The sequence below is a fragment of the Haliotis asinina genome, chromosome 6, assembly GCF_037392515.1.
Source record: "Haliotis asinina isolate JCU_RB_2024 chromosome 6, JCU_Hal_asi_v2, whole genome shotgun sequence".
NCBI classification, from domain to species: Eukaryota; Metazoa; Mollusca; class Gastropoda; order Lepetellida; family Haliotidae; genus Haliotis; species Haliotis asinina.
The window spans coordinates 57,537,797-57,681,975 of record NC_090285.1 but is presented as its reverse complement, the minus strand read 5'-3'; the positions used below and the strand labels follow the sequence as shown (position 1 = coordinate 57,681,975).

The 144,179-nt window shown below is 42.2% G+C and overlaps 6 protein-coding genes across 11 annotated transcripts in view; 2 read left to right on the top strand and 4 right to left on the bottom strand.

The window, feature by feature from the left end:
- Positions 1 to 5,612, bottom strand: part of LOC137287062 (fibroblast growth factor receptor substrate 3-like) — a 14,417-nt gene extending 8,805 nt beyond the window's left edge. Inside the window, exon 1 of the mRNA XM_067819178.1 lies at positions 5,553 to 5,612. The gene's annotated coding sequence lies outside the window, so the exon portion shown is untranslated. The remainder of the gene's footprint in view (positions 1 to 5,552) is intronic.
- Positions 5,613 to 40,958: 35,346 nt separating this feature from the next.
- On the bottom strand, positions 40,959 to 67,141 carry LOC137287972 (uncharacterized). Its single transcript, XM_067820337.1, has 4 exons — positions 67,052 to 67,141; positions 65,317 to 65,454; positions 42,936 to 43,078; positions 40,959 to 42,000 (listed from the first exon to the last, which is right to left on the bottom strand). The coding sequence occupies exons 1-4, from the start codon at positions 67,139 to 67,141 to the stop codon at positions 40,959 to 40,961; spliced, it is 1,413 nt and encodes a 470-aa protein (XP_067676438.1).
- LOC137286133 (uncharacterized) lies at positions 58,966 to 118,412 on the top strand. 6 transcript variants are annotated; one of them, XM_067817798.1, is made up of 4 exons: positions 58,966 to 59,526; positions 75,378 to 75,675; positions 100,077 to 100,341; positions 113,785 to 118,412. In XM_067817798.1, the coding sequence occupies exon 4, from the start codon at positions 114,287 to 114,289 to the stop codon at positions 115,328 to 115,330; it is 1,044 nt and encodes a 347-aa protein (XP_067673899.1). In that variant the 5' UTR covers positions 58,966 to 59,526; positions 75,378 to 75,675; positions 100,077 to 100,341; positions 113,785 to 114,286; the 3' UTR covers positions 115,331 to 118,412. The 6 variants fall into 6 exon arrangements, with proteins under 6 accessions (XP_067673899.1, XP_067673901.1, XP_067673898.1 ...); XM_067817800.1 differs by lacking the exon at positions 58,966 to 59,526 and adding an exon at positions 73,227 to 73,520; XM_067817797.1 differs by lacking the exon at positions 58,966 to 59,526 and adding an exon at positions 73,858 to 73,950.
- On the bottom strand, positions 78,990 to 79,980 carry LOC137287971 (probable serine/threonine-protein kinase DDB_G0271682). The gene is made up of 2 exons (XM_067820336.1): positions 79,713 to 79,980; positions 78,990 to 79,288 (listed from the first exon to the last, which is right to left on the bottom strand). The coding sequence occupies exons 1-2, from the start codon at positions 79,978 to 79,980 to the stop codon at positions 78,990 to 78,992; spliced, it is 567 nt and encodes a 188-aa protein (XP_067676437.1).
- LOC137287970 (uncharacterized) lies at positions 87,268 to 111,054 on the top strand. The gene is made up of 2 exons (XM_067820335.1): positions 87,268 to 87,365; positions 110,499 to 111,054. Exons 1-2 carry the CDS (start codon positions 87,268 to 87,270, stop codon positions 111,052 to 111,054), a joined length of 654 nt encoding a protein of 217 aa, XP_067676436.1.
- A 5,384-nt stretch (positions 118,413 to 123,796) lies between the features above and the next one.
- On the bottom strand, positions 123,797 to 133,947 carry LOC137287662 (brain tumor protein-like). The gene is made up of 2 exons (XM_067820048.1): positions 133,616 to 133,947; positions 123,797 to 127,114 (listed from the first exon to the last, which is right to left on the bottom strand). Exon 2 carries the CDS (start codon positions 127,068 to 127,070, stop codon positions 124,827 to 124,829), a length of 2,244 nt encoding a protein of 747 aa, XP_067676149.1. The 5' UTR covers positions 127,071 to 127,114; positions 133,616 to 133,947; the 3' UTR covers positions 123,797 to 124,826.
- Between the last annotated feature and the right edge of the window lie 10,232 nt (positions 133,948 to 144,179).

Here is a 144,179-nt window from a genome sequence, read left to right as displayed (position 1 = left end):
TTCCGCCTCAACAACATAGTACAATTACCTACATTAGCCTCTTTAGTCTCAACATCTCAATAACACAACACAATTACCTACATTAGCCTCTTCAGTCTCAACAACATAGCACAATTACCTACATTAGTCTCTTTAGTCTCAACAACATAACACAATTAACTACATTAGCCTCTTTAGTCTCAACAACATAGCACAAATACCTACATTAGTCTCTTTAGTCTCAACAACATAACACAATTACCTACATTATCCTCTTTAGTCTCAACAAAATAGCACAATTACCTACATTAGCCTCTTTAGTCTCAACAACATAGCACAATTACCTACATTAGTCTCTTCAGAATCAACAACACAACTACCATTCATCAGTCTCTTCTGCTTCAATAAGAGAACAATGACCTACATTAGCTTTTTCAGACTCCATCAAAATCCGTCTTTATGTGTTCAGTGATCATTATTGAGTGATGAATGATGCATTGTGTGTACAACTCTGCTCCAGCGACTAAAATAAATAGCTGCTACATTTTGCTGATCGTATTTCTGACACGCATCACTGATATTAGCCAATACAATACATGATATACTTAAGGCATTACATTAACTGATGCAAATTTCATTATTCTCAAGACTGGTACAACTAAGGTACACAACTCTGTCATGGACCACAACCACCATGGGCACCATGTTCTTGCAGAGAGTATGTATGAAGAATCTTCACACAAAAAGACAGGGTAATTTCAATGTCATAGCACAATATTTACCTACTGAAGGTCCTATACACAGATTATAGGATGAGTAACATGCTGGCATTAACCATAAGAATGATTAATTATCTTCGTAAAACATGAAATAAGCATGATAACCATCCATAAAAGAATGAAACAGACCTGCTTCTGACTCTCTGTGGACAAACGATGTAAATAAAATCTGGAACAACAAATCTGACATGTACAGTGTGACATGGAGACTAGCCCTCTCTTCCTGCTCGTTCTCATCTGCCTGTGTCCCAGTCAACAAGTGACATTTCATCACTGAACAATGCTGACATTTAGCTGGAATAAATCAACCTATTATCTTCCTCTGGAAATGTGGCAATCATTCTCTGTCACCACAGACCCTTTTATTATAAAAGCCTGAGTTATCCTCAACTGGACATAAACATACACCTAACACTACCAACATTCCTAACCCACTCAAAAAACACCACCAAAACCTTGAAAGTATCAGGCATATTTCTTATCAAAACTGGCCTTTTAGGCAGCAAATAATCCCACATAACCAACTAGTACTTACATAAAAACAATAATACAAAACAAACTTTTAAGCAAATGTAACAAATACCAACCAAACCATCACATAGTTCATCCACCTACAACTTCTGGCAAATTTCCATATTCAGATTTCACATAAATTTAATTATGCAACACAAACACCCCTTTTCCGGTTGTGATATCTGTTGGTCAAATCAACCTCTTTAGATGAAATACTAAATGGCCTGTCAGGGCTGTGTGCAAAATACTCAAAATTTTGGACAGCATACATTAAACCTCCAAATCATCATCATCATCATAATCATCATCATCATCTGACAGGTAAACAAACAAAGAACATAGCTTTTCAGGATCGTAGAAAAACATTTTAACTGCATCAGTCTCTAACAGTCTGCAACATTAGCCAGAAGTTCAAGTAAAAAATATTTCTGCACAATACTGTAACAATATAATATTAATATCAACTGAAAATGCTGCTTAGCTGCTAGTTCATGACAGATAACTCACATGTTCTTGACACAGACTGCTCTTCTACATGTTTCATTATACTATCAGTATTTTAATATTGTGTTTGCTTTTCGTCAAACTACCAGTATTCCAGTCATGAAACATCAGCCTGTAAATACACAAATTAGGGCCAGACAATGCAGTGATTGCCATTCAGAGACTGGCTGGAGTAAGATGGCATTCCATAAAGTCAATGAGTCTGAGCATCTAATTCCCCTATAACCTGATCCATGCAGAATGAAAACACAACTGGGAATTCATAACTTCTCGACAGCTGCAAGATAGATTGATTGCTGGAAAAAAGGAATAGAACATAATTGGTGACATCATAACAAACACCTAGAAAATCCTACAATTAGAGAAATATTTTAAATAATCATGTCAGAAGTACTTGGCCAGAATGCATTAGTTTGTCCATTTTGCAAATGTCAGAGACCTTTGCCTGTCTAAGCAAAACAATTTGTTACCATGCCTCAGATTTGTGGGGATATAATTCAACATTACAAAAACAGACTTCACATTTTCAGACAATATCGTCTATAAGAGGCATACAATTTATCAATCAACCTAAATACAAAAGACAAGACCCTGTTGTTAGGTGATAGAAACAGACACCCTTTCCCTTATGTTTTGATTTCCTAAACAAAGTGTAAACAAGATGAAGTGTGCCTACCTGCATGGCATTCTTGTGTGCCAACCGCCTCTATGGCAGGCTTGTATTACAGCTGTATGACGCACATACTCGTGCCACAAATCTCACAGAATCTGCCCAGATCAATATCGGAGACTAGCCAGGCACTGTAGCTGTAGTGATTCTAGTTGAATACCAATAGTTGATGTAAACAGTCAATACTGTAATGATGGTTAGAACTGATGTAAACAATCAAAACTGCAGTGAAGGCAGCATTTGATGCAAACAATCAACACTGCAGTGAAGGCAGTATTTGATGTAAACAATTATCATTGTAGTGAAGGCAGCATTTGATGTAAACAATCATCATTGTAGTGAAGGCAGTATTTGATGTAAACAATCAAAACTGCAGTGAAGGCAGTATTCGATGTAAACGATCAAAACTGCAGTGAAGGCAGTATTTGATGTAAACAATCAAAACTGCAGTGAAGGCAGTATTTGATGTAAACAATCAAAACTGCAGTGAAGGCAGTGTTGATGTAAACGATCAAAACTGCAGTGAAGGCAGCATTTGATGTAAACAATCAAAACTGCAGTGAAGGCAGTATTGATGTAAACAATCAAAACTGCAGTGAAGGCAGTATTCGATGTAAACAATCAAAACTGCAGTGAAGGCAGTATTCGATGTAAACGATCAAAACTGCAGTGAAGGCAGTATTTGATGTAAACAATCATCATTGTAGTGAAGGCAGTATTTGATGTAAACAATTATCATTGTAGTGAAGGCAGTATTTGATGTAAACAATTATCATTGTAGTGAAGGCAGTATTTGATGTAAACAATCAAAACTGCAGTGAAGGCAGTATTTGATGTAAACAATTATCATTGTAGTGAAGGCAGTATTTGATGTAAACAATCAAAACTGCAGTGAAGGCAGTATTCGATGTAAACAATCAAAACTGCAGTGAAGGCAGCATTGATGTAAACAATCAAAACTGCAGTGAAGGCAGCATTGATGTAAACAATCATCATTGTAGTGAAGGCAGTATTTGATGTAAACAATTATCATTGTAGTGAAGGCAGTATTTGATGTAAACAATTATCATTGTAGTGAAGGCAGTATTTGATGTAAACAATCAAAACTGCAGTGAAGGCAGTATTTGATGTAAACAATTATCATTGTAGTGAAGGCAGTATTTGATGTAAACAATCAAAACTGCAGTGAAGGCAGCACTTGATGTAAACAATCATCACTGTAGTGAAGGCAGTATTCCATGTAAACAATCACTGCTGTAGTGAAGGCAGTATTTGATGTAAACAATCAAAACTGCAGTGAAGGCAGCACTTGATGTAAACAATCATCGCTGTAGTGAAGGCAGTATTCCATGTAAACAATCATTGCTGTAGTGAAGGCAGCATTTGATGTAAACAATCAAAACTGCAGTGAAGGCAGCACTTGATGTAAACAATCATCGCTGTAGTGAAGGCAGTATTTGATGTATACTCTGCTTCAGTTGCTACAACATCGGGCTATTCTGAAAAGTAAAGTACATTATACAAGGGGATGCAATCCAAGCAAAATACTAGAAGTAGTAGAATCTGTACTTTACTGAGGAAATAAAATCCCCAAAATAACGTGTTTCTGCTGTGCCTGTTACACTTGTTAGAGGGGTACAGAACAATTACTGTGTCCATTACACTTTGTTAGAGGGGTACAGGACAGTTGCTGTGCCCATTACACTTTGTTAGAGGGGTACAGGACAGTTGCTGTGTCCATTACACTTTGTTAGAGGGGTACAGGACAGTTGCTGTGCCCATTACACTTGTTAGAGGGGTACAGGACAGTTGCTGTGTCCATTACACTTTGTTAGAGGGGTACAGGACAGTTGCTGTGCCCATCACACTTGTTAGAGGGGTACAGGACAGTTGCCGTACCCATTACACTTTGTTAGAGGGGTACAGGACAGTTGCAGTGCCCATTACACTTGTTAGAGGGGTACAGGACAGTTGCTGTGCCCATTACACTTGTTAGAGGGGTACAGGACAGTTGCTAGAGGGGTACAGTTCAGTTGCTGTACCCATTACACTTTGTTAGAGGGGTACAGGACAGTTGCTGTGCCCATTACACTTGTTAGAGGGGTACAGTTCAGTTGCCGTACCCATTACACTTTGTTAGAGGGGTACAGGACAGTTGCTGTGCCCATTACACTTTGTTTGAGGGGTACAGGACAGTGTAGGTAAACTTAGGCTCAGTGTTATTTGTTATACTGAGGATGCCACTATTCACAACAGTGAGTAAACAGTTGCTGAAAATAAGGTAGCAGTAACCATCAGAAACTCAAAAGTGTATACACTGCGTGTCCAATATCTGTGTTTCATGCAGATTTTCGTTTGTTGAGGATAAGTGTCAGGAACAGAGAAAAGACAATCCAAAACCACTTCACACAGAAACTCAAACTAAATTCTGAAACATTTGAAAAGATTTACCTTGTCATGAGTAATTTTGAAAGGGAACCATGACTACCGCCCTAAATAGTAACTCTTGTCTGATTGGTTAAATCCCTTCACCTGTGTCATGTTTGATTGGATGCTCAAAGGATAGGTGACAATCTACCAGGCAATTAGGTGTTTGGGCCTATTTTCGAAAACAATCTTGTTTTCATCACACAAATCCCATCAACTTACAACAATTGTAGCACTAGAGTTGTTTCTTTTCCATATCACCACCCAGAACTATGAAGACTGAACATTTATACCTAAACACTTAAGGCCCTTAACACTTAGCAACATTTGAAATATGTGCCTGTCTGACTACCTTCGATAGGTTACTTTCAACACAGACTGTCAGATTCTCAAATTCACCTGAAAGATAGACAGGATAAAATTTAGACATCTATATGGAGATATTTTGTGGGCAGGAAAGTTTTGGTCTGGGCTGGCAATAATTACACAATGCAAGTATTATATCCAATCAGCCCTATGGTCTGGCTGAAATTTTTTTGAGTTTCATACCCTGCACTTAGACAGTGACCATTTCCACTAAGTGATCCTAGCACTACAGTGATCGTCAGCCCTTGTTAAAGAAAGTGTCACCTGAGCACAAAGATACGTTTGTGGAAAGATTGTAATAATATGCTGGTCACCTGACGTGTCGTTGTGACAGTGTTGTACTGTACAGGTGCATCTTCATACTTCAGTTTGTGTCGTCAGCGTCTGTGACTGCTGGCTTCATCTGCATACAACATCTGCATGCCTGAAAAAGACCAACAGAGTTTCAGTGCAAACACCTGGCACATATAAAAAGGTTTGTTTCTATATCAATCTCATATGACCTGGTCCTCAGAGGGCTTGTCTGGAATTGAGAATGTTTCCCCACTTTAAGCTTCCCACAAGCTCCCTGTAAACCAACACCACGTAGGTTCTGTAGCTCACTGGAGAGTTCAGGAAAGTCTCATTATCAGTATGCTACAAATCACTGATGCATTATAATCACATGTCTAACGACACGATACATGAGATATCTACCCCTGTATCATTGTATCTATTCATGTTCGATTCTGTGTCGATTAACAGAAATTCTGTATCAGATATTTATTTACATCTTTAAAGAAGCTGATAATATACGCCAAGAGTCCTGCAAATGTCATTCCCAAACATGAATTACAAAGTTCTCAATTCTGGTTACATATCAACAACTGACCCGTGAAGATCCAGGTCAGAACTGAGTTGGTCTTAAGCAACCTGTACCTGTGGTATAATGGGTTTAGGTGAATAAAGTTGCTGACTTTGTTAACACATGTGATCATATCCCAGATAAATGCTCATGCTGTTGATCACTAAATTGTCTGTTCCAGACTCGATTATTTACAGACCAACACCATATTGATGGAATAATGCTGAGTGTGGCATTAAACCACCACCAAACCATACCAACATGGTAATAACTGGCATTCTGTTTAGTGTAGAAGTTCTACACCGACAAATTTGTGAAAAATACTTTATTTCCCCCTCAGACTGGCTGTCAGCAGGACCTACTTTAGAGTCATGGATACATCCCTGTATGTACCTTGTTTTCCAGTACCTCATAGCTACTTGGGCTATGTTACCTTTTGGAGTATTACACTATGTTTGACTGCATAAAACTGTAAGAAAAAAACTACAATAATGATGAATAATCTGCTGGGGTAAAACAATATTATTAGGACCTATTCATAGCCCAGTCATTTACAATTTCAAGGTTCAAAAAGGTATGCATATGAAACATAATTTGGACCTTTTCAGCTTATTTCCAATGTTTTTCATTTGGTTGTCTAGGAGATCGAATGAGACACAATAGTAGCTAGATGTTTAAATGTATGGTTATTTATAGACCACATAAAAGGTGAATAAACATGAGCCAAACCATTGAAGGGGAGTAACTCTTAGCCTTATCTTTGTGTTGGCAAAGTTTTCCTTTGTGATGGAAATTAATAAATACATGCTGTCAAAGTAGGCAATCACGACTTCTTGACAGGTTTGGATAAATTTACTGCATTTTCAAAGCAAATCACTTGTAATTATGGCCTTTCAAAGTTTTAAATTCAGCATCTTTCATGTCAACATGTTAAAATATCAGGTCTCTTCAAGCATGTTCAAACTGTACAGTGAATAAAACTTTAGGGTCAAAGGAAGTGGGTTTGATTCCCCACCTTGGCACTGTGTGATGCCCATTTCTGGTGTGACATTATTGGAATACTGGTGCATAAAACCATCTTCACTCAGCTATTATTATACACGTTTTTCTGCAACGTATCATTACATGAAACTTTTTGTGGGCACCATAGTAATTGTTTCACCTGTTAATCTATTAAGTTACACAGTTCAACCATAAATTGTATTTTCTTATTTTATCTTATGGTATGCAACTCTCTTCTTCTCCTGTGACCATGTGTGGAAACGTGCTACAGGCTAAACAGAACCAAACTTTCCAGGATCTAACACTTGCCCTCCGCCCTCAATCCATGGCAAGACCTGTCAGTCATTTCAATAGGTGAGCCGATCACTCAGATGATCACCTGACAGCCTGGCAGCGTCATTTTCTTCTGGGAACATCCCATAATCTGTGATGTAGGGCAGGTTGGTTGGGTATCCATCGCATGACATAGGATAAGTATCTGAAGATAACATTTATGGTTAAAATTTCCACATTTTTAAACTATAAGTATATAAACATAAAAGTTATGGTTGAAATTGCCAAATTTTAAAACTTTTCCTACCTAACAGTATGCATCATCCCACGGTCATAAGGCAGGCTGCAGATCACCCTATGTCAACTCTACAACCTTGAGGTTGCATAACACAAGGAGGCCAGGAGAAAGCACCAACTCCTGAGACGCTGACTCTGAACTTGTGATGGGTTACTTCTCATGACAACCCCGTAGCTTAAACAGCACAAAAACTCTAGGAAGTGGGCACTGCCAAATTACTGCGGTTTTCAGATGCAACATTTAACAAGCAAAAGGATACTGTTTGGCAAGTAGATCCCACCTCCTCGCAATTTTTCAGGTGACCCCTGTGAATTAAAGTCAAAGATCTTAATCTGGACAGCCCCTGTTTCGAAAAAATCCCCCAGAGACACATGTTGAAGGTAATAAAAGGCAGAACGGACCGGTTGCTGAACTCAATACCCATCCATCTAACATACTTGTGGTGAGACAGGATCTAGGAGCAGAACGCTTTGAACACCATGTAGATACTCAGAAACTCAACTTTTCACTGTCGTAATTGCTCAGAGAGTGGAGCTCAGTAAACTGAATGTCGACCACCTCTGCATACAGTACAAGTCCATCCAGTCATGTGTATGACAGTGCAGACATGCCTTACAGCTTGTACAGCTTGACCTCATCAAGCGAATACTAATGCATTGTGTGACTGTGCACCCTTGTCAGTCGATAGGATATATTCACAAACAGCAGAGACATTAGGTTGCCATTTGATATCTCAGTGTCAAGAAATCATCAGTAACTTTCTTTCAAAGAAATAAAAGCAACAGGTTTAATGTTTCCCATGTATAGATGCATTGCACAAACGCAACATAAATAATATACTCTGCTCTCCGATTTTAACTAAATTAACTCAACTTGCTGTGTGTGCCATTTGACCTCCATGGTCATGCATATGTGGAGTAGCTCAGGTCAAGCTGATCACGCTGTTGTTCCCTAGGTGCTCAAATAAAAAGAAAACTAGGAGGGATTGGGCTATTATCTTTTATTGAGGTACAAAGTGCAAGACTGACATGAAGGAAGGACTCCATCTTATCTGCGATTGTGGGCCAACGACAGAAGCTGAGCCAGGACTGAACTGGAACAGACATTCCCTGTCTGTGATGGAGATATTCTGGAGGTAGTGTGAGGTGAAGATGATGTCAGATTTCCAAAAGTACCTCTCCATGATAGCCTGGAGGGAGCAGTTTCTGTGGTAGATGCCTCGTTGGGGCTGGGCCATCTTGGGTGGAGGAAGGTAGGAAAAGGTGCGAAGGATAGTGGATTGCAACCAAAACGTTAGAGTGGTGTGGGAGACTTCTGTAGTTTAGGCAGTTGATAGAGGTATAAATAGTCTCTTGGGCAATCTATGTTGATCCTTGGAAGCAGCCAAGTAGATCTGCAATAGGACAAAGGGAGAGATCTTCTGTGTCATCAGCTGATGGTGGACAATGAGAATGTGTGATCCGGCTGTCCAGATACTAAATTTTTGGCAACTAAATTCCACCGCAAATCAGGAGATACTTTAGCATGTCTGGATCCCTCAAAATGCACCTGAGACAAATTCAAGGTGTGCAGCTCACAGATACTGGGGAGATCTGTGCAGCAGTTGCCACAGTCAAGAGAAAGGAGACCTCAAAGATCTTTCTCTGACAAAGGTTTGCAGTCCTCTGACGTGAGATGATTAAACACCACAGAAAAGACTCAAATTTTTTGGCCACAACTACCATGTCTGATCAGCAATTTTGTAAGGTCTGAGAAGAGACTGGAGTTCAGTGACTGTAGACAGCTTCACACCTGAACAGTGTTCTGAGTTGTTGTAGGTACTCCACTACCACCTGCGTCAAAGGCGAAGAAAGACCATGAAGACATACTACACCTTTAGTCTTGCAATACACTTGAAAGTTCTTCAACTTGTCATCATGGAGTGACCTTTGTGGACTTCCAGGGGGCTGTGGTGATAGCTACCACAACCATGGAAACAACTGAAGTGTATAAAATCTTTACCAATGAAGGAAGCTGAGACTATGAGAATGAAATAGTTAACACTACCACTCAGAGGAAAATCACCTCGTCTGCTGACTGGACTTGATGTTTGGGGATGAAACAGACGGCGTAAGTATTCACTGAAAAGAGTCAGAAGACACTTCTAAAAATCCTGATGGGTTGATCCCATTGAAAACAGCACACCAGGCTGTAGTGTTGATCCAAATGAAGGCGCACTATGTTAAAGAGTTGGACAGAATGCACGGCTTCTTCTCAAAGCCGCACTCTCACCTGTCAAACAGAATCAAACAGAAGCGTAGGCCATACTTGAGCTTCGAATTGAGGGAGAGTGACACACTGAAGTAGACCTTCGACCCATAGAGTATAGAGTGTAAGACCGGTGAGAACGGTGATCAACAATAAATCACTGTAGGTAAATTAACTGCCACCCTAGAATAAAAGAGATAAAGTGCCAGTAGTTGTTGACAAAGTCAAATCTGGTGTTTGACAATAGTGACTAGAAGAACTGGGACTGTGACGGGAACAATATCTGAGAGGGTGGAGTCATCTTTTCCCGATACTGGAATCAATGTCTTGAGTCAGAAAACCAATGTAATTCAAGCTGGGGTAGGAATCTGACACTGCATCAAGAAATCTTCTTTTGGTAATGATGATGAATGCTGAACTGGTAGGTAGAGACGATCTCGCTTCAGATGTACAGATGATGATGAATGCTGAACTGGTAGGTAGAGACGATCTCGCTTCAGATGTACAGATGATGATGAATGCTGAAATGGTAGGTACAGACGATCTCGCTTCAGATGTACAGATGATGATGAATGCTGAACTGGTACTAGTGGTAGGTACAGATGATCTTGCTTCAGATGTACAGATGATGAGGAATGTTGAAATGGTAGGTACAGATGATCTCGCTTCAGATGTACAGATGATGATGAATGCTGGACTGGTACTAGTGGTAGGTACAGACGATCTCGCTTCAGATGTACAGATGATGATGAATGCTGAAATGGTAGGTACAGACGATCTCGCTTCAGATGTACAGATGATGATGAATGCTGAACTGGTACTAGTGGTAGGTACAGATGATCTCGCTTCAGATGCACAGATGATGATGAATGCTGAACTGGTACTAGTGTTAGGTACAGACGATCTTGCTTCAGATGTACAGATGATGAGGAATGTTGAAATGGTAGGTACAGATGATCTCGCTTGAGATGTACAGATGATGATGAATGCTGGACTGGTACTAGTGGTAGGTACAGACGATCTCGCTTCAGATGTACAGATGATGATGAATGCTGGACTGGTACTAGTGGTAGGTACAGACGATCTCGCTTCAGATGTACAGATGATGATGATGATGGACGCTTAGAAAACTTCTGATGATCCCTGTCAGCCACTCATCTTGTGCCCATTCTATGATGAGGGAGGACCTTTCCTCTTTATGAAAAGTAGAGATGAGAGGTAGATAAATCATAACATATGTCCACACGGTGAAGCGACAAGAAAGAGAATGATGGGCAGGCAATCAGGTGATTAGGGCTCCAGATTATTTTTCAACATGAGGAGTATGTATGCCTTATTTTTCCAATATAAGAGTACTGGGAAAAGAGAGAGTACTAAATGGAATTTCATGGTGTGCAAGTAATTTCATGTTTTGTTTCATATTATATGCACCACAACATCTCTACTCTTGTGTAAACAGGTCAATAAACAATAAAGCAATACTGTTTCAGATAAATGCATCTGCAAAATGATTCTAAGACCATACACCCTTGCTGTGATGCGTATCTGCTATGTTTTCTGATTTTTTCCTACCATATTGTGCTTTCTGATTTTTTCCTACCATATCGTGCATATTTTTTATCTGTACATATGTCGCGACGTCACTGATATGGCCCTTATCTGGAGCCCTGGGTGATCATCTGAGTGATCTGCATACCCACTGAGATGACTGACAGGTCCTGCTAATGAGTAGGGAGGAGGTCATGGGGCAGAGGTTAGGTGTCAGAGGCCAGAAGTTTGATTCAACTTAGCCAAAAGCATGTTTCCACAAATGGTCCTTGAAGAAGAAGAGAAGGAGAAAGGAAAAGTTTAAAAACTTGTCAGCAATGTTAGCAGACCCTAATCAGAGCATCACTATACGAAATGCAGCATGATTTCAGTACAACAATATGTACAACATCTATCAATCTGCGAGGTAAAGTTTCTGTGATATCTCCATTAAATCAGGTAAAAGAGATCATGTAATATTTGGGTACACAAGAATAAGTAAAGAAATAACAAAAGTTTCTGCCAAAAAGACGTTATCACAGCTTGGTCATTAAATTAAATGGACAGACCTTATCTGTCTATTCTGGTTGCAATCATCATAAACCAGACATAGTATTAGTGGCAGATAGTACCAGTCTTCATGAAGACTGATTCAAGGACACTTTGGAGACAAACTCAAGAGTTTGTGTTAATGCAGAAACTCGTGTCTTGCATGAAAAAAACTTGCAAACAATATTTTGCGTGTGTGTTTGGACACATAGATTCTGATCTATTTAATTTTAAAAAGTACCTCAAAACAACAACATATGAAAAAAAATAATAAATTTTGAAATGATTCAAGATTGTAAAGAAAATTTCACGTACAAAAGATTTGGACTACATATTTATAATTTTATTTCTGCATGCACTCATACAAAATCAACCGCGAGAACTGCAAACTAGTAAGAGAGGATGCTGAAAGTCCAGGACAACTAGACAAGCAGTGTATTGTGAAAATCACACAACATAAAGCAAGTGAGAGAATTTAGTTCATTGCTCAGCAATATTCCATATATCTGGACTATATATATGGCAGTGATCTGTAATTAAGCAAGCCTGGTCCAGACAATCCAGAGATCAACACCATGAGCACTGATCTACACAATTGGGATACTATGACAGGAGTTAACCAAGTCAGGGAGCCTGACCATTTGATCCAACTAGTTGCTTCTTATGACAAGCATGGGTGACTGAAGATCAATTTTATAACTCCACGTGTAATATAACATGAACAATTCTAAAGAATTACATTATATGCTTATTCATGCACACAGAAGTTATACATGCCTATCAAATGTGATAATGATATATGTATCAAGGCTGTGATAAATGGCATATTCCATATGGCCACCCTTGTGGCCATACTTAACTTTTGATGGAACATTGGTTCATAACTTTCAAAGAAATTACCTCTGTTTAAAATGTTCATTCCATCCTATGCCCTCATGAAACTCCTGTAGAATATTTAGACATGACACAATCAGCTGTATTTTACCCAAACCAGTTGTATTCTACCACAGTCGACTGTATTCAATACAATCAGCAGTATCCTATTAGTCAGCTGTATTCTGCTACAGTCAGCTGTATTCTACCAGTCAGCAGTATTCTACTACAGTCAGCTGTATTCTACCAGTCAGCTGTACTCTACCATACTCATCTGTATTCTACTACAGTCAGCTGTATTCTGCCAGTCAGCAGTATTCTACTACAGTCAGCAGTATTCTACTAGTCAGAGGTATTCTACCAGTTACCAGTATTCTACTACCGTCAGCAGTATTCTAACAGTCAGCTGCATTCTACCTGTCAGCAGTATTCTACTATAGTCAGCTGTATAGGTGTATTCTACTAGTCAGCTGTATTCTACTACAGTCAGCAGAATTCTACTACAGTCAGCTGTATTCTACCTATCAGCTGTATTCTACTACAGTCAGCAGTATTCTACTACAGTCTCCTGTATTCTACTAGTCAGCAGTATTCTACTACAGTCAGCAGTATTCTACTACAGTCAGCTGTATTCTACCATTCAGCTGTATTCTACTACAGTCAGCTGTATTCTACCATTCAGCTGTATTCTACTACAGTCAGCAGTATTCTACTACAGTTTCCTGTATTCTACTAGTCAGCTGTATTCTACTACAGTCAGCAGTATTCTACTACAATCAGCTGTATTCTACTAGTCAGCAGTATTCTACTACAGTCAGCTGTATTCTACTAGTCAGCAGTATTCTACTACAGTCAGCTGTATTCTACTAGTCAGTTGTATTCTACTACAGTCAGCTGTATTCTACTAGTCAGCAGTATTCTACTACAGTCAGCTGTATTCTACTAGTCAGCAGTATTCTACTACAGTCAGCTGTATTCTACTAGTCAGCAGTATTCTACTACAGTCAGCTGTATTCTACTAGTCAGCAGTATTCTACTACAATCAGCTGTATTCTACTAGTCAGCAGTATTCTACTACAGTCAGCTGTATTCTACTAGTCAGCAGTATTCTACTACAGTCAGCTGTATTCTACTAGTCAGTTGTATTCTACTACAGTCAGCTGTATTCTACTAGTCAGTTGTATTCTACTACAGTCAGCAGTATTCTACTAGTCAGCAGTATTCTACTACAATCAGCAGTATTCTACTAGTCAGCTGTATTCTACTAGTCAGTTGTATTCTACTACAGTCAGCAGTATTCTACTAGTCAGCAGTATTCTACTACAATCAGCAGTATTCTACTACAATCAGCAGTATTCTACTAGTCAGCAGTATTCTACTAGTCAGCAGTATTCTACTACAGTCAGCTGTATAAGTGTATTCTACTAGTCAGCTGTATTCTACTAGTCAGCTGTATTCTACTACAGTCAGCAGTATTCTACTAGTCAGCAGTATTCTACTAGTCAGCTGTATTCTACTAGTCAGTTGTATTCTACTACAGTCAGCAGTATTCTACTAGTCAGCAGTATTCTACTACAATCAGCAGTATTCTACTACAATCAGCAGTATTCTACTAGTCAGCTGTATTCTACTAGTCAGCAGTATTCTACTACAGTCAGCTGTATAAGTGTATTCTACTAGTCAGCTGTATTCTACTAGTCAGCTGTATTCTACTAGTCAGTTGTATTCTACTACAGTCAGCTGTATTCTACTAGTCAGTTGTATTCTACTACAATCAGCAGTATTCTACTAGTCAGCTGTATTCTACTAGTCAGCAGTATTCTACTACAGTCAGCTGTATAAGTGTATTCTACTAGTCAGCTGTATTCTACTAGTCAGCTGTATTCTACTAGTCAGTTGTATTCTACTACAGTCAGCTGTATTCTACTAGTCAGTTGTATTCTACTACAATCAGCAGTATTCTACTAGTCAGCAGTATTCTACTACAATCAGCTGTATTCTACTAGTCAGCAGTATTCTACTACAGTCAGCAGTATTCTACTAGTCAGCTGTATTCTACTAGTCAGCAGTATTCTACTACAGTCAGCTGTATAAGTGTATTCTACTAGTCAGCTGTATTCTACTAGTCAGCTGTATTCTACTACAGCCACCAGTTTTCTACTACAGTCAGCTGTATTCTACTAGTCAGCTGCATTCTTCTAGTCAGATGTATTCTACTAGTCAACTGTATTCTACTACAGTCAGCTGTATTGTACTAGTCAGCTGTATTCTACCAGTCAGCTGTACTCTACCATACTCATCTGTATTCTACTACAGTCAGCAGTATTTTAATAGTCAGCAGTATTCTACTACAGTCAGCTGTATTCTAACAGTCAGCTGTATACGTGTGTTCTACTAGTCAGCTGTATTCTAAGTGAAATGCTTTAAGGTACCCTAGTCTGATGTATTGTGCTACTACTAGTGGTCTGCTAACAATCACCTGTATTCTGCAAGTGTCAGCCGTATTCTGTCACATTTAGCTCTATGCCATAGAAAGTCATCTCTCTACTGCGACACTGCCTGCACTCTACATCTGGTGATAAACAAGCAAGTGAAGGCTGTTCTGCCAAGGTCAAGGCTGTGCTTGAAGCTTTAACTCCACACAACATAAGTAGATTGCTACTTGCTAGTTTTTGCCTCTGTGCTTCCAAGTCCGACCAAATATTGAGTACATGTTGGTTAGAGAGGGGACAGGTCAATGTATCCATGCAATCAATACTCCACTGTCCTCACATTATCCTTTACTCGTGTGATACAGCCTTCTCAGACACAGTGGGGAACTTTACACTCATCTGTTATTATAGAAACCCTTGCTGCTTACTATGCCTATAGTTATCCTCTTCTCATGTGATACAGTTTTCTCAGACACAAAGGGAAACTATGCTTTATTCAGTTATCATGAAAATGCATACTGCTTACTGTACTCTACCATGCTTACAGTTATTCTACACTCATGTGATACAGCCTTCTCAGACACAAATGGAAACTATACTCTCATCAGTTATCACGTAAATACTGGCTGCTTACCATGCTTACAGTTATTCTACACTCATGTGATATGGCCTTCTCAGACACAGTGGGAAACTATACTCTCATCAGTTATCATGTAAATACTTGCTGCTTACCATGCTTACAGTTATTCTACACTCATGTGATATGGCCTTCTCAGACACAGTGGGAAACTATACTCTCATCAGTTATCATGTAAATACTTGCTGCTTACCATGCTTACAGTTATTCTACACTCATGTGATATGGCCTTCTCAGACACAGTGGGAAACTATACTCTCATCAGTTATCATGTAAATACTTGCTGCTTACCATGCTTACAGTTATTCTACACTCATGTGATACGGCCCTCTCAGACACAGTGGGGAACTTTACTCTCATCTGTTATTATAGAAACCCTTGCTGCTTATAGTTATCTTCTTCTCATGTGATACGGCCTTTGTGTACCTCAGACACAAAGGGAAACTTTACTCTCATCAGTTATCATGTAAATACTTGCTGCTTACCATGCTTACAGTTATTCTACACTCATGTGATATGGCCTTCTCAGACACAAAGGGAAACTTTACTCTCATCAGTGGGTGCATAGCATGTTTTAAACCCATGATCATTGACTCCTTGTGTACCTAAGAGAGGCAACTTTGCACAAACATAACATAGGCAGTGCAGATGGAAAAGAAAGATATCATCATGATTGTTAAATAGTTACCGATAAACATGATATATACATATATAACCATTAACTTTCAGTGCATAATCCTCATCATGATAACAGGCAGATGAGTGTCTGCATCAGTTTAACATCTGTTGATCTCAATGATGTCAATCTCACTGGTGTTAGCCTTGGTTACTCATAAAACTAAGGAATTGTTAATCAGTGGAGAATTATTGATCAGCTATATATAGATACTGGCCCAAACTCCTTTGCTATATTTAGCCAGCCTCCATGGTGGTCTTGTTGACTTCATGGCGGCCCTAGAAAGTATTTATGCTGAGAGCTATCATGTATGCTTCTATGCAGTTGTGATGTTAGTGGCTGGGGAAAACATGGCTCCCATCTACATGACACAGTTATGAACAGCTCTAGGGGGATGTAATAAGTAAATTATACTCACCCTCTACATGAATAAACTATGCTCTTTTAATTTTTTTTTATTTGACCAGAGTGAGTGAGTGAGTATAACTCTAGGCCACTAATTTAGGGACACCAGACATGGGCCTCACATATTGAACCGATAAGGGTATGAAACCCAGGTCTTGGCATGACAAGCAAATGCTTTAGCCACTCGACTACCCAACTGTCCTGTCTGGGTTATAGGTTCACTCGGGACCTGCTTAAATTTCCCCCTGCCAGGATACAACCCTGGGAGTTGTTGGCCAGGTTTAGAGTATTGAATAAAAGTCATGCAGTCTGTATGAACAACCTTCTACACTCCCTGGACTTGAACAAGATCTAGATACCCTGGTTACATGTGCCAGAGGCAACCTCCGTGTCAGTGGCAGAGATATGCCAGGAGCAATTAAATGCTTGTGCAAACATGTCAGAGACCAATTTCTTTACAGAAGCAGGGCAATTCTTTCATTACAATCAAAAACAATGTTTAGACTGCTGTGTAAACACAAGCCTTGACTGCCTCCTGAATATATTTACCTGTGTGACTTGGAACTTGTTAAAAATGTACTCACAACAGAAATGACTTTCATATGGTCTATTGCTTCAGTGTATGCAGTCTCACTGACCTGTAGAAAAACTGTTACCATGTTCTCACCATCATCATTGACCCTTGACGCGATGAGTGATGAATGTCGCAAAAAATATTCCCCACGGCTATAAAATATATGCATCAAAAGGGAAGTATTCTGTGTCAGGAGACCATCTCATGACCAAATCTTGATGTTTTACTTAGTAACCTGAGTAAATTTGACGAATTACTGGTATCTCGACGGGCAAGAATTTTGACCATGCTATGAAACACTGATTTGTGATGAGACTTTCAAGTACACTAACTTACAGTGAAAGACCTTCATTTTATACCACTCAGTAATTTATTTATTTTTAGGTGAGCTCTAAATAATAAGTCTGGACCAGACAATCCAGTGATCAACAACATGATTATCAATCTACACAACTGGGATATAATGACGTGTCCGCCATGTCAGTGAGTCACCTCTAAGACAAATATAAATCACAGAAGATCAATTCTAACCTGGTTCTACACTGAGTAGATATGAGTGATAAAACAAGTTGAAATGTGATTGGTTGATGCCAGGCTAATTATCCAAAAAAAATTGTTGTAAGTAGACACTGTGTGTCAAGTTGACAGTGGATTTCATGCGGAAAAAGCTGACCCTGAGACTAGGGAGAGGTTAAAAGAAACCTTTTTCCCTTGTATGAAGAATCAAATTGACAATGATTAAATCAAAGGTCCAATAACAAAAATCTGGGCGAATCATAGCAGCCCTGTTAAAACACTACCTCTATGATGTTACTACTAGCATATCCAGCATGCTTGTGTACACATAAAAAAATCATCTGCAAACATTTTGATTTCTTTGAGTGAGATCTGGAAGCTGGAATGATGTAGAGGAGCGATTTTTTAATGGATAGACAACTTCTTCAGAGCAATAGACACTACACATCTTGTTTGATAACAGTGTTAGCACCAACACCTTAATGTCACATCTACTGCAATAAAGAAGTTGTCTATCTATAAAAAATGTTCCTATTTAAACACTATGATTGTAAACCAGGATTCCTGTTATCTGACTTTGCACTACAGACTTGTGGCCTCACCAGAACTCCAGAATAAAAGAGATTTGAATATTACTATTACTGAACTCTCATAATTTTTATCATATATATAATTTTCTTTTAAATTAATAGATTACTAGTTTCAAATTTTAACACCCCCCCCAAACCCCCTGTTTGATGATAGTTTGAACCATGTTATTGCCAGACGACCGCCACATGAGTTTACAGTCCACTTTGGTGATGCCGATTTCTGAAACTAGATCAAGCATGACTGTTGGCTACCTCAGGACAAACTTGACCAGTTCAGACAGACACTGCAAGCTTTCATAATGGGCCAAGTTATTAGCAGCTCACAGATGCAGTTAGGGCATCAACTTATTACTGTAATCAGGTTACTGGCAGTGCTCACCTCTCATACTACTCACCTTACAACTTGTTCACATGACATTAAATAACAGATCACAGTGTTCTATAATATTAATAAGCATAACAGTCAAACAGTTCTCTTTAAACCTTGATGGCAATGAATAGGGATTGCGTGGCAGAAGGCTACAATTGTTATAAAAAAAAATCCCCCCAAAACCCCTTAATTTGCAATACTGTTACTCTGGTAGAATCACTGGTAGACACAGTGAAAGAATGACCTGAAAGTCCAAGGCTATTTTTAGTGGGGACAGCACTTATTGAATTTGTTAGGAGCTTCAGGTTAATGACATGGCTGTGATGTTATTGCATGATACAGATATCAGAAACTGATGGGTTTATTATATGGCTTTTCGAAATATAAACCCTCGACAAGATGTGGGTCAAGATCACGTTGATGCATAAGCACCACAAATTGGAGATTATATAGCTTCAAGACCCAGAACCTCAACAAGATGTGAGACTAGGTGGTGTTAGTTTACAGAATTATGGCTTGCTGTGCTCAATTCATGGCTCCAAGACCCAGCCCCTCAACAAAATGTGGGACTAGGTGATGATAGCCTGAGGAATTTATATAAATTGCTGGATTCAATACATGGCTCCAAGACCTAGCTCCTTAACAAAATGAAGGACTACGTGGAATCATAAATTGCTGGGTTCAATAGATGACTGCAAAACTAGCTCCTCAACAATTTAGGATTCCACCTTGTCCTACATCTTGCTGAAGACCTCAGTCTTTAAACTGTTTTTGAACCCAGGGATGGCAACAGATGAAAGTGATTTCAGTTGAAAATCACCTAGGGGTCTGGGGGCCACATCTCTCCAACAGGGTCCAGGGTCAATTGATTTGCATTAAATGTGCAGATTTCCGTGCCATCCCTGTTGTGGAATGATAACTTGCTGGATTCAAAACTTGGCTCCAAGGCTGTGCCTGAACTGAGAGTCAAACTCTTTAACGTCATCCCAGTATGCATGCTGTCAAGTCCCTTGACTATCTACATGAAGGGATATTTTTATTCTGTCAGCAAACTTTCAAGAGGCTTTTCCCAGCAAATGATTGGCATGTTGCAACGACTGGCGGGTGATAAGTGAATGTATGAAGCTGAACAAGGCAGAGGACATAGTCAAGAAGTACACAGCTAACTCACTCAACCAAGTCAGCATGACCAATATGTTCACAGCTTGACAAATGTCATGTCAACATGATCATGGTGTTTGCATCTTGACAAACGTCATGTCAGCATGATCAAGATGTGCACAACAGAATCAAGATGAACACAATAGAATCAAGATGTACATAACTTGAAAAATATCATGTCAGCCTGACCAAGATGTTCATAAAGTGACAAATGCCATGCTGACATATGATGTTCAGACCTTAAAAGAAATCATGTCAACATGAAAATGTTGACACATCACATGGAATCCTCTTTATCCTTACTTGCATCTCTATTGATATAATTAATTACTTGTTGCACAAATGACAAAGGATTGAATGCATAGAACTACTGGGATGAATACACCTGAAATTAGTTGGATCCAGTGTTTGCAAAACTTTAATTTGCCAGTTCACCATCAGGGCCTGCTGCCACATGTAGGACTTAATATCTACAGGCCCTAAATGAAATCTGCAGGCCCATTTTGTTAAAGTCAAACCAATTATAGCAAAACTGACTACATTCTATACAGTTTCACACTGTTCCTTCAAATTAGGGAATGGTAAAGAGAGACATTTTCATTTGTTAATGACTGGTCTTGACATTCCTGTGCAGAAAGTGCTGAAATACCAAAAACTGAAACTAACTTATTCTAACATGGTGGATCATGGATGATTCCCGAACATTAACAAAGGGTAAAAAGCAGGGAAATACTCCAGCTGTCTACAAAGACAGACAATTTTCTGAAGGACAAAGGGCCTGCAGATATTTGAAACTGCTGGTCCAATTCAATATCAACATATGCTGGCTGGACCAAAAGATTTATGGTACTATCAATGAGTCATTACCCTTATCCAGTGTATTTGAAAATCAGCCCCCCACCCCACCCCCACCCCCCAAACAAAAAATTCAACAAGGTAAATAAGTAGACTTCTTTTGATATTGATCATTGTATATTATCATTTTAACACAATCTAGTAAGGGCCTGTTAAATACTGTACTGGAGTTACTAGCATTAGTAATAGGCAAACTCTATCAATATAAGCAATGTTCTGACAAAACAGAAAAATGCTAATTGGACTTGGCATGACTGCAGCGTTGAGGGTGCTAGATATTTCCTAGACTTGAGTACTTTAGCAACAAGAATTAGTGAGCGAGTTTAGTTTGACGCTGTGTTTTACAATATTCCAGCAATATCATAAGGACACCAGAAATGGGCTTCACACATTGTAATCATGTGGGGAACTGAACCTGGGCCCTCGGCATGACAAGCGAACCCTTCAGCCACTAGGATATCCCTTGCTGCAAAATTTAGGATCACTGTGACATTTTAAAAAATCTTCACATCTTACTCCAAAAACAACTCTCTGTTACACACCATAACACCCTGTAATTGCTTTGAAAATAGCAGTAGATTTACCATTGAAGTCGTAAGACTGACCATACTAACATGGCTATGTTTTAGTTATTCTGTCTTAAGAAGATCTAATATTATGGGAGTAATAACATCATGGTTTTCTGGCACCAAAACAGTGTCAAGTAAAGAAACCCATCATAACAACATACTGGTCTGTTTGTATGTCACATTAAAGGCGATATTTAAATGCCTGGGTCTTACTAGGAACCGACACTGCATTCGAACCGGCCTGTCTGTTTTGCTGCAATATATGTCGGCTGATTGACACACAATACATACACTATGCTTACCATCACGTGATGTGTGTTGTTTCATTTATCAACATGGATATTTGTGACGTGCCCAACATTACATTTTCATACTCATACTAGTTGGAAAGCGATTAAAAACGGGCACCTGTTTGAACGTAAATACCCTGTTTAAGGATTATTGTTGTCGTCTTTTGGGTTGTAATGCTTATACAGAATTGTAACTGCCTATAGACCGCGAAAGGACACTTCTATGTGAACAACGTGGAATATTTTTCCACAACGGGGATTCTGTCAAAATCTCCCATGTTTTAATTTCAAATGAGGTCATGTTAGAATGTCAAACGGTGCGTACACGTTAAACGGGGCAGTCGTTTAAATTCACAATATTTACGCAAAAAAATATTCTTACCTCTATCCTATTAAAACTGTCACATTATACAACATATCTTCTTCAATGATCTCTTTAAAATTCTGGTTTTCAAATCTACGGAGTTAGCTTCTTATCCATATTCAAAGCACTTCCGCCATTGTCTGCTACCTGACCTCGTGCTGACCTACCACTAGATGGCGCACCAAAAGGAATCCCCATATCTATTTTTAGCATTACGTTACATCTATTTTAAGCAGTGTTCACGGCTTCGAAACGGGGAATTCCAGAACAATAACACATGGAACTGACTCAGAAAAGAGAGTGAGTTAAAAATTCACCGTCACACCAACATTATTGTAACCACATCAATACATTGTAATGTTAAAGTTGGACTGTATAATATAACTTCTTTGAGTGGCATATTAGAAGTGGGGAAAATGGAACCAGGGAGACCATATAGAAAAATGTCTCAGTAGATTTTTTGAAAGGACAGCTGATGTTAACACATGTGTTCTCGCGTCTGCGTTCTTAAACAGGTTTTGGGAGGGAAGGCCGCGGTGCATAATTTATACTTTCATTCATTCACATATGTACTTCTTTCTTTTATTCTTTTTCTTTCTTTCTTTCATTCATTCAGATATATTTCTTGTTCTTAATTCTTACTATAATTCACTGATTCATTGATTCATTGTGAAATTCCGACTGACGCAATAAACTGGATGAAGTTCTGTTAAATACAGCTGAAATTGGAGACAACAAACAAGGCATTAATCTTGAAGAGGTGTTTCATTTTGCGGAAGCCAAGGAATCAGGCAAACGCTCGGTATCTCGTCTGTTGATGCCGTTAGTAGCGGCTTCCGAAGAAGCAAGAACACAGCTGTTAATGCATCAAAGAAACTGGATACGTCCGAGACGTGCTTCTATTACGGAAGAAAGAGGCATAGAAAGTTCCTCACAGAAAATCAGGAAAAAGTATTGTCCCGCCGTCGGTCGCTTATGTTCATCCTGTAACCGCTACGATCACTTTGACACCGTGTGTCAGAGCAAAATGAAAGCTGAGAAGCCCCCAAGGACAGTTAAGGAAGATGACAGCGCGGCCTTTGACATGCTCTATTCAGTCACTAACATCAGCTGGCATCAAGGAAAGAAGACACTCCACCTTGAGCATACATGATCAGCTGTCGGATACCTGGACTAAACAAGCCTCCCGACCCCAGCCCTCCCTCAACGTATGATTATCGAAGGCCGTCCACGCTGATGACTATGACGCACACAGGTTGTCAGAGTTGTCATGCTGACATTAAGGTCGCACACAGACCTAGTAAAATATGTTCATTTCAGAGACTAGCTGTTAGTCTAACCTAGACTGAAAACACAGAATCTCATTCCAGTGACTCTGAAGATGCGTGCTGCCAATAACAGGGGTATCAATATCCTCGGGGCCCTCAACACACGACGATCTGGCTCAAGCCCAACAGGGGAAACAACTGAAACAAGACAGATGGTCTATATCACAAACAACTCTGACGAGGTCTTCTTCAGTCGCGAGGCTTGTATCTTCTAGGGATGATCACAGAAAATGTTCCCACAACTGTGGAGGTCGCCAGAGATTACAGCTTCAGTAGTGACCCTACACTGAATGAGAAGAGAATGCTGCAAATTCCTCATGGTTCACATCCCCGGAGTCAAACACAGAGCTGCAGATGCTGTATCTCGTCATCCAACTGGTAACTCTGGGAGGATAGTTCTAGACAATGCCACTCTCCTGTGTGCAATCAGCTTCATGGAACCCATTTAGTGGAACAAGGTGAAAGCTGCCGCCCTTAGCGATGTATCCATCTCCAAACTCGTTGACATTATTGAAACTGGGATGCCAGAAACCCGCATTGAACTTCATACTGCACTACGTGAATCAGTTCAGAGAGCATCTCCGCGCAGTAGACGAAGTTATGCGATACAAGGACGGGATTGTGATCCCACCAGCACTACGTAAAGATGCCCCTCCATTCTGCACACCAAGGCGTCTTATCAATGATGTCTAGAGCTGAAGCATCTATCTTCTGGCTCACTCTGGACGTGACAACCCTCCGAACCAACTGTGCTCACTGCATTCGGATGGCTCCATCACAAGCATCAGCCCCACCAACACCACCAGTATACCCATCCCACCCCTTCCAGTGCCTATGCGCTGACTCCTTTCATTACACGTGTGTCAACTGCCTGGTACTTGTCGACAGATACTCCAACTGGCCAGTAGTGGAGAGAACTGCTGTGGGTGTACCCGGACTCATCGACTGCTTATGGCGCACATTTGTCACATTTGGCATACCCGATGAAGTTTCCTCTGACGGCGGACCCGAATTCACAGCCTCTGCAACCAGACAGTTGCTTCGCACATGGTCAGTATATAAGTGCCTATCCTCTGTCGCTTTCCCTCACAGCAACTGCAGAGCAGATACTGGCGGTCAGATGCATGATCACTGCCAACACTAGACCCCGGGACGAACTTGACAAGGATGTTTTCCACCGGGCAATGCTTCAGTACAGGAACAACCAAGACAGAGACACAAGGTTATCTCCTGCTCTGTGTACTTTTGGCAGAGTCATAAAGGAGTTCATCCCAACCCTTCCCGGCCAGTACAAACCTCAAACCTCGTGAGACATGGAGTGATACACTATTATTGAAGTGGGAGGCTCTCAGAAACCGAATTATGAAGATGGCGGATCGCCTTGATCAGCACACCAAACAGTTCACACCCTTAGCAGTTGGTGACTTTGTCAGAATCCAGAATCAGACAGGGCCTTTACCGCTCAAATGGGACAAAAGAGGATGTGTGGTCGAAGTTTGTCAATTCGACCCGTATGTTGTATGGGTTGACAGGTCAGGTAGGGTGACCTTGCGCAGTCGGAAGTTTCTGACGAAGTATATCCCTGTGTTCCAACCTCCGTTTTGACGCTCAATTGCTGATGACTTGACATTATCACCAACCCCATACTACATCCACGCCCAGCTAAGTCAACGTCAGAACACTGGCCAACACTTGCAACAGTCCCTACTGGTGATGAACAATGCACTACACATCAGCAGTCGGAGCGGTCCAGACCAGCCGCTACACCTGATGTGTCACAATCCTCACCACCCTCACCTGATAGGTCCCGTCCACTCTGCCCAGTGATCAGAGAACCCACTTTCCTGACAGAATCAGCGAGCAAATCTAACGTGTAATCCACACACGACGTTCTACCCGTACTATGGAAGAGCCGAACTGGCTGTCTGATTATTGATTATGTGCATGTGATTGAGGCAGAATAACCCCTGGGTTCAGACAGTCTACCCAGCGCAACCCACGAAAGTTTTGTCGGCAGTTTCTTAGGTGTTTCTTTTAGCCCTTGCCACAGCTTTGTCATGCTCCGGCAATGACTTGGGCAGGGATAGAGGATTATATGTTATTTTATTATCAGTGTTATACATTATATGTTATTCTCTTTGCAGATCTCCATCATTGTGATCGATCGTGAATAAACAGTCGTCCATAAAAAGTATTGATAGATTGGTTACATTGGATATTTATATAGCGCACATATCCACGCACTAGTGAATGCTCAAGGCGCTGGTATTTTCCCCTCGATCACCAGATGTCAATCTCAACAGTACATCATATTTCAATCTCAACTCCCTGGGGAGTATACAACTCTTGCTGCCACTAGGCGCACCGAGTTTATTGTGGCTCTCTCATCCTAACGAGGTACCCAATTGACAGCTGGGTGGACTGGGACACATAGTCACAGCATTTTGTCCAAGTTTACTGCACGTTGCTGTACCTGCAACTAGGTGTATGCACGTGTTCATGTGGCCACCATCTGGTCATATACCAACGGATTCGTGGGTTCTTTTAAGTGCACAGGGTTGTGTACTGTACACTAGGGGTTGTGACAACACTGAAAGAGTCTGCACACAAAGTTGCCTATTTATATACTACATTGTATAATATAAATAGATAATGATAAGATAACTTTGCCCAATTGGACCCAAACGAATTAATGACGTCATTAAGGAATATAGTTTGAGTTGTTGTATATCATATTACGTATATCCCTCACATGACCTCATTTTACAGTGATTTCATAAAACGTACCTGTCATTAATAATAATTCTGCTCCGAGGATACGAATATCCACGACTTACAGTCCCTGAGTATGTGTAGACAGACAGACAGACAGACAGACAGACAGAGAGACAGACAGAGAGACAGACAGACAGAGAGACAGACAGTGATAAACTCCAGGACATACAGCTGCAAATAATGCCAACAATGACTGGTGAGTGGACGGGTCAGTAGGTGAATGAGCGGATGGGTGTGTATGCGGACGGGTGAGAACGTGAGTGAGTGGGTGAGTAAGGGAACTGGTGAGTATATCAGTGGGTAGTTGGGTGACTGAGTAAGCGGACAGATGGGCCGGTGAGTGGGGGGTGGGGGTGGGTGTGTGTGTGTGTGTGGGGGGGGGGAAGTGAAGGTGGGTGAGTAAGCGGACCGGTGAGCTAGTAAAAGCGTGGGGGTGTAGGTGAGTCCTTTTTAAATGTATTTCACGCAAACCTCTCTTCTCGCTTATGAGTCAGGAAAATAACAGTAATGCTGAAATAGTAGAAGTGTAGCATTTTTCCAAGTACTGTCCACAACGAATCATACAGTGTGTCGTGTTGTTCCTTGTAAAGGCATTTTTGAAAATCAACATTCTTGTCCTTTGGGGGCACGGTCGCCAGTAGGCGACTACAGCATGCCAACTATTCACGTGTCATCTTCCACCGACATCGTGGGTCGTTGTTCGTCTAATCAATCATATATTAGGCTTATTCAAACTGAAAATCTTTCAAACCGCTGCAGTGCTATAGTGGAACGTCGTTATAACATTTACTCAACCATTTCTACCACTGAAATAGAAAAACCGACAAAAATGCAAAATGATGGTTTTGTTTTGGCTTCATTTTAATAAATATGAGTGAATGAGTGAGTGAGTACGGTTCACACCGCTTGTATCCACATTCCCGCGATTTCACGGGGACACGATAAATGGGCTTCACACATTGAACCCATATTGGGAATCGAACGCAGGTCTTCGGAGTGACGAGCGAACCTTTAACCACTTGTCTACCCCACCGCCCCTAATAAACATGAATCATCAAGATATGATAATTGTACACTGGACAAAACAAGTAAGGGATGTTGGTCGTTTCGTGACTGATAATTTATCAGCATGTCAATGAAAAAATACATCATTACTCACAATTTCAAAATTTACATATATCTCTAACTAGTTTTGTCCAGTATATAATCCAAATATCGCAAACATTTGCATGTCTAATGATGAATAACTTCTCAAGTATGCCTATGTTCTAGTGCACGTATGAAGCGGCCTTCAGCCTGAGGCTATTCCCTACTTCATGGTTCACACCAGCTCGTGCATTCTCACAGGTGCGTTCTTAAAATAGTGGTCTTAAATTATTTCAGTATTTGTGTCTTTTTAGGCAAGCGTTAACGAGGAAGTATATTTCCGTCATTTTAAATGCCTGGAAACGATGGACTAGTTAGAAGTTATAAACACCTGATGAATATCGGTTGGAAGGTTGAGGCTCATGCAGTTGATCACTGGATTATTTACAGACCGCAGTGGCTGCAATATTGCTGAGTGTGGCGTAAATCTAAACTCACTCACTCTTACAGACTTTTGTTTCAGTTGGTCAGATGGCAGACATAATCTGCTATCTTATATACAACTTCAAATCTAGAAGATACGTAGTTAGTCTTCGACCTTTATATACGTTTGTTTTGGTGTATGAGTGTATTGTTCCTCTGATTTGTTAAGTATACATCATGTTTATGTAGTTAATGGAATATTGTCACTGGTTCTACATGGACGTTTACGCAATAAATATCTTGTATCTGGTGCAGGGATGTTATTACATACATTCTTCATCCTTTGGCGTCTCGAAACTAGATCACGTCAATCTACAACTGAAGTAATGCCGGAAATGGTTGGAAAACGCCTTTTGTTTTCAGATTCAGTATGATGAGTTTGACACAAGATAAAAGAACATAAATGATACATGTACGACTCTACCAAGTTGGATATTAAAGCTCTAGTGACAAAGTACACCTTAGAGGGGACTACACAGAAGGTACGTTTGACGTTTTAACAACATTTGTAAATATACTGAGTATAAACGTTAGCATTGAAATACTGACTATAAATATTCATACAGCCTCAGCTTATCATCAAATTACATAAATGATGGTAAAAAGTTTTTTGTTTTTTGTTTTTTTTTTGGGGGGGGGGGGCATCTATATGTGAAAACGATGAAACTCTTGTAGTAGTTATATTCAAAATAATTATGAATAATTGCAGAACAGTTATTTGCAAATTATACCATTATTTCATTCTGGGGAAACAAAGGGGTAGACCTCTTTCCAGTTATGACAGGGTTTACTATAGAATGTGGAAAGTCCTTAATTTGGCGTATAGTTGTATAGTTGTAGTTACAAAGTTGTAAACAAATCAGTTGCCTCAGGGGTGTTGTCTCATCCAAACCAGGTAGGAACACAAATTGGAAAATGGTAGTGGTTTATAGGAAGGAAAGCGGGTGTTTGGCACTGTCTGTAGAACACTGTCTGACACTTTATGATCAACGCCTGGATTTATTACCGGTTTCTATTTTAAAAAAAATGCCATTAGCAATCAACGCAAGTTAGCAACTGGATTTCCTTGTCAAGATCAATCTTTGCTACGTTATTACTTTTATTGTTTCACATGTTTTCACATGTACATAGAGCCAGTCTCTGTTTCCTAGCTTTCACTGACATTCTGACTGAGCAGGATATCCATCATGTACCACCTTTCACTGTTAACCTTTCAACACTTCAAACCATAGGTAAGTAGATAAGCGACACCCTGTGAAACATTCCATATTGTTTTATCGGGTGGTATTTTGCTAGGCACAATTACGTCGCGTCTTTCAAGTATACATGCTGAAAGGTCGACTAAAATCATGCGCGTCCAGGCGCCAGAGGCGCTGCATGCTGTTTCTGAATATTTTACAGCACTTCCTTCAATCAACACAAACACACACGGAAAGTGGTAACCTTTCACACATTCCACAATCAATACTACCAAGAACATCGTATTCCAGTGAAACGTTGTTGCAGGTTTCTATGAAAATATTGTGTTTTCAGAGACTAAACGTTCGTACAGAAATTGGGTTTACTTTGTGATTACCAAGAAGTGTAACTATCGTACATAACGTTGATTACTATCAAAAAAAAGGAGAAAACCGACCAGTCTACCCTATATTACAACAGCCCCCGCCAATCCCCTTGTACCAAAATACATGTAAGCTTTTATAAGACACTGCTGACTGTGGTAGTTAAGAATTCCAAAATGTGGTACCATGTCTCAGTCAAATACTCTTCGCATTTTAATTTTGCATCTCGTCGATGGAGTGGTATGGTCAAAGGGACATAACTCTTACATCCTTATCACTTCTGCTGTGTCGAGAAGTCGTTTTTGGGCCCACAGTTCTAAAATCAAGCGCAGATCAAATCACGAAGGTGTTGTCACCATACAGTGGATGAACGGTAGACCATTGATGTTGATCACCCAGGTTGTATACCTGGTTTGAAGGTGGTCATTACTGCTTGAAAGTCCACTCAATCGTCAACGCCTAATTATCGGAACAGATTTTGCAAATTTATATTCCATTTAGATGGCGGTTGTTGTCATACCTCGCTAAGATCGTAAATAAACAAATATTCTCACTATTTCCCCATAAGCGTCGGGCCTGTGCTCTTTGAAGCAGTTCAACTTGACTACATCAGTTCTTGGATATAGTCCGGTCGAAAGTGTTATATTCGAAATTACACTTTCTATGAGGGTGTGACTTCGAGTCACGCATGGGAAACAACTAAAATGTAGTAGAATTTGTACTTTACTAAAAACGTATAATTCCAAATAGCATATTACATTTCACCACTTTCTCAGTGGATTCGAAACAACACAACCTACCAAGAGCACCACAATTTGTGCTTTATATCGAGAAAGTGGAATTCCATAGATAACGTGTTACACTTAAGCACTCTCTAAAATGACAGCATGTATTCCTAGTTCGATCTGGAATGGCGGGGTAGCCTTGTGGTTAAAGTATTCGTCACGCCGAAGACCCAGGATCGATTCCCCATATGGGTACAATGTGCGGAGCCCATTTCTGGTGTCCCTGGCGGCGATCCCTCAGTTTATCAACTCACCCATTCCAACGTTACAAAATGTTACAAAACGTTTTTTTGCAAAAATGTTTGGCCCAAATGTTTCCGATTTTTCCTGTGACGGTTCTTATACTGAATCGATATTTGTTTAGAGGCAAGGAATTAACACCTCGATGGATGTGACAGTTTGCGCAGACGATGCAGGATAAAACACAATGATTCAATTTGAGTCTCACAATGCTGATATGTACATCTAGTTACTTAATGAATGATTATTTTGCACGGTTAATAAACATACGTGTAATTCTTCCATATCGGACAAAACGAACAGGACAAAATATTTGGACGCATAAATCTAAACCATACATTCAGCCGTCTGCACAAGTGTACGCTTCGTGACAGTAGCCATGTTCAGATTGCCATTGCTGTCTCAACCGAAAGTAGCCCCGGAACAGCACGGGTCGTTGATTGTGGGAGCTCCCGTCGGTCTGTCACGTGTTTTCTTTGTTGTTTTCTTTTCCAGCTTGAATGGTCGTTTATGAGTCTTCCTGAAGAACTGGTTTGGAGGTTTTGTGTTTTGTTTCTTATGTTTGCGACTATTGCTAAAAGAAACACAATTCTTTTATTTAAATGTCAGAGTAAATAGCCGTGTTTGGACGAACAACTCCGATGTTTTAAGGCATCTAGTCAAACCTATATTTTGAGATTAGGACATCCCACCCAAGACCATTTCACTGCATATCAAGGTCAGTCCGATCCCGCCCTTATCTGAAATTTCCGAACCCGGATTAGAATATTGGCTTTCAGTAACCCATGCTTGTCGTAAAGGCGACTAACGGGATTGGGTGGTCCGGCTTGACACGTCATCGGTTCCCAGTTGCGCATCACTGAATTATTTGGTCCAGACTCGATTATTTACTTCCGCCGCCATATAGCTGGAATATTGCTGAGTGCGGCTTAAAATTAAACTCACTCACACTTCCGATAGAAGTTATAAGTGAGTCCAATGTTACGCCGCTTTTAGCAATATTTCAGCAATATCACGACCTGGACACCAGAAATGGGCTCCATACATTGTACCCATGGGGGAAATTGGAACCGAGTCTTCAACGACCGCACTACCCACTAGGCTTACTCATCGCCCCTATGGGAGTTAAGAAATAGGACAAATTAAGTTAACCCTCGTTGTTTTTTCACAACCTGTGAAGATCGGGGCTAGGACTGGTCACCAACAACCCGTATTTGTCAAAGGCGATTAGTGGAACCGGAGAGTCAGGCTCTAGGGGTCAGTCTCTGTGACAGATATATAAATACGACTCTTAGTTTGAACCATAACAGGGTTATGTGAAAATACCACGCTGCGTTGTAGAGCTAGACTTTCCCAATACGTAGGTTTTATTGCCGCATCTGGTGTTGATGTTTGCTTGAACCCGTGGACATGTGATAACCTTATATAACACATGATAAAGGTCAAAGGTGAAACATTTGATGCGTCACGTGCGTCATATGTGTACAGCATGTGGAACAATGAAGTAATGCATGCAATTACTGTGAGCCATCATGGAAAGTTCAGAGTTGAGCTGTGTTATTTGACCGACCAAGAGTGACAGAATGTTTCGTGCGCGACCGGTCATTTACCATAGGAGTGGATAGGTTGGATGGAATTACCAAGAGAATCAGTGAGTCAGTTTAGTTTTTCGAGGCTTTTAGCAACATTCCAATAATCTCACGGGACATGGGCTTCGAGCATGTGGGGAATCGGACCCGGGTCTTCGGTGTGACAATCGAACACCTTAACCAATAGGGTACCCCGCTGCCCCTACCAAAAGCCTGGTAATGTCTGCGTGAGGATCAATACTGGACATATTGTAGTAGAGTCATGAATAAAATGTTCATTTACATGGGAAAGGTCATCCTAAATATGACAAACAAGAGGAGTATGTTGTTTATTATTTTATTTTATGTGCATAAGTCCATCAAAATCCTCTGACCAGCTTTTCGTGATAATCGGTGACTTCTGTATGAGTGTCTTCATGTCATTCCTACAGTTGCCTTTGTGATAAAGTTCTGAGGGGAGCCTAGTGGCTAAAGCGTTCGCTCGTCACGCCGAAGACACGGGTTCGATTTCCCACATTGATACAATGTATGGTGTTTCCCGCTGTGATATTGCGGAATATTGCTAAACACGGCTTTAAATCATACTCACTCACTTTTATAAAGCTCTGATTCATTTTACGGACACGATGAGAAAACGTGTCAAATCCAGCGACCCACCTTCTGCCCGTCACCTCATCACATAACGTGTTGTCAATACCAAACAGTTGTGCACATGCCACCACGACACATATACGGTCTTAGAGACTGTTTGTAGCCCAGGAAGAGGTTTGACCTGAATTTTCAAATAATTAGCTCTCTTCCGTTCAGTGTCGACCCAGTTGTGCGAGTGACATGTGAAGTTTGATTGACATGCCAGTCACGTGCACGCTGGCGCGCTAAATCTCGGTCAAGACGCAAGTCATATAGTAACGTGGTGTTCTTAACACTTACTGTAGATTTGTCTCGGGGGTGGTGGAAAACCTAATAACTATTGAATATGGCTTTTCGCCGCCATTAGCAATATACCAGCAACATCATAACTGGGAATACAGCAATCAGGCTTCACACACTGCACCGATGTTCGGAATCAAACCCGGAACCTTGACGAGATCAAAGGAAGCATTAACCACCTGGCTACCTTACGGCCCCTAGAACGACATTCTATATCTCTTGACATTGTGAAAACGCTATCTATAGGATGAAAGGTTAGAATTCTGCATAACTAAGGGTGTAACGATTAACCGATTGAACTTGCGTCACGTTGCAAAAGGATAAGACATTTCGGGAGGTAAAATAGATCAACAGATGAAAGTATCCTCTCATGTAATTAGACGACACTCTAGGAGCGTTCGAATATAGATACACTGGAAGCTGTCTAAACCGGTACTCATGGGAACTGAAGAAATAATCCGGTTTAGACAATGTGCCGGATATTAGAGCTGATGATAAATGTACAAGCCACAGATGTAACTGTGATTTTATGCCGGTGTGGACAAATTGCCGGATTGGACAGGTACCGGTTTTGGCAGCGCCCACTGTATATGTAATGACTTCATATCACACCATGCCTAACCACATAGCTCAGGGTTAGCATCTCTTGAGACTAATGCTATGGCTGGGAAACTGGATGTATCCAAAACTCCAACAAAGATATCAAATATAATTTTTCTGTCAAATCAAAATATTCTGTCTGCATTATATACGACAGTTTGATTGAAATCACATTGAACAGGAGCAAACTTTTTATTGGAAGTAGTAAGACAGAGCCATGTCTTTGATTGAAATGTTCTACAAGTAACAGTTAACAGGAAATGTAGAAAATGTTCACAAGGTCAATCATATGGACAATACTTTGTGCCGTCTCGTAAAACCCTTGAAACGACTGCCATCGATTTGTACCAGTCCTGTGGAACTTAAGTCACAAAACAACTGATCAATGATATGCGATGTTGTACAGATCCTGAAGCAAATATATCTAATACTAGCAACTAGTCTCTGAAATGAACACATTTTACTGAAAAAAGTTCATAGTGAAAAACAAATAATATAATGAAATGGAGCCCTGAGACTTTCTTCATTTTCAGAAACTAAGGAAATCTAGACTTGCCACATTTTCTAGACTTACCTGGGCTTTCTTGGATATATATACTTCAGGGTCTGTACGACAGACTAGGGGTCATGCTAGGGAATTGATGTAAAGGAAGAAGCTTTAATATCACAGCTCGTCACAACTTAAAAAAACAGTGTCCCTTTTCAACAAAGTGAGTCAATATAGTTTGCTTAGCTGAAGGGAAAGAAACAGTTTCAATTGTTACATTTATCATGAATTTATATTTGTAGATGTTTGTTGAGGACCCGTTCATAATTTATGGCTGTGGGGAGGGGGTGATGATATTTCTATGGATATGCATGTACAATGTGAGTGACATCCCTTAAACAGAACAAAACAAACAAACAACCCCCCCAAAAAACAAACAAAACAAAACAAAAACAAAAACAAACAAAACAAAACAAAAACAAAACAAAACAAAAGAAAAAAACCCAAACAAACCAAACCAAACCAAACAAAAATAAAAAAAACAAAAAAACCCAAACAAACAAACACCCACCCCCGAAAAAAAAGCAAACAAGCAAAAAAAAAAAAAAAAAAGAACGTTCCGTAATTGGACAATTTCAAACCGTTTAGTAACTTGGTCCGTATTTTCATATTATGTGTTATACATATTTTACATTTATAGAGCTACACCCATGTGTAAATTTACACAATGCGAGGATATATTTCTTTTGGTAAAATAACACTTTTAGATGTTATATTGTACCAATCACTGTATCAGAATTCGTCATATTGTTGAGTAGGTTGTATGTTTTAACAATATCACCGCGATACGTGTGCACAGGTGATAGCTATTTCCCATGCTATTTACGAGATAAACACACTCTGTAATCTTGATCCATGCATATAATACAATACCTATCATAAACAGTTTTGAACTGAAAAGGTAAAAAATCTTGTCTGGTAATGTTCACTTGCAAATATGAAATCTTCACTGACACAGTCGTTTCTTCTTTTCACTTGTGTGAATTTCACGTTCGTCCAGGTACACACGCTAATTATTTGCATCATTTGATAAAATTTTGCGTAATTTACGCATGACGCAGATCAAAATGAATCCCTTCCATACAAAGGAAGAGGGCCGTTGTGGAGGACAGGATCTATTATTAGGAAGATACTGAGTCCTTGCAGATGAAGGGTGTCCAATTTGATGATAGGATCTTAGCTTTCTGAGTCAGATACTATGCTTCTCATTGATTGATTGATTGATTGAGTGAGTGAGTGATTTTAGTTTTTCGCCGCACAGCAATATCCCAGCAATATGGTCCGTAAACAATCGAGTCTGGACAAGAAAACAACATGAGCATCGATCTACTCAACTGGGAACCAATGACATGTGTCAACCAAGCCAGCTAACCTGACCACCCGATCCCGTTACGCCTCTACCGACAAGCATTGTCGCCTTTTATGGCAAGCATGGGTTGCTGAAGGCCTATTCTACCCCGGGACATTCACGGGTCCTCTTTTTCGAGAATCACACAAGGTAACTGCGGATGTGCAGTAAATAGAGTTCATCCAGGGGGTATTTCTTCTCTTTCACTTTGTCATCCAACATGGTCGTTCTGCAAAGTAGGCGGTAATACATTTCATCAGTCACGCACTAAGCCTTAAACAACCTCCGTAAGTACCACTACTAAACTGATCGAGGGTTTTTCATCACCTGTATGAGTCAGGACAGGTTAATCCTGTATATCGGTGCCGTCACCGAAGTCGGGCGGAAACCAACGCCTTCAGCAGGATACTGGTTGATGTGGGCTCCAGGAGAGAAGCTGATATGTTGTGTCACGCAACTCTCTCTTTCTGTGTATCGATTTGTGATAAAACTGTCAAACACATGGCGCGAGCTAGGTTTCTGTATCAATTATCTCTGCATCTAATTGACATGTAAAACTGCAGATCTATATTTCCCACTCAGACAAGGGTTGTAAACTCTTTAAATGACAGAATGATGTGAAGCATGAACTAGACGACTCTCCTCTATTACATTGTACAACGGATCCATTTTACATCCAACGATGCCATGTACATGGTACGCGTATGGCTCTTTTAATGCAATTAACAATTGCCATCACTGCGCCACAAGATCATATGTACAGCACTAGGCTAACACCTAGTCTCTGAATTTGTATACTGTTGATTGTAACAAGTAAAGCCATTTACGTTGCAAAGGAGTCACTTAATTTAGGGTCTTGGCATGACAGAGGTGGCTAGGCTGTAGGGAAAATAATATGGTTCAGGGTGGGTGAGTCGACGAGTGAGTGAATGAGATTGTACACCGCATTTATCAAACTTCCATCAGGGACAACGTGGAGGACTCACTTTTTTTCACAATATGTGAGATATTCCTTAGTTTTATTCCTGTAAACATATATTCTGTACTTTCCATGCACATAGTGTCTACTGTGTCTCATTGGCCATATGTATGTTCTGTACTTTCCATGCACATAGTGTCTAGTGTGTCTCATTGGCCATATGTATGTTCTGTACTTTCCATGCACATAGTGTCTACTGTGTCTCATTGGCCATATGTATGTTCTGTACTTTCCATGCACATAGTGTCTACTGTGTCTCATTGGCCATATGTATGTTCTGTACTTTCCATGCACATAGTGTCTACTGTGTCTCATTGGCCATATGTATGTTCTGTACTTTCCATGCACACAGTGTCTAGTGTGTCTCATTGGCCATATGTATGTTCTGTACTTTCCATCATGAAATGCTTCGTATTTACAAACATGTCAAGATATATGACTCAAGATGTGAAAAATATAAAAGTATTTGTCAACAGCGGCTTTCAACGTACGTAGCTTTTCCCACGCTTTCACAGTCTCACAACATCATGTCTTTCTTAGTAAACAACTACATTCAGCTATAATTAAAACCCAATGAATATTATTGCACAAGCACTTACAACTTCTGAATGACTTCCGATCCTAGCTATATAATTAGACATACGACAGGGAAATGCAATTTAAGCACCAATGAATTTGGCGGTATTATATGTCAGCCCAAGGAAAACAATAGGCCCGAATGAGTTAATGAATGTTTTTGTTACAGTGAGCAATAATCAGGCCTATTCGTTAATCGGGCCAACAGCATGAAAGCCACTGAAGCACATCGAACCATTGTAGCCACCCAATCCATAAAGGTGGGTTCACAAACATCCGGGGATCGAATCCCGTCTTGAATAGGCAGATAGTGTTAATATGCTGCTGAATGTATGTCCGTAAGTTGCATTGGTGGGTGTGGAAAGCTGGTGATTGTAGTCGTGGAGGCTGGCGAGGCTGGCGAGGCTGGCGATTGTAGACGTGGAGGCTGGCTACTGCTGGCTTGTAAGATTTTGATTGTAGGTTTGTAAGTTGGTTCTTGGATGAAAGCAGGTTGAGTAAGTGAATGCAGACAGGCTGGTTGGATTGTAGGCAGGTGACCGATTGGTTGGTGAATGCAGACAGGCTGGTTGGATTGTAGGCAGGTGACCGATTGGTTGGTGAATGCAGACATGCTGGTTGGATTGTAGGCAGGTGACCGATTGGTTGGTGAATGCAGACATGCTGGTTGGATTGTAGGCAGTTGACCGATTGGTTGGTGAATGCAGACATGCTGGTTGGGTTGTAGGCAGGTGACCGATTGGTTGGTGAATGCAGACATGCTGGTTGGGTTGTAGGCAGGTGACCGATTGGTTGGTGAATGCAGACATGCTGGTTGGGTTGTAGGCAGGTGACCGATTGGTTGGTGAATGCAGACATGCTGGTTGGATTGTAGGCAGGTGACCGATTGGTTGGTGAATGCAGACAGGCTGGTTGGATTGTAGGCAGGTGACCGATTGGTTGGTGAATGCAGACATGCTGAATGGTGAATGTAGACAGGCTGGTTGGTGAATGTAGACAGATTGGTTGGCTAGTAGGCTATTTACAGGTCAGTTGGTGAGTGTTGACAGCTAGGTTGACTTGGAGACAGTTGACGGGTTGTTGGTACATGTAGACATTTTGTTGGTGAATGAAGACAGGTTGGTTGTCTAGTAGTCAGTTTACAGGTTGATTAGCTCATGAAAAGTCTGCGATTTTTAGCCAATAACGACCAGTTCCTGCCATTGCTCCGGCGTAAGTGCATTGATCACGATACTGATGTTTCTCTTTATGAACTCTCTCGTAGAGACACCAACACCTTCCGTACGATACTGCTCGGTTACCCAGCAGAGAAGCCTCGTTCTGACACAGGAAGTTGGCAGAGAGAAATGGCGGCCCCCGTGACCTTCCATCTACACGTTATCTGCCCGCCCGCTGATAGGCGTCATATTTTCATTTAAGTGAAGTCGTCATGGCGTGAGTACACGCAATAGGCGTGACTTTAACGTGGTTCCTTTTCTATGGAATGAAATGATGTAAACACGTTCAGTGACTCATTTGCATTTGGCGAGCCGACAAATCGCTTAATTATATGGAAGAATTTATCGCGGAAATAGTCGGAGCAGAGACCATGTTATAATCTGTATGATTATTGCCAACATACCCTTTGTCATTCGTACATGCAGGTACAGCGCCGCAGACCATGTAGTTTCAGAGAGTCGTAGATGTGAACGCTAACGCCGGACGGAAGACGCAGACAACGCGCCACAATGTACGTTAATTTGACGACCAGTCGTCCATCCCGCATAGAGTGTCGGTGTTACACGACACCAAATGTTTTCCCATAGACTCCTATAGTAACGTTATATTTGCTTAAAAATCATACAGGCTATCAACAGCCATTCCATGTACACATGGGCACAGTCTGGCCTCTAAGCTACAATAAAACACAATTTTTCCCAGCACAGGAAGCGGAACACATCAACCCCCATCTCCGCACCAAATGCCACCTACTTCAAAATATATGTACACACATAAGCATAACCCATGGTGATAAAAATGACGGCACTAAATGCTTACAATTGTGGTCAGTTTTAATAGCAGGGTGGATGTGCTTTTAAAACACATAAACATCTTACACTATTTCATCCAACCACAGCTGTCACAGGCCTCTGTCCGTACGGTTCTCGCTCGGAAAGCATGTGATATTGATGTAGTGTAGTGGAACCTCGGGAAGAGAAAGGTCTCTATCTACACCATTCTTATGGAAAGAGCCAAGTAGGCTTGGACAGGGGTTCAGAAGTAGTCACTTGTGTGAATATACGCTGTCGTTATCGCTGCTCATGCTGTAAACCAGTTACACGCACATGTTGTTGACTCGATTACATGTATCCCCTACCATGAGTATTGAATATTACAGCTGGAATATTGCGGAAAAAAACATTTAGTTGAGCCCTCATCTGACTGCTTCCACTATTTGTTATATTAACTAACGCAGATACTTCACATTGATAATGCCAATGTAGGGTGTAGACAGCGGCTAAACTGCCAACAGACTGGCCTGACTCTGCGTCAGTGATAGGTTCTGTAGCCAGTTGATCCTGCACATTCACCATGACATTTACAGGCCATTTCCCGACATTTCGTGTCCGTCAGCCATCAATCGGGGATTCCCTGTCGGGCTGTAGTGGAACAGAACGCTGAGAACTACTGCACAAAGGACTTCCATTTCAGGGATTCAGGTGATCGACTGGTCTTAAAAAGTAGTGATGCTGCCGGTGTAGATGACGTAGGAATCGTTTAATAAGGGTTGGAGAAAGAGGCAGATTTGTTTTGCATGCAGATGAGCAAGCAGCATGAAATATTTCTCTTAACAGACAAAAACACCCAACAAATCAACACAAAACAAAAGAGAAACAACAACAACAACAGAAGAAGAAGGATGTGTGAATACTATCTCGCCTGTGCCTGAGGTATAGCGTTGCTGGCATATTGTTAGGGCGTTATAATGGGCAAGATAAATTGTGAACTGGGCATGCTGTGCTGTGCTGTGCTGTGTTGTAGAAAGGCAAGCAGTAAAGTGGGCATGTTGTGCCCAGGAAGGCATATAGTAAAGCGAGCGTGTCAAGTAAAGGCAAACAGTAAAGTGGGCGTGTTGTTCCCTTGGGCTTCCAGAACGGTAACAAGGCCGTACATCGGTAAACTCAAAATACTTCAAATGTGCACTCCCATCCTGAAACATCACCCATTATTCTTTAAATGCAATAAATCCAGAAAGCAAAGACACTTGTGTTCAAACACAAAATAGACACCACACATTATAAAGTACACCGATATTGTAACGAAGAAAACCAAATCCCACGCTTTAACGCAAACCATTGCCAATTGGTTATATCACATTATAATCAGGCGGTTTCAGAAAAGCATATGATGAAATGAGCTGTTAGTGGGACCTAATGAAGCTGAATTCTCGTAAAGTCTCAAGCGAGTAGACATTCATCTTTCGTTTTCAGTGCTGTGATATTCTTACATGAAACATCACCCCGGAAACAAACGACATCACATCTTATTGCTCGTATTTCTTAATTAAATACAGATCCACGGTAATCATGGTTGACGTAGCTATCAATGTGTTCCTTGGGTCGCACAATTAGCCCCAGCATCTTCCTTTAAAGTGATCATGGTCGTGTTATAATGACGTTATGCACACAATTAGCACTGCAAAAATGATTTAATACGAGTTGGAAACTATCACGTTTCTATCTGCCCTTCTGATTTGACACGTTGTTTGCGTCAGCAACATGAGTCACAGTTTTGTTGGCGACGTTGACGGGGACGAGGAAACGCTACACACGTGGCGGGTAGTCCATGGCGGAGTATGGGTCACTTGGCCTCCGGCGTCAGCTTTATGTACGAGCTGAATATGATGGTAGAGCTGTGAGAGTATGGGGATGGGATGCTAGAGCTGTGAGAGTATGGGGATGGGATGCTAGAGCTGTGAGAGTGTGGGGATGGGATGCTAGAGCTGTAAGAGTGTGGGGATGGGATGCTAGGGCTGTAAGAGCGTGGGGATGGGATGCTAGAGCTGTGAGAGTGTGGGGATGGGATGCTAGAGCTGTGAGAGTGTGGAGATGGGACGCTAGGGCTGTAAGAGTGTGGGGATGGGATGCTAGAGCTGTGAGAGTGTGGGGATGGGATGGTAGAGCTGTAAGAGTGTGGGGATGGGATGCTAGGGCTGTAAGAGCGTTGGGATGGGATGCTAGAGCTGTGAGAGTGTGGGGATGGGATGCTAGGGCTGTAAGGGTGCGGGGATGGGATGCTAGAGCTGTGAGAGTGTGGGGATGGGATGGTAGAGCTGTGAGAGTGTGGGGATGGGATGGTAGAGCTGTAAAAGTGTGGGGATGGGATGCTAGAGCTGTGAGAGTGTGGGGATGGGATGGTAGAGCTGTAAGAGTGTGGGGATGGGATGGTAGAGCTGTGAGAGCGTGGGGATGGGATGCTAGAGCTGTGAGAGTATGGGGATGGGATGCTAGAGCTGTAAGAGTGTGGGGATGAGATGCTAGAGCTGTAAGAGTGTGGGGATGGGATGTTAGAGCTGTAAGAGTGTGGGGATGGGATGGTAGAGCTGTGAGAGTGTGGGGATGGGATGCTAGGGCTGTGAGAGTGTGGGGATGGGATGGTAGAGCTGTGAGAGTGTGAGGATGGGATGCTAGGGCTGTAAGGGTGTGGGGATGGGATGCTAGGGCTGTGAGAGTGTGGGGATGGGATGCTAGAGCTGTGAGAGTGTGGGGATGGGATGCTAGGGCTGTAAGGGTGTGGGGATGGGATGGTAGAGCTGTGAGAGTGTGGGGATGGGATGGTAGAGCTGTAAGAGTGTGGGGATGGGATGCTAGGGCTGTAAGGGTGTGGGGATGGGATGGTAGAGCTGTGAGAGTGTGGGAATGGGATGCTGGTTATTTGCTATTGCATGTGAATGAGATGCTAGAGCTGTAAAGGTGCTGTAAATAGAAAATAAATGCGTTAAGATCTTTGTCTGAGAAACTAGTGGAACGTCTAACGGCACACCCTTGTATAAGTTTGTGCTCACTCAAGCACAAACAGTTATGAAACTTCAGTACTTTTATCACTGTGGCATAAACATTGTTAAGCCAGAGCAGTTCCGTCAGCATAGGGTTACCAGGAAATAGAAGTAAATTTTACATAAAACAACGAATTACTAGCTTTAGCAATTTATTTGGAAAATACCAACGGCGAGATAGCAGCATCATAATGATCCCTGGCCGCTGAGATTGTGCTTTGACAGAGATGTCGAGGAAATAGCGACCTTTCGGTCTCCAGACGATAATGATATAAAAGTATACACACAGTTAGCGTCAGATACTCATTGGTATCAGGTACCGTGTATATGTAGCAACTGTCGCTCGATATAGAGCAAGACAGACTTGTAGTAGGATATGAACTAAGACGAAAATAACGTTTGATGTCGCTGTCAACAGACACGTATATTTGTTGCACGGGGAAACAAAATATCAACTACGCTTAAGAAAAAAACCTGACCAAAAAGATCACGACAGTGTGAATGTTCATCGTGAGTCGTGTAACGTTCACAAAACACTTATATATCATTGAATTAAGTTGCCTTCATGTTCTGCTACTATTTCGTCATAATGCAGGTTTCCAGATTGGCAAGTTTCTTCGCGTCTAGTAGCAATTGTCGGTGTAGCTAACATCAATAATGTTCAATCAGTATTCACCAGCATAATAAACATCATGTTTCACAAACATCATTATATGTTAAATGTACACTTGTTCCATGTCCTCTGAGTCTTGCCGTTGAATGCCACCTCTATACATCTTCACCCTCTTCTTATGTTTCCTGGAGCCTTGTCAATGTAGTGGCCACAAATTTTCCGAGTCCCGTGATGGGAGTCGAACGACTGACCTTCCGATCCGAAGTCGGACGCCTTGTCCACATGACCAAAGCGGTTAACCCCGTCATCAAGCTGACAAGGTAAGGATGTCATCTGTGGGAAGCGATGAAGTAAAACACGAATATGCTTGCTACAATTTCGTCATTAATGCATTTTTAAAGATTCACAAAGTTCTCCACGTATTAGTTGCTATTGTTATATGTCTTATATGTCTCTGTTTGCTGTACTGTCCCCACCCTCTTATCAGCCTTTGTTTCCATGTGTTATATCGCTATATTCACTGGTAACTGTTGACGTCAACACCCTTCCCAGCAACCCTAGTACACTTCCGGGGCTTGGCGGCCGCCTCGTGATGAGGTGCAAATAAGTTCAGAGGTCTCAATAATGGTATCCTGTAGTTATGATAAGAAAAACATGACTACGGTACAAGCTGACCTTGGTGGACATTTCACAACCCGGTCTACTTGACCTGTGTCAGTAAGTATGCTTTGACTGAAAACCGTCTTGTGCCGACAGATCCCTCCAGAGGTAGTTTGCTCAAACGTCTTTTCAACAGGAATTAATATTACATGATATGATGCACTTATTTTATTAAGGGTCTACACTGCCGCAAGCATGGGTTGTGTTCGGTTATAGTCACGCGAACAAGTGATACTAAGGATCCACGTTCAATGTAGATGAAAAAATATCAAACCAAGGTGAGTGAGTGAGTCTGGTGTTGCGCGGCTTTTAACAATTCTCCAGCAATATCACGGCGGGGGACACCAGAATGGGCGCTTGACACATTGTGACCACACAGGGTATCGAACCCGAGTCTTCGGCGGGACAAGTCAAAGCTTTAACCACTAGGCTACCCCACAGCCCCAAGCCAAGATGACCTTGGTTAATGAGGTGTTTTGGACGTGCAGGTGTACTGAATGCGTCAAGAGGATTATCTCCCTTCGTCTGAGCTGACATAGTACATGTGACACATGTTACCGAGGTGCGTGTGTTGGCGCCACACTGTCAGCTGGTCTGTAAAAATAGCATTGAAATCTATGAATATTGTTGAAACAACGCATTACACACCAGACATGACAGATTAGACTGTGTACCAATTATTGCTAACGCAGCTGGTTCCGATAGCAAGACCAGAGTCTTTATATTATTATATGGTCTCTGGCAAGACAAGGTCCGGACACACTCTATGCAGAGCTGAACGCGGACCTATTTCCACGGTGACATGCCAACCAATACCATTTGTCGACATTAGAATAGGGAAGGAAAACTGCGTTTATGATGCTGAAATCACTGGATTGTCTGGGCCAGACAAGAATATTTACAGACCGCCGTTGTTTAGCTGGAACATTGCTGTTTAGCGTTAAACAATATCCAAACCAAAGCAAACCAAACAGTTTTTTCAGTCAGTGAAATTTCAAGAACCTTTTACATTGGTTTTTGTGGCTGGTATTTGGACATTATAACATTTAAAACAAACAAACAAACAATGTTGAGACGGCGGCAGTAATTCCCCATGGTGTTGCACTAACGATGGGATATTGCACAACGCGTAGAAATTACCCCTCCAGGCTCGGCGATAAGATAAACGCTTTACATGAGAAAATGTTTATTTATTATTTTCTTTCGTATCTTTTTCCGCCGTAGCATAGAGGCACGTTGTAATTGCTCTCGCAAGCAAAAGAAACAAAGCGCCCAAACAAATAATGTTGAACTTAGTTTCGACCAGGAAATAGTGTAATTGATGCTGAAAATGTTCCTAATATAAATCATGCATACAGTCCGTTTGCGTCGGAAACGGACCGATGAATTGCAAATTTTATCATTGTACAAAACTACCACATAAATATAAATAGTACACATGTACCCAACAGCTTTCTGATGTTTGAACATTTTCCGGACTCCACAAAAAAGCTGTTTGAGAAACTTTAATCAATGAAAGTTTCGTTTGATCAATGAAACCGCAAACGTTGTTATGTGTCGCGGCGGGGTGAAACCGCAGAAATGGAACAGCCAGTCATGGCGCGGGACATCTCAAAATCTATTCCGGGAGACTTGTTCGTTCCTCATCTGTCGTCGTGTCATAATCACAGTTGCCTGTTGTAAGCCATCCCGAGACCGGTAACCTTGTTCAATGACGTAAGCTGCCATGTTGACACGGTTTTGCCAAGTTTCAGACATGATTTTGTTAAGGGATTCCTTAACTAAAACCTCTACGTCACGTAACCTAAAGGTTGTGTTTGATCTGGCAACATCTCCTCTGACAATACCCCATATCACTTCAGTGGGGTTAAGGTCACAGTGATAGGGTGGAAGTCGCACCATTCATCTCGGAATGGTAGTCTGTGGTATCTGTGGACTTTGCACTGAATACCACGTCGCAGCCTGGGAGAAAGCCTTTGCTGGAGCAACCAGCATGGAGAATGATTATTCTCTCTTATTTTCCTCGCGACCCCTTATCACCCCTATCGGGTACCCATTGACTGTTGGCAGTGTGCGAGGCATTGGCCGAGGTCTCGTCCAAGTACACTGGCTCGAACCCTTCCTCGCGCTTCTTCTTTTTTACCCTGAAAAAATTATTTCTCAAGCGAACGATATCAGGGCGTCTTCAGAGTACTGACGTACGATACCCGAAAGAGTGTAAGAGTCGCCAGAGTGTGTACTTTGATACTATGAGGTTGTGTTCTTGATTCAAATGCATTTTAAAACATTTCAGCTATATGTATTAAAAAATGTTTCCAGAATAGAGCTTGTTGATAGACTGCGCTACAATGTTCTTTTGAAAGTTGTCCAAATGTTTTAATTTGTGTGATTTTGACACGACCCCTACCTGCTTCGCATCACCCTCACAATGTTTGTGTTCCAGAACGTTTGTCAGTGCTGATATTCCTAAAGCTTTTGATGTTCGAATACGGAATTTATTAATGGCATGAAATGGTTTGCCCCTTTCGGCTTCAGCACGGAAAAAAATCGTACACTTTAATCATCAACTGTTTCACATCAGCATTCAGCTTCATTTCTCATCAGGCATGTGTATCCCGTGCACGACGAGATAGTGGCTGTTCCGTTTCTGCGGTTTCACCCCGCCGCGACAGATAGCAGCTTTTGCGTTTTCGATGATGACAGTTTCTTCAACAACTCTTTTGGTGAAGTCCGGAAAATGTTCAAATATGAGAAAACTGTTTGGTATAAGTAAATGAGAAACATGTGTCCTATTTATATTTATGTGACAATTTTGTACAATGATACAATTTGCAATCGATCTGTGTGTTTCTGACTCAAACGGACTGTAACCATTCATAGAGATGCACAGACGTAGGCACAACTTCCTAAAAACCCTGTTCAGTTCATCATGGTGTGTATTGTCTCAAATTAAAACTGGAAATTGAACGCACAGCACGATCACCAGATGCATTATTGTTCATTGCGTAATCACCATGGAATCACCATGGAACGATTATCGCCATTGGTTTGGTTTAAAATAATGGCCCGTCGTCAGATGCCCATCCAACAATCACTGGGGTGGTTTGTTTGTTGTTTAAAGGCACAACGTGTTCGACAATATTTTGACTTATAATTAATATATTGGGACATATGCCCTCACTTTAGCTTCCTTTTGATGTTATAAAAGATTTATAATCCCGTACGAGTTGCCTGAAAATGATACTTGGAAATTTCGAGGCGAACTGCCCCCAAACACACACATTTTCCTTATGTGGAATGTAAAGGATTGCTCCGTACATCGGAAACTGTCGCACGCAGTGTTTTCGGTATTTGCCGAACTGGTGTCAGTCAGAAATTGTGCGTTGGATATTCGTAAACAGCACTCTAAGGGACATTTATACTCTATGGGGTTCGCTTGAAATAATGCTCGACCGGTAGATTTTATGCAACGTTGCAGTAATTCATTCGATCATTTTAATTTAATATAATTGTAATCTGAATACGTCCTTTAAAAATGAATTATATAGTAGCTTCCCCGAGAGCTGATAGTATTATGGAGAGAAATACATTAAGTACTTTCAGACAAATGTGGTGTGGCATTGTACCTTTAACGTCGCACTCACCAGTATTCCATCTATATAGCTTAGTCTGCAACAGGCTACCCAGTGATCGATAGCATGAGCTTCTATTCAGCATTAGAATATGATAACATGTGTCCACCGAGTCACCCGATTCCGTTAGTCACGATCGCCTCTTACAAGCATGGGCTTGTGAAAGCCATTTCTTACCCGGGTCATAATGGGTATTTGGTGGTGCTGCTAATATATGTCGCACTGCAAGAATTAAAAAAAGAAGTCTATCATTTCTGTCTTTAATGCTGCTATAACTCCCCTAATGTCACTTAATGACCATGAGACAGACAATGGAAGGACTCCGGGCGCGTTAACCTCTTGTCACAACTTCCAACGGAAGGTCTCTATCTGTGTATTATTCATTAGACCCGCTTCAACCGATTCATTGTACCCATACGATTGCGTCTCCGTAGTATTAACGTCCAGGAGATTACGTCGGCAACATCAATGTTAAACAGCAGGACCTGGAAAGCGTGTTTTTTTCCGTCGAGACAGGCCCCAACCTTTCAGAGCAGATGGTAGAATCTGTTACGTTATCGTTGCAAAGAATGGAGCACGTCGATATGGGTCTGAAATTAGTCAGGAAAAGACGGAGTTGATTGTATTAAACGGTAATCTCACGGCGCAAAATTACACGGAAAATGTTCTATTTTAAATTTTTCGAACGGGTTTTCTATTACGTTACTAAACAGACTTATATCTTGAAATCAGTTTCCTTGTGTCGTGTTCGATACTCTTTGCCCGTAGATTGTACTGATTACCGAAGCATAAAACCAGACTTTTAACGTCTTTACTCAAATGGCTGTCATTATTCCAGTTCCTTACCTACAGGGTAAATTTTAATCTCAGCCTCAGTGTTTATACTAGGACTTTAAACTGTTAGCATACCCTCATTATTAATACAGTCCAACTGTTTGTTTTAATGTTAAGGCCCTTTATCCGGAATACATTACCTGAATGCCATCAGAGTTTCAGTTCAGCCGTACATTTCGTAATAGATACCGTTTCTTATGCAAACGATGACTAATAACGTTATACACTTTATGAAGATCCCCAGAACGTGATCATCAAGGTCAATCCCGTGTATTAAACCTACACACCGCATCGTGATATAGTTTCTGTCGGGGAAAAAAGACAGCATGCTCTTCCAAACTGGATTTGATCTAAAAAGAAGTGAAAAACCTTATCAGGCTGAAAACAGAGAAAGGTGGGTAAGTGGCCAAACTCAAGTCATGTTAAAAGTTGTCTCACTAACATACAGTTGTTTCGTTTGTGTGTGGACAAACATCTGATACTGCAAACGTCATACAGGATATGGCGACGACACCCAGCCATCCAAATCACCTGGTGCAACTACCCGACCCAGTCACCTGGTGCAACTACCCGATCCAGTCACCTGGTGCAACTAACCGATCCAGTCATCCGGTGCACCTACCCAATCCAATCACCTGGTGCAATACCCGTTCTAGCCACTTAGTGCTCCTACCCGATCCAGTCACTTGATAGACATACCCGATCTAGTCTCTTGGTGCACCTATCGGAACAAGTCACTTGATGCACCTACCCGATCTAGTCACTTAGTGCTCCTACCCGATCCAGTCACTTGATGGACTTACCCGATCCAGCCACTTTGTGCACCTGTCCGATCTAGTCACTTGATGCACATACCCGATCCAGTCATCCGATGCACCTACTCGATCTAGTCACTTGGTGAACCTACCCGATCTAGTCACTTGGTGCACGTACCCAATCTAGTCACCTGGTGCACCTACCCGATCTAGTCACTTGATGCACCTACCCAATCACCTGGTGCAACTGCTCCACCCAGCAGTCCTCTCGTTGTCTGTATGGCGACACTGACGTGTTGCTTGACGTTCAGTATATGTGAGTAAACACTGATCCCAACACCACTTCATCTGTAACGCTGTGTATATGCACTCACTGTATACATATGCATCGTAACTCTCGTAAAGGCTCTCTCGCTATTAATGTAAATATAATTTGGTTTTGTTCTGTTCCGGTTAAGAAGGGTGACTGGTGTCAGTGCTTCTGATGGTGTTTGTTTAAACCGTCGGTTATGTAATCGTGTAAGTGTCTGCATCTTAGCTGAAGCCATAGGCAACATATTCAGGGCGCCCATTCTTTTATATTCATGGATGGTCGGGGCTAGCTGTTAATTTTGCTCGTTGCATAACATGTTTCACTCACTGCATGAAGCCAGTCGGACATTGTCCATTGAGGAGGGAATAAGTTTTGAACCAAGACTTTTTTGTATGAAACCTGCTGTCTAAACCCTGAGGTCGGTGCATTGGGTATTTGTATTTACTGTCATTAACCACAAACACCCCCCCCCCCCCCACACACACACACACACGCAGACACACCAAAAAAAACCCCAAAGAATACAAAACAAAAACAAAAACTACCCCCCCCAAACCCATACCCCCAACCCCCCCAAAATACCCCCCAAACCACCCGTCTCGCCAACATGCATAAACAAAATACGAAAGTGCAGACCCCCCCTCCCCAAATAACAATCAAATACAACCTCTCACACGCCGTGATATAACCCAAACACCGTTCTACGAAGCGTTAAACAAAAATCACCAAACCCAACCCCCAATCCCCACCCGTGCTGAGTGTTGTATTGGCGGATCGTAAAATCATAAGTTACTCTGTCATGATCCCAGGTGACCCCTCACCCTAAACGCCCATGCTGACCGTGGTGAACGATGTGTGTAGTAAACACATCTGTCACACGTTCCGCCCAGTTTCCCCGTTTGAAAGGATTAATGATAGCATCATAGTGATATGCAAGTTTTCAGCTGTATACAGTTATCCCCGACAAAGGAGCGGCAGGCTGACCCGGTATTCCTGTAGGACATTCCGCTTCCACTCCCATGCCTTTCCTAGAATGAGGTCGACGTGATATTCTCGAGGATATAGACATGTGACCAACATCAATGTTGGAGACAAACATTTCGGATTAATCAAACCCAATACGCCAATGCGTACTGCTTCTGCAGCATCTTCAAGACCATGTTGCATGCTGGGAATTGACCGGAAGTGTTAGGCGTAGGGCGATCGGTGGCTTGTGACTATTTGGGGAACACTTGGCATGGAGAGTTGGTAAACTGAAAGTTTGTCCCAGAAATATCACATATCAAAATATTTTTTCTAAATCCAAATTAAGGAACGACCATTCTTTAATTTGAGACTGAGAAGTGAAGAAACCTAAAATTGGTCCAAAATTGGTAAAGTACTAGAATTTGTACTTTTTTAAGAAAGTGAAATCCCAAATATGACATATGTTGTAAAACTGGTCTAATCAACCTAGACCTAAATTACCACTTATTTATTCTCTTGAGTCTGGGTGACAGACTAGATCTAGAATAAGTGTGTGAGTTTAGTTCTACGCCATTGTTTATGGAGGGGGTGTGGGTGCGGGTGTGCTTGTGGGTGGGGGATGGAGTGGGGTTGGGGCTCCATTTATGGACATCTAGAGAGGTTTCCTTCCTTAATCCTTTCCTGACAGTGGGTTCGCGTCCAACGAATTATGATCTTTGTTCTGTCAACACCGCGTTTGTGCGTGACACCAAAGCCTTCACGTTTACAACGGGTTCAGCCTTCCTCCACAATTCATCTGACAGGTAGTGAAACCACTCACATACCGTAAAAGGGGCAATAAACTCAACACCTGCTGATATTCTTGGAACACCTTTCACAACACATACACACACTACCAAGGTATAAAATATACCAAGTTACGATTTCAGCAAAAACTACATCTGATGGATTTCCGATATCACCACCTGGAGAGAAGCCTACGCAATATTGATGTCTAAAATATAGATCTCTTTCACGTTATTTATCACGCAAAAATATCTGTCGCCTTTTCCTGTCAATCACTTTGATAAGCAATATTAACAACTACAATTGTAAATGTTCCACACTACCTTTAAACGTTTAGGAATCTGAGCCTAGGTTCTCGATGCTCTATTAACTTTACGACATTCGTAAGTTAATGTTAATGCATGGCACTTACGACTATCCTAGTGCGAAGATAGCTTCAAAAATATAGGCCCTGGTTTATTCATAATACATATCTCATCAATGCAGTTGGAGTTAAATCTGGTAGTAGCGTGAGCGAAAAGAAAAGAAATGTCGTATACAGTTCGACAAGCTGTCCAGTGACTTGTAGGTACGTAGCATGGTTACAAATGTATGCGGGCGTTACGCAGACAAGTGAAGTTGTACGCCTCACCTATTAGTCTGTCCGGAGACCATATAACAGGTCCCTGCAATGCCAAAGCCCTAAATGAAGTAAGTCTGGGTTCCATCAGGTACTGAATTTCCCATGTGACTGCGGCTCATTTTCAGTTTAAATGGGTATACATTTGCTATTTTTATGTCAAAATTTATACATTCTTAGCGTTCGTCTGCTCGCCTTTGTGTGTACTACAAACACACGGGTGTCTTGAGAGGCACATAGAAGTCGGTATTCAAGTTAAAAACAAAATCTTATACATGTCAACATCTTCTTTATTGTATTCACACCGTTTGTGGGCTATTCTTTACCTCTTCGTCAAATGAATTCAAAGAGTTAGGGTGTGTTAAGCAGAGGTTGTGTGCATTATGGTGTCAGGCTCAACAGAGGTAGGTGTGTCACAGTGTTAGTTGAAACGGACGATGTGTGTCATAATGTCAAGCTAAACAGAGGCAGTGTGTGTTATAGTGCCATCCTTGGCATGAGTAGCGTGTGTTATAGTGTCATCCTTGGCATGAGTGGCGTGTGTTATAGTGTCATCCTTGGCATGAGTGGCGTATGTTATAGTGCCATCCTTGGCATGAGTGGGATGTGTTATAGTGCCATCCTTGGCATGAGTGGGGTGTGTTATAGTGCCATCCTTGGCATGAGTGGCGTGTGTTATAGTGCCATCCTTGGCATGAGTAGCGTGTGTTATAGTGCTATCCTTGGCATGAGTGGCGTGTGTTATAGTGTCATCCTTGGCATGAGTGGCGTGTGTTATAATGTCATCCTTGGCATGAGTGGGATGTGTTATAGTGTCATCCTTGGCATGAGTAGCGTGTGTTATAATGTCATCCTTGGCATGAGTGGGATGTGTTATATGCCATCCTTGGCATGAGTAGCGTGTGTTTTAATGTCATCCTTGGCATGAGTAGTGTGTGTTTTAATGTCATCCTTGGCATGAGTAGTGTGTGTTATAGTGCCATCCTTGGCATGAGTGGGATGTGTTATATTGCCATCCTTGGCATGAGTGGCGTGTGTTATATTGTCATCCTTGGCATGAGCGGGGTGTGATATAGTGTCATCCTTCGCATGAGTGGGATGTGTTATAGCGTCAGACTAAACACAGGTAAAATTACTATTATAGGTAGTGTCCTTTATAGTGTCTATCTGACAACGCAGAGCGAGTCTTTGTGGTATACAAGCCTACAAAGAGTGTGTAGTTAATACTAGGCGACAGAGAAAGGAGGTGCTTATGAATTGTTATTGATTTCCTATTATTCTGTTATTCGGCCATCAACTGCCATTATTCCAGCGTGTAGCAGAAAGTGTAATTATATCCGTGTTACAAACACAGCAAACAACCACCTCCTTGTGTACTGTCGGGTGTACTTCGACAGGAACTTCGCAATACGACTGCCGACATCGTCGGGAAGACCTGATTGTTTCACCACCGCGAGTCAAGGAAAGTTTCGTATCAACAAACAACTGTGTCATCCCAGGCTGTGACTGCAACACCCGGCTACGAGGACAGCATCAGCTCATCCTGGAGAACACCACGTATGTATGTATGTATGTATGTATGTATGTATGTATGTATGTATGTATGTATGTATGTATGTATGTATGTATGTATGTATGTATGTATGTATGTATGTATGTATGTATGTATGTATGTATGTATGTATGTATGTATGTATGTATATGTAATATGTATGTATGTATGCATGTATGTACGTGTGTGTGTGCGCGCGCGTGTGTGCGTGTGCGTGTGTAGTCTGCACACATACAAGCGCACAGGTATACAGTTCACTACGACATGACTCATCTAATTTTTACAGGGAGAGTTCTTATTGTAGTCAGTGTTGTGAAGCTAATAGTAATTGAATACACATAGTATTCATCTGATATTATTCACCTGATATGTTGATTCCATCTTGCTACTGTATCACCCGTTCATATCAGGGGCTTCAAGGCCCAGATTTTCGAGGCTCTCTTAGCGCTAAGATAGTCGTAGGATAATGTTAATGTATGGCACTTACGACTATCTGAGCGCTAAGAGAGCCTCGACAAACTAGCTCCAACAGTTTGTATTATTTCCGCTGTGTAAGTATTACAAGAAAACCTACGAGATCTTAGGCTTACGAGTGTTTTGTGAAACGGGGCCCTATTAAGGTCTTAATATAACCTAAAGTAAATTACGTTTTTGCGCATGACAAACCTGTAAAACCTGCAGCGCACTTCCGGTGTGACAGGAAGCAAGTCGGAACTAGACACGTGACCACCCATTTATCCAGCAAGGTCCGGCTGCTATAAAGCGTTGTCTCACATCACCACAAAGGGATACTGGAATCGAATTAAATATACTGGAAAAGAATAGTTATACTAGTGTTCAACATGTGCGACGACAGCTTCTGGTGAAGGTGTGTTATGGGTACTTGTGTTTACATTATAATACTCCGACTAACACATGACACCTATGTCGATACTTTGACATACTAAATCCACTAAACTAAATATAATCACATCCAGTTTCCAGACCCTATTGTGTTGAGATCCTGAGAAAGCCTGTCCATGACAGCTGCATCAATTATATAGAAGTAGATGCCACCCTACACTACCCAATCAGTCACGTGGTACGTTTAATGAGGCCCACGAGAGTGGCTAATTTTCTCACAAATAATATCCTAATGAATGATTCAGAATCAGGTGAAAGATTAACCGTTTGATGCATAGTTCTTGATATCGGGTCAGATGGGCCGTTTTCACATTATGAAGACAACATACATTCACTATATCACGGTAGTATTGCAAATACCCTGTAAGAGGTAGGGAAGGAAAGTGAGTAGGCCGGAGGGGCTAAGAAAGTATATAAATAGGCTGCTTGAGGTGAGAAGGGAATAAACAGGCTGTTTGGGGACCACCATTAATTAAAGTACTTTGGGGTAGGAAACTAACTGAGAATAGAGTGCTTGACGCGATAAACCAGGTGAAAATAGGCTGCTTCGGGTGAGCAACAAAGTGAGAATAGTCTGGTTGAGATGTGGAATGAATGAGAATAGGCTCTTTGACGTGAGAAATAACGTGAGAATAGGCTGCTTGGGGTGGAAAACAAAAATTAGATTAGGTTGCTTGAGGTGAGAAAAAAGTGAGAATAGACTGCTTGTCGTGAGAAGGGGATAAGAATAGGCAGCCATTCAGCTGTGTCGCTGAGTGTAGTGTTCAACGAATAAACAAAAACACATGCTCGTAATATAGTCAGAATGGTGCAGTCTGCTTGCAGCTTTCAAGGATGTGGAAGGATTTTGTCACCATTTAAAGACCTTTATTATATTTCAAAACTTAAGTGAACGTTAGAGACCTTCCCCTAAGTCGGGGGACGCAGGCATCGCATGCTTTCAGAACCTAACAAGGTCATTTCACTACGGTGACATTTAAATTAGAAACATTTTCTTAAATGTTTTTATGGCAAACTAACTCTTGAGCCACATACGGATTAGACGTCCTTTGTCATTCAAAATACAGAATGATGTGACCCTCTACCAACTCCCCGACACGTGCCCTGCTAACAACATGTGGCCTTCTCACAGCTCCCCGACCTGCTAACAACTCCCTGAACTGTGCCCTGCTAACAACTCCCTGAGTTGTGTCCCGCTAACAATTCCTTGAGTTGTGTCCTGCTCATACCTACCCGAACTGTGTCCTGCTAATAACTCCATGAGCTGTGTCCTGCTAAGAACTCTCCGACATGTGCTCTGCTCACAGCTCCCCGACATGTGCCCTGCTCACAACTCCTTGAGTTGTGTCCTGCTCACAACACCCCGAGCTGTGCCCTGCTAACAACTCCCTGAGTTGTGTCCTGCTCACAACTCCCCGACCTGTGCCCTGCTAACAACTCTCTGAGCTGTGCCCTGCTAACAACTCCCTGAGCTGTTTCCTGCTCACAACTTCCCGTCATATGTGCCCTGCTAACGACTCCCTGAGTTATGTCCTGCCCACAACACCCAGAGCTGTGCCCTGCTAACAACTCCCAGAGCTGTGCCCTGCTAATAACTCCCTAAGCTGTATCATGCTAACAACTCCCAGAGCTGTGCCCTGCTAATACCTCCCTAAGCTGTATCATGCTAACAACTCCCAGAGCTGTGTCATGATAACAACTCCCAGAGCTGTGCCCTGCTAATAACTCCCTAAGCTGTATCATGCTAACAACTCCCAGAGCTGTGTCCTGCTAATAACTCCCTAAGCTGTATCATGCTAACAACTCCCAGAGCTGTGTCCTGCTAATAACTCCCTAAGCTGTATCATGCTAACAACTCCCAGAGCTGTGCCCTGCTAATAACTCCCTAAGCTGTATCATGCTAACAACTCCCAGAGCTGTGTCATGATAACAACTCCCACAGCTGTGTCATGCTAACAACTCCCAGAGCTGTGTCATGATAACAACTCCCACAGCTGTGTCATGATAACAACTTCCCGCACTGTGTCCAGCTAGCGACTCCCCGAGTTGTGTCCTGCTAACGCTTCTCTGGGTTTTGTCCTGCTAGCGACTCACACAGTTTTGTAGTGCTAGTGACTCCCCGAGTTGTGTCCTGTGAGTGACATCCCGAGTTGTGTCCTGCTAACACTTCTCTGAGTTTTGTCCTGCTAGCGACTCACTCAGTTTTGTAGTGCTAGTGACTCCCCGAGTTGTGTCCTAACAACTTCCTGCTAGCGACTCCCCGAGTTGTGTCCTAACAACTTCCTGCTAGCGACTCCCCGAGTTGTGTCCTAACAACTTCCTGCTAGCGACTCCCCGAGTTGTGTCCTAACAACTTCCTGCTAGCGACTCCCCGAGTTGTGTCCTAACAACTTCCTGCTAGCGACTCCCCGAGTTGTGTCCTGTGAGTGACATCCCGAGTTGTGTACAGCTAACACCTCCCTGGGGTTTGTCCTGCCAGGGATTGTCTGAGTTGTATCCTGGTAGCGACTCCCCAAGTTGTGTTCTGCAAGCCACTTTCTGAATTGTGTCAAGCTAGCGACTCTCTGAGTTATGTCCTGCAAAGAACTCTCCGGGTTGTGCCCTGCCAGCAAACGTTGTACAAGTCCACCACGTCCTCTCCGTCACTGGGATATTGATCCGGTGCCTCTGTTAACTGTTGTTTGAGAAAGGCAATGATGGTATTGTGTCTTGTGATGTAATGTCTGTGACAGCCACAGTGATTAATGTCACATGAGTCGTCGTTCCATATTCCAGTATCTAGGCCATGGATCTGCCTCCCGCTTGATCTGATTTGCCTTTTCGGAACTTCAAGCATCCCCCTTTACCATAACGTACGGGTCATTAATTTCTGGTCTAAATGGAGGACCACAGCTGGACATCTGATGGAGATGTGGCTTTCGATGTGTGATTATGGGGTCAATGTGTGTCACTTCTTTGCATATGACCACTGACCATGGACTTTGTGGATGCTCACCAGATTAACGTGTTTAAAGGATGACTGTTATCAGAGGCCATTTATTTGGTTTCAGGTCTCCGCTGCTATCTACGATAAGGAGTCCAGTTTTCCTCAAGGTCTTGATAAGCGTTTAATATGTGAAACGGGATCATTGTCTCCCTGTTGTTCGGAAGTCATTAAGTGATATGCTGATATACATGATTAAATGTTTGATTGTTGTCAATAGAGATTGTATTTGAACAACTACAATAAAATGACCTCACCACATTGGGGCGCAATTGTAATGCATCTAGGCTGAGATGACGTAGTGGGTTGGCAGTTCTCATAGGTTCCTGTTGGAGTTGGGGCGGTAGGGTAGCCTAGTGGTTAAAGCGTTCGCTAGTCATGTCGTAGACCCGGTTTCGATTGCCCTCAATGGTACATTGTGTGATGCCCATTTCTTGCTGTAATATTGCTAAAAGCGGAATAGAATCCTACTCAATCACTCACTCCTTCGAGTTGGAATTCCGAATGCATGTCTTCCAGACAAGGTTCCATTACTTTACGATGGAAATGTGACCGTCACGTCACGTGTGTCTCAGGTGACATACTGCTTAAAAACGTTAATCAAGTTAAGTTAATCACAGCGTGGTCCTGAATTTGAAACTTGACATGATGAAGCTCGATGGTCATCGACAATTACTTTTTCCTAATTTCCATTACAGCTGCCGATGGGCACCATAGACCCATTCCACCTTTGAACGTCAATGAATCTGGCTGCAGATGTTGCTGTAGTTTTTATTTGTTGACGAAATGAGTCTAATCATTTCGACTTCATATAAAGATGCACTAGGTATACTTTCTTTTGTATATTGCCTACACATAGTGTGTGAGGCCAGGGTGAGTGAGGTACTCTACAGGTACCAGTTAGGTATTGAACTATAGGTTCAAGTTTGGTATTAAACTGTAGTTACAAGTTAGGTATTAAACTGTAGGTTCAATTTTGGTACTGAACTACAGGTACAAGTTTGCTATTGAAGTGTGAATACATGTTAGGTATTGAACTATACTGAGTGAGTTTAGTTTTACGCCGCTTGTAGCAATATTTCAGCAATATCAAGGCGGACACCAGAAATGGGCTTCACGCATTGTGCCCATGTGGGAATCGAACCCCGGGTCTTTGAATTTGGTATTGAAATATATGTACAAGTTAGGTATTGAAATAAATGGGAACTATAGGTACATGTTAGGACTTGAACTGCCATACACGTTACGGGCTGTGCATTTTCTCATCGGGACGGGCGGGAATTGGTAAAACAAGCTACTGTTACTCGGACCCATGAACAAATGCACACTTCACACAAAAATGTAAGAATGTACACTTTATTCAACAATAATAGAAACATACCCAGGTCACACAAAATCAAGAGAAACATGTTTGATTCACTCACGAACAAGAAGAACATGTTTAGTTAATTCAACAAGAAGAAGGACATATTTAGTTCATTCAACACGAGAAACTTGTTTGGTTCATTTAACAACAAGAAGATCATGTTTAGTTCACTCATCAACGAGAAGATCAGGTTCAGTTGAGTCAACAAGAGGAGGAACATGCTCACTTCAATCAGCTTCACTGAATAAGAAGCCTGTCTCACTAGTTCATCAGTTCATTGATGCAGTGTAACCTGATTTCGTGACCATTTCGCATCTCAGATAAAACACCACGATGTTCGATTTGATAAAATAGTTTACATCGAATTTAGTTCATTTAAACGTACACCCCTTTTAACACGCGAACGAACATGAACTACTTCTTGTTGACATTACATTTTAGTAGGCACAGGAAATCAATAATCTCTCACAATGAAGATCTCCGATGTACTGGGAAAGAAACGTGAGAAAGTCAAATGATTTTAACGGTGTTGGACGTACACCGGTGAGTGGCAGGCGCTTCAACGTTGGCGCATGAATATTGCATAGGTGTAAACGTAAAATACACCATGAATACAGGCGGAACGCAAGGCCCTCTTACAACATTTAACCTTCGCTGCTTTGCACTTCATCCAATAGCATCTGTTGCAGGACAACTGCGCTATAGAATGCACCTTACTTCCAAAATGCTTTGACAATAAAATCAATAGTCACAACAGCGAGGGTCACTGCATCTCTGAGATGGGACGCTCGACCTCATTTCCTTCATAACCAATGTGGCTAGAACGGGGTGAGTCATTCGGGGACGGCGTTCGTAATGGATTCTCCCTTTTCAGCTCGTGCATTTCGCGCCACCATGTTATCTTTACCAAGCATGGTGACAAAACTCTGTTATTTCTTGTTGTTTCTGTAAGCTATACCGTATTGAGGGATCAAGTTACCATTAAGCCAAGCCGTTGCTGGATAGTACCAGGTTGGTCAGGCTTTGCAACGAATCCATCGACTGTCACAAGATTATGGCCGGGGTTCTGGCAGCGTTGTGAACGGTAATCGGCGTGTGCATGTCTGAAAGGGATGCAGCCGTGGATGTTTAGGGCCATATTGGAACCACGTGCTGGTGCCAGCATCATGTGAAGATGGAATATATTGAAGTCCTGTTTGTGTTGTGACCTAACGTGGCAATATTCTACGGATTCCTTGTACCATCATGAATCAAGGTTTTGCAGAAGATGGACTTCTCTGAGGCTAGTTTATTTTGTTTTAACTGCACACAGACTTCCTCCCTTAATTATATGGAGAAATACAGCCAGGTGTGTGATTGACATTTCCCAGTGTTGAGGGAAGAGAGACGAGGTAAGTAAGACCCGAGCCTGCTAACATATAGTACCTGGAAATACGCACGTAAACTAGAATTGTAAGCAACCCTTACGTCGCTTAATATCAGAGCTGAAGAAGAGATGAATCCAGGCTGCAAGAGCTGAAATGGGGTATCGGAATGGAATAGTGACATATTTTATTACATATGTGCACTTTTGTCTGTAAATATATAAGGTCAAGGACAAAGAACACCCCATCGATAACTGACAATTAGTGATGACACCAGGTATTCGAGAGATTAGAAGGCGCACATCAGCTATCAGTTCAGTATGCTGAATGTATCGGCGTTGTTGATACTTGATACCGTATTTTTCATGTGTCACTGAGATAATTACGGGCCACTTATTGGTACAGCATGTCTCCACCAGTGCACACACAGAGGCACACGGAACAAGATGTTTTCGTTAATGTACACAATTTCCAAAATGTGTTGCCTGATGAGGTCAATCAATATCTGTCATCATAGGTTGTCTGCTGGAGACCGCATCACCTATTCGCTCTGAACCGGTCTGGTAAGCGAGTAGTTGTACAAAGTGCAAGGAGCCGGATCTGGTTACTATTGTGAGAAATGATTGGTGCTGCGCGCGAATATCAGACGGCGGGAGAAGTGTAACCCAAATTTAACATATGTTACATCTAACCACTTTATCAAAGGCATTTTGCATTCATTGCTTTTGGTCACGGAAGTTTTGCAATTGTACGCAATCTTCGGAATTCCATTTCAGCGGAAACCCCGGTGACTGAGTGGGTTAGATCGGTAACAACATCGCTGACTAGATCACTAAGTTGATTAAGTGCCTTGACCTCCTAATGTTCATCTACCCAAGCTGTTTGACAACAGTATTTTACTGAGAAAGGGTAACCTGATATATACCATGTGCTTCAACAGAGGTTCCTCATGGTAGACCGTGCTCTGCATTAATCCCCGTCATACAAGTGAATAGCTGCAGGAACTGGCTCTAAGAATCAAAACGGCAACTGTCAGCAAATGTGTGGCTAACGTTTGTAACTCAGATACTATTTAGCTTTTACATCCTTCGGGCTAACGTAGGTATCTAGATTTTTCACACTACGCATTTCCAGAAGCTTAATTTGGACACCGCCTTTGAACGTTGCCTCTCATACCTCTCCATATCCTTGACTTTGGGTATAGAATTAGCATTGTGACGTGTGTACAAGACTGTGGTATAAGTAGCATTATGACGTGTGTACAAGACGAGGTAGACAGTAGAGGTGTGACGTGTGTACAAGACAGAGGTAGACAGTAGGACTGTGACGTGTGAACAAGACAGAGGTATACAGTATCAGTGTGACGTGTGTACAGAGGTATACAGTATCAGTGTGACGTGTGTACAGGACAGGGGTATACAGTAGCAGCGTGATGTGTGTACAAGACAGAGGTATACAGCAACATTGTGACGTGTGTACAAGACAGAGGTACACAGTAGCGGTGTGAGGTGTGTAGAAGAGATATCTGCAGAGATATACCTTTAGGTGTTGACAGTACACGCAAATGCTTCTGGTCGCTTTCATATTGAATCTCACTAAAACAGTAAAGGAAAGGTCATTGCATGGCTCCATAATCCCCAGTGTTGTCAGGAGATCAGTCTTGGTGTTTGTAAAGGTCACAGTCTGTGCTTCGAAGTAAGAAATCTTTGACTGACAGTATCGGAGGTGACTGTAAGACGCCTTTGCGAAAACAACCGACGAGAAAAACGTTACTTTCTGCATGAAATTGCAACGTCGAGAAGCTTGGCGACTTTCTGACATTTCAGTTTGAATCCAATAATAATGCTGTCACGTAATGACGGAAACACTCCTGACCAGCTTCAGTTTTGACATTAACCAGGATATTTTAATATTTTACACTGTATAGATAGTGATTGTTTCCCCCGATAATGCAGAACACGTGCTAATTAGTGTGATTGGAGAGGGAGCGGTTGATGGAGTCTGGAGATTAATATCCATATTGTCTCGACCCTCTCAAATGCCGACAAGGCAATAACACTTGGTGTTCAATACAGATATGGCGAACAGGAAACCAGACTCCGGGGATGTTGCAGTCGGGAGTGGCGTTAGACTCGGTGAGGGCTTTACAGTCGGATATATCATGACACTCTCCATGCCGGGGAATGATAAAAGATATATAACACTTACATACTCCAGTCTGCCATCTGGTCGCTTTGTCTGGAGCACTTCATTATCTACTTCGGCATCCATGATTTCATTCCGCGCTGTTAGGCAGTGGAACATTAAAAGTCAATAATGTAATTTCCTCTGGGTCATACTGCAGTCAGGCTGTTGGCTATTTAAGTCACTCAAACCTGGAATCGATTCTTTAATTTGCCAAAAAGTTCGAAACTTCAAAGTGCGTGTTTCATATCACTCGACTACAAGCCTCATATCGTTTGATTTGACTCACTCGAGGGATGTGAAACAATCTGTGCTCCTAGGTCTGCCTCTCCTTCTTGGGTCGTAGGGCAGCAATAGTTCCCCAGTGTGGGCTGTGCCAGATTGCACATGATCGGTTTTATATTTAGATTTACTTTTATGCATAAAGTTTCACAAAGATAAAATTGTCCCACAGATTTTCGAATGATCAAACCTCCTCTTAAACCGACCGGTATTCTAGTAGCTCTAGCCTTTAGTGTTAACAGCTTTTGATATATACGATCCATTAACGTTATGTGAAAAATATATTCATTGGGAGAACCAAACCCAAGGATGCAAAGGGGCTTCGGTGAGCGTAAGACCGTGAATAAGATAGTGCTTTTGCATTAACATTATCATGGCTCGGTGTCTATCAGACAGACAAGAGATATAGTCTCTGAACAGCATTTGGGGGTGTTAGAAAAATGGGGAACCTTATGAATGTCCACTTCTTTAATTTGAGGCACACTTCCTTTCGGAATATATTGAATTTTTACTTCTTCATCAGAAATATACTCCTAAACGAAGATTTCTCCGAAATATAGTCTTGCTCTAGGGCTGTACTGAATGCTGAGCGTATGGTTGTAAGCTAATTCTATCCTAACAAGAGGCAAGTCTCGATAAGTGGACGGTTCAGGACCCATTCTGACCGCAGTCTGTTATATATTATTGTTTTTGGACATTATCATTTAAACTATTAATTTTTACATTAGAGACTTGCGCAAATCCAGTCGAAATGTTGTGTTCCTCACAGTAGATATATATAAAGTCTGACCTTTTCGAGAAGACATGCGAGCATGATGTTTCAAAGTTACATCATTCAAGATCTCTATAAAACTTTCAATGGGTGTTATGGCAGCCATTTGATGACATTCCCAAGTGACCCATCAGGCACAGGAGTAAAATGATATCAGATGCCATTCTCTATTTTGTTTTAGACAATTTTGACTTTTTACCCAATGAACATATGAACTGCTTTTGTGTTTGTGACAGGTGCCCGCGGTGAGGCAGGTTAAGCCATCCCTTTCGTAAACACCTGGAACCATAGATATTTATGGGCTTCTGTCCATTCTAGGATAGTATGGTGCCATCACTGTGGTAATGACATTGTTGTGTTGTGTTAACGTGAGATGCTGCAATGGAAACTGAATTAGGTTAAATTAACAGTGTTATCGAGAGTGCCAAAGTGTCATTAAACGGCGTGATGCTATGTTATTAAACAAGATTGTTCTTTGACAGTAAATGTGGTGATAGTAGATGAACTTCTGGAGTTATTAATTTAGGAGATGCCATGTTATTATCTTACAGGACGCTGTATTGTGTTCGGAACTGAAGTCGTGCTGTTGTTTCACCGGAGGTATTATTTAGTGTTATCAAATGAGATTAGTTTCACGTCGCACTCAGCAATATTCCAGCAATATTCCAGCAATATTATTGTTTGTAAATAATTGATTCTGGACCGTACAATTCAGTGATTAACAACATGAACATCGATCTATGAACTAAAAACTACACTTAGCTATATGCAGCACCGGTACAAGGACATGTCTGTTCCTGCATGAAAGAAGAGTTAAACTGTACAAGATCAGTAACCCAAGTAAGCATGTATTTTAATCATCAAACAAAAGTAAGTCGTTTTTTATTGACACATATCGCGCGCGATTCGGCAATATTCAAAGTTAATCATCGCAGCTTTGTATCAATTCACTGTATCGGCGGTCCATGGATCGATGATTCATCGCTATAACTATATTTAACATTATAATAGTCAGCACGCGACCGAGTCACCCTGCCTCACCACCGCCAGCTATAACAAGAAACAATGCTGGAACCTATTCGTAATGGGTTCCCATGATCAGTGTCGGTGTGGGATCTCTCCAACAGGATCAAGGACGGTTGCATAACCTAGCTACAAAGCTTTGGGTCGTAAACTCGATATTATAACTAAGATTATTGCTGAACAAGGCCAAACTGCACAAAGCGATTTTAGCACCACGTAAATGGAAAGTGACATACTCTAATGTAACACTGTCTGAGCGCTAAGATAGCTTTGAGAAAGTGGGCCCTGGCTATTAAACGAATAGACAAACTAAACACATAGTCTCACTGTATATTTGTATTTGGTCACCTCGGAATGTGACCTACAGACTCGCTGATATCAGCTGAAGGTCAAGGACACATCAAAGCGGTTGTAGATTCAGGTATGTGCTGTCACCAAGGATCAACAACGAATGCTTTACGATTGTCACAAAATGTCACCGTCTCAGGTCACGGCATTTGTCTCTTCACGGGTCGCGCCTAGGAACTGCCACTTGGCGTCAGTTGTGTTCATTAGTTTAAAGCTGAATTTAATGACTTTATGTGATTGTGACAAAGCATATAAAACCCACTAATGAAGCAAGTCTTTTCTTCAAACACTTTCTTCATACCCAGAGAGGAATCCTGATTGTAGAGAATTTGACAGATTCCACTCTAATTTGAATCTAGCTAGAGCTCCATTTCAGTGTTAGTTGTTTTCAATAAACGTAGATAGATGGTAGACTAATGCTTAGTCTCTGAATAGTGGTTCAGGGACTGAGAGAAAGGCTACACTGCAGGAAGGGATAGACTGTAGGGAAAATAGTGTGGTTCAGGGACTGAGAGACAGGACAGGCTACACTGCAGGGAGGGTTAGACTGTAGGGAAAATAGTGTGGTTCAGGGACTGAGAGACAGGACAGGCTACACTGCAGGGAGGGATAGACTGTCGGGAAAATAGTGTGGTTCAGGGACTGAGAGACAGGCTACACTGCAGGGAGGGGTAGACTGTAGGGAAAATAGTGTGGTTCAGGGACTGAGAGACAGGCTACACTGCAGGGAGGGATAGACTGTCGGGAAAATAGTGTGGTTCAGGGACTGAGAGACAGGCTACACTGCAGGGAGGGATAGACTGTAGGGAAAATAGTGTGGTTCAGGGACTGAGAGACAGGCTACACTGCAGGGAGGGATAGACTGTAGGGAAAATAGTGTGGTTCAGGGACTGAGAGACAGGACAGGCTACACTGCAGGGAGGGATAGACCGTAGGGAAAATAGTGTGGTTCAGGGACTGAGAGACAGGCTACACTGCAGGGAGGGATAGACTGTAGGGAAAATAGTGTGGTTCAGCTGAGACAGGCTAAGGAAATGGCTGTATTGCAATTTCACAGACTAGGAACTTAATTAGACTTGCACAAAGTAATTATTAGTTAAATTCATTATTTCTAGGTTATACAAATAAATAGGAACAGGCTGTCCCAGACAATTCCTAGAATGTACGGTCAGCGTATCTAGACTTGCGCATCATCAGGATAGAATTACGACACTGTCCTTGACATCCTCAGTACGGCCTTGGAGCAAGGCTAAACTTTCTACAAAGCCAGCCGTGAAGTTGTCAGTGCCTGTGGACATGAGGCCATACAGCTGTGGTCCTGGAACACGCTTCTTCTTGCCATGAAACTGACAAGACCATGAGTCAGTCGACGGAAGATCATCCAAGTAATTTATTGTTTGTATAACGAGGATAGGCCATACAGTCAATGTCCAAGAGCGTGTTCAACATAACCAGAGAAGTCGGATCCGGTTGTTGATACGGAAGTTTAGATCCGGTTGTTGAAATGACCACGCGACCAACTCACACCGAGGTCCTCGACCGTAGTTCAGCTACTACCATAAATCTATATCTAGGTTTGAGAGAGAAGACGATCGCGTTGTGAAATGTGAAATGTGGGTGTATTTGGTGTGTCATCGTGCCCTAACGGCCTGCCGTCTTCGGTTTCTAAACTGTAGTTTGTTTGTTTGGTTTTTTTTCAGTCAGCAATATTCCATCTATATGGCAGCGCACTGTAAATATCCGAGTCTGGACCAGACAATCCAATGACTGGTATAATAAGTATCGATCAATACATTTGGGATACGATGACTTGCATCAACCGAGTGAGCGAGCAAATCATTTACCCCCATGTAAATCCGATAAGTTGTAAAGCTTTTTAGACAGTATTCAGGGTTTGACAGCCTTTTTATAACAACCATCGTGTGAAAGCCTGGGTTTTTTTCTATAATGGTAGCTATGCCCCTGGCTGAAGATGAAATCCAACATTTAGCTTATATATCAGAGACTATATTATATATGCTACCTGGTGTGTGATCTACTGTATGATCTCTAAGAGTGAGTGGGTTTAGTTTTACACCGCAATCAGCAATATCCCATCTATATCGCGGAGGTCTGTAAATAATCGACCAGACAATCCAGTGATCAACAGCATGAGCATCGATTTGCGCAATGGTGACATGTGTTAACCATGTCAGCGAGCCTGACCACCTGATCCCGTCAGTCGCCTCTTAAGACAAGCATAGTCGTCTTTTGTGGCAAACATATTACTGAAGGCCTACTACACCCCAGTCCTTCACGATGTCGTGTCATCTCTGACTTCATGGGTAATGTAAACAGGTACCAAATCGGAGTAAGACAGCACCCTTCAAATGAAAATAGTGTGCCATGGAACGAAAATAGGGTGGACAACAACAGACGGAACCCAGTCATACATTACATCGGGCGGTTGGCTACAACAACCTCTGTAGCACATTCCTACAATAATTCCTAATTGTGAAAATAATTGTGTAAAAAGAATGAGAACACGCCCTCAATTATCGTAATTAGGGAAAGACTCTTGTACTAAGTTCTTCTAGTAAATAAGTTCCTTTTCCTCGAGTAACTGTTTTATTCTGACCTAAATAACATGAGGCCTAAATCTTTCCTGGAACGAGATTTTGCAGATGCTGCCAATTCCGGATCTATCGATCGAGCTTTAGAAACACTGCCCTATGATTAAGTCAAGTAGAATATCATCACCTGACCAATAATTAATCGCTGTTACAAATGAAATATTTCCCACAAGTCAGAGCCGCCCGTATAGGACCATCAAACGTGGGAACTTCGAAACTGTCTCGACATCTCAAAGACCGAGTGTGGGGCTTAATTGGATCATTCATCACGTGTCAACAGCGTAATTAGATCTGCATTCCTCCAAACACCGCCATGGCTTTTCTGACCAACAACAAAGAAGTGCAGTCGAGCTTGCCATATCTCCGCATACCCGGAAGTGGACGATCTGCAGGGGGCGTGGTTGGCCTTGAACTTAACCATTGTGGCACGTCATGTACGGATCTTCTGTGAGAAATGACAGCAATTTACCGGAATATTTCGGTGAAACGAAGAATTCTTAGGAGATTTGTACCACCACGGACGTAAATGCTCATGATACCACTAGGAACACAGGAAAATACAAACAAATAATTATGCGGTCAATGTATTATTATTAGTATTATTGTTGTATTATTGACTGTATATATGGATATATGGACTGGATATCATGAATTGTGCAGTTTCGTTTTAGCTAATATTTTAGTCTTCAACTACAGCTGTTTATTGTATTAAATTGTGTTTAAATAGAATCTCCCATTATTGCAAACTAGACAGGGAAGTTCTTCATTTTAAATTCATGCTCTTAAAACTGAAGAAATCTAGACTTGACGACTATTTAATAGTTTCAGAGTTAGTACATGCCGTTTCCGGTATTGAGTTATTGACAGTTTCATGGCGCCGTCCCAGTTTCACACAATAATGCCTGCATGACCTTTTCTTGTATAACAGAATTTCACGTCTTCCACATGTTTCTCACATGTCGTGTTATCCTCTTGACTTCCACTTAGCCCCCCGTAACAACATGGCGTCCGTGTATGTCACGTCACCACGGAGACCGAACATCTGTTTACTGGTCCAGATCTTGAGGAAGAGGAAGAGTTCATATCTTCGCCTTACACATTGCACTTTCAGTCCACGAATAGACTTGCACAAGTCTCTGAGGTGATCATTTAATAAGTTTAAATGCGAAGTTCTGAAAATACCAATAAAAGGTAGCACATTGTCCTTCTACCAGACCGGCGTCCGAAGACAGGACTACTATATATCCACAGGCTAAGCATTCATAACAACTTTGGATCAATGCACTGCGTTTATATGGCATTGCTGAGTTTCAGGGATATCGATGTATTGTGTCGAGGTTGTTTGTATTATATATTTTTTAATTTTGTTTATGTTGTCTGGTTTGGTTAAAGCTGTACTCAGCAATATTCACGCCATACATCATCTGCAAATAACTGAGTCTGCACCAGACAGTTTACTGACTGACATTAGGAGAACAGATCAACCTAACTTGCATAACATGACAAGTGTCCACCAAGTCAGTAAGCGTGACCACTCGATCGCGTTACTGGCCTGTTTACAACACATGACTGTTCGGTGCCAACTGCAGTCGTTATATCATTAATAACATCGTAATTGATACCATTGCGTTCGATGTCTCGTTAGAGATTTATACAAAATGCTCTGATTTACATGTTTTGAACAATTCCTGAATATGATCAAGGCATACATGGGGCGGTGGGTTAGCTCGATGTCTCGTTAGAGATTTATCCAAAATGCTCTGATTTACATGTTTTGAACAATACCTGAATATGATCAAAACATACATGGGGCGGTGGGTTAGTGAAGTGGTTAAGGTGTTCGGAAATCACGCCTATACACTAATACACTATGCAAGACTCACTTTAGTTTGACCTTGGCTGTGTCTGTATGGTTAAGATCTGATGAGACGTAGATGGTTTGCCGTCGATGAGGTTGTTGTTCTTCTGTTCAACCGCGGACCGACATCTTGCATGCTAAAACGTAATTGCCGCAATTATAAACATCTGTCAAAATAAACAGTGAACCCTTTTAACTGTGAGTGTTATGAGCGTGTAACCTCTCCCCGTAACCAGCCATCTTCCTGGGACCTTATGTCACCGGGAAGGGTGTTTATTGGGACACGTGGTAAGTTTTAGCCCAGCTGTGAAAGTTTTTATGTTGAAAACATGGTTGAGATGTAGTCCTGAATTACAAGGGGAAAATGAAGTGAGGTAACCACATAAAAGCTAGCTCACAGAAGTGTGTATTCAGGTGTAACAACTTACTGTCAACTGGCTCCGTCTATAATCGGGTCATGACGTCACGCGCTTAAGGGAGATGACTGGTTACGTTGTCGAAATGCGCATGCGATTTTATTGTTTATAGATCATACACACGCTCTGACCAGATTAACCTGATATTTCGTGTGGCGTTAACCTCTTTATTGTTCGATTTCGAATAATGAGGTTTTGTATTCATTGTGCAGCTGGAGAGTCTCCGGGCAATGATCACTTAAAGAAACAAACAGGTTTAGGAGTTATTTAGTTTAATTCTATTGTGGACATTGAAAAAGTGGCATAATATCTCTATAATCCCTAATCTTTATACAAAGTGTAAACACTTCTCCCAATCACCTGCTTGTTTGTTCAGAGAATTGTTTTATGGTCTCCGATCCCGGGTATTGAAGTTGATTCTGTGTGTGGGGTTATACAGTACAAGAGGATATATATATATGCGGGGGGATATAGCCGTCGCCTCGTCCGTCCGACCGTCCCTCTGTTCGTAATCATTATGTTGCGGGAGCATAACTCAAAACGTGTTTATTATTATTCAAACAAAATTGGTAGATACAACTAACAGAGCTTAAGGTAGTGCCTTTTTCTATTTATATATTTTGTCATTTTTGTTTTGGTTTCCATGGACACGTTTTTGGCTTAATTAGTCTGAAAGGGATGATGGGCTTGTTTCAGGACTCAAAACTGAAGGGTGAATTTCATTTCCAGAGCACAACTTGAAAACCTCTTAATACTAGGGAGATATATGAGGCAGGTCCCAAAGTGGTGCCTTTCGCTATTTGGTGTTATAATTGTCCTGGCCTCCATGGAAAAACTGCGGACTTAGTCTCAAAAAGAGAGTGGTGTGCTTCGTTTCCGGAGCACAACTTGAAAACCATTCAAAATCTTTCATCTGAACTTGGCAGATTTATGAGGCAGATCTTGAAGTGGGGCTCCTCTGACGAAGCAACCTCAACAAAGGTTAACATAAACTCCCATTGTTTAACATTGCACTAAGGTTACTTTAATGACTTACGATCACCTTAGCGCCTTGTGAAAGGAGGCCCAGGTTCGATTCCCCACATGGTATAATGTGTGAAACTATTTCTGCTGTTCCATGCCATGATATTGTTGAACTATTGCGACGTAAAACCATACTGATTTACGCTCCCACTTTTTCACACATATTAGGGTATAATTTAGCAAAATAGCTCAGAAAGATTTCGAGTAGATGTCGGTCCAACTCCAGACTGTACGTGTTCCATTTGATCACAGAGGTTCGATAGCTGTTGACTATCATCAGGGTTAGAATTGATCTTCAACATGCAATGTTTGTCGGAGGGGTAAGAGGATACGGTTGTCCATGCTTGTTTCATATTTGTCACTATATCCTAATTGCGTTGATTGAAGATTATAATGCTAATCGCTCAATTGTCTGGTCCCTACTTGATTATCTTCAGGTCGCCATTATGTAGCTGGAATATAGCTTAGAGAAACAAGCAAACAAACAAACAATACTTCCAGAGACAAAATAAGACCGAAAACGAAACACGGACATAACATGAAGATGCGGTACACAGACAAGTTTGATGTTGAAACCCTGACTGTGCATGTTATTTATGAGGAAGTTTTTATGCATACAAGATGTGTGATTACCTCATATCATCATCACAATCCTCACCACCACCACCACCATCATCATCATATCCTCATCCTCATTCCCACCACCACCATCATATCATCACCCTCATCCCCCCCACCATCATCATATCCTCATCCTCATTCACACCACCACCATCATATCATCACCCTCATCCCCCCCACCATCATCATATCCTCATCCTCATCCCCCCCCACCACCACCATATCATCACCCTCATCCCACCACCACCATCATCATATCCTCATCCCACCACCACCATCATCATATCCTCATCCCACCACCACCATCATCATATCCTCATCCTCATTCACACTACCATCATCATATCCTCATCCTCACCACCACCATCATCATATCCTCATCCCACCACCACCACCATCATATGCTCATCCCACCACCACCATCATCATATCCTCATCCCACCACCACCACCATCATATCCTCATCCCACCACCACCATCATCATATCATCATCTCACCACCACCATCATCATATCCTCATCCCACCACCACCATCATCATATGCTCATCATCTCACCACCACCATCATATCCTCATCCCACCACCACCATCATCATATCATCATCTCACCACCACCATCATCATATCCTCATCCCACCACCACCATCCTCATATGCTCATCCCACCACCACCATCATCATATCCTCATCCTCACCACCACCATCATCATCCTCATCCCACCACCACCATCATCATATCCTCATCCCACCACCACCATCATCATATCATCATCTCACCACCACCATCATCATATCCTCATCCCACCACCACCATCATCATATGCTCATCTCACCACCACCACCATCATATCCTCATCCCACCACCACCATCATCATATCATCATCTCACCACCACCATCATCATATCCTCATCCCACCACCACCATCATCATATGCTCATCCCACCACCACCATCATCATATCCTCATCCTCACCACCACCATCATCATCCTCATCCCACCACCACCATCATCATATCCTCATCCCACCACCACCATCATCATATCCTCATCCCACCACCACCATCATCATATCCTCATCCCACCACCATCATCATCATATCATCATCCTCACCCCCCCCCCCCATCATCATATCATCATCCTCATCCCCACCCCCCACCCCATCATCATCATCACTACACTATCGTCGTCATCACCATCGCCACTACCACCACACCATCGTCGTCGTCATCATCATCATCATCACCACCACCATCATTATCATCATCATCATCATCATCATCATCATCATGATGTATATTCCTGCTCTTGGTGATTGTATGAATATTTCATATTTGGTCAGTAGTAAGACAAACAACGCAATTAAAGGGACGACGGAGTGCCATTGCACGAATGTGTAAAAGATAGTTATACAACATAAATCGCTTAAATGATAATTAGAATTGCTAGGACCATGCCGAAAGGAATACTTTCTGATTTTAGCGTGCGATAACTCTAACTCGTGCAGTGACAGACAAGGTTTTCACATGGCAGTTGTCTCTGTAATGTGTCATACAATACTGAAACAAACGCATCTAATCAGTCCTTTCAAGTCTGCAATGTGTGGCAAGTGTGGATTACCACAGTTTGTGAAAATAAAGAAAGTCTATGGCTTCTTTATGTTGTATTTTATTAACATTATTAGGACACCGTAGGTTTCTGTAAAATATGTTCAATTCAGTTACTAGGTGCAAGTTTATTTCCACTGCCCACTGATCTGATGAATCTGGATCGACTGACAGAGCGTGATAAGTGATAAACTCAGTGTAAATAAATTCAAGTTAACTTCACTGCTGGACAAAGGAAAGTATACATCAATGTTTGATGGTGGAACATATTCTGAGGGGAAAAATAATAGATCACATGAAAGGACAAGTGATCTGTATTTTATTCCAGGTTTCTTCATAAGCTTTGTATTGCATGACTTGTAAAAAAAACTTGAAAAAAAAACCCAAACAAAACGGGAACCCTTGTGCTTTCGTGTGATTCCTTATACAGTGGTAGTGTATTTGATGGGGATTTGATCATTTGTCTTGTTTTAAAGACCTTAAGTTACCTTCGGTGACAGGTTTCAGTCTAGTAACGTCTTCATAACGTAAAATCGATTCAAGTTAACTTCAGTGGTCAAATCACCATTGGCCAGTTCGAACGTTGAAGAGTAAACTTCAGTTGCAGTAGAACAAGTCTAATTTTGTGTCAATACAGTGTAAGAGTGCAGATGACACAAAAGTATCAGCATTTTCAATTTTTAAGGTGATGATATAGGCATAATGGGGTTCATTGTTAAAACAACATCAATACGCATCGCGCTGCTGAATGGCGTCAACGTCAGTTTACTATATGAGGAGGCACAGATTCAAAGCTTCTACATTCTTTAAACTTATTTAGTATAATAATCATTTCTCTTAAAAAGTGCGTTCAGTACATTCAGTTTCGTTGTCACAGAGCGTACATGTATGTGTATGAATAAGCTGTGTACATGAAAATACAGCAGTGACACGGCAACGGTAACCCGACCTATATGGCCTGGCATAAAACATCGGCGAAATAGTGCATGTGGAATGAAATAGATCAATGGCGGCTCATTCATTTGTGTGTGACTGACACAGCATCTCGCTTGATAAAGTCTCCAGATATTATGCTTGAACTACTGAACAGGGGAGCATCCAAGGTCCACAAAGAATTTTAATTGAAAGATGTGTCTGCCTTTCACAACGTAACCTATTCATCATTGGCGAATAACGTTGCCCGCAGCACACAGGCAGTTCATTTGGGCAGACAGTCACGACCAGCCGCTTTATTGGGAAGACACACATCTATTAAGGATACAAACCGACACAAAGGCAGGTGAAAATTATACATTCTTGTGAAATATCTGAACCCAGTTTAGGTCACGAATGTACTCCCGTCCGAAAATATTGACCGCCAAAGCCATGCGACCGTCATTATTCCCAGTATCACCCCATGCGTTATAACTCAGCGGAACACTGGGCAGCACTATTGTCCGGCGTCCTAATTCAGCTAATCATCTCATATTGCGTGTAAGGACCACTGTGTAATACTGTTCCCTTCTCCCGTCTTGTATTGAACGCCCGCGGAGCTTTGTAAACAGGTTTGAATACCGAGGGAATGTAGGCGTAGTGAGCATGACACAACATACGGCGACCAGCCAATCGCTGAACCGCTACTTCAGGGGATTGAAATTATCGTCTGCTCATCTGGTATCGTCTGCAGTGTTGGGGAGATGCTCGGTCGAGTAATACACATATGTAGGTGAGTTTTGCTGTTTGATTTGAGTGGAGGTGATTTCTGTGGTGTAGCTAGATCACACATATCTCATCTGTGATACCAGAGACGTTTACAGACCTACTGCTTGGAGATGTCGTGTCGACCACGTGGTAGATAGTTCCAGGAATGGTCAGTCGTTGTCTCCGAGGTGCTCTACATCCGTCACAGCCGATATCAACAACATAATGACTACGACTGTTTATAGTCCGTACAGCATACCTGACGGTATATATTCTGTACAGCATACCTGATGGTATATATTCTGTACAGCATCTGTAATAGTATATATTCGGCATAGTGTTTCTGACAGTATAATATATATTTTCTGTTTTCTGTGACAGTATATATTTTCTGTGATATCTGTGACAGAAGTTGTAATGTGTACATTATATGTCATGATCATTGTTTGTTTTCTGAGTGAAATGCGTGTCAGTATATATTATCTGTGATATTTGTGATAGTAACATGCATAGATTCTCCTTGGCATCTGATATTATATATATTCTACAAATGTCTTCTATTTACTCGCGATGTATAACGTGTGGGCGTGTCAGCCAAATCTCTCATGTTTACCCTCACGATGTATTTGACATTGATTTGAAAGCTGTTACACCACACGTAGCCTGAAAACACCACGGCCATACACTTAGCGTATGTGTGGCAATCTAGCTTTAAGTGGTATTGCTCTTGATGTACAACACAACAGGTAAAAGATCTAAATCATGATGATGATGATGATGGTGATGATGATGATGATGACTATTAATGTTAAGCTTCTATTTGATCATACAATGTGTACATTATCTACGTCTGTACACAGGACCACGCATGTTTGATCTTACAAACATGTTAGACGAGTTCAGTAACGCCGGAATGTGACTGTGTGCTGCTAACTCGGCATTAACCCCTTCCCATGTATAGACGTCGTCATGCCGCAACAGCAGTGTAGTGTAGACCGTGATTACCCTATCCTCAAGTCAGTCCCTCAACCACATTATTTTCCCCTACTGCCTAGTCCTCCCAGCAATGCTAATCTCCCAATTCACTTTGGCTCCTTTTCAGTTTAAATGGGTTTATTTTTTACAATCTAAATTACACATAATCATGGACTAAGCTCAGTCCACCTATCCCCATACTCTGTGAGAACAAGGACAGATTCAGTGCTGTGAGACACTCAGGAGGTTATGTCATATGAACTGACTCGTGTATTGTTACAATACGATGGAGAGCTCTATCTAGTCTGGATTTGTGCGTGAATGTGGTATAAGGAATACTGCCACCAGTCTGATCATTTAGCGTATAAATAAATATGTGTTGCACAGACTCTGTTCAACAGAGCGTTAAAGCGAAATCCAGATATAATGAGGTTAAATTTCTATGCATGTATGTAACCCGTTGCATTTTCCTTCCAGGAGTCTCTAGTACAAGTGTTGTTTCCAAGTAAAACCTGTCAGTGAAGTGCTTTAAGCGCATGAGCCGGCAGTTGTGGAGGATACTGTTAACCTAACGACTGCTAACATATGGAAAACGCGTGGATTGTCAGTTGACGTGTGACGGGGAACGTAAAATCACACCGAATGTAGAAGTTTCTTCCGTCTCCTCCTTGCAAACAGGAAGGCTTCACGTTGATCATTGCTGATAGGGAGGTTGTGTGACAAACACTGGATTAACGTGCGCAACGGAGACTAGGTGATACTTACCTAACACTGGGTAAGTATTGATTTTTCGTTCTGTTGTGCATAATACTGTGTCAACACGTTGGAAAATGGGACATTCAGCTTTTGGCTATTATGTAAATAGTTATAACAGGGAACTGTAAATGGGTTGAGTGAACGGGCCAGTTCTATAAAACGATATTACCATTGCCAGGGTCGTAATTCAATGTTAAGATGTGGGGAGTTAAGATCGTCTTGGCACTAAGCTGGCTTTGAGTGCGGGGCCTCGACAAGCAGTCATGTACAGCTCGGCTATAACATTGCGATCAGGGATTTCATACAGCTAAAAAGACAGCAAGGTACATCGTCTGCAAGATGGTACATTCATTAGATGTTTAGTCAAATTGATTTACACGCCGCGTTCATGATCACAGCACGTCTTAACTGCTTGCACGTGTGTGCAGCTATTTGTATTCGTATGGACAATGCCGGTTATTGTGTTTGCCCCGTGTGAATCTTGGACCGCAGTTGAGTGAGTGAGTATAGTTTTACATCGCTCCCAGCAATACCTTCGCAATATCACATGGGAGACACCAGAAACTGGTTTCACGCAACGCACCATGGGCAATCGAACATGGGTCTTCGGTGTAAGGGGCGAACGCTTTAACCACTAGGCTACTCCAACGAACCTGGAACGTCAGACCGGGAAACAATAAGTACCATATTTCAAGGTCATCTGGTTTGACATGGCTATGGTAAGGACGCTGACCTTCCGTTCTCTGGACCGGTACACTCAAGTTTAACGCATTTATGAGGCTCGCTCAATAATTTCTAATAAAAACCCACGAGAAGTGAAAGAGGCGTTCCCAGACCATCCGCTTATCTAGACCTGCCTGTTTAGAGGAGAGAATTACTATTCATCCATGGGCCTAGCATTCAGTACGGCCTTGGAGCAAGGCTAAGTCTGTATATGCTTCAACACTAGTTTGTCTCACGGTCCCTGAACCACGTTATTTTCCCTACTATCTATCCCTCCTTGCAATGCTAAAGCCTTAAATGAAGCAAGTCTAGATTTCCTCAGGTTTAGGGTCTGAATCTCTGGTCTTTTTAAGGCTCCTTTTCAATTTATATGGGCTAGTGTGTTACTATCAAAATTACAATATATTCAGAGACTAAACATTTGTCTAGCGTGTGTAGGCAAACTTGCAACGTGTAAGAACCGCATTCAGTCTAGAGATACGTCGACAGGCTGGTGTGTTTAGGTCTTCCTGATCGGTTTAACAATCATCATCATCATCATCATCATCATCATCAGAATACCAGACAGACCAGTCACTCTGGCAATAATCATCAAGCCTGGCCCCCAGTGATATGTAATGCTGGAGTTACTTGAGTAGATACATCTTGAATAAGCGGGACATCATGAGAACGACTGAACTCACCCAGCTTTGTTTGTAGTACTCTAACGCTCTGATGCTGAAACCAGTACCTCCAGCATTACATATCACTGGGGGCCAGACTTGATGACTATTGCCAGAGTGACTGGTCTGCCTGGTATTCTGATGATGATGATGATGATGATGATGATGATGGTCATATTGATGTATCATAAATTGTTTTCCTCTTCTGACTAAACTGATAGCATCATCGCTGACACACGTCAGCATGACTCGAAGAAAAATCATCTTATATTTTTGTAGGTTTTATTTCGGGAGCTTGCTAATTTATTGGCAGCCAGGCATAATGAAGTATGTATCTGTGATGGTAGCTACAATGAAACAACTAAGGAGTATTGATGATACTGGTATGTAACTATGTTTCTTTTACCTAACTTCGAACTGTCCGGGCACTGTTTAAATTCAGCTTATTAACGTTTTCAAAACCGTTGTGTGTTTTTCATGTCCAAATAAGAGTGTATGCGTTTTTTTTGTTGAGTATATGGACTCACGGTTTGGTTCTAGTACAGAAATATCAGCTTTTGGATCTATCGATGAATGATTAAATTGTCTTCATATTAAATAAATCTCACTCCTCGCTCAGTGTGTGATGTGGCAGTATGATTATTAACCTCGACTTCACAGATCGTTGTTCATGATGTCGACCCCAGGTAGTACTCGACCAGAGACAGTTACAATCAACAGTGATATAGTTCCACAGAGAATAGTTACTGGAAATACATATCCCAGGTGTTACATGTTTCTCCTACATCTCCAGAGAACTTAAACGGTCGTCGTCGGACGTATGGGTGACGTCAGAGAGTGTCAGAACATTTATTTGTCGAAGTCATGTTCAGGGTTTGACAACAAGTCGTACATTTTCCCGCAATGACAGAGTACACAATAAGCCGTGACGTCACAACGTGCACATTCCTCCAAGACCGAAACCCCGACGTGTCACGTAAGGTTGTGTAACTACGGAATAGTTACCTAGAAGAATGCACGACCTTAACGCTTGGCCTGGCTAGGACAGCACGGCTTCGCTTCCAATCAACATTGTTTGGGACACAAAAGCTGTAGCTGAACGTCACCTGTTTGAACAGATATGCTACTGTGAACTTTACACGTTGCAGACAGAATGTCCATAATGTGCTGTCACGCTCGGTGTGTGACGTCAAAGATTTGTGCGCCGTGACACCTTGTGTCATGATTCTCGTGAAACAGTAGTGTATCGAGACGCACACTGGTGACACGCCTTGAACCAACGTCAGACTGGGACATACTGATGTAGAGACAAGCAGAGACTGTCATTCAATTCGAAATGCAGAGTTGTGTCCCTTTTTTAACGTTCAAGTCATCTACAATCGTGGTTTTTAACTCCAGACACACTGACTACTCCAGGTTTGCCAGCATGTAGTCTGTCACCTGGACCCAGTAGAGAAAAATGTAAAGACGCTCATCAAAAGTTTTGAATGACTGAGCAAATGCAGACAGCCTCAGTTCATGTATGAAATTACGAACCGAGTTGCTTTTGGGGTTGTATTTTGTTTGTGATAAATATGTATATAATTTCAAAGAAAATAATCTTATTTCTGTGATTTAACCTCGGTCTTGTGAGCTCAATATTCATGATTGTTTATTAACCGTCCTTCCGTATTAGATTGACCATGGTGTAACTAAACACTCTTCGGTACAGCGTTAAATCCGACTTATTCACTCACCTTTATCATTAAACCATGGCCGATGCTATACCACATAACTCAAGCACTAGTTTGAAAGTATATCATGTTAGTCCTGATGGTTGACTGAAGATCCACTGAGCTAACGTTATCCGTTTCCAGCTTAGGTTTACGGTACGCTCGGCTACATCTAATCACCTGAATATTTAAATATTCATCCTGTAATCAGATATGGCTACTCTTGTAGAAATGTATCAACATGCCTCGAGTATTTCGTCGTATGATGAAGAGCAGGATAGTTTTCTGGCTCCTTGTGTTGAGTAGGATAGTTTTCTGGTTCCTTGTGTTGAGTAGGATAGTTTGTGTTGTGTAGGGTAGTTTTCTGGTTCCTTGTGTTGTGTAGGGTAGTTTTCTGGTTCCTTGTGTTGTGTAGGGTAGTTTTCTGGTTCCTTGTGTTGTGTAGGATAGTTTTCTGGTTCCTTGTGTTGTGTAGGGTAGTTTTCTGGTTCCTTGAGTTGTGTTTGTTGTTGATGGTGGACCTGGTGTGGTGATGCTGTATGATCGATAACCATTGGTGATACTGACCTATCTTTTGTGATGTGCACCATATTTAAGAACAGTACATATGGCACGATGCGAGTCTTTTGGTGTGCTGATATTGTTGGCAGTGTTGTTATTTTTAATGATGTTGTTTGTGACTGGTATCAGTTGGTTTGCTTACCAACATGTTCGTGTCGTTTCTTGCCACGTTAGGGGCGGTGGGGTAGCCTAGTGGTTAAAGCGTTCGCTCGTCACGCCGAAGACCCGGGTTCGATTCCCCACATGGGTACAATGTGTGAGGCCCATTTTCTGGTGTCCCCCGCCGTGATATCGCTGGAATATTGCTAAAAGCGGCGTAAAACCAAACTCACTCACTCACTCACTCTTGCCACGTTAGGTAGCGTTGCTTTGTTATTGTTGTTCTAGTCGTTTCTGACCGTGTTGCTTCCATTGTTTGTGCTGACCATATTCTTGGTGTTCTTTGTGCTGTTCTTGATGTTTCTTCCTGTTAGTGTTGACTGTATTGTTGGTACCGTTTGTGTTGATGCCGACCATGTTGTTGGTGTTCTTTGCGTTGACGTTATCCATGACGTTCATACTGTTTGTGTGGACGCCGTCAATGTTGTTTGTGTTGACGCTGTCCATTATGTTGATGCTGTTTGTGTTGATGCTGCGAGTGCTGTTGGTGTCGTTTCTGTTGAACATGTCCTTGATGTTTACCTCATCAGTGAGTGTTGTTGTTATTGTTGGTAGCTGTGGCTCAGTTATCCCACTCTCGTGTTAGCAACACATCGACTGATTAGCTGGAATGTGAAGGGAGATCCTGTAGCGGGTTGAATCTTTGTTAACAGCAAGATATTATGGCCTTTTTCCACCCAAGCGTAATAATCACAAAGACTTATACAGCCAAATTCTCACAATTTCTAGCCATGAATAAGCCATCGCTTTCAAATCTGGTCGTGCGAAAGTACATACATAATTAAATTGTCTTCCCTTTGATGGGATACAGAACTTGAAACACAGCTAACATTCCAAGTGGGGACTAAAACATTCGTCGCTTGGACCTGTTCATATTAAATCTCCCCATACAGTGGGTCATTATGCTCAGTATCTCCTCATGGTGCTGTGTACTTAATATATTTTGTAACGCTCTTCCACGGTCAACGTGACTTTCGAATGAAACATGCCGCGGTTTATTATCCGTGAGAACATTACAGATTCAAATACCCCAACCATGATGGTAACTCTTAGCAAACAATGGCGAGTGGTGAGACCGTGGAATTTATATTTATGACAGCGTAGTCTTTCTCCTCAGTCGCCTCACCTCTGACCTCGCGTAACAGGTATCGGGGATGACGTGGACGGCCGTCTTCATCCCCGGTCTCGCAGAGTCGTAGTCTGCTGATTCATGATGAAGTGGAGCCAAAGGGCTCTCATCGTTTAAAAGAGGAGAAGAATGACACGTAAATTACGTTTTAACGAAACGTATCGAGAACGTTTATACAATAAAAGTGAGCGAATCTGTGGGGATTCCAGGGACTTACACCAGGAGGTCAAAACAGTGAGTGAGTTTAGTTTTACGCCACATTCAGCAATATTCCAGTCAAATGTCAATGGTCTGTACATAATCGAGTCCGGACCAGATGTTCCAGTGATCAACAGCATGAACATCGATCTAAGTTGGAACCGATGACATATGTCAACTAGTCAGCAAGCCTGACCACCCGATCCGTTTGTCGCCTCTTACGACAACCATGTGTTACTGAAGATCAGTTGTAACCCGGATCTTCACGTGTGACAAATCAGAGATGTAACAGTGTTGATACCCGGTGGTGATATTCGTTTAGACATCAACCACTGTGCTATATACTTCATGGAAATGGCATTGTTCGTACATGCGTGTGGATCCGCTAGTTTTGGGCCCGAACCCCTCTGATGATATGGCCGGTGAGAAGGAGAAGCCTCGGCTAGATGCTCAGTAGATCCCGGCGATCTCCGCCCCACTGCATGACCGCATCCTTTGGGACATATCTCGCCATGATATTCCAGACATTTCTTCATTAATTCCCAGTTCGTATTTTGCTTCTATTGGGAGCATAACCTTCTGTCCGTTTTCCAAACGAACAAAGCCAGAATGAAGATGTCTCAAACCAATTTTGTTTTTGCTGATGTATTCTTGAGACGAGTCATCGAATATATCACCGTCTAGCTACGTATTGCGAAGTTGTTGATAGGAATGAATCGTTTTGAGACTGTTCCTAGTCAATGACCTTCCCCTCCTTCCCGCTTCAGTGTTGGGCAATGGCTGGTGATTGATCCCTCGTGTCTTACCGTGATGTCTCATCAAGCACCTTGCAGCGGTCTTAAATTAGGATTTCACAACAGTAAAAGTGGTGTCTGCCGATAACATTAGCATTGCTTGCCACAATCAAGTCATTTGTTTCTCTTTCGTGCCCTGCATTTTCACCCCATGAGTCAGATTTGTTTAGTCAGGATTTTAAGGACAGTGGTCCAGTGGTTTGTTGTGTAACTCGGAGACCTGGTTCGATCTCTGTGATAAATCACACGTTGTGTGTCCACCGGTGATGTTGTAAGAATAATCCACTACAAGGTGTGTGAGACCTTCAGTCACGACACTGCATTAATTGTTGTCGTCATCGTCATCATTATCACATCAAGATCGCAGACGTAACCATCATCACCATCGTCGTGGTAATCATCATCATCATCATCATCATCATCATCATCATCATCATCATCGCCATTTGTATAGTGATTGACCTTGGTGAGATGGTCGTTCAACCCGTTGATGTCGGCAACTGTCGGTATTTAATGACAGATGGTGTTGAACCCTTTAAATGATATCATCCATCCAAGGACAGTCGTCTCAGCAGGACCAAAGAACCCCTCGCTGTTCACCTTTCACAACGGACAATTCTGTCCAACTCCCTAGACCCCGTGGAAACTGACGTGTTGCCGTGATAATGTCTTGAATCGCTTCCAGACCACCGAATCAACTTTAGCACTTTGTAAACAGGTGGTTTGTCCTGCTTCAGAATGAAACGATCCAAATTATATCAGTGGAATCTGTACACGCACACGGATACGTCTGACTGGTTCTTCAGTTGAACGCCATAACGTACAAACATGTTGCTCTGTTTATTTGTATTGTATGTCGGGACACGACATCCCCACAGCATCGCGCTCCTCAATAGACGGAAACTAGTCGTTATCACCGCATCAGTGAACATAGAGCTAAAGTAAAGATATTGAAGAGTGCGCGGACGCAACGGTTACAAGGTTATTAACGATTGGGTCTGGTATGCTCTTTGATGTAAGCAACGGACACAAGAATTTGACACGTCTCCCTGCCTACATGTCTCTTACAGGTCGATGCTTCAAACAGAACTGGAAGATTAAATTCAGCCTTCATCACGTTATCTATATGTAGTAAAGACCTGCTTTGTGTTCATTGGGGGTGGTTTTGTTTCTCTGTTCACTGTGGCTTGTCTGAGAGACGCGTATGTCACAGTACGGGTGAATATAGTTTGACTGTCACGCAATCAATATCTGTGTTACAGTATCCATGTCTGTAGTATGAGAATCTGGACAACTTGAATCTGTCAAAGTCACGATCTTGTCCCAGTAGATCTGTCTGGAGCGTATCTGATAGTATCAGCCTGTGGTATGTCTGACAGAATCACACCGACTTTGACCTAGGATCCGCTGTATGTTTGAAAGAGCGACACGGACCGAGCCACATGTATCTGAAAAAGTCATTATGCCGTGTCCCAGTATCCCTGGATCTGTAGTATGTCTGAAAGTGTCCCACAATCTGTGTCCCAGTATCCGTGTCAGTAGCATGTCTTAAAGGGTCCCTCAGTCTATGTCCCAGTATCCGAGTCTATAGCATGTCTGAAAGTGTCCCTCAATCTGTGTCCCAGTATCCGTGTCTGCAGTATCTCTGAAAGTGTCCCTCTGTCTGTGTCACTGTGTCCATGTCTGACAGTCACAGACAGTCTTCACGACATTGTCTGTTTAGTGTTGGCCAGTGAGAGCCTTTGTCCTCAGCCGTTTGTCCTCAGGGTTTGTAGTATGTCTGAAAGTGTCCCCCAGTCTGTGTCCCAGTATCCGTGTCTGTAGTATGTCTGAAAGTGTCACTGTGGCTGTGTCTGACTGCATGGAAATGCCTGTTGTACATCTGACATACACAGTGTTTGAACACTTCCTGTTACAAGGGCCTGTGAAGTCCGCGGCTTCACTCACTCGCTTTTAAATGTGAATGTAACTTTGCTCACAATTACATTTACACGTATGAATGCACCTATGCAGGTGCGTGGAATGAGGTCGCTGGCTTCGTTGTATTGAAGGCGTGTATCATATGCCGTGCACGACGTCCCTATTCAACGTATGATACAGTCAGCGTTGCGATGTAGGCAGACGAAGGTCTGACACAGCAATGGAATAAATTGATTACACTCTCTCTGAGGATTAGTTTAAGAAGTTAAGCATATTGGTCCATATGTTTGTTAGCGAGGCACACGTTGACGGATCTCATCCCGCAATTACATAAAAAGGTGCGATTCATTTGCTTGTCTGTGGCAAGTGGGCTGTCAGTGCTGTTTGTAGGAGACATTGATCACGGGGCTGGTAAACATTGGGGATGCTGTACATGTGCTTCTCTAACATATAGTGAGTCGTTGGAGACATGTCCCCAATACCGGCCTTATGACCAGGTGTCTGCCGCCGCGATGCTGGACTGTGCCATGGTGAAGGTAGGTCAAGTTGAACAGTGACCTGAAGGTATGGGTAGGTCACACCAGCTGCTGGCTTGACCGTGGATGGGTAGGTCACACCAGTCATTGACTGACGGAGGCATGGGTTGGTCACACGAGCTACTAACTTGAGGGAGGAATAGGTAGGGGCTGGTGATACCAGCTACTTCTCTGAGGGGGTATATGCAGGCCACCAAGACACCGACATGGTGAAGGCATATTCAGGTAAGCCTTGCCGTGTGCCATTATACTGAATCTGAATATATCTGTATGCCATTTCCGGTTATGAAAAACGTTAAAACAATTGCTCCATGAAAATAACAATGACATTAGATTTAGAGGCAACAGGAAATTAATAGCAGTATCACTATCATTGAAATCATCAGTGAGTAATGGCGCCATTAGACTCCGACCTCTGATGTAAGTTGTTTTAATTTCCCTCTCACGTTCATCTTCCCAGGTCATGGCACCCCCGTGATTCTCTTTACTATCACAGAGACATGGGGTTTACAACGCCACGTAATGCATATTCATGCTTCCAGGTCACACCGACTGTTAGATACGTGTGTTTCATGTGCATTAACCTGACCATGAGCTGAGGTCGGATCTTATGACGTCATATACTTGTTCTTTTTTAGCACTTTATGGGATCCCAAGATGGTTGATTTATGCAAATTGCAGAGCTATGTGGCATTCAGTGTTAGAAACCATATCATGAATAGCGTTTCAATTTCTACGTTATCACAAAAAGACCTGTTTGCGTCGACGCTTTTGAAGTAACGACCTTTGCATGGAGTTGGTGAGATTGATAAGGGGGAGCTGAACATGTTGCATGTTCTGCAAATATGTCGTGAATTAAAGACCTATGTTGCCTGCCTCCCCATCTGAGCGAGTGAGTATGTTTTTACGCCGCTGTTATCAACATCCCAGCATTTTCACGGCGGGAGACACGAGAAATGGGCTTTACGTCTTCCTTGCCATTTGAGAGCAACAAACAAGTATGTATCGAAACTCCCCCCGTACCTCCAAGAATGACACTCCACCTAAGCAGTACATGAACATGTTGTTAATCGCAGGAATATTTCAACCAGCGTCTTTCAGAAACAACGTCTTATCAATGCCTGCAGAACTGTCGCCGGATGCACGTGCGACCTACCCCAGCATGTGCATGTGCAACCACTTCCGTGTCGCATATTCTACGTCCGCTACACATAGCTCTTATGTTACAATAACATTGCCATAAGTATAGTGGGAACAAAGACGGTCTTGTTCCCAGCCGCGTGCACTTTAGCTGGCGTATTCGTGAAGAGCAGCTATTCATCCTTCCACAGCTCTGTATATGATGAAGGACTTGTACTTGACTCTGTCTGCACATGCATGCCATCTGGTGCTACATGTCAGTAGAAGCTGTTGTCAGGCAAACCCTATGTCGGAAGTCATATGACAACGCCCACTGGGCACCACGTGAAACACAATCAATCTCCACGTCTAATTATACCGGATAAGAATCTGAAGATTTTACAACGGACATTTTCCTGATCCTCAGTGTTCAAGCCATCCGCTCCTCGGAGTTGTCTGTTAGAAATATATCGCGTTGCTACAGACCCATGCAAAAGTATTCGGGCACTTGACATAATTTCTGTTTAATTCTCCGTTGCTTATTTATCGAAACGCAACAATTTATTCATCATGTTTACAGCGCCGTGTACTCCTTTAACATGGCGGCCTATGGGATTGTGCATTGTGGAACCATGCGTAAGTTGATAAATGTGATGTCCTTAGTTAAATAGCGGTCGGAAAATTGAACTGAAATTATGTGCACAGATCAGAGACGATTTCCAATTTGTGAAATTTTACAGATGTCCACCCTAAACTCACTTCATGAAAATTATTTATGCCATACTGAAATAACATTTAAGTCCATGGAAATTACGTTAAGTGGCCGAATACTTTTTGCACGGGCTTGTATTTTATCATAGACACGGGTGGCACAGCTGCTTAACGCGCCGGGACCAATACATGCATGCACCTGAAACGTGTGATCGTGAGTTTGAATCCCTGTTTAAACTGATGATGTTTCTAGGTTTGACAACGTCATGGTCATGCGTGTGGGTGTGGATGCAGTACATGTACCACTTGTGTGGAATATCAGTAGGCAGTGTCGTGTGGTACACGATTATCTAATGAGATTATCTCACATTAGTGATATCCGAGCCGATTCTTAACTGTACTTAACAGAAATCGTTCAGTCCGGATTGGCATTTGGGAAATGAAGGCAAACACGTCAAATGGACATGTTAAGATCTGTCTCCCAGTTGCCGCTGGCCACGATGAAGGTCTGATGGAGTGTATTCAGATAATATTCAGCCATAGTAGGCAATATCGCTGCTACATACATGTATATTCTGGAATCGCATCACTCTTCCACATGAAAATGACACGCCCTGATATAACCGGAATACAGTTCAAAGCAGTTATAATTTTACCCTTTATTAAAATGTTCCATAGACCATCTGAGCTGCTCATTGTAGACGAGTGTTTTGTCCTGGGTTGGACAGACCAGTGGTTCATACTATGAGCATGACTTTTCAAGTCACGGTAGGAGTGTGTACTCGGTTCACATGGAACAGAGTGTGTTGGGATTAACGCTCAATATATACAGCTGTTTAACTTCCTAACGCTGACTGGTGCTGATAAATCAGAATTAAGCCAGAAATAACGGTGTGTAATCTGTCTCCCAGACCACGGACAATGAATTATAACATAATTCTCCACAAGTCTAGGAAAAAGAATTGCAAATCGTTTTGAATTTTTGTTTTGTACACTAAATCTTCTGATTCTGTTTGAGAAAACTTTAATTCAGGTTTATACCTTTTCACAGGTAATTAGAATCTCCGTGACCTATTCTCAGGGTTCGGGCCGTTCCATCTTCCCCAATTCGGCCACACCGAGAAGCCATTCAATCATCATTTATTACGACAATAACGAACTGCCTCTTATGCACTAAGAACGTTCATTGACAAGTGATATCCAAGTAGAATCCCTCAGCTTACAATAATCATTGGTGTAGTGCTTCCGGGAGTTCATGCCATAATCACTTGTTGCAAGAAGACCCTCCATCATCGTCACATGGCAACGTACATCAAGTGCTCGTAATTTGCATGATTGCGTTTGTCACTTGTAGCACTTCATTAATTGTGATCATCGCTGACCGAGGATGACCGGAGGAGGTCACGTGGGTCAAGTGATCCCTGGGGACTGGGGTCATGGTTGCAATGACAGTGGCAGACAAGGATTGTGGATCATTGACGGCAGGTTGGAATAACGGTGTCTCCCAGCCGGGAGACAAACTATTCCGCCCCACATGCTTGGGAGGCTAAACAGAGAAATTAACTCAGCAAAATGATTCAGCAAAACTTTCTATGCACTGAATTAAAGTATTTTCTGGAGTGAATCTGGATTCATTTTGAGACTATGTAGATGTTTATTTAGGCATCCGAGAAAATATTTCTGAGACTAAGTTTTAGTTATGGAGAGAGACAGGTATGACGACGCTTTTATTCTCGACTCCGAGATGTTGTCAGACCAGTCTGTGCTACAGTCCCTGAAACACAACGTCATTATTTTCCCATCCGCACCGCCCTTCTGCAGCACAAAACATCTAAATGAGGCTACCCTAGATTTCATCAGGTACTGAATCTCCCTCTCACTGGGGTTAGTTTTCAGTTTCGAATGAATTGTTTGTTTCTATCAAAATTATATATAGACAAAGACTGAGAGTTAGTCTACTGTCAGACATGCAGGAATAAGCTCCCTACTCCATATAATACTCGTAATTCTCTTGAAAGTGCGTTCGGGACTCACCATTGTTGTTCGGAGAACACCAACATCTGATTTAATATTTAAAATGGGTACGTAAACGCACTTGTTTGTTTATGTTTTCTGTTTTGTTGATATATTTAGTAGTTTTCCTTCATGCTACAGCCTTTCATGACGTGGAACTTATTCCACTGGATTTCGATCTGACAGATCTACGTTTTCCTTTGTAACTGCCATTCATGATTGTAGCTGGGAGCAAATGAACATCAAATTAGATTCTATTCAGGGATGGGGGTCTGCATAATCATCTCGACAGAAACATATGCAAATATCGTTCTAGTCTTCGGGATCGATATTGATTGGGTCTGGGTGCAGTACTTGTACCTCTCATGAGGCAGTGTTATGTGGTACACGATTGTCTAACTAGATTATCTCACATTATTGTTATTCAAGCCGATTCTTAATTGTTCTTAGCAGAAATTCGTTCAAACCGGATTGGGATATTGGAAATGAAAGCAAACACGTCAGCTGTTGTAATCGATCTCTCAGTATAGCCGTTGACCAGGATGAAGGAAGGTCGTGTGGGCTGTGTGTATTCAAATATCGTTTAGGGTAGGTAATGTATCTGTTATATCATGAAAGATTTGATGGGTTGATCTGCCATTATTTCTGCGTCCATCCCAATTAGTGAGCAAGTGAATATGTTTTTCCGCCACTTGTAAGTTTATTTCAGCAATATTACGGGCTGGAGCACGAAATTGGCTATACCTACTGTCCCCTTCTTTGAAAGGCATTTAGAAGTTGTATAGATGAAGGAAAACCAAGTTCTTTGCGCAGTCAACTTCTTTATTCCATAAAACGTGGTTTCCCTTCTACTGTCCCGTTGTGGGAACATAGCCTTGGTCTTCGCAGTGACGAGGGAATGCTGTAACCAGCAGGCTATGATACACTCCGTTCATTAACATATCCTTGATAACCCAATTTACTTAATATCCAGGACCATTTGGCGACAGTAGTGCTGTCACTAGGGGTGCTGTCGCAACCTCCACCGCTACGCCGGATATGTTTTGTCGTAGGTGAGAGTAATATGATTTTGTTATTTTGCGTGGTGCTTTTGGGAACGGGTTGGCCAATGAAAACATTCAGTTTATTATAAACGTCCAGGATATATACACATCACTGTCATGTCAAGTAACCTTCATTCGTCCAAACGTGCACTGCCTCTGTATTGTGTGTTTGCATGGAGTATTACTGATTGGGCGTGTGACTTGAGTAGTGACTGGTTCAGGAACATACAGCTGTTGTCTTTGTTTCGCCTTGGGGCCGTTGTTTTATAGCTTGATTATACTTCAAAGGCATAGATCAATAGTGCTGCAAAAAGGAAATACTGGATTTCTATTTTTTTAAATGTCGTCTATTGTGCCTACGGTGCAGTATCGAAGGACACCGGAGTTTCTTTAAGTGTACATTACTACAAATGTACTTGGTCACGTGTTCCTGTACATTTCACGACACATGGACGAAGACCTTACTCAGTAGGAAATACGTTTGTTGTTGGAGATGAAGAACGTTTTGTAAGTCCGTCCGTTAATAAACCGTTTACAATACGGACACTAGAACTGAGGCTGACCGAGTAGATCACCATCAGTTCCGGTAGTTGTGAACACAATTGTGCCACCACCTACATATGTTCCCGGTCACTGTGACCTCAGTAGCCACCTGCCTGTATATTCCATTATCTCTGTGTCAGACTACGTAGCCGTGCCCTACTTCAGAAGCCTGTGCATGGGTGTGTACCAGGGTAACCCCATGACCTACTTCAGTTGCCTGTGGGTGTGTACCAGGGTAGCCCCAAGACCTACTTCAGTTGCCTGTGTGTGTATCAGGGTAGCCCCATGACCTACTTCAGTTGCCTGTGGGTGTGTACCAGGGTAGCCCCATGACCTACTTCAGTTGCCTGTGGATGTGTACCAGGATAGCCCCATGACCTACTTCAGTTGCCTGTGGGTGTGTACCAGGGTAGCCCCATGACCTACTTCAGTTGCCTGTGGGTGTGTACCAGGGTAGCCCCATGACCTACTTCAGTTGCCTGTGGATGTGTACCAGGATAGCCCCATGACCTACTTCAGATGCCTGTGGGTGTGTACCAGGGTAGCCCCATGACCTACTTTAGTTGCCTGTGGGTGTGTACCAGGGTAGCCCCATGACCTACTTCAGTTGCCTGTGGGTGTGTACCAGGGTAGCCCCGTGTCCTATTTCAGATGCCTGTGGGTGTGTACCAGGGTAGCCTGTGTCCTACTTCAGATGCCTGGGGGTATGCACCAGAGTAGCCCCGCGACCTACTTCAGATACCACCAGCGCACAGCGAGTATCGGGATTGCATGTCTCACCTGTCATGGAGACACCCTTAGGCTTGTCGTAAAAAGTCAATATACTTTTTCAGACGAGAATCTAAATAAGCGTGCATACTATTCGACGTGTCGTTACTCTATGACAGTGTTTACAGTCCAGGATCTCTGACAGGTTGAAGTCTGACTGAAATTCTTCAAATGTAATGTAATAAATTTTATTCGAGTCGCTGGGCATAGTTTCAGAGGCTAAAATTTAATGTAATATTGAAACAGATATTACAAATATTATGTTTTAACTCTTGAATCGTACTGGCATCTCGAGATTTGAGTTCGAAGATTTGTGTGCACGATGCAGCCACATCTGTTCATGTGTTGATATTTTTCAAATGTCACATATTTGTATGACAAATTATTTGGGAGAAAGATTCCAAATATGTATTGCAGTGGTCTGCCATTGCTCTAATAATCGCTAGCAGTGCATATCACAACAATATAAGTACGCAAATATTATACGATTCGGTATATATTGGAACAGTTGAATATGAGTCATCACATTAACGCCAAGGGGAGCACAGGTAATTGTCTGAGCACCTGTCACGCGGATGGCATGCGAAGAATGATTAATTTCAGATAGCAGACCACAACCCATATTATCAGATCCCGCCATCCAGGTCAGCAGACGACATTTAAATCTGGAAGATGCATAACTGAAACAGATTTCATATCGCCTTTCTGGAAAGCCAGTTTTATTTTATGAGTGACTTGAGACACGGAAGGCCTCCATGACCTCTATAAAGGATGGAGACGATTACGATTGCATTACGCGGTTGAATCTTTTGTATCCGAAAAACGTATTGTGTTCGAGCAGCCCAGCTTGCAATGGATTGCCAGTTTCCTTAACTGGATGGCGTTTGCTAACAGTGGGTATTTCTGCTGTTGAAAGATGCCCCTGGACTTTTACAGGTGCACGTCTTCAGGTGAGAGACAGTTTCAGGGAGGGAATTGTTCGGGTGAATGAAGTCTCGACGGTTGGACGAGATCCTGGCAGTCGGATGGGATCCTGACGTCTGCATGAAATCCTGGCAGCTAAATGAAATCCTGATGGTTTAATTACATTCTACCATTTGGACGAGGCTCTGGTTGGTGGACGAAGCTCTAACGGATTGACTAGTTGTTGTTCAGCTGTATACTAGTATGATGTATTTTTTCGATCTGATTCATTTGCGGCTGCAAACGCATGTGTAGGTTCCAGCTGACACACTTGTATGCACCAACGCCTTTATATAATACATTTACGGAGTACGGTTGTGAGTCATGGATATCGGGACCATAACATAGATCTGTCATAATTGGATATGAACGACCTCTGAAGCGGTGCAGGAGTAAGAGATGAGCTGGCAGAAGGGCGTTACCTATAGGTAACCGTGGATGTGTCGGCCGTCCTCTGTGAAAGTACATCCATCGTGTCAGGTGAGACCATTGCATTCAACATTATGTCTCTTAATTGTGACGATCATACACACATATGTGTCTGTTTGTGCTGGTCTTGTTTTTTTTCCAGCGTCAACAAACTGAGATACCAGTGTAGCATGGACACACACATAATGTACTTAATCCCAATGGAGCCGTAATACAAAGCACCAAGAAGGGTAAACAGTGCATTTTTGGATTGGGCTTGTTCTTTTACTGAGGTACCATGCAGTCGTTTGACATGCATACCCACCCGACTCAAACGTAATATACCGACCCCAACCAAAAAATAAACACAGGTGCAAGGAACAGTAAAATCAAGGGCCATCCTTTGTCATTTGGTTTTGTGAGGTGAGGTGAGGTGAGGTGAGGTGAGGTGAGGTGAGGTGAAGAATAATTCTTACTTAATATTTCGCTCATATGCATATGTGTGGCTGCCTGCACTAGCCCAGACATAACCTGATCTCATAGTGCTAGGTCACTGAGTTACTCCCGATCAGACATATTATACCTACTCTGGGCCACTAGTCCAACAAGTACCACATTACAACGTCTTTGGTATGACGCGACCGGGATCAAACCCACTCTCCGAGCGGACGCTGTAACTACTACACCACAGAGCCGGTTTTGTAGTACTTCCCTAAAGAGATACCATGCTGAAGTTTAGCATAGTCTACCAGTCCGTGTTTTAGAACCTAAATGCTCGGAGTCAGGAAGGATAACACGCACCATCTTCTCACATCTTTTGGATGACGAGGCCAGAGGACTAACCCATCGATCGCATACGTTCTGTCTGTTTTGAAGGCACCCGTTTATGTGTGAGGTTTGTTCAGTGCACGATCATCGCAATCAAGACCTTTAGTTTTTTTAACAGGTATATGTCTTCATCCAGGCTGTTAGAGTGTAGCTCGGCAACCAGGTGTAAACAGCTCCAGGCTCCTCCACCAGATGATGACTGGGAGAGTGATTTGTAAAGTCAGATCAATCTGTATGTTTCGAGAGTCCACCGCGTGGAGAGTTACCCCAGTGCATCGCGCCTGTTCGTTATCTTAGGCGATCGATGTTTGCCTAATGGGTAACATGCTGCTACAAATACAATAACCTACTCGAGATTCGGAACGAGGATATTGGTCCGGAGTTTAATTGGACTTTTGATTGATGCTCCCGGGACAGGTAATCCCTTAATCGCCCTGTTCCCGTCCGCTGAAGCTACACTATGGTAATAGCCAAGGATCGGTACAATCAACAGAAGGCGCCGCAGACAAGTGGGGCACAAGGTGCTGTCTCGCCATTACTGCTGACTGTCCAGGTTTTAACAGGGTGCACCCTGTAGAGATTCCTGATCGTAATAAGGGGCCGTTGGGTAGCCTACTGGGTTATGTGTCCTTTTGTCACGCTGAGGACACGGGTTCTCTTCCGCACGTGGGTACAATGTGTGAAGCCAGTTGCTGGTGCCCCCTGCCGTGATGTTGCTGGAATGTTGCTAAAAGCGGTGTAAAACCATACTCACTCCGATAGTAAATGTATATCTATAAGTCCAAGGTACATCGTAACCTGAAAAAAGACTTTGGGAAATTCTCTAACACTAAAGATGATGTAAGACGCCACAATTTTTGATGATCCGTTGTCATCAATGTTATTAGTTACACGGAATTTACGAGGGTCTTACAGTCTCGTACATCGTTTCAAAACACCGTGTGACGAATTTGTTACCATTATGATCTTTTAATTTAGCTGAATCTGAAACAACAACATTCAACCTTCGGCAGAGTGACGTTTTGTCATGATGTTTCCGGAGTGGTCATAAAGGGAGATAACTCGGGATGGCTTAGTTTATGATAAGAATGCTCGAATTTGAGATTTTGGGAAATTGTTATACGACATGTGAAATACAGAAATATTACATTTTGGGATGTATTTATTGACACAAACCAATAAGAAATTATGGCAACAATTGTATTACCCTGTTTATACCCATAATTGTATGCGCCGACTCTAAAATTTCGAAGCGATGAGCCGTTTGGGAGCCACTTTCCATTCTGAGGTCAAGGTCATTCGTACAGCCCGTGTAGTGTGTCAGATTTGACGGGGTGTACGATTCGTGGTTTTTGTATGCTTCTAGCCTGTTGACCAATCAGAGTTCGACAACTTTATCTAATGAAAGTCTGTATTATTGACATCAGTGCAGGTATTACAAGCATTATACCTTGTACCCTAGCATGTCATCAACGCCCCTTTCCTACAAGCGTGATGTCTTGTATCACACAGCGGTACCGTTCTCTTTAAAGCCCACAATCGAATATCTCGTGTTCAGTTTTGCACTGACACCGGCCTCAGCTGACGCAGAGCTTCCTAAAGCGGAGTGAACCTCAGCTCACTCACTCAGAAGCATGAGAAAGCTATTAAAAGGCATTTTCTAAAAAACATACCACCGAACTGATGTCATGTTAAACCAAACATGACATTTAGTGATTGAACTAACGATAATACCAGTAGGGACAAGAGGAGTTCAATCTTCCATGCTAACCCAGCTGGTATAGGCACACTGCCTGCAATGTAGGTCAACCATGAGAAATATTTTATTGAAGTATAAAGGAGAGTTGCTTTAAAGGAAATTGTGCTAGACATCAATTTATCATGAATGAATCATACCTGCAGCTGTCGCTCGTCATATAAGTAGCTATATAGATGTATTCCTTTCCACGCAGGCATGTTCGAAGTATGTCCGTGGCAGTAGACGTCATACCGTCACGATCTGTAATTAGTGCAGCGAGGTGGTGATGCTGGGCGCAAACTCACCTGTACAGGTGGAACAAGGTGATAACGTTGGCCACAGGCTCACCTGTACAGGTGTAACAAAGTGATGATGGTAGTCATAGACTCACCTGTACAGGTGTAACAAAGTGATGAGGGTGGTCACAGACTCACCTGTACAGGTGTAACAAAGTGATGAGGGTGGTCACAGACTCACCTGCACAGGTGTAACAAAGTGATGATGGTGGTCACAGGTATATCAAGGTGATAAAGTCCGTCACGTATACATTATACTCCAGTTTAGGTAAAAGCGTCTGATCATTTGATGCAGACTTTGCTTGTGATACACCAATCATGTCTAAAGCACACCACCCTCTGATATTGTCCTAGTTGTGTGTCTAGTAAAGCACAGTAAATGTAATTGAGTTCAACTCCATTCGTGTTCAGCACACTTACCCAACGTGTATCTATTTATAAACCAAACGTCACTGTATTACACAAGATTCTGAACTACATTCGTTTACTGAAGAGCAGCCTGTTTATTTCTTTCACATACATGACATTCACAAAATCCATCTCGGCTTCTAAAAACAAATCAAAGCAGAATGATAGAGTGAGAAAATATGCGAGCACGTTGAACGTAATGTATTTTTGCAGAAGTGTGAGTTCGTTCCCCGCGGCTGTGGCCTGTGTGGACAGGTGCAGCTGCTGCAGCGTTTCATAGCCTCTGAAGGAGCTACGGCTAGGGTGGGGGGAGGGTGCAGCAAAGCAATGGAATTACTGACAACCATTTGCAACACCCAACTTGCCCCAGGCTGCATCTCAAGTAGGCCTCCTTCTCGTCATCAGATGACAAGGGTCGCGTTCTCTCGACAAGTTCACGTTTCTCATCTTGCGTGTAATAGGCTGGCTTGACTCCTCATTCGGAACAGTGATGGCTTGCACCGCGCATCTGTACAAGTCGTTATATGTTGTTATCATCACAGATGAAGTGTGGAACTAATTCTAACCTGGCTCGGGTGGATTGTTTAGAACAAGAAGAAACTTAGATACGATCGCACATGAATAATAATTTCGGTTTGAATTAATGCTTTCTTATACTGAAGTTGAAGGTCGATCATTGATGTTTTGATTGAGGTTCGTCTACAAAAGAGAGAATGACTTGTTGCCTCCAATGCAGTAAATGTAATTGACTGTCGGGTATTATTGCCAATCCGCGTTGACAACTTCCGATTATCTCGGTGATGTGTTTTTTTCAAATGATTTATGCATGAATAATGCACGCTGAATACAATAACATCGTAGTAACCGTTTTTGGTTTCTGGAATCAGGATGGTTTTATCTCACGTGCACATTTCTATCTCTAATTCCCAAACCTTTTGGGTTGTCAGCACCACTAAGTCTAACCTCTAGTCTCTGAAATGATTATAAAATACAGAAAAACAAATAAGAATTTATTATCACAAGATATAAACAAAACTCGACCCTAGAGACTTTCGTTATTTTCAGCCTTGCAACATAATCTAAACTTGCATTGGATGTTTTGGGTATATTTCTTTCACACTCTGTATGAGCAACGTTAGACTTCCGGGTTTCCACAAAAGTGACAGGCGTTTGAGTGAGTGCGTTTAGTTTTATGATGCCTTTAGCAATATTCCAGCAATATCACGGCGGGGGAGAAAACATGGGCAACACACGCTGTACCTATGTGGGGAATCGAACCCGGATCTGCAGCTTAACGAACGAACGCTGTAACCACTAGACTACTCCACTGCGTTAGGGATCCAAGGGTATTCCGGGTAAGAATATCAGTCCCAGCTACCAGGGGCTGTCGTCAGCGTAGACGAAATGGATCGAATAATTAGGTTAGCATGATGTCAATCACAGAACTGCCTGCTGAAGATTACATTATTTCCTTACCATATATCTGCAATGTTGTTTAAAATAGCAAACAAAGAGACGTCGGGAAGTTTTGGAGCTTCATAGCGTCGTGGCGTGCCAGAAATACCGGAAAAACAATCTTACCCTCAGCGAAGAGCCGTATTTACTAGGAAGGTTGATATTACAGAAAAACAGATAATGTTCTATCATTACGTCTTAACCTTTCCTTCTTCCTCTTTGTTTGAGATGCAACAACAAAAACAGTTATTTTGTGTTACCGTAGCCTCTCATGGCAAGTGAAATTACCGTATACCAGTCTCGAGAAACAACCATATATATTAGCGAGTGAGTGAGTGAGTGAGTGAGTGAGTGAGTGGGTGGTTGTGTAGGTGCACGAGTGGGTGAGATTTGGGATCACTTTAGTACGACCCTACATATTGCTGGCATATGGCGTTCAGCTGCTTACGAATCGCCATCAATCATTCAATGCACTAGCCCTACATTGTTTTAGAATATATCTATCCTATTAAAAATGGACGAGTATTAGTATGGATCAGGCACTCGTGGTTGAAATTCATTCAGGTATGTGAAGATTTTTCTTGGCCGGGTATGTTTAATGGATAAAGCTACCCCAGGTATATTCTTAAAACGAATTTCTGGATCAAGAGTTTCTTTGCCCGTTCAATCATGAGCGTTAATTTGGGGATTCAGTCACTGAATGTGATCTATCCCTTTCGACATCTCTATACCCCTACAAATAAACGTATGTGCCTAGAAGCAACATGTTCTCTCTGTTGACACAGGGTTACTCCTACAATGCCCACCTTGAATCATGTTACCCATGCTTGTTTACCCAACACCCACGTACCCCTCGAGGGACCTCGTAACACTGGCGGACGCTGGTCTCCATTATCTTCCTGCTTTCTCTATCCTTTGGCATTCGACTTGGCACTGCCCATCTACTTGTCCATTGAGGTAAGATGCTAAGGTGAGATGCGATAGCCGTGAGTGGTTCGAGTAGGCTATTCACATAGACAGGTACTTGGTTGAGATTCAATAGACATGGGTGGAGTGTAGAGGGATGCGTGGTGAATGGACATAAGATCCCAAATCAGTGTAATGAGTTGTGAAGCCTTGGGAGACTGAACTAATTCTCTGTATCTCCCGTGCTCGGAGACTACTGAGGATCGAATGGTGAGAGAAAGTGACCTATTCCCCGTATTGTCAAGATCATATAGAATGGTATACTCCACAGTTGTGAATGAAATCTCGTTCATACAGATCCACTGAAGGTGGACATAATGTGGCACCACAGACATTCACTTGAGAAGAATGGTGCGTTATACTTACACTGATTATTGATGTATCATTACCGAACAGACCGAATGGTGAGGCTGGGTAAAAAGTTCCGGAAAGAAATGGTGAGGCTGGGTAAAAAGTTCCGGATCGAATGGTAAGACTGGATAAAAAGTGCCGGATCGAATGGTGAGGCTGGGTTAAAAGTGCCGGATCGAATGGTGAGGCTTGGTGATCAATTATGTAACGAATAGGGTGGCAGGAAGACCAATTAAGTGTCAAAGGGTGAAGCTGGATGACCAATTAAGTATCGAATGGTGAGGCAGGAAGACCAATTAGGTATCGAATGGTGAGGCTGGGTGACCAATTTAGCATGGAGTGGTGGGGCTGGGTGACCCGATAACGTGATCAATTGTCGTGATTTCGGTCGCTGATGTTCCTCATGTGGATCAGTTACAGGTTGTCGTCATGAAACAGATGCCTAGCTAACTGATGTATTTAGCTTTATTCGCTGATTCACGTTTTGTCTGAAGCGGTGTGGTGATTGTGTTAAAGTGGGCGTTTTCATTTTTATAAAGGCATGTACTGGAACGTGTACAAGCAAAGTACATATACAGTAAACTGTCATATCTGGCAGTAAGATAACCCTTAAGTCATGCATGCCTCAGTCGGGTGGGTGAGAAGGGGCTAGACAGAAAAGGGTACAGCAGGTCAGTACATCTATACATGCCTACAGAGAGATGGGAGTTTGTGATATAGTCAAAGTAAACGACTGACAAGTTCATCACGGACTAGAGTCACGTACGGCTGTTGCTGGCAGGACTGGTGGTGATTTGTAGCTGCATCTAACCATTTAAAAAGGCACTTAACGTTCATTGATTGAGATATGCATTGATTGGTTTGTTGTTTAATGCAGCATGCAGCAATATTCCAATCTTAGGATGGCGGTGTGTAAAATATTCGAGCAAGACGATCCAGGTGATGTATATATCAAGCACCGATCTAAGGGATACGATGACATGTGTCAACCAAGTCACCGAGCATGACCACCCGATCCCGTTAGTCGCCTCTTACAAAAAGAAAGTTGTCGGAAACTAAACCTTACCCGGATCTTCTCCCGTTACATAACGTTTGTCTGCATGGCAACCCGGGGCATTGTTTATCGTACAACATAGGGATCGGATGGCAGCAAATGTGCCCCCGTACAAAGCTACTGTACAATATCCATGTCTTATCACCACGTGTCAGCTTAATACTGGGGGGAGGAAGAGGTGAAAGGGAAGTTTACCTTACAGCTTTGTTTCCATGTCAAGTTACCAGATTACAATATACGGTGGATTGTGTATTTACGCCACGTACGTGTAAATTTTGTGATAATTTGTATCAGGAGTACATGCATACTGACATCGTGTGGTAAGTGTATATAGATGGGGAAACAACGCCCATATAATGTAGTCATATAGTCCCTGGTTTTCCTTGTATTGGCTGATAACCCGTGATAGATTGAGCACGGAATTGTTAATACAGTTATATTTAGTGTTTTTCGTAATCATGCCACATTTTCTATCATAACACGTGATCTATTTTTAACTCCATTACATATCGCTAATGAACGCATGGTTGGCTCTTTCAGTTTTCTGTAAAATTATTGACGCACAAATTATATACTAGTATATTCCATGACATATACTAGTATATTCTATGATATATATGCTGTGGTTGTGAGCAATCTTGTACATAGAGCCAGGATAGATGTCAGACTAGAAATCAGTTGAAATTAAACAACGTTGGTCACGTGTTTGGCAGCTTTACTCCTGGGAGTTTCTATGACTTTTGTCCTCCCCATAACGAAGCACATGTGATACATGTGGTCTTACCTTAGGCAAGTGAGCTTTCCCCAAATTACTTGTGGTCACCAAGCAGAAAATGGGTACCCGGTGGGATAAATCTAGCATGTCTCATAGTCCCTGAACCACGTTGTTTTCCCTACTGTCTAACCCTCCCTACAATGCTGAAACCCTAAATGAAGCAAGACTAGATTTCATCAGGTTCAGGCATATCCCATCCCACTTGGGATCCGTTTCATTTGAAATAGATCATTTGTTACTATCAAAATTATATTTATTCAGAGACTAGGCGTTAGTCTAGGATAAGTCAAATATATGGCAATTAACCTTCAAGCGTCTCACAGACAGCTTGGGAAATTCATTCCGTTGGAGTTCAGTGCTATGCAAGTTGTCTTGTTATTATATAATTCTAGATCTCTTGCTCAACTCTAACAGTAGTTTATCGATTTTATATGTAACAAAAACCATTCCCCAAGCAAATATTAAATCCGAAAACATCAGATAGGTCATCACACAGAACATTTTTAGTTGAAGCTATTAATAAAGCTACTGTTAATCAATGAATGGTCAATATATAGTCACAGAAATACAACATATTTTCATCACAGGTGACTGGATCGATAGTTCCCGCTGATTGAGCAGGCCGTACTTTCCACACTGCGTAACGCTGCCGGGAGCTGTGGGCGAGTTTAGACGACGCCTACAGTGCTACTTTCCTTCCAACTGAAGTTGTTGGACAGCGTGCTCCTTAGTCATTCAGATGCCGTTTTAGCGGCAGAACAGTAGTTTTAAACCTTCCTGACGTCCCAGGATACAAATAATCTCAAGCTGTGTTCGAAGCGAGTCCTCCAGCTGGATTGTAGCCTACACCAGGTATGTAGTTTTGCCTGTGCATGCTATTTGAATCGATAGTATCATCATGTCCCATTACTTCTCTCTGTGACATGTACGATGTGACAAGTATTAATTTATAAGTACAACACGTTTATTGTGGCGTATTATGATGATGTCTCGCTGGAAAGTATTTTGAGGTTTTTGAGACTGTAAAAGACACGACAGTATTCACACGGATCAGTTTACATCACAGTGCAGCTTTGACCTTTTTCCACTGATGAAGAGATCCTTCATCTGTCAGTGCAGTCAGTGTCATTGCCATGTTAATCGTGAACACTACATGACACAAGGACACGCATCGTGCAGTGATGTAAGTGTATGACGGACAAGGGATAGTTTGTATCTGTTCTCTGACTGTCAATGTAACTACAATACCCAATACCTTGATTGATTACTTTGCACTATATCGGTGAGATCGAACCAAGTTTAGTATATGCATCTTTATACACCGGCCAGTATATATAGAGAGTCACGCGTCATTGAACACGCCTTGTGGGGTTTATTCTTGTGATAGACAAATCCACAGATATAAACCGAATATACCTTACATGGCCAGTCAGGACTGTCGCGTTAAGGCAACTATTCAGGGTTAGAATGACATATATCGATTGTGCCTGTTATTTACGGCGTGGTGGAAACTAGGTCATCGTCACGGTCAGAGTTTTACAGTTATGAGACAGGAAATATTTCTAAAACCCCTGCGATATGTTCATCGTGATGAAAGACTTTGTATGCGTGTAATCATAGAGTGCAGGGGGTTTGCCTCTTCTCCATCTAACATCGCGCTCTGATTGGTACAGATGGAGAATGGGTGTTTTGGGAGAGATAAAGTGACGACTGAAAGGACGTCATGAAGATTTAGTTCACCAGTGAAAGTTCTACATTATTTTGTTTGCAATTCGTCCAAGGCCGTTTTATCCAAGTTTGTGCCGTAAAATCACGAATTCAATTAAAGGAATTTTGCTCCCAGAAGTCTTCTTTAATGCTTAATGTACGGCTGAAATATGTTTAACGGTCCTCAGTTCGGTGTTTAGTGGCATACCGACGAACAGGCCTTTAATCGTTTCAATTCCATAAAATCTCACACTGCAGTCTTTCATCAATTTATGGAAAGTTGAAACAAGTTTCTTCTTTTTTCCCCGTCTCGAAATACAGCATCTTAAACAAACATTCTACAGACCAGTACAAACAAAATAAAACTACTTAATCTAAATAAATATATTTTAGACGTTCTTCCCCAGACATAAACCTCTAATGAAAATGCAAGTTCAGCAGATTTTCACTGATTATAAGCCGTATCTGAAAACGCCACTGTGAAAGTTAAAGAACAAAAAAAATCGCCTTCTTTGAAAGAGGGTTCACGTTACGGCCGATGAGTGAGGAATTCCCATAGACGGGGCTCCCGGTCTCTGATATATCTGGTTTAAGGTTCCCAGGCGGATCCGCAGTCTAACATAGGTAGCAGTTAAGACTTCCCTTCCTCGTTCTGCTTTGTTAAGGCATACACGAGGGATAACACTGTGATGCTGGGAAGGGGTAGGGGAGCTACGGTGATATGGACGGGGAGGGGGTTAGGGGTGGCTGTTGATATGATATGGACAGATGTTCAACTCATGTAGCCCTCATAAGCTGATAACGCTTCGCCAGACTTGTGCCATTTGGTTTGTGATGGATAACAACTACCAAGGGATGCATCAACGCGGGGGATGTTTATAGCGTTCCTACGCTTCTACAAGCTAGATAATGGATATGGAAGTTAGGTAAATATGACGTGTCTGAGTCTGCCAGACTGCGAGCAGCTGTGTCACGTTGTTTTAAGTCGAGTCTAGACCAGTGTGAGAATGACCAACTTCGTACATCCTGGTGACACACGGTCAGGCATGGTGGAGAGGTCCGTTCTTGTGGTCACTGCCTAATGGGAATTCCTGGTTCGAATTGGTCCCTGGTAACCCTCTCTAGTCAATATCTACATTCACATACTCTTTCCAGGATACGCTCTCTCTTATACCAGCACAATGTTGTCTCATACCAAGCCACTGGGGTGGCCTAATGGTTGAATTGCATGCTCGTCACACCTAAGACCCAGGTTCGATTCCTTATATGGGTTCAATGCGTGAAGTCCATTTCTGGTGTGTGGAAGTAGGGTGATATTGCTGGAATATTGCCAAAAGCGGCGTACAACTAAATTCACTTACTCACACACAAACTTCTATTCACTCTGCCATATCAACACAATATACCAACATTCCCTTTGATACAGTACCATTCAGTATACCACCATTAGTCTGATATGCCTCAGTGATATACCAATATTAACACTGATATGCCAACATGACATATCGCCGTTCACACTGATATACCAGTTTCCTTCACCCACTCCTCATCGTGATGACATACAATGATACTGAACTCAGAGGGTTTAATGAAAAGTACAATTCTAATGCATCTACCCGAGTTCCATGGCGCTTTTCCTGGTTGCACCTTGTACCCACATCTCCATTTGAAATGTACTAGACACGTGACCCCCGAACCTCTGTTAATGTAACGGGTACGGGAAGATCTACTGATATGGACAAGCTCTCATTGACTGAACCCGTAAAATCAATGACAAGGGTCATGGAATAGATTACCATTGTGACAATCTGTGAGGCGATCTGGAAATAAATATACAACAAATACCACTCTGCCTTTCATTTCGGACTTGCGTGTCTTCAGAGGAAACAAATAACATGAGCTGTTTTGTGCTGGAAGAATGCGTTCATTATGTTGTCGAGTTCTATTTGACGCGGTGTAGTGTGTGAGAGAAAGGGTTCCTGTTGTTGATGACTTGATACGGGACATAGTTGCGGGTACACTTGAGGAGTGGGGCAGTTTTGAAGAGGTATGGTAGAGGTGTTATCAGTTTCTAAAATGGGGGAGGGACACGGTAGCTAGTCTACGGGACAGGTGCGAGGGAGTGGCATCAACTTGGTCATCTGATATCGAGTTTTAATTGTTTTATATGACTGTCATATGTGTGTTCAGTCTTGTGTCAGTTATCACACAGTTAACATTACTTAACATGCAGTAACCAAAAGACAGTAACCGATTCATGGGATGTACGGTATGTGTTTGACAGGTCGGGTGTACGATACATATATATGGCGGGTGCTCCCATACATATGTCCCGTACAAAATGTGAATGATGGATGGAAGCGGCTGCAGTGTTTGATAGGATGGGGTGCATATGATATTCACGGTGTACGGTATATGTTTGACGAATGAGTGTACGGCATATGTTTGACGGGTTTGTGTTACGGTATATATTTGACAAGTGGAGTGTACGGTATATGTTTGACGGGTGGGTGTTACGGTGTATGTTTGACAGATAGGATGTACGATATATGTTTGACGAGAGGGGTGCAGGGTATATGTTGACGGGTGGGATGTACGACATATACTGATGAGTTCCGCGTATGATACACGTATGACAGGTAGGATATACCAGTATACATAATTGAAAGTTTAACATACGGAACTTGTATGACTCATGTACACACCCTACACTGCGGTGTCTAAGGCATTACAAAAGGTATGGTGTTCTATACATGCAAGAGTGATGGGATGAACTTTATCCATTAACGCGCGATAAAACGCGCTGAATGACAAAACTGCCACACGAGCTTTTAAATATGGGCTGGAAGTATAAATATAAGCAAAATCTATCCAACAGCTGGTGTAACGTAAGATCCACTCTATGGATACAGTCGGTGATGTTTTTGTCGCCGAGGCGATGATGAGAAACTGCGGAATGAAATCAGCAACTTTCCTGTCGCGGCAGTGCCCTCCATATAAGGAGTCTTGAGGCGAAGCGTGTGTCATGGAGATAGTGGCAGGGAAATATGACTTAAAAACACCTTGCAGTGATGCATGTACAGCGACATGTGCACTCGCGCGAAAGGGGCGTGGTCTTTCTGCTCCAGCGTTGATAACGCCCTTAAAATGAAAGGGTGAGGCTGAAACGGATGCTGCTTATCTCAATATGCGGGTTCAGGAAAATGAAAACTTGAAACAGAAAAAGTAATTGCTTCTGAGAAGACACAATGCATTAGCTAAAATATCCTCTTTAATACTGGAAAGGGCTTCCTCATCATTTGCTGACTGTAGGATTATTGACACATGTAGTTTTGAATGTAATGAAATATAAGCTGTTGTCAGTGCAAAGGTCATAGGTCAGATGATGTGAGGTCATAGGTCACACAATATGCACACAGTTTGGAAAGCTATGTATCAGCGAGACACATCTTTGTTTGCCCTCCGGTGCCTGTAACATGTCATACTGACGGGAGTGTTTGTATAGATGTAAGACCTACAATGGGCGTTCCTCGATACAAAAAAACAACCAGCACCTCGTGGGAATCTTCCTGACTATCACTGAAAACTGCTGTCTAGTCTGTCTCACAGTCTCTGAACCACATTATTTTCCACACTGCCAAGTCTTCTCTGCAATGCTAAAGTCTTAAATAAAGCAAGACTACATTTCTTCAGGTTCTGAATCTGTGGTCTCTCAGGAGCTCCTTTTTCAGTTTATATGGCTTTGTTTGTTTACATCAAAATGATTAATTTTTATATTCAGAGACTAAACGTTAGTCTAGCTGCTACCTTGAGCATATTCAGCGTAGCGTAGCTGGTCTGTAAACACACTCTGATGCTGGGTTAAAGCATTGGTTGTAAACAACGATTGAAACGAAAGTAATTATTTACAGAAATATGAACTAAGTTCCGAAATGTTAAGATCGTACTGGCATCTCTAACATGTAAATATACTCAATGGTTCTCAGTGCTTCACACGAACAGCGTGATTAGATAGTCACGATAACGTATATCAGGGAGATTAACAAATTAAGAAGGAATGTGTATACATATCTATTTTCCACTTTGATATGTCCGGGGGATTACTGCTTGTATGTTTGGGCGCCATGGAACTATTGTACTCAAGTTACCACTTGCTTTGTGAGAAGGTAGTCTAGGGGTGACAGCGGTCGCTCGTCAGACCGGAGACATGGGTTCCAGTCTCCAAATGGGCAAAATGTGTGAAGCCTATTTATGGTGTCCTCATCGTAATATTGATGGGATATTGTTAAAAGGGGTGTAAAATTGAACTCATCCTCTGTGTGAGAAAGTTGTATATGTTAACGCTATTTACTTATTGCTTTGTGTGAGACACGGTAAACTCCTAGTCCGTTTTTTCGGTGATCCGAGGCAGTGGATTCACAGGTATTGACATATCACACTGTCGGGCTAAAGGACGTATAAACTAGTACTTGAAAATAAGATTTCTCCAAAATATGAACTGGTCAAAACTTGCTGTAATCAGTTGCTGAAACTCTGCAGACTTAAGATCCAAGACACAGCTGTGACTCACACATCAGCTACATCACAAACGGAAAACCTGTGAAATTTCCTGTCTATTTTTATTTTCGGCTAAGATTAGACATGGCCATGTTTGTCGTAAAGGGCGACTAACAGGATCGAGTGGCCAGGCTCACTGACTTGGTTGACACGTCACCGTATAGACCAGGTGTGCTCATGAATTTGATCATTGGATTGTCTGGCCCAGACTCGATTATTTACAGACGGCTGCTAGCTAGCTGGACTATTGCTGACTACGATAAACAACAAATAAACAGACAATAAGTCAATTCGTATGCTTCCATTTGCCGAGCACTAATGACATCAGCCGTCGGCATTAATGACGATTTTACAGGATGTCCTTGTGATATTGCAGATTTGCACATGTCATGAAAATAACTATCTTTAAGGGTGGGAAGGCAATCCCCGCGGTCTTATATTTTCTGCATCTGTTGTTGGTTTGACTCTGTACGTTGGTACAATTGACGTGGGATCCTTCTGGCGTTCTTCATCACCCTCACACCAACCCCAACCGCCCCTTCCACTGTATGAGAAACCATGCCCCCCTCCCCAACCCTATACCGAAATACACACTGAGTTCAGGAGTGTACGATCTTACAGATTCGTAACTGTAACAGTGCGTGTTGTTTTAAGATTTAACACTGTCACATTGATTCCTTTCAACCGCAGTTGTCGGTAACGAACGTATACAGGCGTGTACAATCTAAATATGCTTAATGTGAAGACGGATATGATACACACGGAAATAGCCACAGTTATAACGTGCAACACTCCCAAAGTAACCGTACCCAGTCGCTGCATGACTGCGATAACAATACATTTCCTCGTGCACGAATGCCATCTTATATTTGGAATGTATTATATAACGTCGTTATATCCTATTGTTGACTGGAAAACGAGGGATAGGAGGTTTATTGTTTACCTGTCTCCCAGACCCCAGAGACTTAAGGATACTGTACATTCTAGACAATTTCTAAGGTAAAAGTTAATAGTCTAAATGATAATGTCTGAAATAAGGATAAATAACAATCTGGTGAGATCAGATACTGTCTGTTTATCCAGACCTGCCTCTTTGTAGAATAGAATTACTATACATCCATCGGTTCAGCATTCAGTACAGACTTGGAGCAAGGCTAGATACAGACTAGCACAGATATACATGTACAATGATTTGGTAAATTACAACGCCTCAACACCAGGACGGGCGATGGGGTAGTCAAGCGGGTAAAGCGTTCGCGTATGGGTTTAACGTGTGAAGTGTATTCCTGGTGTCCTCTGCCATGATATTGCTGGAATATTGCTAAAACTGCGTAAAATCACACTAACTCTGCTCAGGTCAGAATCAAGGATTGTTCCGGGCTCCTTTTGGACTGTTTCTTTTGAAATAAAGATAATTATTTCTGGGACTAAAAGTCGCTCCAGGTTATTGCCTCTAATATGATAATAATGTCTATTTTTATGCTGGATGAGCACACCTGATGCACAGTCTCATAATCCGCAAAACATAATTTTCCCCCTACAGCCCAGCCCTCCCTGCACTGCTAAAGCCCTAACTGAATCTAAAGATCTTTTCATGGTCTCCCTGGGTCTCCTTTTCATTTTAAATGGATTTGTTTGTCAAAATGAAAAATGATATGTATTCAGAGACCAAGAATTGGTCTAGTCGGAAACGTGTCACGTTTAAACCATTATGTGTAATAAAGTCAATGAAACCGTAAACGTGTATTTTTTGAGAAATGAAAATTAAAGCCATTAAAGTTGACCTTTTGCACAGTATAGTTGACTTAAGATATATTCAGATGAAAGTCAAACAATGCCGTTTGAAAATATGTGTATTTCTCATTAATTTTTAAACGTATATTATAATTTACTTGAACAGACGATGGTTTTTATTTGCTTTATATCCCGTAAACGACTATTTAGCAACACAGTGTATCTTTGTCAAGACGCCTACTTCAAACGCACCTTGATTGTGTGGCAGAGCGCACCCAGTGTAAATTGTCTCTGTGCACGTTTGGACGTTCTAATAATAGTATGACGTCACCCAGCATGTGCACTGACAACAGTGCATGTAACTTATTGTATGCTGCAAGGAGCTCTCCTGGTCCCTCTGGCCTTCATTTCCCGCCTTTGTAATGTAAATGCCCTGTCTCGCTGGAGAGGATTGAACAGAGCTTGATATGGGCACATTGTAACGGGTGGGTCTCGTTCACCATCTGCTGGGATAGGCGAGACATCCCCAGGGGTTGGGTCAGACAAATATTGAGTGTACCACAGTACGACCCATGCCTGTAAGTACCAACCATGTATTTCTCTGTGTCTTGTCTTAAGTGGGTAGTTGTCAACGACGCGATGAACGCTTGTGTTTTGTTGATGTTTAAGACGCCTATGAACTCAATTATCTGTCATGAATTTGTCTTTATTACTCTCATGCGTGGTTGAAGATATTGTGGTATAAATAGTGTATGCTTGGGGAGAATAGAACGCACACTTATGCGTTGCTCAACTTTTGTATGTATTGGCGGATCGGATGGTAATGTAGGTGTGTGTGTGTGTGCGTGCGTGCGTCTGTGCATGTGTGTGCATGTTTGCATGTGTATGTTAAGGATAGAGGTTGTGGTGTACAGCACAACTCAAAGTCGTCGTTGACAACCTGTAACATATCATTCTCTTGTGACACGGGTTGTGTGATTCGAGTAGCTGTCTTATCTGTCCACGACACACAAAACTAATTACGATAATGTATAATCATCGAGATAGAGTGAAATGATATGTGATGATCCCAACAAAACCTGAGTATACAAACACATGGAGCAGTCTTTAAATCATTTGAACATTTTGATCTTGAGTTCGCTGTCAGATGTATAGATTTATGGAATGTTCTTATGTAAACATATGTGATTTGTAGCCTGTTGTTAGATGCATGCATATAGTAGACAAGGGTGGTATTTGATCATTTTGATTTAGAATTTGTTATTGATGTATACACTCAACCTTTTGTCAACTTGGGAATGAGAGTGAGGCTTTGTGACTTTCACACATATAGTCAGATAGAGTAGAGGTGTGCATTTGGACTGTCAACGCCCCTAGCGCAAGGTGACTGTACATTAGATTAACACCGTCTCTAGTGTTGTCTGTATGCATGAAAAGTCACTGGAAGAATGTCCTTTCATCTAACGACATTGAACAGCTGCCTTTGAAGCATATTCAAAGGCCTTGTAACACATGGTTCCGAAGACAACATCAGCTGTGACCTAGCACTGTAGGTATGTGGCACGTGTTTTACTGGATGAGTTCCGACCAAGAAAAGAGTTGAAGAGACGATAGCCTACCTTTGAAAACTGTCCGATGCACTGACACTATAGCGTCACGCGTTTGTACGGTTGATAATTCAATATTGGTTACGCATTCGACCAGTGCCGTCTCAGTGCTTCTTTTCTGTCGAACAATATAAGCCACGCCCCATTCAGTCTAACGCTGATCATTAATTAACATGACACCAAAAATCACCGTTCCGTGAGATGGCATGCATTGACGAGTTAGTCCAGGTATCGAGCTGGGCGGCTTACAGGTGCAGGGTTCAGATTGTCCAGGTTTAAATGCGAATGATTATGTGCAATCAGTGAGAATGGTTTTATGCCGCTTTTGGCATCATTCTAGCAATATCAAGGCTTAGGACACCAGAAATGCACTTCATACACTGTACCCATGTGTCAATCAAACCCAGGTCTCAGATGTGACGAGTGGATGCTTTAACCATGAGGCTACCCCATCGCCGTGATTGTGTGGAATTGAGGTTACTTCGGGGACGGGCCGCGAACCTTCACCAACGTGAAGGTGTTGATACAGAATGTGCCTCCCGTGCCCTTCCCTCTTGTAGTGACCCACATGGTGACCCCGAGGAGATATACGTAGCCATGATGTGCATGCTGGTGAATGTAGCCAGGTGGTGTACTCCGATAGCGTGGATCGATTCTGACTTGACAATCCGCAGGTTTATCTGTTCCAGGGAGAAATTACGGTTGTGTGTTTGGCTATGACAGCGACCCTTAACCCAAGTTGATGAAAAATAACCGACGGTTTGAAAACCGACCATTTGAAAACTGTTTCAGAGCGAGTGACTTAATAATCGACTAAAACAGTTAATATAGCTGATGCTAACTGACTAGAACAGTTAATATGGCTGATACTAACCGACTAGAAGAGTTAATATAGGTGATGCTAACCGAATAAAACAGTTAATATAGCTGATGCTAAACAACTAGAACAGTTAATATAGCTGATGCTAACCAACTAAAACAGTTAATATAGCTGATGCTAACCAACTAGAACAGTTAATATAGCTGATACTAACCGACTAAAACAGTTAATATAGCTGATGCTAACCAACACTAGAACAGTTAATATAGCTGATGCTAACTGACTAGAACAGTTAATATAGCTGATACTAACCGACTAGAAGAGTTAATATAGGTGATGCTAACCGACTAAAACAGTTAATATAGCTGATGCTAACCAACTGGAACAGTTAATATAGCTGATGCTAACCGACTAGGACAGTTAATATAGCTGATGCTCTACAGGGAAAACTATACTGTTTAGAATTGGATTTGACGAGGAAATACAATTATCATCAAAATGTTAAATGCTTAATATGCTTAGGTAGGCAGTGTGACATCACCACCGACCTTCCCCATCCTTTACTCTCATTGACCACTCAACAGTTCCGGTATTTCATCACCCCCTACGACCTTCTCTCACCATCGCCAACTTCCTCCCCCTTTACCGGACATACACAGTAACCGGCCGCTACATTCTCACCGGTCATCCACTCCGCTCACCGACCACCCCAACCCCTACCACCCTCATCGGCTTACCCCTACCCTCAACGACCACCCCAACCCCTACCACCCTCATCGGCTTACCCCTACCCTCAACGACCATCCCAACCCCTACCACCCTCATCGGCTTATCCCTACCCTCAACGACCATCCCAACCCCTACCACCCTCATCGGCTTTCCCCTACCCTCAACGACCACCCCAACCCCTACCACTCTCATCGGCTTTCCCCTACCCTCACCGACCACACCAACCCCTCCTACCACCCTCATCGACTTTCCCCTACCCTCAACGACCACCCCCAACCCCTACCACCCTCATCGGCTTTCCCCTACCCTCACCGACCACCCCAACCCCTACCACCTTCATCGGCTTTCCCCTACCCTCAACAACCACACCTAACTCGCCGACCTCCCAGCCACCTCGCCGTTGACTCTTAAATCAAACTACTCACCTACACCATCACCTACTTCTACCGTCACCGGCCTTCACCCACACTCACCCGCCTCACCTTATCCTCATCGACTGTGACCACCCTCACCGACTATCCCTGTCCTCAACGTAGTATAAAGCCTTTCCTTACGCTCTATGACCATCCCTACCCTCACCAACCATTCTCACCCTCGCCGACCACCCCTTGGCACAGGGAAGTGTGCCTCTTTCGGTTCGTCAGGTAATTCTAGATGGAATGACTCATTAATTTTCCGCGTCACGCAATGGGCCTTCAAACAAAGAGATCTTCAAAAGTTTTAAAGCTTTCAACAGTGTCGGGGTTGTTATCCGTGGCGCGGATGTGAGTGTATTGTGTCAAGGTTTTACGATTAATTAGTTTTCCGGTTGAGTTCGGTGTGAACCTACTTGCCGTGGCTTTCAAAGAACTTACACTCTGAGAAAACTCGCACCAGACACATATTAAAAACATAAAGAGTGTCATAAACCTTAGTCTATCTCACAGTACTAGAATCATTCGACTTTCTCATCCACCTGACTGGCCCCCTTCCTGTTTTGCCCAACCCGACTGCCGACTTCAGAATCTCATCTGTAGTATATCTACAAGGAATTACCTTAAGTCCTGTATTTGAGGGTCCATGGGACCAACACGTGTGTCCGAGACACTTAAATTTTACAATAAATTCTTTAAATTGTGTATCATGATAACATTAACTGTTACAGTATAATTAGATTGCATATGAATTTTTACAAAATGTATTTGTAATTCTTTTGCGTCCCCGTGGACGTGTTGTTACATTTCGTTCAGAACATTGTCAACTGTTATGCGTTTAGGCGGCAGGAATTCGCGTCCTGTAAATCCCTTTATCTGTGTACAGTGTGATATAAGCCGGGGTATATCTGTATATACAATGTAACATGAAGCTGCTATATAAGCTTGAGTATCTGTGTACAGTGATATAACCCCGCTTGTAGGCAGTGTGATATAACTTGAATATAACTACATACGGTGAAATGAGACTGTTATATAAGCAGGTGTATACATGCGACGTGATATAACCCGGCTATGTCAGCTATAGTTTATTCGTATACAGTGGGTAATATTCAACCCATTATAGGTAATATTCAACCCATTCAACCCTACAAACCCCGTTTGTAGGCAGTGTGATATAACTTGAATATAACTACATACGCTGAAATGAGACTGTTATATAAGCAAGTGTATACATGCGACGTGATATAACCCGGCTATGTCAGCTATAGTTTATTCGTATACAGTGGGTAATATCCAGCCCATTATAGCGCGAGTGACACACGAAGAAGGAATGTCGTCTTCTTACTTTATTTCAAGGTTGACAAGTTTCTTTCACCTGATCGTGATATACAAGGATTGAACAAGGGCCATGATAAAACTGTAGCTTAACATTTGACAGCGCATGCGACATATGTGGTTACGATACAGAGCGACAGCGAGCGGAACCCAGTGGGGTCAATCCATTCATCAGGGGTATATTTTGTCACACAGGTGTTGTGTGAATCTATTGAAAGACTTTGTACATAGGGGTCAGTCAACCCGAATTGACGACGGTTATGCATAATCAAGTTACGAGGGTTTACATGATTAGATTGGGGGTAGTTGGGGTGTTTAAGATTAAGCGGTCCGATTCATGGCATGGTGGCCTCGGCACGTTACGCCCCCTGGCGGAGGGGAGATAATGATATGATTTCTTAGGTAGCCCGACAAATTGTCCGAGTATTGACAAGGGATTTGTGCGATAACAAGGACTTCAGGGCTTTGTTAAGCTTGACTTACTGATAAGGCAGACAACATGAAGGGTATAACTGGGTTGTTATATTAGCAATATGGCGAAATAGGTGATGCAGAGTTATATCAAGTTATACAGTATAATCACTTCAGGGAATGTGACATGTCCGGGAACTACTATTAGGTATTATCTGGAGGGACAGGGGTAGGAGAGGGGGAAGGTGAGAGCTGGGATTGCAGTCTTAGAAAATATGTGATAAACTAAGATTGTCTGCCACTGAAAATACCTGATTGTTTTGTCCAATTTAGGCTCACGACTTCGCGCTACAACACTGTCTGCATTGTAATCTGGCAGAAAATATAATGTCTTCATATTTTAAAACAATTCTCCAAACATCTATTATGAAGAATGAAATAGACTTGATAAACAAATTAACACTTCCCCACTTAGTGTAACAACTGTGAGGATTAGAGGTACTGTATTTATACACTACTGTTGTGTCATTAATTCCTGCTGTATGTGTCCTTATGTCGGAATGTGTAACTCGGCAATCGGCCTGAGGTGTGTGAGAAACTCCGAGGCAGTGCGTCCACGCCTGTGGTTGTTTCGGTGGTGCTCATCTGTACCAGGTAATCAACATTACCTGTCCTGTAGCATCCATCTCACAGCGTCAACCACACATGTACGTGATGTTGTGACCAGTGTCGTCCTCAGTCGCCTGCAGCAGGTGAAGGAATGTCAGTGTGATCCCGACATGGAGAGACAGGGAGAACCTAACACACCGATAACCTGCTGCTGATGTCGATCTTCCTTTGGGGAAGGGAATAGGTAACGGAGACAAAGAAAACAGAGCGGGTCAGTGGGGCCATCCTTTCTTCTCTGTGGGTACACGAGGCATGTAAACGAGTTAGCATCTTTGTGTACTGAACATAATGTTATGTTCTTTTCTTTCAGGTCTGAGGCGAACTTAAACGCCAGCCGCACAGGGAACACAGCATGACTGTAGAAGAGAACGTGTTGATGCGTGAAAGCTTTGAAGAGAAAATAATATTGGAAGGTGTTTAACATATCGAGGTTATCGACGGCGAAACATACCCGTGAGAGAAATCGGTCCATAATCCTTGATATAGCTTCCTCGGAAACAGCAGGTGAAAGGTACACTGTGTTTCGCGAGGGTCTCGTTGGATCAGTGTTTAAGAAGTGATCGGATCGTCGTGTCGTGAACAGTTACATTGCTATCCCGAACGGGCAGTGAAGTATTAGTACCGCCGTCTATAAACATACGTAACATTTTCCTGTGAGGCGTTATAAGCCGCTCTAAGGATTGAGTTGCCTCAGTGTAAAGCCAAGCTTCTGTGGAATTTATTTCGGTTTTAATTGCGAGTGGCGGCTCGGTTGGACTGTGAGGTGTTTCTGTGTATCCCTATGGGGAGAGCTGAGTGGGCAGTGTTGTGAGATGCATGCTAGATCCGGAGAAGCCTCAAGGTCCAGCACGTTAGAGAGAGCTGACGGAGAGAAGGGCAGTGCGTCTATGTCCCGTATCACAGAGCTTAGACTATATGGTTCTCCTGATCATACTGTGAAAGGTCAACCGCCAGTTGACCCAACCAAGGACGGAATTCGAAGACTTGTTGGAAAATATGAGTCTCCGGAGAATCTTTGTATAAGTCCCACTGTCATTCGAACAAGTATGAATGGTCTGGATAAACCCGGAAGTGTCGTTGGCGGTCCGGCGATGTCCGATTGTTCTTCGGACATTTCCGACGCAACGCCGACCTGGCCGAGCACGGTGAACGTGGCCGCGACGAACTTTAGCGAAGGGGTAACCGAGCAGGACATTCTGCAAGTGGAGATGTTTTATAAAAGTCATAAGACAGAGGTGTGCGTGTGTAGGTGTCTTGCCAACCTCTACTTCGGTGGTGCCAAGAACGCTGCACAAGGGGACACTTGGGAGTTTCACAACACTGGCATTCCGGTGTTAGTTCTAGATTCCGGGGATCACCATAGAAACAGGAAGTTGTGCATAATCATGGCGGAGAAGGGGACCGGGTTTACGCTGTGGAAGGATGGAATTGACCATTTGTCCAAGTACAGCGTGCCCTCTGCAAACTTCCACACTATGTATCTGACCACAGACCACACCAAACAAGCTGGCTTTAGCTTTGACGACAGCAACGCCGCTGTTGAGTTCTACTCCTTCATCTCGACCTTGACCTCTGATCCCAATGATGATCTGTTTAATTTGAGCAAGAAAAAGAACAAGAAAAAGAAGAAAGACAAGTCGAAACCGAAGTATAAGGCACCCAAGAAGACGGACATTTCACAGCCTTGTTGTTTTGTTCACGTGACCAAACTTGAACGCCCAGATTTCCCTCCCCCTCCTTCAAGGATAGGTGACCTATCTCATTTAATGGGTACCAAGTTAGTAATACCACGAAGCACAAGTTCGGAAGTGTCTGACGATTCAACGTCACATTCAGCCGCTTCCGAACATTCGTAATGTCAACTGATTGGCATTGTCATTGTCTCCCAACGGTATGTGATAACGTCATATAACTCATTGCTACTTCAATATAGCGTGGTGTGTGTCTTAACCCTTTACAACAACTATGTATTTACCCATATGGGGGAATGGCTGTGTACAACTACCAGAAAGGATATTCATCCGTCGTTATGACGTAAACAATAGCATAAGAAGGCTTTGAGCCCGTTGAGGATTATAAAATTGAACCATCGTTGTGGATACCACGTGTGCCAGATTCGACATTCAATGCAACATCAATGTTTTTGTGACGTCAAGATGACGTCATTTGTGTGTACGTTACCTGTTAATTATTCAGTATGAGATGTGCAATGCAAGGGTTAATTAAGCACGTGCTTGAAGTGTTTGGCGTCTTCCGTTCGTTTGGATTATTTGGATTATTTTGTGAAACTGTGTGTACGTCATCACTTTGTGTGGCGATACGATGTCAGCACAAAAGGCAACGTAATATGCAACTTTGCTCCATGGTGCTACAGACAAGGAAGTGACAGACAGATATTTCGAACGGAGCGATACTGATCTCTTAGTGTTGTTAGCCCACATAGGTCTAGCACTAACAACTGTTGTTCAACACTCTTTGCATGGTCTGTATTATAGTAGTGGCCAACAGTGCTATTGTTACATTTTCCTGCATTTTTCAGCTTTATGAATATTACCCATCCTGCAATACTGAATATGAGCCATCAAACAACGTAGAGATAGATCTGACCACCATAACAATCTCAGAGCACTGAACATGAGGAATGTATCGATCCAGTTGTCGATTTGATTGATGTATGTTGTGATACATGCATGTGTTAGCGATACATATCTCGATGTGTATAAATATATGCGATCCAAACGTTCTGCCATGATAGGCACCACACAAATCATACAGACTTTACAAATTTAATTCCTCGAAATTTCGATACAGGTGGTATCTCCTATCGTGTGTCGCAATATTGTTCTATTTCGACTCAACTGAACAAATCCCTTCTAGAAAGTAGTCCCATAGTTGTATTACGTCTGCTTGTGTATCATTCCGCGGAGTTGTAAAAGTTAAATATACCGTGACCCATGTCTAAACGTGTCTTTTTTGACTGATCTGGCTCTGTAAAAGTTTCAATTTTCCTGGCACGTACGATCTTGTTTATCCAGGAACTCACGTTTGAGAAACTAAATGTAATCACCGTGTTTTCATCTGTATTTTCTTCAAGGGAAGCTGTTCAATCTGAAGGTATCTATTTTTACCACTTACTTCAATACAGGCATGGCATCTCAAACCCAGACAAGGCGAGATGTTATCGCTCTTTTAAAAGAGTATCATCCTCTCAGCTCATAATATGATATTATATAGGTGATCCAGACGATAAAAACCGTAACCTTACAAGATCATTAAAATGGGTTACTTTACTCCAGCGACAGCTCTCCAAGACAAACACATGTCAGCCCGCTTAAACTAATGTTCAGTCTTGGAAAATATGCAATTTCGATGGAAGCAAATTCCATTAAAATTGAACAGGAGCCCCGTTAAGATGGGAGATTGGAACTCCGAGTTTGCTTCATTTAGGGTGATATCGTTACAGTAAGAATGGGAAAGAGGGGAAATGATATCATTAGGTACTGTGAGACCGATTACAGACCTCTCTGATTTAGATATGAAAACACCTCCAGAGAAAGTCGCGTCAGGTGACCTATCACCGCCCAACTAAAATGAACGACACATGGGTTCACAAGCCAGTCAGATAACTCCTTTCTGAAAAGATCTAGCATATATTTTACGAGCTCCATATTCGACAGATGTTCCATCGACCGTACTCCCTTTTTGTTGATTATTGAAAAAGGAAAGGTTTTACGAAAAGTCGCCTCGACAGTATAATGGCGCCGATACAATTATGACTTTTTGAATATGCTGGATTATAATTAAATGCATTGGTCTCTGGTACTGAATGTCTTTAAAGCATCGATACAGACCGGTCATCGAAAGTCCATCACACGCAACCTTATACAGAGCTGTCCTGGGACGAAGAGAGATATGTTTAAAATCTTTTTCACTCACAGGTATTTGGAGCACAGATTACCAAATAAACTCATCCTATTTTAGAGATGTTTTGAAACTGGCTTCAAGTGCCCCCATGGTGACTAATGGTATAAGAAGGGTACTGTCTTGTTACTGCACGTGCTGATCAGGCAATGTTTGTTTGTGATTGTCGAGTGTGTTCTTATCTGCTGGTCAGGCAGTCCAACACTTGGCGATCGCTTGCTTCGCCGTCAATGTAGTCTTTGCAGTCACGACCACAGCCACCATCCCGTCATTGCACCGTCACAATACTGTTACCACTGATATTACAAAAGTCAAAACAACGTAAGTCGATATTCGCCATCCTCGGTGACCAAGGGTATTATATCTCCACTAAGTTATCCCGGACCGTTTGGCTGCTATGAATTGGCGGTAGGGTAGCCTAATGGTTAAAGCGTCCGCTCGTCACGTGTTCGATTTCCCACACAGGTACAATGTGTGAAGCCCATATCTAGTGTCCCCGGCAGGATATTGCTGGAATATAGCTAAAAGCAATATTTAACAAAACTCACTCACTCGAATCCGACTTGAATGAGACGGAGGTGTAATAAAAAAGGACAGACACATGTTTGATGTAGACACAAAATATTGCTGAGCTGGCGAATGAATCCAGGGTATATATCGTAAATAGATGGTAATAACACCCTTGATGACCGAGGATGACCTTTCCCTTGAACAGTTATATTGGTGACCGTTAAGGGAAGATGAGTGGTGTCGCTTCAAAATCACAACGCCTTTCTACACAATGCTGGAAAGCAAGAGAAATTAGTTAAAATACTCGCCAGTTAACCGTAAATGATTACTTAGCCCAATTTTGTCCGATCTGTTGGTGGTAGGTGTGTCGGGATGTTGCTGGATCTGCCACGCCCATGTCACGTGGTCCTGGCTGTAATTGACAAGGCGTGTCATCGATATAGCGTCTTATCATTATCATTTGTTTTCAAATGCTGGTATTTTTGGATAAACTATCTCAGATATGCATTGCTTTGTGTTATTACGTTACAGCCTAAGACTGGTAGATGATTTTTCTGCGAATCTGTCTGTTTTACACCACGATTTCACACAGGCTATATATGTCTTTAATTATGGCGAACAGGGTAATTGGTGTAACGAGAGAACGACTACCTCCCATTTTCAGTTGAGCCGATCGATTCTCATGCTATTGATCACTGGATTGTCTGGTCCAGACTCGATTATTTATAGACCGCCGCCATAAAACTAAACTCACTCAAACATGTGGATAATACGATCACAGTTTTTAAGTTTCTACAGGAATGGATTTTGTTTTACATATTTGCACATTTCCCATTAATTTCTTGGTTTACAACACACTTCATATCACTACAGCCATGAACGAGGGTCAGAGGCGAATAAAGGGATCGGGTGGTCAGGATCACTGACTTGGTTGACACGTCATCAGTTCCCAATTGCATTGATCGATGTTCATGTTGTTGACTGGATTGTCTGGTCCATGCGCGGATTACTTACAGACCGCCGCCATATAGCTGGAATATTGCTGAGGGCGACGTAAAACTAAACTCACTCACTCATGAAGCCGGACTTTGGCTTACTGACTTTCATCAGTAATCAAAAAGCCCAATGCAGCCTGACTTCCCTTATTGCCACGCATTGGATTGCGATTAGGTGAAAATGAACCCGAAATTTAACTGCACAGGTTTGAGATTGACAGGGACTGTGGAAATGCACCTGTCACAGCATCAGTTCATTCACGATGACACTCCTAGCATCTATCGTAAATGCAGCATTAACCAAACGCTCCGCACAACATCCACCTCATCCAGCCAATGGGCCTCACTCGGTTCCAGATCCTTAACCTCACCCCTTATCCTCTATCACATATTCATATCATCACGGTCCCCCGTCACCAACAGCGTAGCAGTCAGCATCACCTCATTCCTTCGGCATCACCCCACCTGACCAGTGTCATCAATATCAGGTAGTAGAGGCGGCATTAAAGCAGACACTTAGTTTCTAAATATATAAGTTTGAGAGCAACAAACATAGCCATTTACATAGAAAATTAGACTTGGGGAGACCAGAGGTTTAGAACCTGAGAAAATCTAGACTTGCTTCATTTAGGGCTTTGTTGTTGCAAGAAACGCAAGGCAGTAGGTAAAACAATGTGGTTCAGGGACTGTCAACCAGGCAACATATCACTTGGTAGTTGAGTATAGGTTGCATATTGTATAATTACGTGGACAGTGATACACGACGGAACAGGGTATTTGGACAGAATTTCCCCACGTTTATAACTTAATGCGACACAGTCAACATAAGCAGGTGTGCTTAAGTTTGACTGTTTTTCTTTGTGATAAGATCAGCGTTATATATCAGGGGGCTTCGTTTCTTCGATCAGTCTCTCCCAGCTACCATGATTCTGGTGTTTAACTGGTGCAAATTCCGCCATGTGCAGATTCCCAAAATCAATATCTCAAGCTGGAAAACTACACAAAAAAAGAAATTGATTTGTTTTTGCCAATTTTCATTTTTTATGAAAACTCCTCACCCTGCAAAACATGATGAAGACCACGTGAGAACAACACTCAGTAATGCAGGCAATTTGCGAGAGTGAGAGTGTTGTGCATTGCCGTTGGAAGGAGGGGGCGCTTGAGGGGAACCAGCAAGTACAGGGAATCAAACAATCAAATATTCTGCCCTGGTCGATTTTATCCTCTACCATCTCGCATACCATAAAATCAGCATGCAATTAGCTTTCTCTGTCAGTCTGTAAAGCCAGCAGACATCTGTCTCCTTCCCCTATTGAACTCTCAAGCCCAGAGGCTCGAGCTAGCAAGCTCGCATGCTTCAAGATCCTTCCCCTATAGAACTGGCAAGCTGGCTACTACCTACCATTCTAGAACTGTCAATCAAGCTATTTACTTCCTACCCACTTCCCCATCACCGAGCCATCTGACAACATGTACTACCTTCAGATGCACCCCCACATGCACAACTCCCCATCCTCTACTATTCCTGTAGAGAAGTATGCAAGGACTCTAAACTTATTTGTCAGGTAACACCGGCAAGTGCCTCCTACTTATATATACCAAGCAACTATCTGTCACTAATATGTCAAGTTATAATTAGGCCCTTTCTCCTCACGCTCAGTCGTGCATGCTTTCCATCAACCATGAGTCATAACCCAGCCCACCAACTCTGTTGTGAGTGAATGAGTGAGTGAGTGAGTGAGTGAGTGAGTGGGTTTTGATTTCATATATCACGGCAGCGTTGTGGTGAACTACAAGTTCGGAAGGTTTTACTTTTATTTTAAAACCCAGCAGTACGGACATAGGACTGAAGAGCCAAGGATCATGACCAGGGCGAATCTGGGATTCGAACCTAGAGTGACATTAGGGGCGGAGGGTGTGTCTGAGCACTCTTGAGAAAGGGGTCGTGGACGCTTAATTTTCACTGGTCACTTAATATACTGTCATGCCAAAAGATCCGTCTAATAAAGTACACACTGGAGTGTGCACTAAAAGCCAGGAAACAGGAAAGCACGCAGATCCAACCATGTAAGTTGCCACACACTATGACCACTACCTGTACAGCAACATGCACACGGTAATCCAGGTGGTGAACATGAGGTTAGACTGTAAACCTTCAGTTTGTTATCGGCTTGTTGTCTCCATTGTCTGAGTGCTGTGACCAGAGTGAGAGAGAGTTTAGTTTTATGATGCACTCAGCAATATGCCAGCTATATGGCGGCGGTCTGTAAATAATCGAGTCTGGACCAGACAATCAAGTGATCAACAACATGAGCATCGATCTGCGGAACTGGGAACCGATGACATGTGTGAACCAAGTCAGCGAGCCTGACCACCCGATCCTGTTAGTCGCCTCTTACGACAAGCAGAGTAGTCTTTTTCTTGAAAGCATGGGTTGCTGAAGACCTATTCTACCCCGGGCCTTCACGGGTCTGTGACCAGGTCAAGACGGAAACTGCACGAACCCGAGCAGTGATAGCATCTGCCTCCGGGGACTGCTTCCGGGTCCTCTACAGTAGCTCGGGTTTATGGCGCTACCTTGAATACTTCCGAATGGAGGAGATTAATACAGGTTGTCAGACCTGCCTACCTCTGAACAACTAGTAGGTCTGACATGGATCGGTTTATCATCTAAACAACTGCAGTGTTCACCTTTTCGCACTTCCCAGCTATATACACTATTGAAAGAGAGAGGAAGTTTAGTTTTACGCCGCCTTTAGCAACATTCCAGGAATATCACGGCGGGGGACACCAGAAATGGCTTTACATGCTGTACTCATGACGAGACTCGAACATGATCTTTCAGCGCCTGAAAACATTTAACTATTTCTATATACTGGGTTTCACGTGGAAATTTGACGGGAGTATGCACTTAGCACAGTAAACTATCCCTGGGTAAACACGGTTTACTACCGTCGTATTTCCAATAAGGGAATGTGGTGGGATTTTTGGTGGATAGACTGACAGTGAGAGAGTGAGCATGGCTTTGTGCCGCTTTAACAATATTCCAACAATATGACAAGGGACACCATTTATGGTTTTCACACATTGTACCCGTTTGGGGAATTCCCACGTGTGAAACCCAGGTCTTCGGCGGGACGAACAAAAGCCTTAACTACAATGCTACACAACTGCCCCGGTAGACTGACAGATACCGGAGACTAGTTACTGCAGAGTTCCGGAAGTCATATTTGAGGAGGCATTGTTGGCAAAATGTGGGGTTCTGTAGAAGAAATCTGCCCTGTTATTCAAGGGGGCCTGTGAAACAGATGGTAGAGGAGAGAACCATCATGTACGTCAAACTTTGTCTGAAACGTTGATGTTTTCAGTGATGTAGTGTTGTACATTTGTGTAGCACAGATAACGTGCTAGTTCAAGCCACAAAAATACACCACTATCATACATCACTCTGTAAAGAAAGAGGCTTGTCAAACCACCAAACAGGGGTATCGAATGATCTGGCACAAACAAATTGCAGGATATTCGTGGTGGCAGCCGACAGACAACAGCGTTCATCTTGGAACAAACGATTGTGTTGTTCAGGAAAGCACGGTGTTTACAGACGCGCCCCCTGCTTGCTATAGGTCACTGGGTAAAATCAGGCATCGGTGGTGGCGACATGCACGTTCCTCATGGGTGTCTGCAGCCTGCTGTGTGAATGGTGTAATTTTACGCCGCATTTTGCAAAACTAGGCGGTCTGTAAATAATCGGGTCTGAACCATACAATCCAGTGATTAACAGTATAAGCATCGATCTGCACAATTGGGAACCGATGATATGCGTCAACCCAAACCTGATCACCCAATCCCGTTAGTCGCCTCTTACGCCAAGCATGGGGTGCTGAAAATAAAATTTTGAGAAGGACCTTTACGGGCATCCGGCTGTGCAAGGTGGACTTAGTTTAACGGTGGATTGAGGCAGTCGGCAATATTCCAGCTGTAAATCAGCTGGTCTGGGCCACACAATCCACTGATTTACGTAAGCTTTGGCCTACACAAACAGGCTACGATGACAAACATTAATCAAGTCAGCGAGCCTGTAAATCCGATCCCGTTAGTCACCTCATAGGACAAGCATGGGTTGCTGAAGACAAATTTTCACGGGTATGCGGCTGTGTAAGGTGAACTTGATTTAACGGCGGTTGATGGAAACCTAAAAGGTACTGAACATCACCATTTCCTCAACATTTTCCCCAGTTTGTTTCAGATAAGACATATGCTTTCACAAGAATAAGACGCCAAGACCAATCTTAACCCGAATCTGCTTCTGGGCTTCACCATTTCGTATTACACATGGAACCAACGATTCAGTATTTCTTAACTGAAAGAAGAGTAACGAAATATTGTAGACTGACACGTGCTGTAAGTATCGACGTGGAGACTCGGTATGAGCAAACGCGAGGATGATTAGAAGTGAATGTTTCAAACAGACATTGTCAGTACATGGCCAGCAAGAACACATTTGTCTGACCACAACCTCCAGAACGCGCCTACGATTTTCATGGTAGGCAAACTGAGAAATGTTCCCCACCTCATAATGGTCATTTCATTCTTTTCATCGACAGAATTTATCTCACAAAGACAAACTTCCCTTTTGACTGAAAAATGAGTGAGTTTAGTTTTACGCCGCTTTTAGCAACATTCCAGCAATATCACGGCGGGGGGACACCAGAAACTGGGCTTCACACATTGTACCCATGTGGGGAATCGAACCCTTTGGTGTGACGAGTGAACGCTTTAACCACTAGGTTACCCCACCGCCCCACTGAGAAATGAGATAGCGGTACAGTGTCTGAAGACCTGCCCCGAAACATCGAACAGAAGACGTCGATATAGATCTCAAGACAACGAATGGTATCAATATCATGAACGCTTTATTCTGAATGTCAAAATATGAACAAGAGATAATATGAACAAGAGATGAACAAGAAATAATATAGAACATGCAATTGAGATCATGTAATGTGAACACATTTCTATCTTTGCGAAACAATGGATCAAGATTATCAGAAAGGATGTACAAACAGATGCGATACACTGACTCTTCACACGGAAAGGACAGTATCAGAGTAGCAAAATCAACAATAAACAACGTGTCAAGGTCAAAGTGTGGCGATGCTGTTATGGAGAAATATCAGTGTGTACAGTGTTGGGCATTAGTATGGGTTTTCAATTTAAAGGTGGCCAGTCATGAAAACATGGACTTGAGAGGGTTATAATACATGAAATAACGATCAAGTGATTGGGTACGGGTTGCCATGGTGTCGCGACAGCACTTGGGAAAATAACAAACTCAACAATGGAAAAACAATGAAAATATGATAAATAATATTGACGGAAATATGGAGGTACTTAAACCTGAGCTGATATGGAAACACAATCACAACTTATTTGCATATATACGGTAAGGCTGTTTGCTTGAGTGTTTGTATATATACAGTAATGAGGTAGAAATTGTTTGTCAAGCGTGATGGAACCAACTTCAGGTCACATCAAGATTGTTATTTCACATATATTGGTCTAGATATAACGGTCATTGTGTATGTGAACAAGACAAATACCGTATTAAACTCACAGAGGGCAGGCAAACTAAAGTTTGTGCACCTCTCGTGCATATTTTCTCAAGTTTCTAATACTAACTGGGTTAAAACAAGCCATTACAACAAGAAACGTCCAGGGATTGAACAGTCTCAATATCAGTATTTCCATGGAGGGGGGAATCTGTAGTGCTTAAGGAATGTAAGTGAATACAAGTTTTACTCGCTTCGTAGATATCAACGTTTCTGTTAGGGTGTGTGAACTTTAATTATTATCTGGACGTACCTTTACACACCAAGATGCCAAAATCGGTGACATCGGTGTCACCAGAATGGATACTACCTGTATCCTACATGTACCTGTATATATACAGTTTGTAATCTTTACTCGCCAGAACGACAGAGCCGTAATCCATAAGTGTGACGTCAAAACATTGGGCGTGCTTCACCTTTGATTCCAGAGCATTGATGAGCTGGCCATCCTGTGTGAATATGGTGATGTTGAAGTTGTTGTGGTTGTCGGCGACGACGACTTGGCCAGCTGCGTTGATGCCGACACCAATGGGGTAATTTGTGATCCCCTCCCCGCCTATCTGGCGCAGGAGGACACCATGGTAGCTGAACACCTTCACACAGTGGGCGCGATTGTCGCTGATGAAGATTTCCTCCTTTTCGTTGACCACGACGCTGTTGGGAAACTGTAAGTGTTTGGAACAGGAGAACATGTTGAGAACGTTACCGACGTTGTCGAAGATGATGACCCGCATCACCTTGCACTCGACCACAATGATCCTGCCAGCGCCGTCGACTGCCACGCCACGGGGGTGTTGTAAGATGTTGGCGCCGAATTTCCGGAGGAACTGTCCGAATTGGTTGTAGACTTGGACCTGATGGGTAGGACTGCGCTCGGTCAGGACAATGTCCCCTGAAGATCCGACAACAGATACGCGGTTGGGGTACAAAAGCTGACCGTTGTGTTTGCCGCATTCACCGAACTGGAACTTGAATCCTCCTTCCGTGTCAAAAATCTGGATACGATGGTTGTTAGTGTCGGCAACGATGATGTCGTTCTGGGCGTTAACGGTGACGCCGCTCGGTTCGGTGAATTGTCCTTCCAGGACTCCAAACTCCCCGAACCTGCAGTGGTAGATCATCTTGTGACGTCGCACGTGGGAGGTCAGTGGGCAGAGAAGAGACACGTGACTGCCGGAACTTGGTGTCGGGGACAGGACGTCGAGACTGGACGACATGATATCCGAACCACTGGACCACGTGTTGTACTGGTCACTTGGAAGCATGAGGTCGTTGCCTCCGTACTTGTAAACATTGATATTTGGAGGTTCGTCAAATATGTTTCCTGTAGATGACAGTCTGGTGGTGGTTGAAAGTAAGTGTTCTATGGCCTGACATGTTGGGATGTGGTCAATCGTTGGACAGACTGGAGCTAAAGTGGTCTTCCTGAAGAGAGAGTCGTTACCCTGACTCACATAACCAAATGTATTGCGGACTCCGGTCTGAATGGCCTGATAGTTGGATACGAACTCTATCTCCGAGCAGTCCTGATGATCGAGGTTTGGCAAGAAGGTGAACATGTTGTGGAATCTTCTTTCGACAAAAGTCTTCAGCATCAGACATTCTGTGACAGAAGCGTTATTTAGTAGTTTGTTAACAAACTGTATTCCTTGGTAGAGACTATTCAAACATTCCTGGATGTTCTGAGCTCTGGTTGTAATGGCAGCCTGCTTGTCGTTGAGAGCCTGATCAAGTTCTTTCAGGGTCTCTTCTTTCCTTTCTTCAAGCTTGGCCATGTAGAAGTCGTGGGTGTCATTGATGTCATTCTGAGCCTTGTGATATTGGGTTTGGAGGGTTATTGAGCTCACACCGATTCCCTTCGCCGTAGCCCTCAAGTCTTCGATCTTAATTCTGGCACAATTCTCCAAATTTTTCAACATCTGTATTTCTGACTCCGCAACTTCAGTCAGGAACTGGCAGTCATGGCCGCGTCCATGGTCAAGCAGTACACACTCCTTACATACTGGTTCTGCGCACGTCTTGCAATACATCTTGAGGACGTCGATCTTATGTTTGGGGCAGTTTACTGGTTTCTCGGAACTGCATGTGTCCTTGTTTATCTGAAGGTCTTCTAGGCTTATGACTCGGTGGCCTTCAAAACAGTGCATGAACTGATGAGCCATGACACAGTTGGCACACAGGAAGTTTGCACAGTCAAAACAGCGAGCAACAACATTAGCTTCTTTGCTCTTGCAACCAGTACAGTGTATGGAACACGGGTCGAGAGTAGACAGCTCCATGATATTGCTGACAGTGTAGTCCTGTCGGAGCCCACTGAGGCCATCACTTCCGAGGTATGTATCGAAGTGGCATTCCGGACAGGTCACTTTATCTGTGACCTTGACCTTCTCAAGGCATGGCTGACAGAAGGTGTGGAAGCAGCCCAACAGTTTGGGAATGGAGAAGATGTCGTTACAGATGCTGCAGCGGGTGTTAAGCCCGGTGGAGTCCAGGTCGCTGTCGGAGGAGCTTGAGACGGTGGTGGACATGTCGACCTCGGATGGGGGAGAAGAGGACGTCATCCTTACACGGCGTCACGGCGGGAAACGTTGGTAGAGGGCGTAGTCTGAAGAAGACGGAAAAGTGGATTAACAGTATACAACATAGAAGCTAGGCATTTAGGAACGGGGTTAATCTTTTACATTCAATAACACACAGCACCACTGATAAAAGGGTAGGTGTTGTAGGGTAAGAGTTGTGGATGTATATGGAGAAATGTTTAAAGGCAAACATGGCCACCGCGACAGACACAAAACCCAACAGAAATTGTACATTTCTCACTTGACAAGCCCCAAAACGTCAGCATGGTCTTCAGATGGACAATACTAAACACTCTACTTAAGAGATCTTGAAAATACATCTAAGTGTTCTTTTCCCACAGACACCTGGGAAACGGTTGACCAAATGGTTAAGTTGAATACCTTCTGGTTTACTCTTAACCACCGTTGAATCGAGTTCACTTTACACAGAAGGATACCCGTAAAAATCCGAGGTAATATTGGTCTTTAGCAACCCATACTTGTCGTAAACTGCGATTAATGGGATCATGTGGTCGCTGACGTTGTTGACATGTCATCGGTTGCCAATTGCGCAGACTGATGTTCATTCAGAGCTCTAGGTTAGATTTTTATCTCATATGGGTACAGGGCCCACTGTATTCTTTATGAGTGGATACTATGAATGTCAAGTGGGCATTTCATCCCTTTAACCACAGCGTTCAAATATGCGAGTATTTCAGTGATTTTTCCTCAGCTAAGTATAATGTCATTGAGCACGTTTACTGAGCAGGCATGTACTGCTGATCAAAACTAAAACTAACTTAAACACAATGGAAATGTTTAGTTTTTTTAAAAGCACTCATCCTATACAACGTGATAGCAACTGGTGTCTTTTTCAATATGCAAGTGATTGTTATAAATCTATTCCCTACGCATAAGTTTCAAACTGCGTGTCTATGCTTATTTCCCCCGGACACACAGCTTGTGTGGGCCTGATTGGTTCCTGCTGTTGATAACTATATTGTCTGGTATTCGCCATATAGCTGGAGTATTGCTTGTGTGGCATAAAATTAAATTCAGTCTGAATGTTAAAGTGAGTAAGTTTAGTTTTACGCCACACACAGCAATATTCCAGCTATATGACGGCGGTCTGTAAATAATCGACAATCCAGTGATCAACAACATGAGCATCGATCTGCGCAATTGGGAACCGATGAGATGTGCCAACCAAATCAGCGAGTCTGACCACCCGATCCCGTTAGTCGCCTCTTGCCACAAGCATAGTTTCAGTGTTAAACATGATCATTGAAGGAACACCTGTCTCACAGCAATACATTTTCCCCAAATTTGAAAACGATCCATGTAACGTTTTCAAGTCATATTTTTAGTTCAAAATATTTATTTTCAGGATTTCTTTCAAAGATACGATGTTCGGAATCAAAATATTCAATGAACTAACTAAATTTGCACATTGCGGTAATTCTTGTAAAGAATATCCGTGTCAAAATGTTCACTACATATCATTTGGTCCCTAAATTTGAAAATAATTCTACCAATAGTTTGAGTTGTTGTTTGAACTTATTTTTTACGAAAGAAGAGGAATTTACTGGAGCTAACAAAATCCCGACACTTGGAATTTCAAGACATGTATATCGCAAATAGTTCATATCAGACTGAATTTGGAAGTAATATTCGTTTTGCAATACACAAATAAACGTAGGAAGATTCTCAAAAACACTGGAGCCAAGCACAACGTCAAGTTATACCAATCACAGTCGAGACAGTCAAGGGAGGCAGGTATTATCTCATACACTAAATTTCATTTCTCATTTCTCTTGAAAAACTAATTCAGGTGCAGAAATCCAAAGTGACATGCTTAATTGCAATTTTTAGCTATATGATGGCGGTATGTAAATAACGATCTGGACTAGACAATACAGGAATGACATAAGAATCGATGTACAAACTGGGATACTTTAAGGTACAGTAAGCAGACAGCGAGCCTGACCATCCAATCCAGCGACGCTTAGGAGAATCAGGTTGCAGAGACCAGGGTCCCGTTTCACAGAGCTCTCATAAGCCTAAGATCTCTTAAATGTCCTCGTGGCATTCCTACCTCCTATACTGTCATACTGAGTGAGTTTAGTTTTACGCCGCACTCAGCAATATTACAGCTATATGGCGGCTGTCTGTAAATAATTGAGTCTGCACCAGACATTCCAGTGACCAACAACATGAGCATCGATCTGTGCAACTGGGAACCGATGACATGTGTCAACCAAGTCAGCGAGTCTGACCACCCGATCCCGTTAGTCGCCTCTTACGACAAGCATAGTCGCTTTTTATGGCAAGCATGGGTTGCTGAAGGCCTATTCTACCCCGGGACCTTCACGGGTCACTGTCACACTGACTTGCGACAGTTATATAGAGCGCTACGAGAGCTTTGTGAAACTGGGCCCAGTTCTAACCCGGAGGCTTCACACATAGCCTAAAATGAATCATGGAAAGTAGTGAACATATGTCGTACTTTACAGTAGACAAGACAAAGTAATTAAAACATCTAACTCTTCAAAAGAGTTCATCAAAATGAGCAAAGTGCACTAAAAACATAAAAGGAACAGCTACTTGATATAGTTCATGATAGACAAAAGTCATATGAAGTAATAATTGGATGTTATAAGGTACGAGATGTGTAACCACAAAAAAAAAAAAAAAAAAAAAAAAAAAAAAAAAAAAAGAATTTACCCACAGACTTCCTCACTTTCCTACGGCAGACCACGCCGTAGGTCTGTTTGACTCAAATCAACTCCTGATAAATTCCACAACTATTTAAATGTCATTGCTGATGTTCTCATGGCAACCATTTGCAATTATGAAAAGCGTCACGTGTATTGAAATATAGACGTGTATATAGTCTAATAATCTAAACTGATTTTGATTTTTCAACAAGTCATGTATGCCAACGTGTATCTGGATCTGCCGTTATATGTGTGCAACTGTGAAAGAAGAACTGTAAAGAGTCTGTAAAGTGTGGAATTGCTTGTATTGAAAAGTGTATGAGCGAGGATGGTTAACAGAATGGTAACATGGCGGATCCGCTGGGTGTGCATGCCCGTATGCATGCGTGGACACGCGCACACGCACACACAATGTGTCGCTCGATAAAAATCTGCCACCGACATTTCTTCCACGACAAACGTCACTGTCTTATCCCAGCTGGGTTCATTTTATCAGATAGTATGTTTTGAAGATGCTATGATATATACCTTTCGAAAACTACATGCATATTTCACATTTAAAAGTCTGTGCATCAACAGAAGCTACGCTTTGGTAGGCTTTCCCCCGATCCCCCATCCCATATGTATATAGACTAATATTTACTAAAAATAGCAATACCTTACAACAATTACTAGAGAACTCACAAACTTTTTAAAAAAGCCCCAAATGCAATCACAATATTTACTGTAGAACCACGATGCGTTACCTGTCTTAATCTGCGGAAATAAGAACTGGGGGAACGAAAGGAACTCTTTCCCAACTTTGTTTGGCAAGTCTATACACAACATTGAGGTTACTTTACGTATAAAGTTAAAGCTTTTACAAGGTGACATGCATAATCAACCTGAATACAAGTTGCCATTTCAAAGATACTCTATAATCTACTGTATATTCATAAATCGATTTGGTATATCGAATTGAGTTTACGGTCAAATGGTAGACTCGTGAGAGGAAACTTAGTCGTTGGGTAGATTGTCCTGTTCACACGGAATACTTGATGGCAGCAAATCGTGGCATTCACAACGGAACGTGCTGCTGATACTAGTACAAGAACGTGTGATTGGTCAATATTGTTGCCATGACAGCAGTGAAGAGAATGGCATTAAAGTCAAGTTAAAGCTCATACCAAGTAATTCCTTTCGTCAGAACCCGTGAAGGTCTGGGTTAGAATTTGTCTTCAACAACCCATGTTTGTCTTAAGCGGCGAATAACGAGATGGGGGTGGGGTGTGGTGAGAGTTCCTTCCGTTCCCCTATCCCAAATAATATTTCTCAGTTGAAATATATTAGAATTATGACCAAAACCTCACACCAATTACTAAAGGACACACAAAGATAAGGAAAAGCCCCCAAATTAAATACAATATGTAGGGCTGAACCACTTAGTGTTACATGTGTTAATCTTCGGCATAAAGAATATAGGTGGGGTGGGGGACGGAAAGAACTTTTTCCAGCTTCGCGTTTTCAGTTTATTATTTATGCTGCATTCTTCCAAGCTGAAACGATTGTATTAATGACCAAACATGTATTTAATAATACCAGTGCGGTGATTAGTAATCAGCTAAGCGACATTCTCAAACCTGGTAAGGGGTCTAGATTTTTTTACAACATTATTGCTTGTAACGAGTTTCCTCCTGTGTGTAACAAATGGGTTGGAAATTTCAATGTGTCTTTTCCTCCCTGGAAAGACATTTTCCACTATAGGTATTGCACAAGGACGTAAAACTACTAGAATTCCAATTTAAATTCTTACATCGCATAATCTATACCAAACAGGAACTAAAACAGTTGATACTAGTGAATAAGGATACTTGCTCCTTCTGTAAAACTAATAGCGAAAGTTTATCACACGTTTTTCTAGAATGTGGGTTTGTCAAAGATTTCTGGTTAAACGTGGAATTATGCGTGAACTCCTTTCAATGAAGATATAAAAGTGGCCATTCGTTTTGGTTCCCCAGCCAAATGTAAGTTAATTAGCCACTTACTTTTGTCATGTAGTCTTAAAATACAATCCTATTTTGTCAGCTGAAACAGTAGGAAAACACTTTTAAACAGATTTACTCGATTGACAATTCTTTGCCCGCAAGAATAATAAAATGACTGCTTTTGAAACAATGGCTTCCTCTAGTTGATTTGTATGAAAACATCTCTTGACATTATCTTTCAAAAGCTTTCAACTTAATCTCACTTGCTCTTCATGATGTCTGGATCATTCCCTTTGAACGTTTATCCCACATCCCTGTACTATTTTTCGTACATTTTGATTGACTTGTTTGCCAGTCAACTTTATCTCCTTTGTGAGGCCTACGGTGCTAACAACTATTTGTATGATAACATTATCCTTGATTATTTGATTTGATTATCCCTTTTGTTTATTCACTTATCCCTGTATTATTATTCATCATTGTGACATTAATTTGTTTGCCAATCTGAACTATATTCTTTTTGCAAGGCCTACAACGTTTACACCCACTTGTCGTAGAACATTAGCCATGATTATTTGAACTCAGACCTGTTCATTCACTTGTGCTTGTGTTATTAATCCATTTCGACAATAGTTTGTTCGCCAATCTCAACTTGACTCTTTTGTAAGGTCATGGTGTTAACGCCTATTTGTAAAAGAATATTGCCCTTGGTTATTTGAACTCAAATTGTTCCTTGACTCATCCCCGTAATACTATTCATACATTTTGACAATGATTTGTTCGCCAATCTCATCTATACTTTTTGAATGGCCAACGGTGTTTACATTTGTATAAATACAATATCCTTAATTACCTGAACTCAGACCTGGTCACTCTTGTCCCTCTATTATTTTCATACTCCATGACAACGATTTGTTTGCTAATCTCAGTTTTTTACCTCTTTGCAAGGCTAAGGTGTTAACACCGATTTGTATAAGAGCTTTATCTTTGAGTAGGTGAGTAGACCTTCATGGTCTATAATTACCAGTATCACACTTTAGACCATAATTACCGGCATCACACTGGGGACTATAATTACCAGTATCACACTTTAGACCATAATTACCGGCATCACACTGTGGATACTATGTCCTCCCTAACCAGTCACCTTACGTCAGCAGCACATTGAAGTACTTCCACAATACAATGCTAGTATATCTCTAAAATACACCTTCATGCAGTTTACCATAAACCCATACTTCGCCGCAAAAATCTTTGTTTTGTAAAGTCGGTGCTATTCAGTGCAAATGATACATCCTGTGTTCATAAGTTTTGGAAACATTTTCGTCCGTAACCCCCATACCTTTTTTCATAAAATCATGATTGCCCAAGCCTATGGTTGTATATAAAGTTAAACGTAAAAAATAAACCTAATCCGAACCCCTCGAAATAACCCTGATAAACAGAACACATTTGAGACAGGGGTTTACGGGTGGAAGTCTTACCTAAATTTTCAGGAGAGCTTATTTTGAATGGACGTTCGTGCGCAGACTAAGTCACGTGTCAATTTCACACGTGCCAGCGCACGCCTTTGGCATGTCCATGACAATTTGGTGGTGACGTCATAAACTGTTTTAGTATGTCCTTGCAAATGGTTGCGAATAAGAAAATATCACCACTACGTGTACTAAAACAGTACTACTAGTTACATTCCGAATATCACGTTGTAAGGAATAAGCTGAAAATGGCGGTAACCTCATGTGAGGTTGATGACAGTATCAGCTGAAAATTCGAGACGGAAATGTCGACATTTGTTACACAGACACCACGTAAATTAAATGCAAGAGTAGGAAGATGCATACTGAGTTTACAAAACATGCAGACAAACCTGCTATGTTATCCAGGAACCCCACGTGGAGCTCAACAACAGGCTCAGGATGAATATAGCGCACAAGTGTCAATCAACTCGCGAAGAGAAAAGCACACAAGTTCGCTAGGTATGGTATAACTGCGAGTTAAGCGCCTCTGTATCCACCGGAGCCGTCCTTATGTGATGCCTCGACTCAACCCCAGATGTCGACTGTCCTCAGCTTGTGAACATGGACTGATTCTATCCCAATCGCTGTGTCTTTGTCATTCATTTGTATCCACAGCATTAGCTGCACGTGAGACTCCCAGTCCAGATTACGTAATGCTGGTTTCGTGGAAATCAGCGAAGACGCTGTGCCCCGAACTGGGATGGTTATACGCATTGCCTGATCGAGGTGATGGCGCTGGCCAGATATGCACGAGATGTTTCACATTGTTGACAAACATAACTTGCGCATGCTATCTGGAGATAGGGTTGCTTTATATGCATGCAAGCTGTCGTCTTCGTCTAACTGAGAGATGCTTTTGACATACTACTAATTCTTTAGAAGAATGGTGCGTGAGTAAGTGAGTTATGTTTACAGCCGCTTGCAGCAGTATTCCAGCTGTATCGAAACGTGTCAGGTGCACCAAAGCTTGAACCCCGAATTCAACATTTTTTACGTGCCCAAGGGATGCAACTCTGTACAGCAATTTGCACACCACAGACAATTTGACAACACTTGGCACTGAAACGAGATGTGAGTTGTATTTTGCGGCAACCATGTATCTTCTTGGCGGTGCGTCGGATAAAAACCTAGTGAGGTGAGGTAAAATGGAGATTAACGTCGTACCTAAAAAAAATATTTCGATCATATGACGACCAGGAACAAAAATATGAGAAAACATACCAGTGTCACACACAGGACTATAATTACCGATTTCAAATTCTGGACTGAAACTATACACATACTGGGCTATAATTACCGGTATCACATACTGGACTATAATTACCTGCATCACACACTGGACTGTAATTACCAGTATCACACACTTTACTATAATCACCGGTATCACACAATGGGCTATAATTACCGCTATCACATACTAGGCTATAATTACCTGTATGACACACTGGACTATACTTAACGGTATCACACAGTAGTCTATAATTACCAGTATCACACTTTAGACCATAATTTCCGGCATCACACTGGGGACTGTAATTACCTGTATCACACACTGGAATACAATTACCTTTATCACGCACTGTACTATAATTTCCGGCACCACATACTGGACTATTAATACCAGTACCGCACATTGTATTATAGTTACCCGCATCGCACACTTGGAATAAATAATTACCATGAAACAGATGCACGGTGCAGTGGACATCATAGATCCGAATCGCTCACTGGAAATTAAATACAGTACTGGTGGGTGAGCGATAGACTAATGTTTAGTCTCTGAATATATACAATTTTGATAGTAACAAACTTACCCGTTTTAATTGAAAAAGAGCCCCAGGGAGACCAGAGGTTCAGAACCTGAGGAAATGTCGACTTGCTTAATTTAAGGCTTTAGCACTGCAAAGAAGGCTTGGCAGTAGGCAAAATAATGTGGTTCATGGACTGTAAGACAGACTAAGTGAACAGAGGTTATTTCAAGCTGAGGTGACCAATACTCGAGCTACGAAGCGGTCAACTAAAATTCATCAAGTCTGGAACAACTCGGGCCCGGCAACATGAGCAGCGACCAGGTAGACTGACTACAACGTCGAAGCTAGTCGGTAGGGTGACAGTGTGTTGTCTCTTCACTTTGAAAAGCGAACTTCACTCACCACTGTGTGTGAATTTAATGTATGAGGAAATCTCGCACTTCATCTTGTCTTAGATGCTTACTTCATGCAGAAAGCAGGACTGACAACTTCATTAAGAGCGCTGGAGATTGGGGGGTCAGGCCTCAGGAGGAGCCAAACACTGTGAAATTGATTCAGATACAGGCTGGTCTATTACAACCACATCCTTAACTACCACTGACAGACTCATCAAGTGTTTGTTGTGGTACTGGCAGCACAGTCAAAACATACCAGCTAGCCTGTGTCCCAGACCTTTGGGGTTAAATCTACAAAAGAACATAACCCAAGTCTAGAATGATCCTGTAAGTTTATCTGCCTGGGTTCTTGGAACGTAGCTCTGGATCTCATTTGGATTTTAGTGTGTTTTTAGTAAACAGCATTATATCTGGCTCTACGTCTTAGTCTACTCTCAGATCCTGCACTGGTCTATGTTAACAGGATCAGTTGTGGCAGATGCTCAGACTACTTGTACTGGCAGGCACTTGTTCACTGAAAAAATGAATATTCCATGACAGACAGTCAGAAGTTTGAAGAACAGTACTAACTGATACTTCTGTGGAGTGAATGATTTCAGCAATATCACGGCTGGGGATACCAGAAATGGGCTTCACTCACTGTACTCATGTGGGGTGCCTTTGTTGATAGTGCCGGGATACTAGTGAACGCGGCATCATACAACAACCAATCTGTTGATAGTAACTTACTTACTGTCTGTAACGAATGTTCTTGTGTTTCACACAGGTGAACACAGAGTAATTGTATCGATTTAATGCATACATTAACATCCCGATATTTACATGAGGGGCAGGATGACCAAAGAGTAAGGAGACGTCATGAAGGATGTTGTCAAAGGGAAACGTACCATGCCAAAAGTACGTTCTACATAAATGAGTGAGTGTGAGTGACTTTAGTTTTACGCCGCACTCAGCAATATTCCAGCTATATGGCGGCGGTCTGTAAATAATCGAGTCTGGACCAGACAATCCAGTGATCAACAACATGAGCATCGATCTGCGCAATTGGGAACCGATGACATGCGTGAACCAAGTCAGCGAGCCTGCCCACCCGATCCCGTTAGTCGCCTCTTACGACAAGCTGGGTCGCCTTTTATGGCAAGCATGGGTTGCTGAAGGCCTATTCTACCCCGGGACCTTCACGGGTCCTACATAGATGAAAGTCAATGGTATTCGAAAATACAATACATATGTACATGTACATTCACCTGCGCGTGTGTTTGCATGGTTGTAAGGTGATTGCGTGGTCGTAGGGCGCATGCGTGGTTGGTTGTTGGTAGACGCCGCACTCGGCATTTATTCCAGCTATAAGGAGGCGGTGTGCAAATGATGGAGTCTGGACCAGACAATCCAGTGATCAACTGGGGTGACAATGGACAACGATCTGGGGATACGATGACGTGTCCACCAAGTCAGCGAGTCTGATCACCGTGTCCCGTTGTATGCCTCTCACGATGAATGTGGGTTACTGAAGATCAGTTCTAACCCCGATCTTCACGGGTCTCATAGGTCTAGGGAGTTCGCCTCGATCAAACTTCTCACCATAACCACGTTCTCAGAGTTCGTAGGATCCAAGAACGTGCTTGACGTCACTGACGTGATCTGTGTAACTACGTCAACGGATGATCACGCTAGATCACGGGAGCATTGAACATGAAGTATTCCTCCAAGTTGTCCGCATATCATAAATGCCAGTATGGCTGAATAAAAAATTGTTTACAGGCATAAATAAAAGAGTCCCGCCAATGCCCGAGAAACAGTTTTTGTATTTTTGTATACACTTTGTATTTAGCAATTTAGCATTTTGTATGTAACTATTTGAAGTCGTGTCAAGTCTGTAATGGTGAGTTCAAATATTCGTTAGGCCCGGCCATTTTCCAAACTCAATTTCATATCAAACAAACCAACCGCAGGACGTAGTCGTCAACTAGCAGGAAAATAACTTTGATTTCTGGTCAGGCCACACAGGTATTTGCACAAAGTATGACTTGAATATGATCTAAATAGAATTTGTTAGTTGATGCCACTCGGCGGTTGTCTGATTCATACTTAAACATCACGCGGTAGACTGGGGCACTGCCTATAGTCCGTTTGCGGACCGATCAATTGCAATGTAACTCGAAAACTAATGAGCATTAACATACTCAGTGAAACGCTGATCATCATCAAAACATCATACCAGCTGTGAGGTCTTGCTGAATTTTTGTCCTAATAATAAAAAAGTTGCTTAACAAACCATCATAAAAATATTGACACAGTTCACTGTTTATTACGAGGGAGGGGTGTAGAGAAAGGCACAGCCAGGTGTTCGAGAAGCACGTGCACAAGTGCCGAAAAAGTTCTAGGGTGCGTTGCAAACAACCAATCGCTTGTAAGCGATGTACAGCGATTCGCCTCACAACGGAGTGCTAACGTTCAGTCGCTTGCAAACGCATCAGTCGGTGGATGGGGTCGATTCGTCCTCAAACCAAAATGGCGGGTTAGGGAAAATTTGAAATTCGGAGGCAGAACAAAACTGTTCGGCTTCCAAATTGGCAAAAAAAACAAACAAAACAAAACAAAAAACAAACAAACAAAAAAACAAACAAACCAGCAGTATCATCAGTTTATTCCACAGGTTCATTGTAGTCATCATAAATTCATCACTCGTCATACGTTCTTGATTAGCGCCAGACGAGCAAAAGGTAATCGCTGCGCCATTTTTGTGGAAGAGTGATAAACGTTTGAGCTGTTGCCAGTCCGAAATAAGCCATTCATTGCTTACTCTAAGCAATTTTCGGCTTGCAACATATCCCTATAATTCATTAACCTGTGCTGTCCCTTTCTCTGCACTCCTCCCTCGTAACAAAGAGTGAACTGTGTCAATATTTGGTTGGTGTTGGTATGGTCGGTATGATGTTCTAAGTATGATCAGCGTTTCATTGAGTATGTATGCTTATTTGTTTTCGAGCTAACTGCAATTCATCGGTCTGCTTTTGATCCTTCTCAGGTCCTGTGTTATAGTCCAGGCGGCAATACACATTGATGCTTTGTCTCTGAATGAACCTATTTTGCAAGTCTTAAAATACATAAGTAGAATGGACTAACCACGACTTTTTCTTCGAAACTTCAACAATCTAAACTTGCACAAACTTTCTTGGACGCATTGTTTCAGGGGTTAGTCTGTCTCGTAGTCTCTGAACCGCATTCCGCCCATCCCTTTCTGCAATGCTGAAGCCCTAGCTAAATAAAGCAAGTCTAGATTTTTCCAGGTTCAGGTCTCGTCTCATTGGGGCTTCTTTTCAACTAATTTTGTATATATAATGAATTGCTTGTTTCTGTCAAAATTGTATGCAATCTTATTTTAAGCGTTAGTCAATTTCAGGGTCTGTCCGGCAAACAAAGGGCAATATTTCCGTGGCGTCTCTTATCCTCGGGGACTTCTTACCAAGAATCGTGTTATACCAATACCCTTCTCTAATTTCAGCGTGGTAAGCCGGTTCCGAGACGTCATTTAGAATTACCGATCAGCCTCCAGCCCTCTTTAATTAGCCCAAGAACCCCAGGCACGGCTTGTTTACCCAATGATGAACGAAAAGAGGCTATCAGATCAAGTGCTGTCGCTTCCCATCACTAACCACGGTACCATACCCAGTGACCACACGAGCAGAAGTACAAGAACGCAACATACCCGTATATTATGTCACAATGGTGCCATGCACTAGACATACACAACATAGTAACACCCCACACGCACATGGGGTGTTATTTTTGATTCAGACGGTTTTCAAGAAGGTCGATAAATCTTTGTAGGCCATAAATTTTGACAATCATCTTACATCACACAGTTAACTGATTGTTAGTGTATTTTGTTTTGTTTGAAAATGAACATCGTACGCATGCAAATTTCACATGCAATTACCTTTCAAGAGCGATTACTGTACAAACAACTATGGTCATAAGGAAGTACACGTGGTGATCTCTCCAAACATTCATTATCATCATGTCAACTTTGATATCGATTGGCTCCGATATATCTGCCATTTTTTCAAAATTATGGTAAATAAATGAAGTATCCCTACCGTCTTGCAGAGTATATAACAACCGTACCCTAAGTATCATTCAATTCATGATCAATGGAATTCTGTACATTTCATTGTCTGTGTGAACAGATATATAGGTCGCTTTGCAGTTAAAGGTTTCGCACTTCACAATATCACGGCGGGGGGCACAATATTTGGGCTTCATTCATTGTCACCATATGGGGTATCGAACCCAGGTCTTCGGTCCTTAATCACTAAGCTACCTCCACCCAGTAACTATGAGACAAACTAGCCACATATGTTTTAGAGTACGGGCAGGATGGCCTTCAGTCCCAGACACTTTCAAGAGTCAAGTTCCCGATCACGTTCACCGAACCAAATACTCACCGCAAACCACTTTGCTTAATTTCACCTGATTTATGGCTCGTGCACTGTAACGTGTCGGGCGAGGAGACCAAATGTATCGAGAGATGAGGATCTTGATTATCATGCCACCGTATCCCCAACAATATCGCTCCCTTGCTTACGCAACCGGACGTGTTTATTCACCATTAATTTGTAAGAATACGGAACGTGGTGATAAGCTACGAACGAATGCAACGTGTGAAGAAGCCCGAATCCCCGCAGTTGGTGCGTAACGTTTTTGATTCTGCGTATATCCTGAGTTTGGATGTTTTGGATGTTTCAGAATTTCCAAAGATGGAATTTGATGGCTTTGTTGTTTGCAGAGTTTTCTCGTTAAGGCCTTTTGAACAGTATGTCAGTTAATATGTGGTGTATTGTGTAGAGATGGAAGCAGCATCCAAAGTCACGAGTCGTTTAGCAGGCATGCATCCATGCGCGAACAAGGGAGGCAACTTGTTTGTTTATTCTTTAACGGCTCTGCAAATAATGAAGCCCGGACAAACAAATCAGTGAAAGAAAGCAATAGCATCGACCTTCTCAACTGGAGTTTAGCCAGTTCTGATCCGATTCTTCACGGGGGATAAGGCAACTCGCCATGACGTCTTAGACCACAGGCAGCCGGTGTCCGGGGCAGCTTTTGAGTCTGTCTTACAGTCCCTGAACTGCATTATTTTCCTTAATGCCTAGCCCTCCCTTCATTGCTAAAGACCTAAATGCACCTCCCAAATCACTGGGGCTTCTACTGTTCAATTTAAATGAGTTCATCTGTTACTGTTAAGCGTATGTATATGCAGGGATTAAGGTTTAGTCTACTTTTGAGTAAACGCATGGTAAATCCACATCAGCAATTCTTAAAAATATCTCTCATTTAATAAATTGTTAATATGGGTTTCCCATAAACTCAGTTTCACATCGACTTTCAGATTACAAATAAACAATTGACCCTATTTTTTTTCTATTTTTGCATGTGAACTTACTTTGAGCAATTTATTTCAATTATTTTATTTTAAAAAAAATGCTATTCCATACGGCCAACAATTTCTTTCGTGATTTTGAAAATAAGGGAATGCTGCGGAACAGAAATAACATTAATATAAAAATGCGCTCTGCCTTCAAGTGTTCTTTTGTGTAGTCTGTTGGAGTAGAAAAACATCTATGTGCCCTCCTTCGTTAACCTTAGTATACAGTAAGTTTTTTCATCAAAGATTATCTTAATACTCCCGGCGTAAGGTGCATGCAGATACGACCTTCACCGACCCAGCTAATATTACACAGCCCTTGGGAAGATGGAACCGTCAGACACACAATATACCCCGGCTGTGTGATAGCCAGCTGCCGCATAAACACGTGCATCTGGCCCTTATCATCAGATACGCACGTGCAGCATGCGCACGGAGAAGTCAGCATGTTGGTAGGAGATTACGTAAGGCTCGTGCATGTCATGAAAAAAATGCCTGCAATTTAACACGGACTGACTTGCTGTTCTGTTTTTTGGTTAAAGATGTGGTGGAGATATTCACGTATGTTTCTACTGAGGACGAATTTCATTAAGGAAGCTGACATCCAGGTTGATCATGTCATACTTCAAACGAGTTGTTAATTAAGGTTATGGCTGAAAACAAACATACTGTCGAGCTCTGTCTTATCGTAGCATCGTGTGTTCTCGCAAATGTTCAATCTGTCCGTTCTTTACTAGTCTCTAGTACAGACCCTGAAGTAAATATATCCAAGAAAGCCCACACAAGTCTAGAAAATGAGGCAAGTCTAGATTTCCATAGCTTCTGAAAATGAAGAAAGTCTCAAGGCTCCATTTCATTATATTATTTGTTTTTCACTATGAACATTTTCTTCTGTAAAACATGTTCATTTCAGAGACTAGTTTGCTAGTCTTTACGTGTGTAATTATTTACAAGTTGTTTTAGAAAAGAATATTAGGTATACATCCACATGGCGCAGTCTATATAAATATGCAAAATAAGACATAAGACAGCGTGACAGAGAGAAAGCCTAATGGAGATTCTGAGTAAGACTGAAAGAAGAAACGTTTCTCGGGTTTCAGTGGGTCAGTCACGAGGGTTTTCCCTGTAAATTCTCTTCATATGAATCATACAGTGTTATCTATAAAATGACATGCTGAAGCGTTTCTCTCTTATGATTTTATAATAACTTAATTAATAATTAATAAATCCTCGCTTTAAAAACATGTGCACCATATACATATATATATACATACACACACACACACACTATCTATCTATCTATATATAGATATACACACACACACACACACACATATATATATATATATATATATATATATATATATATATATATATATATATATATATATATATATATAGTGTGTGTGTGTGTGTGTGTGTATGTATGTATGTATGCATGTATATGTGCGCGTGCGTGCTTGCTTGCTTTAATTAGGCATTATTCGCCTCATGAATGTGAACCGTACCGTTCGTACTAACACATCAATAATTTTCCATGCAGATTGAGGAATACTTAGCACTTGTGCCTCTGCAAAAGGTTCCCTCACTAAGCAGTGAATCCAAGGGGACAAAATAAGCAAACAAACAAACCTCAAAAGTTAAACAGAAGCTTCCACTGGCATTAACTTCGCACACATAACTGAAATGATACGCACACTCATAAAAAACTCACTTGTGCTTTGTTTGTAATTGAGTGTTGGCTGGTGTTTAGGCCGCACTGCCATCGTATCTCAGTTGCGTAGACCGATGTTCACGCTGTTGATCACTGGATTGTTTGGTCCAGATTGGATTATCTGCACAGCGCCGCCAGCTGATAATAACAGTCTGTTTGCCATGTGCTCCATGTGCAATGCATGATCGGAGCTCCCAAACAATCTCGTATTGTCCCGGTTCACCCAATCTGCCTGTGAGGCGCTAGAAGGTCAGTGATTATATATTTATCCCACCGGGTACCCATTTTCTGCTGGGTGAACAGCGGCATAAAATGCTGAGTGCAAAGTAAATCTCATTCATTCACTGTTATCATTCTTTACTGCTACAATTTCTGAATACCCCTCAAAGAAGGTGTGAGTACACATTTTTTGTCCAGTAGTGTGTGTAGTATTTGACAGTTCGTCACGTTGAACCTTCAGTGCACTTACCTCATATAATACAAGAATATTTCAATGCGAGGCTATTTGAGTCTGTTACTATTATTAATGCTACAAAGCTTGTCGTCGTGCGCAGGACATTCACCTCTAGGTCTACAATAACATGTTGTGTCAACAAAACTTAAATTCCCTGAAGCTCTTTATGCTGGGAATCATTTCATTGAGATATGCTTGGTACACAAAGGCTTAGAGTAAACGTCTACATGTATAGGCGTGGTGCGGTGGTGATGCTGCTCGCTGTTTGAGGTCAGATAATGGTATTATGGGGTGATTATCGTTATGCGGTTTTTTGATGTTCCAGTTCAAACGAAATCAGGACAGTAATCCGATTTACTCCCGTGTTGTCTAGATGCGGTTTGTCATGACACTTGGTTATTCTGGAGTAGATTACAGTGTTTTAAATAGTCTAGAAGTCGTGCCGTTTGGATAGATGTAGAGCTGAGGGCTACTCCGAAGTAGTCCTATGTTAAAGATAGTTCAACACGTGGCTTGTTTAGTTTGTTGTTTTAAGCCACGTTCAGCAGTATTCCAATCGGCGTAGGGTCGCTGTCTCTAGTTAATCGCGTCTGGACCAGACAATCCAGTGATCAACATCATGAGCATCCAGTTCTAACCCGGGTCTTCACGGGTTCGTTGCTTGTGAAGACGGTTATTCAGGAGCATATAATGGTTTTGATAGTCCAGGACACATGGATTGTGAAGGCAGGCAGACTGAATTTGATGCTGAGGGTCATTCTGGAGTAGATTCTTTCGAAGTAGACGACTAGGGAATGTATCATGTCCTACATCTCTCTTTGAAAAATGTAGCTATTCATAATGCAACTGTTAAGACTATTTAAGTTAGAACGTGAGAACTGCTTAAGGCCACCTTCACCAGTATACCAGCAATATTAAGGCTAGGGGCACAAAAATGGGCTTCACACATGATGTCCATGTTCAGAATGGAGCTAATGCCCTCGGCGCCACGAACGAACGAACGAACGAACCACTAAGCTACCCCACTGCTTAACTTGTTGTGACTAGTATCTATCACATTTAAAATCTTTTTAAGATCCGAATGCACTGAAACGCAACAACGCTGTCAGTAAGATGGAACACACTGCCACTAAGGTGAAGGTGAATATACAAGGTCTATGAAATAACAACGACGA

What these genes read in the sequence shown, in the direction of transcription:
- LOC137287972 (XM_067820337.1), bottom strand. Translation starts at nt 67,141, where the DNA reads ATGGTTAAGTTCAAGGCCAACCACGCCCCCTGCAGATCGTCCACTTCC. An exon ending in CTCGACTGCACTTCTTTGTT is followed by an intron (nt 65,455 to 67,051) that starts GTTGGTCAGAAA and finishes TGGTCTTGTCAG; the next exon opens with TTTCATGGCAAGAAGAAGCG. An exon ending in CCAGGAAACATAAGAAGAGG is followed by an intron (nt 42,001 to 42,935) that starts GTGAAGATGTAT and finishes ACACTCTCACAG; the next exon opens with CTCTACCATCCCATCCCCAC.
- LOC137287971 (XM_067820336.1), bottom strand. Translation starts at nt 79,980, where the DNA reads ATGTTCAACAGAAACGACACCAACAGCACTCGCAGCATCAACACAAAC. An exon ending in CAAACAATGGAAGCAACACG is followed by an intron (nt 79,289 to 79,712) that starts GTCAGAAACGAC and finishes TCGATCATACAG; the next exon opens with CATCACCACACCAGGTCCAC.
- LOC137287970 (XM_067820335.1), top strand. Translation starts at nt 87,268, where the DNA reads ATGACCGGAGGAGGTCACGTGGGTCAAGTGATCCCTGGGGACTGGGGT. An exon ending in TTGTGGATCATTGACGGCAG is followed by an intron (nt 87,366 to 110,498) that starts GTTGGAATAACG and finishes ACCACTCAACAG; the next exon opens with TTCCGGTATTTCATCACCCC.
- LOC137286133 (XM_067817798.1), top strand. Translation starts at nt 114,287, where the DNA reads ATGCATGCTAGATCCGGAGAAGCCTCAAGGTCCAGCACGTTAGAGAGA.
- LOC137287662 (XM_067820048.1), bottom strand. Translation starts at nt 127,070, where the DNA reads ATGACGTCCTCTTCTCCCCCATCCGAGGTCGACATGTCCACCACCGTC.